Here is a 144,179-nt window from a genome sequence, read left to right as displayed (position 1 = left end):
AGTTCAATAGCTTTGAAAATTGACAGTGGCCAAGTTCAGGCTCCATGACAACCAGATGCATTCAAAACTGATGGTGAATAAACTGAATTACTTCATTAAAGTAAGAATTCTCAGGCTGCAGTTCCCCAAAAACCAAAGCTGATTTAGATTTGGTTGCTGTGTTCCCACCCACACCCCTTCTTGCCCTTAATCATTCAGTGCAGGCCCATCTCTTGCACCATGTCTGGCACCTGCCTCAGTCTCGCTGAGTCAGTTCTGCAATTTAGCATGATGTAAAATATTCACCTTTTTTGATCAGTATTCTGCTGACTCTGCACAGCTCCAGAGCCCCAGTCTGACTTTCAGCTTAAGAATATACACAGTAAATAAGAACCCAATTGTTCTTTTTAGCATGTACATACAGCTAACACATTTATATTCTGCATAATACTACTCCATCACAGGGAACTTTATTTGCATTTTTGTGCAGTCTTTGATGTTCTGGACCTTTGAAACTGACAGTTCCTAGGTCAGGGCCAGGAGTCCAAATACTTACTGATACTGGAAGTGAGGCAGCCATGCTCTAGGACTGTCCTGGGGTAATAAACAGGGAATTCTGCTCATGGAGGGAGAACCTTAGTGCTTTAGGCATCATGTGGCACAAGAAAATGGTGAACCTCACCTAAAAAGGTCATTATCTAAACAGACCACGTTGTCCACAGAAAGAAAAAGTAGAGAGCTCACAAACTTTAGCTATCTATAACAAGCTTTGCTGTATATGCTAAGAATATAGTACCAGAGAAGTAAAGAGCAACCTAGCTAAAGTTTTTCCAGTATTTCTTGCCACCTTCCAGACCACAGCAACATCTGGTTTGATATCGATAGTAATAGACCCCACCTCTACTTCAAGAACACAAATGAAATGTTTACAGGCTTTTCTATATATAGTTTGTGTCTGTCATAGTAGTCTACATAAATAAATTTGAAGAAATAAATTTAATCAGGCATGCCAGCTACAAACTTCTCTGATGTTGGAAAGCAAAATGAACAAAAAAAGACTTTTTACCACAGTAAAATCCAGCATTCTTACCATTCAGCTCTCAATGTCCCAGCCTAAGTACATATAGAGACTTCCACGATATGCTTTTAAGTTCTAATTCAGGCTCAGGTTGACCACTGTAACAGTAGGAGAGAAATCTGAATTCTAAAGCAAAAATAATTATATTTCGGATTACTGCAGCAATCATATAGGGAACATTATTTCTATTACCTTAGGAGATCCCAATTTAGAGGAGCTAAGGAAACACACTTTTTTCAAAATTCAAGACCCCTCTAGCATAAGCACACCACCACCTGTTTCTTGTGAACTGCATTTTACATACATTCAAATACATTTAAAAAAATATCATGGAGTTTTTGTATTTCAACAAATGCAAAGGCACACAATTTATCAGATTAAGTCCTTCAGAAAATTAACTTAATTTCACTATAAAAAAAAAAAATCAGTGTTAAAGCCCCTTAGCAAATAACTGAATAGCGAGTAGAATATAATCCCACTGATACAGAGTATTCTATGTTCCATCTATACTCTCCCACACTCTCTCCACTTTATTTGCATATCATTCCTGACTTGTTGGTTGTGCTACATTTCCATAATTCACATAACATCTTTCCACTGAGAAAATAAAACATTATCCAGGAGACATTTCCTGTGTAAGCACTGATTAAATCCCAGAAAGGTTCTTTTTCCTCTTCCCTTAAGGGTAAGCACATTACTCACTGGATTGGAGAGTCACATTTCCTTTTCTCTCCCTCTGTCCCATGATTCTTTGGTTCTTTTTGGTGCAATAGTACAGATTACATGGGACTCAAGAACAGTTGCCAAGAACATCTGAAAAGTGAGGTGATCTAGGTATTCTCACTGGAATTGAACAACATGAGTTTGGATTCTCTCCATCTGAGGAACACAGTAAACTGCCAGAAAGGGCAGCACTCTCCCTCTGTCTTTCCCAACTCTCAGGTGCACAGTTGTGCCCCCTTTCTTGGAAAGCTTCAGCATTCACACTGAATATATGGTAAAACAAATCAACAAAACAACACAATTAAAAACTGTTCACATCTTTGGCAGGTTAATTTCCTGCCGGTTTAATAAACTGAACTGGCTTAACAAACGGTAAGAAAAACTTAAAGCTAGAACAAAAAGGCTAACAGGCCTTTTTGTGTCAAAAAAGATGCTAGCTCCGTTTATGCCACGTAACCTAACTTCCCACCAAGCATATGCCTTCACAAGCTGACCAAACTCAGGGTTACTACTTATAAGAAAAGAGCAAGTCACAGATGAGGCTCATCTTCCTGGCACTCTTCCACCTCATGATGAAACAGTTTAGGTAGCTAAATTGGCAGTGAAGTTTTTACCTTTACTTACATCATTAACCTTAGCTTCTTAAACTGGCCCAACATGGAAAAGTAAAGTAAAAATGCCAATGAAGAGAACTTGCAAGTATGCTTAACCAAGAGAGAAAGTGGACAGAAACAGTCTCTTGTGATCCAATTTAGGCTGCTGTCAAACAGCCACGTCATATTCCGCTCCAACATCCAGGCTCCAAAGAGGTAGGGGTTGCAATGATGAGAGCTACAAGTCCATCCGCAGCCCTAGCTTAATTCCTCTCTGTCTCGTAAACCATCTTTGGAGGAGGAAACTACTGTAACTCTTGTATCATGCTCATGAGGTAATCTCCAATGCATATAACATCATAAGGCGCTCCAAAACTATGGTAAAAAAAAGTCTCCCAAGTAGATTAACAAAAAATGCACAAATGAGTTTTCCCCTTCTTCGTTCCTTCAATGTAGTAAATAAATACATGAATAAATAAAGATTCCACATTTTCCTCACATCATTCGCTCCAGCCCTAACATTTCTCAGAATTAACTCCAAAACTTAACAAAATATGAATCATCCTAACGTAGCATTTTTTAACTAAACATAATTCAACATGGTTTTAAAAGTTCCATCTGTAGTTCATTTACCATGGCCTTATTCCCTGGTTAATGAACCACTGACCTAGAAAACTCTCATTGAAGGAGGAGATAAATTAATGAACTTCAGTAAATTTTCATAGAATCTGGTGAAGTCAAAATACCTTCTTTTTCAGATTTGAAACTCTGAGGTCTTGTTTTATTGTCTTGTTAGCCTCCATCCCTGCCGTTAAGCATAATGTTAAAGCAGATCTTGGTATATCCCAAGATATACCAAGGTACTACTGCAGGGGCAGCAGGCTGCAAAGTTTTGTTGAATTTTAAATGGTATTATAATGCATTAAGAAGAGTTCAAACACCCTATTCAGGTCATATATGCATGTGGATGCAAGCACACACAGGGAGAAGAGCCACTACAGACAGTGGGTACACATCAACCAACAAAAGCTTTACTGGGGTACATTTATTATCACATTGAATAGAAATTTCATCAAACATTCATGGCAGCTCTGTACCTCTACAAAATATGGTTACAGGTAGCTCGTTGGAGACTCTGGAACACTAGTTCTGGCAGATAAAAATCATTGCCTTTTCTGCTATAAGTTAAAAAAAAAAATTGACAAAACCCCACACCATTAAGCCCAGAATGTACTCATCATAATCTAATATGACCTTCTACACAACTTTTTTAGTATTTCATCCAGTAATTCCTCATCAAGCCTTCATCAATGTATGGAATACCGCACAAAAAGATCTAATCATTTAAAAGCCTTCGGAGACCAATAAACCATGACAGTCTTTCATCAAGTGGAATGGATTGCCAAACACCATTAAAACTGTATAATTTCCTGCTTATCAATATAGAAGACAAGAGCTTTCTGGTGTGGAAAAGGTGTTATGAATCTCACAAGAGGTTGCAGATACCCTGCCATAAGGTAACTCAATCCAAATTTGACAGCTAGGAGTTCAAATTCACAATCATGTTTACAAGTTACCTTTTGTCAGCTTATCCTCAGTAACTGACCACATACCTACCTACCTACACACACACCTTTAGCCCACAACAAATGCCTGAGTGAAAGCAGTGTCTCACAACAGAAAAAGAAGGTTAAGGCTAAGAATGAAGTAGCACATGATTGCTAAGCCAATCTAATCATTTGCTGCTACAAAAAACAAAACAAAAAAGAAGGGGGGGGTGGGGGGGGTCTGTTCTGCCCACATTCCTCCCTTTCCCAATCCTCACTGCTCTACTGCTCTAGCACTAATTGACCCAAAAGAAAACCAACTTTTTTTGTGTTTCCTTACTGGCTTCCTCACACACAGACAATGCCAAATTATTTGTATAAATATGTCGTCTTTTTTTTTTTATGTACTAAAGGTTTTAAAGAACTCAGAACAATTTTTTTTTAAATAACTGTGTTATATTATGGTCCTGAACATGCAGTTCAAGCTTAGTCTGTGAACCTGGGATAATGTTGTTTTGAATGCCTTTTTGAGTACAGTCACTATGGAGATGTATGGAATTCATTTTTTCAAAATATTCTCTGATAACAGTCATAAGACAAAAGTCTAAAAGACATCTCTCATTGAGATAAAAGCCCAGGAAAATTCTAACAGAGGCCTTTCAGATTAATTATGTCTAGACTTATACGAGGCCAAATAGAAAAAGTTGAACCTTTGGGACCTTTTACATGAACCTCACCAACTCCAGCATCTGAATACTGGGTATAAATTGATCCATCTAATGCTCTCCAAGATATTTGTCATTTGTTCAAGAAGCAGACATTGCACGAAAACTTTGACAAAATTATCCATTGAAGTAATTCCAGGACATGCTAAGATTATACAACTTTCTGATTATTTAATAGTATCTCTGCCAGCATCAGGAGCTGCTAGGGTTCTGACCAGAGAAGTTCGGTTTCCTGTAGCTTTTTTTTTTTTCTGATAAAAATTCCTAAAATTATTTTAATAAGGCAGTTTGCAGGAAGGAAATGAGTTCAATTTTTTTTTTTTTTAAAAAAAAAGGCTTTTCAGTTCTGACCTTACAGACCTCCAAACAGTACTCAAGACCACCATGTCTGAGGTATCCAGGAAGCAAAAAGGCAAGAAAATCTTTAGTGTCCCACTGAAGTCCTTGCAGACTACCAAGAATAGCTCACTAGATGGAAAGATTCCAAAACAAAGCCATTTTTCCAGCAGATTTTTTAATTTTCTACTAATGTTACTGAACTAGTGTATTTCATGTAATGATGTGCTGTGCTTTTTAAGAAAGACTGCTGTAAAAAGGTAGTTTTTGATATAGACCTGCTCTTTTTCCCATTTTGTGAAAGAGCTCCACAAGAAGGTCACGAGTGTGATCTGACACTCCATGGATGATGCCAGCAGAGGCATCCTTAGGAAGAATACAGTTTTTCTAGACACATCTGAAACAGCAGAGCAACATTGAAATCACAGGGGCATAGCAAAAGGGATAAGAAAAGCAAGATTCAGAGCTCACACCACATGCACCAAATGGACCAATTGCAGTCTAATAGACTCATCTCTATAGCCCTTCATATGACTAGTTTCTAGCACAAGGGGAAAAGGAAACACTGAACTTGACAATGTAGTCATTGAGGCAGTCACAACAGAGAACTCTGTCCCAATTCATAACACCGTATACTACACTGACATCTTCCTTTCCAATGTAAGTTAGAGGCAAAGCCACACTTAACGGCTTCAAAACTGGAACTTCCCTCCTTCCCAAGACTGTTTTTTAAAAAAAAAAAAAACAAACCAAGAAAGCATCACCTTTGGAAATAAACCAGAACTCCACAGTGCTAATTTGAGACTTCACTTGAACTGAACATGAAGGAGACTTAATAGCTTCAGAGCTTAAGAGAAAGAGATCTCTATGGAGTTCAGTGGTGCTACACAGAATCCATCTGAGGAAAGACGGATCCCCACATGGATCTTAGCAGCCAAGGTCTACTCTCCCTTTTTTGCTCAGAGAGATTTTTATTCAAAATATTTCAAGTTAGCTTCATACTGGATTTACAGGAATTACTAAAAAGCATGGAGATGTTCTTCACGGTGCTTCTGAGTTTAGGAAAGAGCAAGAGACATGCTAGCCTGTACAGATCATGTCTGCCACAGACACTGCCTCAAAACACTGAGCAGTGTTCCTCCCTTTCCTGAAGGGGTCAGGGAGATGGATGAGATCCTGAAGGGCAACAATGACAGCCAAAGTGGGAAGTTCTGAAATGCGGAACTGTCAACCCAAAACAAGTTAGGGAAAAAGTGATACAAGGCATTATGAAAAGTGCAACAGATTGATGAAGAAGGGGATGGGGGGGGGGAAGACAGGCACTAAACATCAAAGTAGCTAAACCATTATTTGACTAAGGAACCTCAACTACTCCTAGAAACTCAGCAATGACATGTTGTTTATCACAAGCCAAAAGTCTTCAGCCAGGAAAAAAAGCATGCATAAAACAAGCACAATGAACAAAGTTTACTGAAGAATAGACTGAACAAGACTCAAAGCAGAAGATGGATGGGATTAAAGAAAGATCAGACAAGCCACAAGTACCTAAAGAGATAACAGCATTTATGAGTAATACTTTTATTTAGTAACCAAGAAGGAACCAACTGAACATTTCCAAAGACAACTATTGCAATTCAGAATAGTGTTTGCCCTATTAGCATGTACATCCTGATAGCAGGCTGCTTGATAACCTGACCTAGAGCAGCTGGCCTAACAAAACAAAAATCTGCAAGCTCAGAGATTGATATGTTTCAGTGCGCTGTCATATAAGAATGCAAAAGTAAGACGTTCTCCATCACATTTTGCATGGAGAAAGCATGCCTTGAAAAGGTATTTAAGGTGCTCCTGCCCTCAGTCTACCCAAAGGCTTAAGAGAAGCAAAAGAGATGGACAGAAAAATTCCGTTGCTTTTTTCCTGCTACAAAGAGCAAGTGTATTGACCAATCTTCCACGTTTTTATTTGAAGTCACTTTGGATTATTAAAATATGGGTGGATTCAGATATTAAGGAACCAGCACTCCTGTCTACTTTCCCAACTAACAGGTAAACAGTTATCAACAAAATTTAAGTAATTTGAACAAAAATATTAGGTATCTGAATACATGGAACTGAAACAACAGCATAATCCCAGCAGCTCTGGTCACTTATTTAAGAGGACAAGCAAGCATGGAACTTCCAAGAGAGTTGTTTGCTTATTTGTTTTTTAACATAACTGGTCCAGCTGGTGGTTATGTTAAAACCAGGCTATCAAGAGAAACATTTTTTCATGTCTCCTTTGTATAGCAGGAACAAGAAAAATAAGCATCTCTCTGCAATTTAGCTTCTGGTATCAATAAGCTATGCTCACACAACTTATAAAGACAGCTGAAAAATACCTTTTATTACATCATTAACTTCAGAAACTTCATCTTTCAGATTGTTCAAACAGGAACATTACATATTTTGTGAGTGCATACCTATCTTAAGGCAATATAGAACTCAAGTAAAAGTTTCAGAAGTGCATGAGATTGAGAAGAAATCTGTATATTCTATTGTTTTGCGGTAATGTTTGGGCGGGGGGGGGGGGAACCACAGCAAATTAAAACCTCTGGGTTTCTTAAGAGTCTTTTAGTCTTTAAAACGTGGGTATTTTTTCCCCAAAAAAGCATTGTTCTTACATGGGGGAAGAGAAAGTAAGAACAAGTGAGAAAGAACAAGCGAGAAAGAACATGCAGGAGATTAAGCTGAGCAAGCAAGAGACTGAGCAAGTGACCAAAAAAAGCCACTTGAGAGACTGAACACTGGAAAGGACATGGGAGAAAAAGGGGATGAGCAGAAGTTAGAAAATTGTAAAAGAGAGCAAGTGAGAGCAAGGAAGAACTAGTGGAAGAGCACAAGTGGAAAGAGTGCAAGAAAACAGATGCATCAGGAGCAAGCAGGAGAGTTAGAAAGCAAGCAGGAGAGTTGGAGAGAGAACTTACCAAGTAAAATTGGTAGCATATGTTAAAAGTGCACACAAGCAGGACAGCATCAGAGTAGGAACATTAGAGAGGGAATAAGCATGGAAGTTTGAGATAGCAAGCAGAAGCCTGAGAAAGGCAGAGCTAAGGCGGGGGGGGGGGGGGGGGGGGGGGGGCAGAGAGAGAGAGACTGACAGGGGAGTGATTTACTACAGGAGGGGTGGCAAAAATTCCTCAGAATTATGTTCTCCATTAAGTAACAGTGCTATCAGAGCCAGTTAACCAACCCCTGCCTCTTCTAGGCACCCTGTTCCTGCGCACCCACACAACCCATTCCATTATCTTGTCAAATGTCTGAGCAGCAGCACAGTGTACCAGGTCTGGGAACCGATCTGACTGAAAAGTAACCTGATTCTCCACCCCCCCCCACACACCCAAATGTTATATATATAAAATTATATATTTCAGCCAACTCAGTTTCCAAGTCTGATTCACTGGTTGGTCTTACAAACAGCTGTGCCAACACAAAGCAGGTGGGAACAAGCAGCCAGAATCTGGAGAGAAGGGGAGCTGCCTAAGCTGTAACTGCCTTCAAAGAACTCCTTGTTGCATGCTTTGCCTTAGAACGACTCTTTCAACAATTTCCCTCAAAGCACTTCAGTGGCTCTACATCTTGCAGCATGAACTTCACATCAGTTTGCTAATACTTACGCTGTAAAACAAATGCATATAACATCATCAGATTAAATACTGCGCATGTCCCACACCTCTCACAGATGCGATATGAAAACAAAGAGTTGTTGCTTTTCATCTTTTTGCTTCTTTTTTAACAATTATTTCAAATTTGGCACAGGTACAGTTTTGGGAAGAAGAGCAAGGCAATTTTCACTAGCCCCAGGAAAACATACACAGATTTGGGCAGGTGGAAGGAGAAAATGGTTTAGGGTGGAAGGGGTGAGAAAAATCAATGTTGCTTGTGTTTTTCTCCAAATATACTGTTCTTTGCTGTGCTGCCCTTCAGCATTCTCTCAGCACTGAAATTATGTACCAGCCTATGGTCTTGTCTTATGCTAGAAGATGGAATTGATCCGGACAAAAAAGAGGTAATGAAGTCTTCTCAAATTTCCCCCAAATTTAAGAAGGTATAGTAGCAGAAGACAAATAGTTACAATCTTTACTCATCAGCTTCTGTCAGTTTGCTTCCCTTTACTGCCACTACTACCAAGCAATTTCTCAAGACTCCATGACAAGTCTGATCAGCCGAAACTAGAACACAGATTATTACTGCAGAAGAGTCATATTTAAGACATTCAGCCAATCTTCCTTCATGAAAGCCAACCGAACCCAAGCATACAAAAGTGTGGTTTACACAGCCAGTACACACTTGCACAGGTAAGTCATTGTTCCCTGAACTGTTCAATCTCAAGTGGTTGACCCGTAAGATCGAGAACTCAGCCCTGCCAGATCAGGTAGGAGAGGCGGGAGCTTCTGTACTAATAAGATGGAGGTATTTCAGTCATACAAACTAGGCAAATACCATATATGCCTCTTTCTCCTTCCACGTGAAAAAAAAGTTTTATAAATGTCAAAATCACAGACCAAGTTAAAAAATATTTAAGGCAGGCCTGATACACGATTCTGTCTCTTTTACATATTTTGCAACACAATCTTTACTCATACAGTCAAATGCGATTTTATTCATTGAACAGATGCTTATCATGTACATCAGAAGAACAGCACACAGAAAACACAGCTATACAGTAAACGCCAGCTATACCATAAATGATACTATTTACTTAAATACTCCATCAGTTCTTTCCAAAATTGAGGTACGCGTATCAAATGGGGCAAGAGATTGCAAGTAAAACATGATATTTTTTTTTTTTTAAAGACAAGCAAACCCTACCTTTGGGAAAAATGAGTTCGAACTTTAATTCCCCCAGATTTCCAAACAAATCCTAAGTTCCTTGAGCAGACCTCTATCTGGATATGCTGAGTCACTCTCCAACATTAAGAGACTGCTTCTCTGAGTTACAAAGCAGTCAGAATATAAACGCAAGTGAAATGCAACTGCAAATACATAGCATCCTGCTATTAAGACATAAGACGCCTAAACCCTTAACCTCAGCTCCACCCATTGCGTCACTGTGTAACTTTGGGCAAGTCACTTTACCTTTTTTGCATTCATTCCCCCTGCTAAAAAGCTGCTTAGTAACATGTACATATCTCCTGTTAGCAAGGCAAAAACTGCTTTGTGCGTGGAAAGCAACATTAAGTTAAGTGCTATACAGAATGCCCTAGATCTCTGAAACCCCTCTCCCCACCCCAAAAAACACAGGAACTCAGTGCCTTATGTTGGGCCACCAATAAGCAAGATACATAAACATTTCCAGGTTCGGTGGGGTTTTTTTCTGTACATTAGATCCTAATCAATGAAAAACATTTCTCTTCCACAAGATGCTAAAAGAATCTGTTAGCATTTGCTAGATTCAGATACTGAAATATTACATCTGTGCACAAGCTTATCAGAAAGTCACAAACTTGAGACTAAGTGCAAGGTCTGGACAGCACAATTATTAACAACTTGTACCTAAAAAACCAACCCAAAATATGTGTGTGTGTGTGTATATATATATTTACTGCATGATGAAAGATAGTTCAGACCGCCAAAAGCAAGAAATAATTTTCCCATTTTTGTCAGTGTCTGAGTGCTTGACTTAGTTTGGGAATTTCTATGGAAAAAAATTACAAAGTCAAATGCAACTCTACAGAGGTACTGAAGAATCAAATATAAGGAGAAAGATCATACTTACAACATATGGAATATAATGCATACCTGTTTCCTCAAATACATAAATAAACTGGCACTGTCAATTTGGGAGCTCACAGGTTGCAGAATATACATAATGACTAACACATAACTTCAAAATTGTATTCTTGGCCACTGTATGCTTGCCAAAATTGAATCTTGAGCTCCTGGGCCACCGTATGCTTGCCAAAAATGAATCCTGAGCTCCTGCCTCACCTCAAACGGTAGATCTTGGATTGTTTTGTCTTATGCAAACAAAACTTTGCTTTAACATACAATGATTAAAATTAAGATTTTTTAAGTAGCAGTAGTCCAGAGAAAGCAAATAAATACACACTGTGTAAAATACACAGGTGAAAATACCCCCAAACAAATCCTACAAAGACAGGAGATAAACCTTCTTGTAAGGACTACATCAGGTATCATTAATGATTTCCTTTCACAACTCCAGATTATTAGTTTTTAGACCTTCTATCATTAAGCTTTTATACAACAGGCCATCAAATTACTATAACCCACAACTCTTTTTATTTACCAGAAGAAAAAACAAACCACAAGCACGTATGCATCTACACAATGCTGTAAGAAAAATGCTACGTAAGAGAACATTAGGAATGAATGGGTATGCATCTCAAAGTCATGAAATTCTGATTAAATGGAGAAAGAAACAATATTTACTTCCTGTTGTACAGTACAAAACGGAAATCAGATCCCAGCTAAGGTCTCTAAGTAGTACAACAATGCAAAACTAAACAATTTTTAACTATGCCGTTATCATAGAACCTTCAACTACAGTTTATAACACTATCATATATACTCTTTCCACTCAGCCTTCAACATAAATGCATCATTTATGATGCTGTCTCTAGTAGACTTAGTTTCCAGAAGACATTAATTCACTTAGAAACTAAGCTTGTAAAATGCAGCTTGTATTAAAAATAATAAACCACCAGGAAAAGTTTGAGGAGAGATAAGGGTCATTCAAAATGAAGCTGTAGTAACTGCATAGTTAACTGACCTCTCCCCAGAACTGCACCTACTAGCGCTTCTGATTTTGGGGGAAACTCTAACATAAGTTTGTAGCCTTAGCATATATACAACTTTACTTCAGCAAAAACCTGATTTCAGTGGGAAGACAGATACATGCAGTCATGTACACATCTGGCATTTGCAGTAATGCTCATTTTCCTGCATAAGGCCTGCCATAAAAATCTCAGCTTCTGAAGGCACACTATGACATTCACAGGGAAGTCACCCTAAATACCAAAACACAGAATTCTAAGCTTGTGAACATCTGATCGTGGTGAAAAATGTACATTCAGCTGTGTTATTCCACAACTGTGACCCAGTGTTTGTAGTATTTATGAGTAACTTCTACAGAAAGGGAAACTGCCACAATCTTCATGCAATAATCACTTCTTGTAACACTGACAAAGATATCAATATATTTCAAACACTAACTTGCAATTTTTTGGCATACCATTAAATTAATGCCTACTTATCCACAAGTTAGAAAGAACAACAACAAAGAAGCCAGAATCAGACATGATCCAGGAAAGTTACTGAGCTTCCATTATCAATCAGATTTTGAAAGAGTGTATTAGAAACTGATTTGTCTGTAATCAAACACATACCCTATATGTATTTCATTTATAAGTCCTGTTAAAACTGTATTTAAAAACCAAGAATATATATGGGTATATAAGTAGGAAAAAAGCTACACTTAGAACTGGACAGACCAAACAGAGATCCGGGTAAGGAAATCCATAGTGTTCAGGAAAATACAGAACTGAGTAAGTACTAATAAATCAACTTGCCTACCTGACAATATTTTTTCCTCTTTTTACCCCTTCCTTCAGTTAAACAGTAAACTGACAGCATGGACACAAAACTATTTCCTCTAAAAAGGAAGTGGATGTGCTATGCTCTGTTTGGCTCCTCAGCAACAGGTCCACTGGCAAACTAAATGAGAAGTTATTAGCAATTTACATAGTTCACAGGAACACAAATTAAGATTTGAACACATAAAGGTAAATAGGATTTTGAATGAACAAAAACAGTATCTACCTGCCTTTGAAGCCTGGAAGCCAAAAACCAATGAACAATAGTTTTTTGGGTCACTAGGATTTAAAAGTTCCACTGGCAAGTTCGATTTAATCACTAAAATGTATTTAACTATGATTGTGCCAACTAGTCATTCTACTAGTTTGATTTTTTTTCAGTAACTCATCAAAATTCACTCCAAATTATTTCAATTGTACTTTGAAAGAATAACTCTGCCATCAGAAATCAATTTGTACATTTCCATTTCTCTCTTATTTCGCCATCCAAACAGTTATTGAAAAGAAAGAGGAAACTTTTCAACAGATAGATGTATTAATATATTATTAACTATTCCTTTAACTGACTTAAAACACAGTCTATTTTTATTTGCCTCTGGTGGAAAAGAAAAAGTGGGGGAAAAAATAGAAGGGTTTGGAACTTTATGTAACACATGAATTGAAAGCTTGGTTTCTCACAGCTGGAACAAAACTGACACTTAATGGAGTTAATTTCACTTTCATTTACTCAGTTTCACTTTCAGGTATTTAGTGCTACTAAGACCCTGGAAACCTTGCAAGTATGTTTACAAATAAGCGCTAGCATACGTTATATTGATTACAGAAACTTTTTCACTGCTTTTCAGAAACGACAGATTCAGAACTGAAATTCAACTGATTATGTCTTCACAGAAGGTAACTAAAATAGCTACTATCTAGACTTCAGAGGTTCCAGAGTATTCACACTGTATGGACGTACGCAGAGCTGACTGGGAATATCTTCCACACTTCCCTAGCCCTTCAGTTGGTATTCTCCCTGTAAATCGTATGGACAGGACATTTTGGAATGAATGAGGATATGATAACGTCAGTGCCTTTCATATTGAGCCACCCCATCTCTGTCCTTTTCAACTGTGGAAAAACTTGCCTATCCTTCAGAGACTGGGGAGGGGAAAGAAAAAAAGGGGAGGGGGGAAAGCAAAAGAGGGGAAAGGAAACCTTATGGAGACAATGGGACTTAGTCTGTCTCATCACCCTATGTTTTCCAGTCAAAGAGGAACGCCTTTTTTGATCTGTGCCATAAGCAAGTCATAATTAAGCACCCACAGATACTGAACAAGACTCATATATATGAGTATTATGGGAAATGGAGCTAAACTCCAAATACAGCTGGGGTAAGTATGAACTAGAAATCTATTCTAAAGTAATGAAATACATTTGTACTAGCAAAAGCAGTTATTTTTTCAGTCATGCTCAGATAAAACAGAATCAAACCTAAATTTTACCTTTCTTCCACATAAGGAAAAAGATAACCAATGGATATCAATTACAAACTGTTACATTAATTGTTACACGCAACTAATGATTAGGTCACTGCAATTCAATTGGTATATTGTGTCACCTCAAAGAGACAGTACTAGATAACTGTACATATAGAATATGTCTTTCTGGGAGTAACAATTGTTTGTAATTATCAAAAGTTTCTCCAGTGTGTTTAAACCATCAATAGACTACAGTTCCCATAATCCTCCTCTTGAAGGACCCATGGAGGTGAGGAAGGAAAAGGAGAGTATTCCCCTTGTCAGAATGTCGTTTACTTTTTTCCCTACTCATAAGTTTACAAGGCATGTTTGCTCAGAAAGGTTTTTTGTACTATTTCAAATAGTCTTAGAGCAAAAAAGAAGTCTCATTATATAAACATATCAAGCCTTTTAGACTTCTTGAAGTCTGATCAGCAAAAAAGTTATTACATAAGTTTAAAAAAAATGTTTCTTACCAAACTCTTACTGAAAAAAAGAGATGAAACTGTAAACTTAAATAATCTATTGTACTCAGTCATAAAGACAAAAGCAGCAGTTCTCTGTAAATAACCCTATTCTACAACAACAGATCTGTTTACAAAAGGATTTCAGACGTTATACAAGTCTCCTGGGCTCCCATAAAACAGAGATATCAGAAAGTTTTTGACTTGACTTTGGAGAATAGTTCTCCAAATGGCATTAAAACTTACCATAGAAAGACTAAACATACACCAGTCTTCAATTCTCGCTCAAAACCTAAGTTGTAACAACAACTTTCAACCTACAGTCCCGTAGCCAGGGTTAAAAACACCTGAAATAAAGAGGTTTTAAGAGGAATGTTGAAAAGATAATCTAATTATAGCAACAAAATTGCTTCTTTGGTAAGAGGACATTTTAGTCTTCAAATCACCACCCATTTCAGTTCAGATGAAACTGTAAAATGGTATCATAGCAAATAAAGGTATAGTTTTTCATGCCTTTTACTAAGTAGTCTTTTCGCATACTACCATATGACCAGGTGGTACAGTTTCAAACATGTTAGCATAACCTAAAAGGGACTTTTTTTCCCTTTAAGTTAAGGTGTTGACTAACTGCGTTGAACTAAAATGACAAAAATCGCACAGTAAGTCCATTAAGGCAAAGCCACACTTAACCCAGACAGATGTTTCTGTGCAAGGCCCTATCAGAATTAAGATTTTAAAATGCGGTATACATGTTAGCAAGTACGTCCTAATTAAATGTAACTATAAAAGCTTAGTCGAGGCACACAGTTTTTACTAGATACCAGTCAAGTTTTTCTACTCTGTGTAAACTACCAACCAGTTTGTTAAAAGTAATTTATGGTCATCACATGTTAATTCCCAGTCCACACAAAACCCACATACTTTAAAAACTGATAAATCCCTGATGACTACCTCATTATTTTACAGAAGAGAATACTACCCATAAATTGACACTGAAATAGAGAACTCTTGACTGCTATTAGCTAAAATTATCCTTGTTGTGCCTTCTCTGTCACTGTCCATCGTGGGGGAGGGTATTCCAATGACAAGTTCTAACTAAATCCACCCCAAGTATTGATTCACGAATTGTAACATTGCTGCTCATGTAACAAACTGTCTTTCTTACCTATTTTGCTGGAAACAATATTAAACTATTGTCATATGTAAATGCACACACAATAATTTAACAGAAGGAATTGCCCTTTCTTCCTGATTTAAGAAGACCGTGCTCTTTATTCAGTTTTGAACAAGATACACTTGCTTTACTCAAAGAATATTCAAAAAACATGAATTAAACTCGATAAGCTTCACAAACTTTGTCAGAACTTTTAATTCACAGCAGAAAATGTAAATTTAACACATCACACATGTATTCTATTTCAGACTGCAAATAAAAACTCTAGTTCTAAATAATTCATGTAAGCCAAAAAAACCGAAGCGTAGCCTACAAAAGTAGTCTATATTTATTCACGCACACCAAGTTCACCAAATGTATATAGATAACAGTTAACAAATACTAGCTTATACTCAGAGTTATTTTCAGTGTTATTATTCTAATTCTATAAAGTATAATTAATTTTCCAAAAATATCCAATCTACAGAGCCTGGGGGGAGGCGGGTGTGGAGAAAAAGAAAAACAAGTTTACCAAAACTTCTTAGGGCTACAGACTATTCCAGCGAGATAAGTTAAACTCTGCTTGGTTACAGGCAGATAAATAAATACTACTAAAACCAAAACATTTGCTTATTTATCACCAGTCATCATCGACGTATCCTTCAGCTTTACACTCCTTTTCTTAAGAGAAGGAGAATGAAATACCGACACGATAATAAAACAAGTTGTTAACTTCTACTTCTCTAGACCCCCCCCCAATACTATTTCTACGTAAGTGTGACTATATATACCTACTGGCAAAAGTTAACAGTGCACACTCATTCGGATTAAAACAGTAGTTTGTCAAAAACACGCTTGTTGATTTATTTTGTAGTCAGATATTCTGTCCTTGTTAATATTAAAGAACAATGAATGTTTATTTCCCCCAATGACTGTGGAGTAATAGGAGAACTAAGTAACAGCAGCAATCTAGACACATGATCAAAGAACCCCTACATAGTCTTTGGACAGACTAAACTGAAAACTTCAAAGCTAACTGAGATTCAAAAATGCTCCGATTTCGAAATTTCAAATTACAGCGCTTTTAATTGCGTTTTCCGATTTTGTGGCGGCGGGAGGGAATGCCACTCCAGAGAAGGAGCACCCTGTGTATCAGATGAGGTCTCCAATTTCTTCAGCAACACAAAGCTAAATTCCTAAAAGACGGCTGCCAGCTATTAAAATATAAAAGCGCCCGTGTGTCCCTGTGCCTATATGCCCAACCGCTTCTCCCTCCTCTTCCCCACCCCACCCCCCGCCCAGATGACAGTCATCTCGCACAGGTACTCCTTCTACATCGGCCTCCAACTTCCCCACCTACCACCGGGGTCCCCCACACGGGTGCAGGCAGGGGCACCTAAAGCCTCCGCCACAACAGGTGCCTGCTCAGCTGATGGTTCAACTCCTGACGCCCTCCTCGCCTCCCTCTCCCCGCTCCCAGGCCGGGGCGAGACCTCGCACCCGCCCACCCGCAGGGCGTTGCGCATAAGAGCCAGAGGACCCGGCCGGGCTCCCGTCCTCCATTGCCGGTCCCGCGGCCCTTCTCGCCGCTCTGCCTCCCAGCCCGGCAGCGACAGCCTCTCCCGGACGCCGAGGGGAGAAGGGCCGCAGAGGCCGCGGCCGCCGCCGCCGCTGCCCCCCGGCCATGCCCGGCCTGCCCCAGAAGGGGGCGGCGGGAGCGAGGGCGGGGAAGGAGGCCAGGTCCAAAGCCCGGTACGGGTCCCGGCCCCGCCGGCTCCGGCCCGAGGCTCGGCGGGCCCCCGCGCTCTCCCCACCTCCTCTCTCTAAGATGGCAGCGGAGCTGCCCCCTGCGCTGCGCCCCCCTCGACCGCGCCGGGCCGGGAGGCGGCACCAGCTCGTCCCGCTGCGCAGCTCCCCGCCACCGGCTGAGGCGTCTCACTTACCCGTGCTGGGGGCGGCGGGCCCTGCGCTCCGGCCCGGCTTCTCCCGGTCGAGGCCTCTCCCCTCGGGCGGCGAGCGCAGGCAGGGCGAGGAGCGAGCGCTTCCCCCGGCCTCGGCCAGGGGCCCCGGCGCGGCAGCGCCTCCCTCTTGTGCGCTCCGCAGTCCGGCCGCCCCGCCGCGCTCGGGCCCGCACGGCTGGCGGCGGTGCCGGGGCCGCTCGGGGCGCGGGGGGCACCGGCCGCGGGGTCTGTCCGCTGCGCGCCTTCCTCTCTGGGCGGCGAAGGGGGGGGGGCCCGGCCCGGCCCGGCGGGCGGATCCGCAGCGCTTCCTGGCCGGGCTGGATTTTCTATCGCTCACAAAATGGCGCGCGTTCCAAACCTGCGCAGCGCCCGGCGGCGGCAACGGCAGGGCCCGGCCTCACCTCGGCGCGGCGGCGGCGGCCTGAGCCCCGGCCAGGCAGCGCGGGGACAGCGGCGGGCGGGCGGGCGCGAGCGGGCGGGGGGAGGAGGAGGAGGAGGAGGAGGAGGGGATGGGGGGGGAAGCGCAGCGCCGTACCGAGCCCCCGGGAACTCCTCGCTCCCTCCCTCCCCCCTTCCCTCCCCCGCCTGCCAGCCTCTACCTCCTCCCCCTCGCTCCCTCCCCGCCCGCTCCTCCCTCGCCAACCGGCTTCGCCGGGCCGCCGCGCCGCCCCGCGCCCCTCCCGCGCCGCACCGCACCGCTGCTGCCGCCGCCGCCTCGAGCCTGTCCTCGTCCGCGCCCGCCCGCGCGGGACGAGCTTCTCGCGTGTCCCCGCCGGACCCTCGGGGGACAGTTTGGGTTTTTTGGTGGTTTTGGGTTTGTTTTTTTTTTTTTTTTTTTTGAGGGTTTTCTTGTGCGATAACCTCTTTCGGAGTGGAGGTGGGAAGGAGGAGGAGGGGGACGAAAAAAAATAAAACCCACGATTCAGGCGGGAAGAGGTTTTTTTTAAAAAAAAAAAAAAGCCAACTGACAAAATGGCGACGGGGCGAGCCATTTCTATGGCAACTGTCAATCAGGCGGCCCGGCTGCCCCACCCCAGCCGGGCGGGAGACGGCGCTGACGTGGGGAGGGCGGGGGAGAGCGGGCCCTGGTCGCCTGGGCAACCGCTGCCCCCCACCCCCCCGCCCCCTCCGTTCTCCGGCGTGTGACGACAGCCGCGCGGCCGCGGGCCGGGATGGCCCCGCGCGCCGGGGCCTGGGGGAGGGGGGAGGCGCCGGGGCGGGGCGCGAGGCCGGTAACGGCGCTGTGGGGGGAGGGGAGCGGCTGCTCTTGCCCCCGCCGCGCGCGGGGCACCCCGGTGGGGGGGGGGGGGGGGGCGCGGGGGCCTTCCCCGGCCTGCAGGGGGCGCCGGCAGCGCGGCGGCGGGGCCGGGCGGCGCTGGCGGCGGGCGGGGGGAGCGGGGCCCAGCGAGGCCGGGCCGCCCGCGGCGGGGGGGGGAGGGGGGGGGGGCAGCAAGGCCGCCCCTCTGCGCGGGAGGAGCGGCGGCGGCGTGTCCGGGGGGGTCGGGCGGGTAGGGGTCCTCCACATCCCCCCCCCGCCCCTGGAAAAAATAAACATTCCCCTAAAAAGAGGGAAAAAATTCCGCTAGGAAGTTGCCTCGCCTGGCAGGCGCGGTGTGGCTCCGTGAAGGGGGCCTCGGGCTGCTGAGGGAGGGCTCCTCTCCACTCGCGATTGCGGAGCGCCGTGGTGGCGTCGGTGCAGCCAGCCTAAATCTGTGGCAGGGATCTTTTTTTTTTTTTTTTTTTTTTTTTCCCCTGGAATGCCCACAAAGATCAAAAAGTAGAGTATGGCCTTTATCTAACAGTTTAATTCTAACATGTGATACTTTAATCTAGTCATTTTAGTTCACAGCCGGCCTCCTTGAAGAAATTAGGCCATATTACTAACACTTGTTCCATTTGCTTTCCTTCTATTTTAATATTTTTTATCTCGGCTTAAAAGGTGGCAATAAGCAGCCAAGGAGAGGGAGACAGGTGCAGCAACAGCCGAAGTCCCCCAAATAACCTAAGCGTTGCTTTACCGATGCAGTATCACACGCAGTTCAACCAAGCTAAAATTTTGTTTCAGCCGAAAATAGCAGTCCGGAGCCTCTCCACCTTCAGCCACGCAGTCCCTCTGCCTCTTTTTTCTACATCAGCAGGAATGCTAACACAATCAAACTAAGCGAAACACCCATCCGAAATAAAAAGTTCTCTTCATGGCTAGGGGAAACACTGATGCACTTGAGGCAGCAGGAACACGTGGCAGGGGAATTGGGGGTCACCCCACTGAGAAACAGCATGGCATTAGGTTAGATTAAATCACGCGTGAACTTGCACCTTAAGGCCGTGGGTAGGTGTCTGGGAGCACCACGATTTAAGCACTGATTTCTCATCCCCCTCAGCCCCAGCAAGACTGAGAGGTCCCTTTGAGCTGGTTTTGACATGTCTCTCTTCACCTTGTGAGTGCGACCAGAATGCAGCTCTTAGCCCAGGGCGAGGAAAGCCAACACGCGTGTCCTGCAGTGTAACAAAGGCACGCCGGACCGCCTGCTTCTGGCCAAGGACTCCCAAGTTAGTATCGTATTTTGGCCTAGGGTACCTGCATGCACGGTGTATTGTACAGGAAATCCAAAACATACAGAAAAGCATTGGCTGTCTTGCATATGCTCTGCCCAATTCATCAGTAAGGACGGGCAGCTCTTCTCTTGGGGACAGTGGGGTCCATCCCCATGAGGATTTCGTAAACCTTGCTGAAATCTCTTTGCCATTCTGTGTGAATGGTGACTTGCAGTGGCAGAATAACTTCTCTGTTGTTCAATGTAGGTAACTACAAAGCTCATAGAAATTTGTCACACTGTTTACCGCATTAGAGTATGTTCCAGCATGTAACTTGTTGGGGTTTGGGGGTTTTTTGAGGGTGTTTTTTTTTTCACTAACACTTAAAAATATTACAGAGTTTTCATGAGTTTGGGCACTTGCTCAAAAGTCCTGTACTTTTATTTTGCTGGCTATACCTGAGTTTATGGTATGTGGCAACTTGGGCTGAGATAAAATGTCCTTCAAAAGGTGATGGCCTTCTTTTAAGTTTTATTTTCTAGCACAAACAACTAAATATTTTTGTCTTGTTACCATTAGCTTGATAATGAAAAACCTGTGTAGTTCTTCTCTTGTACAACAGTACTCTCTTAAATGTCTGTTTCATTAAAAACTTGTATACACACTACAGATGGTCTACAACATGTTCTGTTTAGGTCCTCTGAGGACCTAACGCTAAAGCGTTGAAGCTGGTAATCATTAAAATTAAGGAACAAGGCCATTGCGAACTGCAGTTCTACCAGAATCCTGCTCCAGCCACAGAATCTGGTGTCAGGATGGACTTTCTTGTCTGTATGCACTGGGAGAAGGACTTGTGTCCTCTGCTGCCAGTAGGTTTAGAGCTAGGTTTAGGGATCTGAGCGTCTTCCAGGCTGGGACTCTACCAGAATCCTGCCTCATCTGGAAACCTAGCACACAGTGTGGAAGCAGGACAGAGCTTTCTCTTAACACCGGGAGCTAGAAGTCCTGTGCTGCAGATACAGGTACGGTAAAGGTTGGGTTTAGCGTTTGGCAATGGAGGGTCTTCCAATCTGGGACTCAGCCAGAATCTTGCTCCATCCAGAGACATTTGGGGTTGATTGCAAAACCAGGTCAGCTTCCTGATCTCTTGTATAACGCATCCCATAAATGGTTGTACTGGAGTGACCAAGAAGTCAGAATTGCATAGATGTGGGGTGGGAGTAAGGGGCAGAAGATGAAGGTACTCTTTAACTGATTTTGCTAGTGAACTCTATACAACAGGCCAAAACCAAATATGACAGCAAGAGACATTACCTTCTAAGAGGTCAGCAATAGAGACTGAAGAAGGAGCAATGAGAAATAGTTTGTGATCTGGAAGAAGGGGATCCAAATATCTTGCCAATTTCTTCTGCTTTGTTCAACACAATAATGAGTTATCACATCTTACTTTTTTTTTTTCTTCAGGAAGGAAGGGACTGTCAAGACAGGAAAGACTGGGAGTCCTTTTTTTTTTTAACTCTTCATCAAAAACCACCTAGAGTAGGTTGACAGTATTTCAGTATGACACTTGAAAATAGGAGTTTGCATACGTTCTTTATGAATTAGTAGACAGGCTCCTAAGAAATGCTTGGTGTTCTCTTCCTAAGAGACTAACCCCTCAGAAAGCTGAATATTTTGGGCCAAAAAGAACAACAATAAGCAGAAAACTTAAGAAAAGGTAAGGAAAAAAAAGTACATAAAAATGAGGAGGAAAGAATACAGTATGGAGAAATAAGATCTAAGGGAGAAAATAATATACAATACTAGAGAAATAGAAAAGATGTAAAAGAAACAACAAAACAGTATAAAAGTTTTCTTAGTTCAGTAGGTACAAGGTGATGTGATACACAACATTCAAAACATTAAACTACAGTATCTTAATGGGACAGAAATTTACCTTACAGTCAACCTTGGTTGACTATACTCTCTCTCCTGTCTTTCAGTATGATTATGCTGAGTAATATAATCCTTCCTGTTTTCCTCTACTTCTTGGTGTGCATTTGCATTTATGCTGTCAGTGCAGAAATAGTTGTAATTGGAACTTAAAGAATCCAAGAGTTCCCAAAGGTGCAGGACTACCACAGAAAGTATGCTATAGAAACAAAGGGTTTCCCAGACTGATGGCTATTATTATTATTGGTATTTGGGAGAAAAAACACAGACTTTGTCATGTAAGTGAAGAACAATAGAATATTGCATGGCAGATGAATATAAAGTAATAAATAAGTATTTGTGTGTTCCTATTTACTTTCTGTTTTACCAAAGAAATAGATTAAAGGGATCAATAAATGAGAGGGAAAAGCTGAAAATTACATAACATTACTTTCACCCTTTGAGTCTTCTACCCAGTAAAGATTAAAAAGGAATTTTAATTTAGGCCTGCTCGGTTTGTAATTATTTTCTTTAAAATTTCTGGTAGTGAACGCTACTATGCAAGAGACGGCACTGAAGTGGATGGACTATTGGTGTGCTAAACGTGGCACTTTTACATCCACAGTGGCCAGTTTTGCTCATTTATTTGTTGGTTCATTTGTTTGCCTCTGATTATGGGCATAGTCTACAAGTCCGCATATGATACCAGATTTACTTACCTGGGTTCCCAGATGTTGGAAGCAAGAGGTAATTTCAGAACCTTCCTCACTTCCTGCCAAAGATTACCAGGACTCCATAACTCTTGAGTTAGGAATGTCTACTCACATAACTAGTCTTTTCAAATAGCTTTTTAGTTATTCAACCCAGTGTTCTGCCAGTCATAGACTTAAAGCAGTACAGTTGTGTCGATAGACATTTTTGTGACCACATTTTGAGCACTCACTGTATCAGTAACACTATCTCTACCATTCTGGGGATGAAGATGTTTCCCTAATTAAGGAGCTAAGTACTTCCCAAGTCTATGGAAGCTGTTCAGTATCTTATCAGTTTAGTTCCATCTCCTCCTGCTTCAAACTACAGATATTCATTTTGTTGTTTCAGCCACACCGTTGCCTGATAGTGGAGTAATACGTCCCAGTTTTTCCCTTTTCAACCTTGCTACATTGAGTAGAGGGGTCCATATGTTCTGGAAGTCTTCATTCTGTGATCCAAACCCTAAAAAGCAGTTTTTCCTTTGGAGTGTGTGCATTTCTGTCTGAACTCCAGACCTCTTTCCCACCAGTCATGGGCACTCTGACCTTTCCAGGGCTTAATGTTTGTACTTTGAATAGATGTTTCAATCTAGAAAATTTGTTGTGCCAGTAGCAATTCAAATAATCCTTAGTATGCTGCACATCCTTTGCAAGAGTGGTCTTCTTAAGCCAGCAGACCCATCTTAGAAGATCTTCAGAAAGGATTTCTTCATAACATAGAAAAAAGATTATGATGTCAACTGTTCTTTTAACTTGTGTTTCTCAGGCAAAGACACCATACAGCTCAATCCCTTTGGTGCTAGGCCACGATCTGAAGTTAAGTCCCAAAAGAAGTTCTTCTCTCTGGGTTACATCATTAACACTTCAGAGAACGCCATGGCAGCTCTCAGACAGACTTAATTCTAAATCAAACCATCATCTGGAGTGAGCAGCTTGTGTTTCGCCTGTCAAAAAGGTGCTGCTAAGTAACTAATGTGGTCCATCTCTTTTTAGGCCAGAGAGGTTGCCATGGTAACCTATTCGCATGTAGATAGATATGCTTTTGAGTCATCATCAGAGCCCGGCTTTGATAGTACAGGGTTTGGATTGACAGCCAGTACTGCATATTGTGTAGGTTGGCACGCCTCTGGACCAGAAGGTCCTGGAATTGCTGCTGTTGCTGCCGGATGAGGCTTGCTACGAAAAAAATGTTGCGACTCCCCGAGTTTTCACTGATACTCTCTTGAATGGCAGTCAGGTAGTCCTTGGTGTTCTCACTCTATAAAGAGGCAGGTTGAAGATCACACTCCTAAGTGTGACAAGTTCCTCACTGCAATTTCAAAGTCCTTCCCCAAAACACTGGAGTTTTTTTGGGAAGAAGCCTCTGGGAAAGAGGCTGTGTTACTTATTTTAGGGGAAACGTGTACTTCACAGTTGTATCACAGAAGTTCTCCTGAAATCACTTTCCATGATAAATACATTTGTAGGAGTGCAGAACAGTTTTCTGTTAAAATCAGGCATCCTGAAGAATTATGATTCTTTAAAAATTTTGCAAATCAAGTGCTACAATGTCAAGCATTTCTCCTCTGGGTACTCCTCTACATCCTCAGTTTCCAACTTCTAGAAGGATCTGGTTTCCCTGTGTTTGGAAAGACGAAAAAGACATTATGTTAATTTAATCAAAAAGTTTTGCTCACATCCAAAAGGACTAGTACAACACAACTTATGTGTCTTTAAAAATTTGTATTCTGTTCCGCTGATTGAAACATAGCTAAGTTGAATCTACCTATACCTGTTCAATATAAGGCTTCTGCTTCTCTGTAGGAATTCCTGGAAAAGTCAAAAACTGTCCTCAGTCCTGTTAAAATTACATCCTTCATTGGCAGCTTCTTTTGAAGCTTATCCAGTGACACAAAATACAATTTCCTTACTCTGTAGTTGCACTGCAGAATGTATGTCTTTGCTAGCTAAAATGAAAACTTTGTTCTTCTTGTCAGGAGAAAGCTTCTTGTGCTCCCTCTGGAGGGATATTGTCTATGAAGTTCCAACACATGATATTTGCAGTATTCTGACCTCACAAGCCTGTTCAAGAAAGTTCTTAGAATTATGTTCTGCTAGGTGCCTACATGACCATAAAACCTCCTGCTAGCTAAGAAAAAGAAATTGTGACGAGTTTTAAATTACATTTCTCTAAACTTGCCACTTATGGCATTTCACTATACTAAGAAATCATTCTTCGAGCAGTAGAAGCAAGAATGCTTGGTTGTCTCTCCCTTTTTCGTCCCAGATCCTCTATGTCCTCCCAGTCTAATATATTATTTCAGGTTTTCAGATTACGTTTGTACCTCAGACACTGAACTACCCCAAAGCTCCAGCACGTGACCCTGCACTACCTGCTGAGCAAAGGGGACTGTGAACTGTGACTTTATTTGGGGTTACACGTGTGCAGCTTGGCCAGATAGCCAACCAAACAGAAGCATTAACAGTTCAGCTTACAGTTCAGCTTTTCACAAAGTGAGAAATGGTTAACTAATTAACCAGGACCAATCCTCAACCCAGCCACCAACTTCCTCAAAATTTCTCTCAGCCTCTTTTATTCAAGATCTCTGCCCAAGACAGGTCTGTCGAATCGTGAGGTGGCCGATCGTTACTAGGAGTTAAAAAACTGTTACGAGAGATGGACTGAGGGTCTAATCAAGAGGCAGTCCACTCAGCCTTATGAAACCAGAATAAAAAGACTTTGTTTCTTTCCAATATGCATGTAAAACAAATCAGCTGTGTGTACATTACCTTCCTGTAATGTATATTTCAGACTCAGTGCCATGGTCATCCACACCCCTGTGGCCCTTGAGCATACTTTGTGGCATCACTAATGTAGGCTAATTGCTATGTGGGCCAGCACTCCTTTTTTGTAGGGCACGCTTTTTAGGGGCCTGCAGTTTCACCTTCGCGAGCTATTCCAGGGAACTGGCAAGGAAGGCAAGGTTGGTGCTGACCTTATGCTCAGAATGCCCCTGCCCACCTCGTCAGGATCAGTACTGCATGCCAGCGGCACGGCCAACCAGGCCTGTGGTGTCAGGTCCCAGAGGGGTAGTCCTGCCAGAACGGAGCTACTAAAATAGCTCGTCAGCTGCTGGGCAGGGTTCTTCTGCTGTTGCGAGGATATCCCTTAAGTATTCCCGCTATAGGTTCCCCAGGTTCCCTGTAATAGTCCGGGGAGGGCAGAATGCCACAAGCACCTGTGGGGAAAGCACGCGTGTGAACACAAACCTGAAAGCAGCGTGAGAATAATAACGTCATACAATTTGGTGCTAGCATGTCAGCCAGCCCTGCTCTTCCTGCGGTTAAGTGAGGTCCCAGTTCCCTTTAGAGGTACAATAGGGGGGATGAATCCACAAGGTCACCAGATGGTTTGCAATGAGAGAGGCTGGCTTGACTCTGTTTTGGACCTTACAGTTCTCCATCCCCATTCTTTTTAAAGAGGCTACAGGGCACTCTGTCTCCTAGTGTCAGTGTTAGTGACTGCCACCCCAAATTCCCCTGTGCTGGGACTCTAATATTAAACTAACTGCCAGCTGAACTGCCAGGATGAGGAAAAAAGTAAGGTTGGAGAAAAGATAGCTTTCAGGTCTCAGGAAATGACCCAAGTTTGCAAGGGTTCCAGCCCCCCAAAAAGAATGTGGGGTAATGCATCCTTCTTCTTCCTCAGCTGCAGTCAGGAGATCTGATTGTTCATTTATTCAGCACAGATACATTTGTGAAAAGACCTTAGCAAAAAACGGCTTGACCCATCTCCACATCAGTTCAGGAAATCCTGAACTGGGCCACATGCTTGCATTTTGGCAACACTTGCTGGGCAAGAACTGGCCTATAAGCATTACAGAATGGATAGTCGGACTGTTCTTTATTAGCGGTTTTCCCTCTGCAGGAGTGTGTATTGTCACGTGTTGTTTTATTAAGGTCAGTTCCAGGCTTTGTACATTGAGCAAGTCTACGGCAACACAAGGCACACAGCTAGTACACTGGCGTGCTACAGCTGTCTGAAACTCCTGCAGTCACACTGATTTGTGCAGGATATGTTTACACAGCGACAAAGTCGTAACTACAGATTGCCTAAACTTGTGGTCAAGTGTTTTCAGTGTCAATATGTTTGAGTGCATTTCTTAGATCTAGTTTAAATGTAAATGACTAAAACTGCATTTTGGCTCTTAAACGGTGGTGCTTTGGCTTCAAGAAGCCAAGCGTTTTGGACTATGTTTGACTTCATCCATCACCACTGGCAATCACATTACTTCTGTTACATGTACATAAATAGTATAGACCTCCTTCAGCTCACCTTTATCTGCACTAGTACTAATTGTGGAAGGTGGATACTGTTATATGATGTATGGAAAAAAATGTTTTATACTGGGGATGACAGAATACTGGCAAGCATTGGTAGCATGATTGAAGATGAGGTGTGTTGTTCACGTAAGTGCTGTGAAACCTGATTGTGAGTGGAGGAGAAAAAGGACTTCTGCTGCTGTTCCATTTGTTGCTGGCGTTTGTACATTTGCATTGGTGGTATTTCATAAATAGTATTTTAAACTGTTTCACAAGAAATCTGTCATTCACAAGAAATCTGTCTTTTTTTAAATTGTAGAATGGACTGGGTAAAGGTGGTGAGTCTGTAGAGATGTGAAAAATTTCATTCAGCTGCAGCTGCGCATGAAACTCACTATGCCAGTGGTTGCACAAAACCACTTCTCTGTTCTCTGTTAAGTGCATTGCCCATAAATTCTTTCCCTTCTGGAGAATAAAATTAACATAACTCCAGATATAGCTAATATTTTTATGTGTAGGGCCCATCAAGTTTATGAATGCACAGACTATCATGCTTATGAGTGCACACATCATCGAGTTTATAAGCAGAGCACATAACAGTTATGCTCATAGCACATAAAGTTTATCTCTTGGTATATAAAACTCAGTTATGAAAAACAAAGCTGAAAAATTACTTCAAACCCATTTTTTTCACCCTTCCAACCTGTATGTCACAGCAGGTCTTTTCACAATAAGACTCAACTGAATTTTGTATGTATTGACAGAGGAGTTCTTTAAAGATATTACCTCAGGTATGTGAAATTTGACTATTGTAGCCAAATTTCAGGCAGAACATAATTTTGAAGACTTCCAGTTAAAAATTATAACAAAGCTAAATGAAAAGCATATAGAAAATTCAAAGTGCCTAAAAACTAAATTGTGAACGCTTATATCAAAAGCCCACTAACTTCAGAGAAAATCCCAAACATGTTTTTAAGCTGGTTTTTTTAACACAACCCTATCTTTGCTGTAGCCAAGATGCATCTGTAGTAGTGTAAGTATATAAAAAATTAATGTAACATACCTACTCTGACTTTTTAAGTTTATTCTAGGTGTATCAGTATCCAATGTAAATCCCACATTTGACACCTAGAAATCTGAATTAATACATTTTCTGAAAAAATAGAATATATTCATTTAATGAAATACTAATTACAGAGTGCCAATTATATACATGGGAAACTAATAAAAAAACAGTGCTCAAATTTACACAGGTACTTTATATCTGGAATGGACAGAGTGTACAGTTCTCTCTCCTACATGAAACAGAGCACAGAACACTGTGGTACTTAGCTCTTCTGTTTTATAATTACCAACTCTCCCTTCCTGGTACTTAACTACTCTAAATACTACTCTTAATTGCTAGGTTAATGCCAGTGGCCACTGAACAGAGCACGTACCTCCCCAATACATTGAAAAGCCAGCTACCCTGATCAAATGCTCAACTAGATGAAATAAGATGCCATATTTGAGTTGTGCTATGCTAAGTTATTCACTGTTTATTTAATTAGGCAGAGTCCTAGTACTGCAAAACATCATAGGATGTATCTAAGGTGTAAAGCAAGGGCTGACTACTTACCCAAGAAAGCACAGCAAGAGCAGTATTTAACGAAAGCAGCCCGAGGCCCAAGGCTAGTCTTACAGACGCTTCTTTTGCTGAGGCTGAAGGTCCTGTCTGTGCCATCTGACTCTATCCTCTGCTCTACCCCAGAGATCATTTCACAGCAACCCTGCTCCTTGTCCTCTCACATTTGGTGAGATGTTTGGTTCCTCTGTACCTCAGCAGCAGCAATGCTGAAGAGACAGACGAGACGTTCTCCCTGCTGTAGGTGCAAGTACCCAGACTCAGATGCCACCACATGCTGGAACAAGCAACTTCAGTTGGCCCACTGCTGTATTATTTGGAGAAACAGGAACTTTGGGGAATTTAGCAGTTTCTACTGTGCATGGGCAACTGTGATTCATTAGACATTTATAATTTGCCTGGGGAGGATAATAAGAAGGGTTGTCTTCTTAAGCCCCGGGGTGAGAACCAAGTCCCATTTTCAGGTAGGTCCCAAACCCAGTGTTCAGTAAGCCTGACACTGAATGTCATCAATTTATGTACATGCCACGTAGTCACTGAGACCAGACTTTCTCGTATGTGTGATGCAGGGCCACATTCTACACATATGGAATACATCGGGTGTCTTGGACATGCTGTACTTGCGTGCATGGTGGTCAGAGCCTTGAGCACTCATGAGATCCGGGGTAAATCTGAAAGGAACAGAACTCTTTCGGACACTAGGGTAGCACCTATATTGATTGTTAAAACCTGATTCCAGAGGACTGAGTTTTCATTTAAAAGTCTAAGGGTTTTACAGAAATTTAAAATACTGTATTTCCTCCTAACTTCACTCTGAGAAACAGCTGAAACCTTTCTGGCTTTGTTTTTTGGGTTTTGGGGTGGTTTGGGGTTTTTTTTGTATGTGTGTGTCCAGAACATTCAGGCTGAGGCAAACATCCAACTAATCCTTGTTTGTTTGTTTGTTTGTTTTCCATTGTTTATAGGTTTGCCAAGCTTTAACTACTTGGAAGAAGTTTTCTGTCCTGGGTGTTGCTTCAGGCTGATTTTTTTCTTTTTCGCTTTTTTTTTTGGTTGTTGTTTAAAGGGGAAGGAATAGGGAGAAGTTGGGGTTATTTTGGAAAGGGTAATATTTCGGTTTGGGAAATTTATAAGCAACTGCAAACCACATGTAAGTTTAAAAGGCTGAAAACAGCAGCAAAAATATTTCTAGCTTAGATTTTCACAAGAAAGAACTTTTTGTTGTCTTTTTCGTGTTGCTTTTCAGGGCAGTGACATCACTGTATAATAAATTATGGTAAATATCCCAACTCTGTGTCATTAATTTTTACCCAAACTCCAGATGGCCCTAAGCATCATTACTTCTTAGTCAGAGACAACAATATACAATTTTTTTACAGACAACAGACAAGTGTCACTGTATGTGTTCCACAGAAGGAAAAAAAAAAAAAATGCTTAAAAGTTACTTCTGAATTAGGGAAGTTTTCCAAGCATTTGTTGTTCTTTTTTCCCAACAGAGCATCATAAACTACAGAAAAGAGGGCTTTCTGCAACAGCTTCCAGCTGTATCGCAAAATACTGTCAGTTACTTTGCCGCAGTTAGTTCTGAGAGAAAAGGTGTTAAGTCACTGCTTCTTCAGAACAGACAGAAGCACCTTATAATTTTAATACGACTCCCAAAGTACATCTTCTTTTACGTGTTTCATTTTATGGTTATAGGAAGAATTAACATATTTCTTTAAATAAAGTAAAGCTATTTGTAAATGAATCCTATTCCTGGTCAAGTGTCAAGGTTTGTTGTCTGACACAGATTTTACATACCTGTGGTACACAGGTCATGCTTAAGTTCTAGAACTTCCATACTACTGACGGAGCTGTCAGCCCTTCCTAGCTGCCTAATCTTCTAAATACTGTCACCTTTCCAGTCCCCACTTGGATAGGAGAGACATGGGGACCTGGACCTACCACCTCCAAAACGGCATGCCACTTGCAGCAGAAATGTCAACGGCAGTAGAACAGTTTACGAATAGTTAGAACCAAATAATCCTTTGAGGCCGTTACTAAGGGTGTAAGGTAACTTTGTGATGACAGCAGTCAGCACTACAGCAGCTTGATATTCATATAGCACTATAAACAATTTAAGCTATATATCACCTAGAATGAATAGTGTCTTTTACTGCATAAATACAGATACTCCAGTTTTAAATATCTGCAGCATCAAAATAATGATTTGGTTTTCTTCAGACTTAGATTATTTTCCTTTCCTTAATGGCCCCACAAGCCAAATTTCATCTTTTGCATTATGATTGTATGACATTTCAACTGGCAACTAACAGAAAATGTATTTTCCTTCATGCTGTGTAAGTAAAAAATAACTGATTTTGCTTGTTTCCCAATAACTCTTGAGTTGAAACAAAGCACACAAGGCTCCAAGCGCAAAAGGATTTTTTAAATGATGAAAAAGGGAGATTAAAAAGGATACTCAACTACAACCTTAGCTCCTACCATTCAGTGCAGCAAGCATTATAATCTGGTGAATGTGCAAACAACTGAGGTAAAATGAGCATCTTTGATACAGTCTGTTTTGAGGTTACCTTTATGCAAATGAAAAAAGGTTTTAATTCAGGCTGCACTGAAGTATTATGCCATGTTCTACCATACATCTAAAAGGAGAGAAGTTCTGAGTATACAAAGAGAGGAAATTACATTTTCTTCTTCTCATTTGATGGTCACACTCCCTCTTGCATTACTATCTCCCACATTTGCACTCTTGTCTTTTCTGTTTCTCACAATGGCAGTGGCCACCTGAAAAAACAAAATGTTTTGGACAAATCATGGAGATTTTCCTTTTCTTTTTGGAGTAGGATTTTGAGGTGGGCTCTTCTCCTACAAAGAGGTAGCCTTTCTTCCACCGAGTGCTCTTTCTTTCTTTTCTTGCTAAGTTAATTCTCTCCCTCTGCTCAGTGATACGCCTTTGCAGCTAGCAGCTGTCCCAGTGATCACCAGCAGAACCCTCAGACACCAGCATGCCTTCCCTGCACAGGGCTGGTGTTGGGTATTTACACACGGGTGACCTACTTCACTGCTTAACTGGCTCTGACACTATTTTCCAGCTATATGGATTAAGATTTTTTCTTCCTGAAGTCATTGGTCTTTCTCCTAACCCTTCATGACTCTGAATCATGTCATAATTGTAAACCTCATGGCCTCTTAATCTTCTCTTTTCTACAGTATTTGCATGAAGACCTGCTATATTGGGTACTTCAAACTCATCTGGTTTGGTATCTGGTTTCCAGCAGCAGCCAATAGTAGATGCCCAAGGAAGAGCTCATCAACGAGGTAAGCATAATGTCCCCAGGCACTCCCAGTGTCCAGTAATCTGTGGTTTGGAGGCTTCTGCAGTGTGGACGGTGGATGACGTTTTCTTATTTAATAGCCCTTACATTTAATGGACTTTTCTTCTGTTGATCTGTTTGGTCGGGTTTATCTCCCAAACCTTTAGTACCTTGCAGCATCTTACAGTATCTTGCAGCAAAGATTTCCACAGCTTAAAATCATGTAGAGAACCCATCTTTTTGTTTTGAACATGCTTCCTACCAGCTTCATTAATATTCTTAGTACTCATATTGGAAAAAGACAGTAACACTGTCTCCATCTCTCTGCCACTGGTCATTTTGTAGACCTCTGTTGTATCTCTCCTCAGTCATCTGTTTTTCAGAGTTAAGAGTCCGCAGGTATACCTCATAGAGAACCATTCCGTTTCTTTGGTTATCCTTGTCAAACCTTTTCTGAATCATTCCCAGTTCTATTATGCCCTTTTTGAGATGTGAAGAAAAGAACTGTACATACTACTCAATATACAGAGAACTATGGATTGATACCGGGGGCGGATGTATTACAATGTTCTCTGTTCCACTCTTAATAATTCCAAATATTTGATTTGTTTTTCTGAGTAAAAGGGAACATTGTGCTGATATTTTCATAGGAATATTCATCAGAACACAAAGATCGCATTTGTGAGTGGAAAACCAGCTTACAGCCCACCATCACTGTATATATATTTTTTTTTCCCATGTGCACTACTTTACAGAACTACATCAAATTTTGTCTGCTGTTTTATTATCCCATCACTCGGTCTTGTAAGGTCTTTCTTCATTTCTTCAGTTCTTCACAGACAGCCCTTTAACTGCATCACTATTTGTCCTCTAACTTTCCTTTACCTGAATAGCTTAATATCATTAGCAATCTGTGATATCTCACTGCTCACCCTCTTTTTCCAGATCATTTATGAATACATTAAGCGGCACAAATCACAGCACAGGTCCCTGCAGATTCCTCTTGTGATCTCCCTCTTCTATGAAAACTGACCTTTTATTTCTGTTTTATTTCTGTTTCCTGTCATTTAGCCATTTTTTGATCCATTCCTCTTGCATCTTACTGCATAAAGGTGGGGGTTCCCCCCCCTTTTTTTTTAAATGAAGCTTTGTTTAGGGACATCATTACCCCTGGAAATCCCAGTAGCCCTTAAACATGAGATCTCCCTTGTCCACATAGATGTTAGCATCACCAAAGAATTATAGATCTGCAGTACTTGAAATAATGTAACAAAAGCTGTGTTGTCTTCCTTAATATGTCCTATTTATATACGTGTCCATTGATTCTGCTCTGTAGGACAGATACTACTTATTTGCCCAGTGTAGACAACACAACAGGCTCACTCATGCGTAGTTGCCTGGGTCTTCACATTTGCCTTCCCCACCCAGTTAACACAGGAAGGAGTTTTAAAACCAGGGTTACACACTGCAGTTAGTTCTTCAGCTTTCTGACACCTGAGTTCTCTTAGAACTCCTGGAGTGAGGGCACCTGGTCCCCATGATGTCTTGCTTATTTTATCTGCTTGTTCTCTAACCTTTTCTGCCCTGCACTTACGTTTGAGACAGATCTCCTAAATTCCCCATAATGCAAAGTTCTGGATTTCTCTAAGCTGTTGCACTGTGAACACAGATGCAAAAACATGAACATAGTCTTTTCTCCTATGGTCTTGCTTTCTCTGAGTGTTCCTTTTACACCTTGATGGTCTACAGGCCCTACCCACTCTGTGGCAAGCCTCCTGTTCCTGATACTTACAGAAGAGGGCTTGGGTTTTGTTGTTTATTTTTTCTCTTTCCATGCCCTTACAAGTCATTCCTCAAGCTCAGTTGTGATCTGCCTTATCATATTAATGTAACATAATTTATAGAATCATAGAATCACATAGGTTGGAAAAGGCCTTTAAGATCATCAAACCCAACCATTAACCTAGCACTGCCAAGTCCACCACTAAACCATGTCCCTAAGCGCCACTTCTACACGTCTTTTAAATACCTCCAGGGATGGTGACTCAACCACTTCCCTGGGCAGCCTGTTCCAATGCTTGACAACCCTTTCCATGAAGAAATTTTTCCTAATATCCATTCTAAACCTCCCCTGGCACAGCTTGAGGCTGTTTCCTCTCGTCCTATTGCTAACTACTTGGGAGAAGAGACTGACACCCACTTAACTACAACCTCCTTTCAGGTAGTTGTAGAGAGCACTAAGGTCTCCCCTCAGCCTTCTCTTCTCCAGACTAAACAACCCCAGTTCCCTCAGCCGCTCCTCATAAGGCCTGTGCTCCAGACCCTTCACCAGCTCCACTGCCCTTCTCTGAACACACTCCAGCACCTCAATGTCTTTCTTGTAGTGAGGGGCCCAAAACTGGACACAGTATTCCAGGTGTGGCCCCATCAGTGCTGAGTACAGGGGCACAATCACTTCCCTCCTCCTGCTGGCCACACTATTCCTGATACCAGGCAGGATGCTGTTGGCCTTCTTGGCCACCTGGGCACGCTGCTGGCTCATGTTCAGCCGGCTGTCAACCAGCACCCACAGGTCCTTTTCGGCCAGGCAGCTTTCCAGCCACTATTGCCCAAGCCTGTAGCATGGCATGGGGTTGTTGTGACCCAAGTGGCCCATCGATCCAGCCTGTCCAGGTCCCTCTGCAGGGCCTTCCTACCCTCAACCAGATCGACACTCCCACCCAACTTGGTGTCGTCTGCAAACTTACTGAGGGTGCACTCAATCCCCTCGTCCAGATCATTGATAAAGATATTAAACAGAACTGGCCCCAAAACTGAGCCCTGGGGAACTCCACTTCTGACTGGCCAACAACTGGATTTAACTGTGTTCACCACAACTCTTTGGGCCTGGCCATCCAGCCAGTTTTTTACCCAGTGAAGAGTACACCCATCCAAGCCATAAGCAGCCAGCTTCTCCAGGAGAACGCTGTGGGAAATGGTGTTAAAGCCTTTACTAAAGTCTAGGTAGACAACATCCACAGCCTTTCCCTCATCCTCTAAGCGGGTCACCTTGTCAGAAAAGGAGATCAGGTTAGTCAAGCAGGACCTGCCTTTCATAAGCCCATGCTGACTGGGCCTGATCACCTGGTTGTCCTGTACATGCCACATGATGGCACTCAAGATGATCTGCTCCATAACCTTCCCCGGCACCGAGGCCAGACTGACAAGGCCTGTAGTTCCCTGGATCCTCCTTCTGGCCCTTCTGGTAGACAGGCATCGCATTTGCTATCCTCCAGTCAACTGGGACCTCCCCAGTTAGCCAGGACTGCTGATAAATGATTGGAAGTGGCTTGGTGAGCATTTCTGCCAGCTCCTTCAGTACCCTTGGGTGGATCCCATCCGGCCCCATAGGCTTGTGTGTGTCTAAGCGGTGTAGCTGGTCACTAACCATTTCCCCTTGGATAATGGGGGCTTCATTCTGCTCCCCATCCCTGTGTTCCAGCTCCGGGGGCTGGGTACCTGAAGAACCCCTCTGTTTTCTGCATTTCCAGAACAGTTTCCAAAGGATACCTTCTTGTTTCTAATAACCTCCCTTACCTTGTTGTTTAGGCATCCTGGCTTCCTCTTCTTCTATGTCTGCCTTTATAATGTTCTGAGAAGCTGGAATAGCCCATTATTAGCAAGGGGATGAATGCTAGGTTTCTCTTGAATACTGGAGAATAGACCTAAACGCCAGAATTTACTTTGCACAAGAGTTACTTTGCATCTTCCTGTCAAGAGAAATTTTCTTCTCCACGATTCTTTCTCCTCTGACGTTCTCAGTCAATGCCAAGTCCTGCTCAGCCAGCAGCTGAGGATCTGTCTCTGCAATGTTGAAAGAGATCTAAAACAGAAAACTAGCATGGGTTTTAAGAAGAATCTTATACATATACGTGCTTTATTGCCTTTGAAAATTATTAGATAACTTCACTGTGTATGTGTGTGTATGTGTCTATATGAATGTTAAAAATAATTTACATATGGTCCCTTACCCCATTTTAAAATGTTGATATCCAAACACACAGAAAAGTATGTCATTAAAAATGTGTAGTGTCACTCAACAGTTTGTGATGGTATCTCATTGCCACCATATCTATAATATGCCAAAGGAAAAAGCTATTTTAGGCACATTACTCTGAAGTTACATAGTTTTACTTTTATGTGACAAGTAAAAAAGATCTGTGCACTGTCTCAGCTAGCTCCACAGTCCAACGATCAGAACAGTAAGGTTGTAAATAACCAGTCATTAACATACCTTAAATTGCATGGAAAGAAACATCAGTGGATAAAAAGTAATCCATAAATTGTAATTTTAGATTTGGAGTTTTAAAAGCTATTTATATCACATTAAAATGTAAACAGCTGAAAGTATTGATATCAGTTAGTGATATAATTTTTTTCCAGTCCCAAATCAATATTTAGAAAAAATAAATTTAAAAAATTCTGTTATATTCAAGTCTCCCTTGAGGCCACTACAAAACTTAGATATACAAAGGTTGTTGATTGTAAAAGCTGATGTAAAATGTGAGGTTTATATTGCATTATTAGCAAGCACATATTCTTGTTTCCTGGGAAAACACAGCAAATTCTGCTCCTCCAAGTGGCTGCTCTGACTTAAGTACTGGGCTTAGTGACCAAAGGAATAAAAAAACTATCAAGTGAGATCACAACAGTGAGTTGATTAATCCAAGATTTTGCTATCTACATAAGACTTGTCATAAAAAACATCATGGAAAGTTACAGAATATCCAGCTCCCAGATAAATTTTGGGCAACACTTTTTTTGTTTAATATGACTGTGGATGTTTTCAGTATCTATATAAATACAAAATTATTTTTCAAGTGCTATCAGCACTCCAAGAGTTAGTTAATTTTATACACTAATTATATGTGATTATTTTAATATTATTGTAACACTCTTTTTTAAAAACCCTTTTTTTTTAACACTGCCTACTTCAATTTATTGCTGCTGGCAGAATATGCAAGTTTCAGTAGAAGTGTGCTACTTACCTTCTACTGTTTTTATTCTACATACTTGTATCATGCCATAGGCTATCCAGCAACTCACCAAACAGTTCCTTCATCTCAATCAGTTCTCACACAGAATTCTGCAAATTTTACTATTTTGTTAAGAATTTCTTTTTCCACAACATTTTTAAAGATATCAACTTGCACATCATCATACAGAATCTCACAACATCTAGTATCAACCTTTTGCACTAGGAAAAATTACCATTTATTTCTATAGGTTTTTTTCTGATTCTAAAGTACCTCTTATTCAGGATAAAGCCTCACCTGTCACTGTTTTCTTTTCATGCCAGACTCTTTCAATATTTTTTTTGAATGTCTGAATCACTCATTTTGGTTTAGACACTATTGTTTGTCACCTCCCACCATGTTATTTTCCATATTTTCTATTTCTCTTGAGAAGGAAGTAAAACTCAGTGCAATTTTCAGTCAGTTCAAGCCCTTTTTAAACTATCTAATGACATTTACTCTGAGGTAATTCCTTTAAAAATTGTGCATTTTTGCTGGAAAATGAGTTAGTTCACTCTTAAATACCTTCAAGATTCCTTGACCAATATTATCTAGTTTATGGGATTGTCTGCGTTTAGTTTTTCGCCTTCCTATCGCCGTTTCCTGCTTTTTCAACACCTCAGCTTCCAGCACTGCTTTGTCCGCCCAGCACAAATAAAATTAGGTATCTCTACATTTCCTGTGACACATCAGCCTGCAGTGTTCTTACCCTCTTTAGAGGAGTCCTCATCATGCCACTGAAGTTAACACAAAAAGATCTGTAAGTTTCAATAGCACAGAATCTAGTCCTTGTTCTTTATACTTTCTAGTGGCTGAATATGGTCCTCTAATTAACATGGACAAAGAATCTCCCACCTGCAGTCTTCTACTCTACTTATGTTGCTTGTTTCCAAGTCTTTGAGCATTTACTTCTTTGTACCTCTCTTAATTTTAACATGACATACTATCTGGCTTTCTTTAGACCTTCTGTATGGATTTTCCTTCAGCTTAGTTTAATCTTGACTAGCTTTTTCCACCTGAGACATTAGAACAAATAGGTGTTATTTTGTTGTCTTCTGTAGCCTTTTCTTGTTTATATACGACGTAGTTCTTTTAAGTCTGATATACTTTAAAGGATAAGTTTTAATGAAAAAGAAATTTCTGTGCAACAGGAAATGGTTTAGAAAACATTGATAAGATTTAATGTGTACATAGCCCCTATATGCAGTATAGAGATTTTAATTTCTTTTTTATTATCTTCCTCATTTCTAAGGCATTCAGAAACACTACCACTTACGTGTTACAGTGCTAGGATTTGGTAAGATTTCTCCACCAAAGATAATGAATTTCAATATGCTTCCTGTTGTTTAGTGCATCAGTTACAGTTATTTCTTCAGCTAACTCCTTTGTGTTACTTAGGAGTAAAGAATAGCCTTTTCACTCAGGTGCTCTGAAAAACAATTTTCAGTTTATCAAACATATGCTTATATAAACCATGTAGCGCTCTAAAAATTGTCCAATACATGAACAATATTTGAAACTACTGTTCTACTAGACTTAATCATCTCTGATCTCTTTCAGTTGTATGTACTCCATATTCTTCTGATGGCGAGTAGTGAATTTTCACATACATTTCTATTGCTGTGACTTTACCTGTACAACTTCTCCCATTGGATTCCTTAAGCATACCACTGTTCCCTAAGCAAAGATTTCAAAACTATTAAAAAAGCAGGAAAAAAAAATATATGTTTCAGCTTCCTTATGGAAGTTTACCCAATTTGTAAAGACTAAATTTTGCTTATTCCAAGTTATGAATGCTATCATTCTATACCAATTAATGCATACATTTCAGCTCTGGGTTGAGGCAAATACAGAAGTCGGATTGTTGGAAACAATTTTAAGTATATTTGTTAAAATACTGTCCCGAAGGAGATCAGTTACATGCAGAAAACACATGTATGTATCATTGTACTGAAGTTACTATGATTTTTCTATTTGGTTTCAGTTTAGGTTCATCTGTTACCAGAGTTGTTTTGGTTCAGTTCTGGTTCAGGCTCAGCAAAAGTTGCAAACAACGACTGAAGTTCAAAGTCAAGTTTGGGTTTGGTTAACTCCACAAGTAGAATTACATCCAAGATAATTCAAGCAAAATATGTACCCTTTTAGTCTAGTTCTTTGCGATAAAGTCAGGAATAAATAGAATATATCTATTTAATCTTACTCTTGCAGCGAATGCAGCACTGCGTGAACCAACAAGAGTAATAATTATATAAATTAAATAATAAAGAACTGTCATAGCAAAGTAGATACTACATTTTTAAATTAATTCAGATCACCTAATAAAACTGTGTTTAAAAAAAAAAAAACAAAACACCCCAAAACACACAAACAAAAAACAGAAGGGGGAATAAAAGAACTACTTTAAGGGAGAAATGTTCAGTATGATTTCGTCATTAGAATGGATATAGAGAGAGAGCACCCGAGGATTGCAGAGTAACCTTTATGTTGTAATTACGTTGTATACATTGTGATTCTTTAACTGTGGAATCTAACTAGCACCTCCAAATTCTTAAAAGCTGAAGAAAGCAACAGAAGTACCTCCCAGATTCCGCTATATGGCACAGTAGTGGATCCACACACACATCATCTGTTGGGAATACCTTAACCCCCATCACAGACCACTGTGACTTAAATTGCCTCAGAGCGATACAAGTTGTGGCCACGTGCCTGGCTCTGCCCTCAGAGGGAATACGCCCCGCGCTTTGCCACGGGTGCCGCACAGGTAGTAGCCATCAGCCCCGGCGTGGTGCCGGGGGAGCTGCCCTCCCACCTCCAGTCTTTGGGCACCAGCATTCCCCTGAGAAGCCCCTTGCCCCCTTTCCCCTTTTCATTGCTTCTGCACCTTCACCCTGGAGCATGGCTGGTGCAAACAAAACACAGTTGCGGCTTTCTGAAGAAGCTCCCGTTGGCTAAATGAAGCCTAAAATTTTCAGTCTCACCCTTTGTCCAAATTTGGAGTGGATTTTTCAAGTGGACAGAAGCAGCACCCTCCTGACAATGAGAGGACTCACTGCCAAATGTCAAGCCTTTGCTCTCAAACTTGAACTGTTTAACTGATTTTACTGAAATCTTCCAAAATAATTCAGTATGACGTCAATACTTAGTAAAGAAAAATTGTAACTTGGATCAGTCAAAAGAAATCAGCTCTTATGAATGGTTCTAGTTAGGCCTGTAACTAGTAGCATGACAGAAGCAAATAATACAAGAGATGATAACTTGGTGAGTCATGATCTGCCCCTCCAAGAGTTGGATTTGACTCTGATAAACCCTTTTTTCTATGTCTTGGGATAAAAGTGGTTAAAAGGGGAAGGGATGATCACAAGAAAGTAACAGTAAAGACCAGTGTCAGATTTTGGTGAGCTGAGTTGAAGAGATGAGCTCCGTATCTTCCTAGGGCATCTGTAATTGTTATAACTAATATCAGCTGGGCCCAGACATTTGAGAACACTGATGGCCACATTTGCAAATCTCTTTGTTTCAGCCAACAGCCTCGCTAGCCCACCAGAACACACCTTGCATCAGAGGTCGTGGTGGTGAAGGAGATACTCAATATTGGCAAAAAGAACTGCACTAAGAGTGCTGAAGTGTCAACAGAGAAACCTTATTTGGACGCTGCACTCACTGGGAGGCAGGGTGCTCCCGAGCGGTTGGTTTGTGATGATCTGTGTTGCTAGGCAGATGGGCAGCTACAGCGTGTACCACAGGGAGCTTTTTCGGGACATGAGACTTCAGTTCCTAGAAATGAGTAACTGAAGTACCTTTAAAAAAGTTTCCCAAGAATGATAAACACTTGATTGTGAAAGAGATGGCAGAAAAATCTACACACGCGGAAGGCAACTGTACTGTTTAGGCTAGTATTTTTTTGAGTTCTCCTTTGTAAAAAATACCCCCCCCCCCCCCCCCAAAATCCCTCTTTACCTGCCTCACAGTAACTAATAACAGTACCTAGCAATATGAGGCATGGTACTAATATTCAGTAATTGAAGTTAAATGCTCCTTTATCTTTACACTAACCACATGCATTCTCTCTTCTCTGAAACACTTCCTCTGCAGAACGTGGAATGACGTAGATCTCTCTTCTTTTCCCAGAACAAAAGATGCTCCTAGTTACGAGAGCGTGCACTGGTTTTTGCCAAGCTTTCCAAAAGCACTCAAGCAGGAAGGGGGCACAGCAATGGGCTGGCCTTCAGTACTGAAGTAGGGGTGAGGAGGAGTAGGACAGAACCATCTTCTCGGCTTCGCGGAGCCGAGGGGACTGAGCACAGAGCGGGAGCGCTGCAGAGCACTTCACGCAAGCTGCGAGCGCTTCCCTCCCATCACTTCCAGAGTCCCTCTGTGCTCAGGAGTGGCCTCTCTGCACGCTGTTGCTAGGGCATGGAACTCCCAGCACTGACAGGGGCTGTATTTCTTTTTTTTTTTTTTTTTTTAAACTATGCAAAGCTTAAGGAAATGTGTCCTTAGATTGCTACTTCTAAATACCAAATTTTAGAAAAACGCAGTTATTTATACTAGGCAATAAAATTAAAATACAGAGAACTTTAGAGTCCTTGAAAGGTTTATTAATTCTCTCATGTCTCCGAGCCTTATTTGCATTACCTGTTTTCACTGCAAACACTAATAAAAATGCTAGGAGACTAGTCTTCAAGCTCCGGTTGAGACAACCAGCTGAAGCAATCATGCTTCAAAGGTCCGTAATGCCACCAATGACAGTTCCCCGAGCGTTCTTGTCTTGGGCCATGTAAAGACTTCTTGGAAGGCAGCATTCCACAGACAAATTTATCTTTACCCTTCAGCTGTGCTCTTTATGCACATTCGTTAGAGCAAAGCCAGCTTACAGTAGTGGTGTAGCCCACTTCCAGATTTTGTTCAGGCTTCCAGTGGTTCTTTTGATTGCTAGTACTCAAAACTCAGAAATCTATCACAATCCTCCCCCACCAAGGTATAGTTTAAGAGTGAATTAAAGAACTCACACCTTTTAAAACAAGGTAAGAATGGTCTTGCTAGACTCTGAAGCTGGCCTGTGCTTGTAACATCTTAATGAAATGGCTGCCCTCACTTTTTAACACAGTAAGAATAACGACTTTAGAAAAGCATTAAAATTCATAACTAGATTCATGTTTTATAGATTTCCTCTGGGACTTGAGATACCACTGACAGGCAATTTCTGGTCCCACTGAAATCACAGGAATTGCTATGTGGTCCACATCTGTTAAGAGATTGAAGCATTTCTCTCGGTACTAAACCGTGACCACACACCTGCAACATTCTCCAGACCAGGTGCTTCTTTGCTTCAGGCTTTTAAGACAGCTTTTCTCACTGTGTATTTCACAAAGCATTGCCTTCTTAAATTTACCAAACAAGTTGCAGACAACTTTGAGAACAGAGGCTGGAATGTATTTTGAAACTCAATACGCTGAATCACACGTTTAATTATAACAGACAGATTCAGTCCTCGTAAATATAGGTTCTTACGGCTGTAAGGCGTACGTAAGACTAACCACCTCCAGTCTAGTCAGAAATATAAATTTAAGGCCTGCAAAGCCCTTCTTTATGTCCCATTGTTCCCGCACTAGTTAGAGCACAGCCCCCAAGCGCTACCACGGCGGAGGAGCGGAGAGGCCGCGCCCGCAGGGGCCGAGGGAGCCGCGCCAGCCCGCACCGTCGCGGCGGCCGCCGCCTGCAGAGCGCCGAGGCCGGGCGGAGCGGAGCGACACCCACACCGCCGCCGTTACAGCCGCCCCTGACCAGGCAGTCTCTGCGACGCTGGCGACAGGCGACTGCCCGCCCGCTCCGGGCCCCGACAGGCGCACGGCCGCCTCAGCCCCCTCGCCCCGCCCCGCCGCGCCCGCCAACAGACAGCGCGCGCGCGCCGCTCCGCGGCAACGGCTGCGCACGCGCGAGACCCCCTCCTTCCTCCCCGCCCCAGGCTCGACCGTTAGGGCTGCCCCGCCCTGCGCACGCTCCGCCTTCCCGCGGCCGCCGCCGCCGCCGCCGCCGCCGCCACCTCCCATCAGGCCGGGCGGCGCCCCCCGCCGCGGCCGGCCCTGCCGGCCCTCCGGGCACGCCGGGAGCTGTAGTCCCCGGGGCGTGCCGCCTCACCCGCTGCTCGGCTCCTCCCCCTCCGCCCCCGCGGCGGCGGAAAGGCGCCGACGTGCCCGGCGGGAAGCTTCCCCCCCCCCCCCCCCCCGCCCCGGATTGTTATGACTACCAGGAAGCGGGCGGAGCCGACCGGGAAGCGGAGTCACCAGGTTAAGAAATGACGCCACCGGAGCCCCGGATGTTCGCGGGCCAGATCCTCCCGCCCCCCGCCGGCGGAAGCGGCTGGCGGGGGGAAGGGCTCCCTCCCTCCCTGCCGGCCGGGTCACATGACAGCGCGCCGCCACGTGATCAGCGCGCGGTCCGCCGCCATGGGCACCGCGCTGGACATCAAGATCAAGCGGGCCAACAAGGTCTACCGCTGCGGGGTGAGTGCGCCCGCCCGCCCGCCCCCGCCAACCGGCGCCAACCGACGCCCGCCACCGTGGTGCCCGGCCCCAGCCCCGCCGAGAGCCCGGCGCCGTTGCTGCGGTTCCCCGGCTCGGCTTGAGCCGGCCTGCCCGCCCGCTTGCCGCCTCCTGGCTTTCCCTGGGACTTGCCGGCAGCCCGGGAAGGTCCCGGCCGCTCTGAGGCAGCGGGGCGCTGCCTTGGAAGGCGGAACGGTTCGCCCTCTTGCGTCCCTCCCTTTGTAGTGACGGCTCGCTGCTTCGCGCCGCTCTTCGCCGTGGCGATGGGGCTGCGGCAGGGCTTGCCGTTGCTGTCGTCGTGCTGGGGGAAGCTTGACTTCTGCCCCTGCTCGGAGCTGCCCCCCCTCCGCCACCTCTGCCCTCCCCGTGGCTCCCCCTTGGCTCCCTAGCGAGGCCGCCGCGGGTTCCCGCTGCCCCCCTGTCGCAAGGCAGTGCTCGGCCCCGGCGCGGCTTCGGGGTCGAGGCCCGCTTTTTGTCCGCCTCTTCCCCCCAGCGAGCCTGGCGGTGCCGGGGGAGTGCCGCTAACCCGGCTCTGGGGAGGGCGGCGGGGCTTCAGAAGGGAAGGAGGGAGCGAGGACCCCGAGGCGTGGCAGTTCGGGGCTCCCCCGTGGGACAGTGCCGCTTCACTTGTTCGTGCCTGCCTGCCATGCTTCCATGCAGCATGCCGGTGCGGCCGGTTGCTGGTCCAGAGCCTTGTTCCGTTTCTGGGCTCTGCAAAAAACCTGGAAGTGTATAAAGATGTTGTTTGTACCTGATAGGAAATCTCCTCTTAAAGTACTTGGGCAAGCGTAGATGTAACTTTTTTTTTTTTTCCACTGGGCGGGAGTCTGATTTCTTAACTTTCTTCACTGATGCACTTGTTGATCACAGTAAAGTGATTGTGCATCCTTCAACTTTTGCAGCTACCTGAAAAAATGCTGTGCCTTTTCTAAAAAAATCACCCGGCTCATGTTTTAGAGATTTATTTTTGTCACTTTTTTTTTTTTTAGAAATATTGTATTGTTGAAGCAGAAGTTTCAGGTCCTTTTTTATTTATTTCTTTTTTTTGTGCTGTCCAGCCACACACCTGTATTATGAAAACCCTTTTCACACACAGCTTTCCCATACGTTAGTAGTTTGGCTGTTACAGTGCATATGGCATGTTTCAATTTATTGAATGTTTTTAATGCTGGAAAACTGCTTTCAATGGATTTGAATGGAAGGGTATGCAGCATCTGTTCTACAGCTGTCATCATCTGGAGAATGACTTTCATAAAGCTAAATTATCGGTTTGTGAACAGCACATCCCTTTAGGTATGCTGTCGTAATGGTAAAGACTACTTTCTGTATCTCACTTTCACATTGTTTTGCTAATGCACATTGTTAGAAGGCTCTCATTTATTTCAGTATCATAATGCTGTGCGCATTTTCAGTTTCTTCACTTGGCTTGCTTTATATCAGTTTAAACTGGATTTTTTTTTTTTAATACAGGAAAGGGATATTTGTTCTGTCTTTAAGCTGAAATTAAATAAGGTACTTACGGCTTATACTCTGTCAGTATTGTTTGTTTGCTTCCACTTTACCACCATGTGAAAAGGGGTATGATTTTAGTTCATTAACTAAGCCTGAAATGTGGAGGTCTGAGTGACGTGAAAACACAGCGATGAAAGAGCTGTGCACTAGAAATACAACATGAATTTTTAATAGAAATTTCATGTGGACAGAAAGGAAGTACAAATCTCTCTTTAATTAGGGATGGAATGTATGCAGGTTTTTTCTTTGTGTTTCGGGGTGGGTTGGGTTTTTTTTTTTAAATTTACTGATTGTTGTACACTTAGCTGACAGTAGCTATGCTAATAATACCTTTGGTCTGTGGCAACTTTCATCCCAAAATATGCTTGCATCAATGCTACTTGAAAATGAAAGGATTCCTTTAGTAAAGACAATAGTTCACCCCTACGTATATGTCTAGCTATTCATTTGAAGGAAATGGGGATACTGTGGCTAGACTCGATCTTTTGTTTTCTGAACTTATTTACAGCTGCATTTGGATGTGGAAGAAGGTGATGTCTAAATTATGCACTAGTATAATAGTCTTTTTGTTATGCCTATTACATTATAGTAGTACGAAAAATTGCTAAAACATTACTGAGCTTTCTAAGTCATAATTTGCCAGAGACCATGATTAATCCAGCATAACTCCACAATGCCACTCACCTCCCTAGCCATTTAATTTCTGCTGCCTTTCTTGTGCTGACACTATTGGCTATGCAGTAAACCAGATCAGGGAAATGGATAGTACTTGATTGGCCCGACACTTAAGTAAATAATAATAATAATAATTTTAAAATTGATCTGTTGAATCATGGACGTCCTTTCTTTTTTTTTTTTCCTTATGAACGTCTTCTTGAGTAGAACAGAGAATATTTAACAGTCAGTATCAGAATGGTCTTGTGCTGGATGGCCTACAGAAGAGAGATTAGACATAACTTTCTTTAGTTCTAGGTAGTTGAGTAGGCATCTATTTTGTTCCTTTTAGTTGTTCGTTGCTTCTGCATTGACTCTTCTTTTTTAATTGGGAGAAATTAGACACAAAATTTGTAAAATAGTCATGCATTGTGCAAGCCTGATATTGTGTTCCTGCTTTTAAAAAGGAAGTTGGTTAAAAATAACGTGCTGTGATAAACAGTAAGCAATTTCTTTATTCATTAGTCATAATCATCAGAAACTGGAGAAACTAAACAAAGACCTTTATTCTATCCAGACTTCAATTTGAGAAAAGCTGGCTTAAGCAGATTACTTTAAATTGTGAGCAAAAACCAAGTTTGCCACTTCTTGGACCAAAAGAGTAATAACATTGGTTTGTTTTTTTTTTTAAAAAAAAAAGGTGCTAGGGGATTAAAGAACAAAAAGACAATAAAATGGATCCTAATAACACGTCCTATAATAGCAAAATAAGGCTTAGTGCAGCAAAACTGTGTTTAAGTTCCTAGGAACAGAAGATCTGTGTTCAGGAGGCTTTTTTTTTTTTTTTTTTTTTTTTTTTTTTTGTAATTGGATGGAGAATTCTTGAGCCATTGAGGCTCATTTAATAAACTCTGGAATGCTTAGAAGAATGAGGGGACAAGCACAACTAATGATGTGTTTTGTTTAGAAAACCTAAACAGGATGACTGGAGTAACTGTGGTGGTTAGTCTGGGATTGATAATTAAAAGAATGCTAGGCTGAAAGGCCTAAAAAATGTATTGTACAAAGAAAGGTGCCATAGTTAATGTCAGCCAAGACTTCTAATGACAAGTGAATCCAAAATGTACTTAAGTCAGAATTTGCCCATAAGGAAGCCTTCTACTTTTTCTAAAAAAGCAAACTAATTAGTAAATCTGAGCATTAAGGTTTTAAAGCATCTAATGACTAGTTAGTTGGGTCTAGCAGACTTTTTCTATTGAGTGTTGTCAGTTTCTTTCTAAATCATCGGAAGAATATGTAGTTAAGATTTGCAGGTGGCTTGCGTAGTGGAATAGATGTGGAAGAAAATTATCAGGAATATTTGGTAAATGTGACTTATGTGAACCTAATGTGAGTTTTTAAATTGCCAAATGTTTGCCCTTTGTCCTAAAAGTGGATGCCTGTGATGTGGAAAGTGGAATCCAAACGGAACCAAAGGCATCTTGTCGGTAACCAACTGACTGTGGACTTCCATTCTACCAGAATAATGGAGAATCTTAATCCATAGACGTATAGTGGATATCAAATGGAACTAGAGAGATCTTAGGCATTTCTGTGTGGCATTAGGTATTTTGTCTTCTGCTGTTATCAACACCTCAGAAAGTGTGGTGATGAATTTCAAGTGGTCTTGAAAACCTGCCTTGTGGTTGGTTTGTTGTTTTTTTTCAAAGCTATCTTGCATTTAAAAAAAAATAGGCTGGTATTTCTTATCAGGGATGCTGTCAAGTGATTAGATACAATCTGAAAATACATAGTATCTAGCTAAAATTGTTTTTCTAGCTCCTTAATGTAGCAAACAGACCTGACAGTGTAAACAGTCAGGTTGGCATTAGTATATATTTTAACACTAAAAGTAATTTTCCCAGCAGTTTATGGGACAGTTTAGTGTGTACTTTGATCCTTCCAGTCTTTACATAGTAAAGTTTATAGATACCAAATAGCTGTCTAGTTGAGTCAGAAGTCTAGATGTGACTTAGGACTCTCGAGATGAGATTCTGTGTTGCGTGTTATGCACCATTTCATGTTGGTGATTGAAGAGCTTTCCAAATTGTCCTCAGCCAGACTTGGGTAACTGCTCCACAACTAGAGAAACGAGGGATTGTGCTGCTAGATCAGATGGAGCAGGTGTTCATCTTAGTTGTGACCTTGAAAGTGACTGAAACTTTGAAAGTGTCAGTCTTCCTGGCAGTTTCATGTGCATATCTGAATGCGAAGGAATGGACAACAGAAAGCTAAAAAGCTTGTCTGAGGTAACTAACCTGGGACAGTCTTCTCACAAGAGTGTTTTGTTTGCAGGTGAGCGTTTGTACCTCACTTCTGTCTGCTTCATGTAATACGCTGGCCTTCCTCTGGATGGATACTTTGTTTAGATGAATAATTCTGTGTAGAACTGTATTAGCTTAGTTCCATCTTGCAAAGTTTTGTCATCGCTGGTGAAGCCATGAGGAGTTCCTAGTAAGGGAGAAGGTGAAAAGTGCATAAGAGCAGCTGATTGTTAAGTTACAACACTGTAGTAAGTGGGGATTAATTCCATTGGCGACTTTCTCTGCGCCTTTAGTTTTGTGGTGTTAAAGGTAAATGAACCCCTTTTGATATGGACTAAAACCAGTACTAGTTTAGTATTAAGTTATGCCACATAACTTTTACAAATGGTGCATGTTTGCAAATGTTTTGTAAAGTTTTCTCATAAATTGTGTGCTGACTATAAGAATTTGAATGTCTTGGTAAGCTTACGTTCTTTGATTTATACTTTTTAGAAGGACAAGTATACTGACAGCTTTGTATTTAGAGGGGACCCTGGTGTTACACAAAAAAGGACAAAGTAGCTCTTCTCCAGAAAAGACATAGCTGACTTCCCCCCCGCCACATCAAACAGAAATATAATCTGATTGCATATGAACAGATTAAGTAAATATTACAGCATCTTTTTCATGATACATCCCTCTCCCCTGACACTAGTGACCTTTAAAAGTTCTTGTTAGAAAGTGTTTTTGAGGTGGTGTTTTCATTTCTGAAGAGACACTGAATGTTATAAGAAAAATTCATATTTGCTGTCAAGCCATTCTTCTCCTTTCTGCCCCAAATACTTTCATACAATAAGGGTGTATGTATGTAGGCAATAGCTCTGGAATAGGTTGTTGCTGTGTGGTGGGAGACTGTTCTCATTTATTAAAGCAGTTCATACGTTCAGGATTGTCCTTGCTGCTTATAGTTCATCTGTACTCATTTTTTAAAGTAATAACCTAATTGCTTGTACTAATTGGAGCCTGTTAGCAAAGCAGTGCAGTATTTAGGTCAGCTTTTCTTCACTGTCCTTTTGTGCTTGTGCTTTCTGTTCCTGGCATTTCCCAATTGCTGCAGGTCCTCTTTTCAGACTTGCAGCATGTCAGCCTTCGTTGTGATGCTTTGATGTTCTACTGCTGTCCTGTTCTGCTTTAAACCGCCTGACCCGTTTTTTATATTGTCATCCTGTACCACTAGTAAAGACAAAAGGCTGGCAAAATTCAAATAGTGTCTGTCAGAGATGTACATAACTAGACTGGCTTTAACTGATGGAGTGTAGGGTGGGCAGTCTGAATTATCCTTTGGTTGGAGTGGACTGTAGTTTGGTGTCTAGTTTACAAGCCTGGTGAAGGTGCAGAGAGCGTTACCATCGAGAGGAAGAGAAGGTTAGCCCCGAGAAACTTTCTTCAGGTTCTCAAATCACTTGCTGCTATTTCCAGTTGTGTATGAAAGTTTGACGTGGAACTCTGGATTGGAGTGGATTCTCTGTTATGGGAGAGGGGAAGGATAAACTATGGGGTATGTAAAATGAACTGTGTTGCTCTCCTGCAGTTACTCCTTTTTTCAGTGTTAGAACTTCTAAGTTGATACTTCCAAGATGCAGTGTTCTTGTGCAAATACAATTTTGTAGACAAAACGTTCTTAATGGGAGAAACATGCATCTCTTGAGTCACACAACTTTTGCCTTCGATTCATTTAAACTATTTCCCATGTAGCACAGAATTTGCTTGTGTAGCAGAACAACTGTTTATTTGTTTATTTCAAGTCTATTCCGCTCCACTCTTGAGGTGAGTCTTATCCTCAGTTTGGCCATTGCTTTCACAGTTATGCCTTCTCTTCCATCTCTATGGCTGACCATCCCACTCTTCATATAAAAATTCCTGCTGGGATTTCATTCTGACATGTGAAATGGAACTTGTCTATTACCAACTGACCTGATAGTTGTCTATGAGGATACTTTTCATCTTCCTGGAGAGGAAGATCTAGAAACTTTGGAAAGAAACTGAAGCTCAGATTAGTACTTCTGCAAGGAGGAAGATAATATTTTTAAAGAAAACAAATGTAGAAGTACAAAGGTCTCTTCTTCACATTGCTTTCATTATCAGTATTTGTCTTTTTTGACAAGGTTAGACTGTTCTCTGGGAACAGTTTTCTTGAGTTTGAAAATCAGTTAGCACACTGTCTGAGTAACAGCTATGGAAAAAATTTATTTAAGCAAATGTTTTCATGTTGTCTTTTCTCCTATTAGGAAGTTCTTTCTGGAGTCGTGGTCATAACAAGTAAGGACACAGTCCAGCACCAAGGTATCTCATTAACAATGGAAGGATCAGTAAATCTGCAGCTTAGTGCCAAAAGTGTGGGTGTGTTCGAAGCTTTCTATAACTCTGTCAAGGTAAGACCTGTGCAGGTTAATATTTTTAGCGCAAAACTTTCCTCTCTTTTCTCAAATTAAATCTTTCCTTAATGGCTCTCAGGTAGTTATAGCACTTCATGGTATGTAAATGATAGAAAGCAGAGAAATGCTCAGCATTATCTAGTGATATATGATGACATTTTGGGAGAGGTACTTGCACTGATTGGAGAGTTTTCTTTAGGGCTGATATACAGTGGCATACATAGCATGGTTACTGGACGATGCATTGAAGGACCGTGATTTAAAGAAAAATAATAAATTCCGTGGGTTGGTGTTTTTTTGGTTTTTGGTTTTTTTTAAATGACTGGGTTTAATTGGACTTTTGTGCCAGATCAGTCACTACCACAATAGTTTCTGCAAAGGTCATTGAGGTTGTGTGTTACTAGGCATGTTACAGGACCTGCATAGATTCTTCTGTGGGGTATGAGGCTGTGCACAGACTGTTTGACTGCAGAGTTCCTGGAAGGCCTCTGTACTACTCTCCAGGCTTGGAAGTGTGGGGTTTGGAATCTAGCAGGGCAAGTTATCTCAGGCTGCACACAAATATGGCTGTACTGATTGAAGCAAGGCTGGCTTTGTCTAGAGGCAGTATAGCTAGATTTGCAAAACAGTTTGCATAAGTTAGGATAGCCTTGGTGCAGGGCCTTTTAAGGTCTTCATTTGTATCATAGTTAATTTGTTTACAGTATGAATAATCTGTCCATGAATAATCGAAAACCAGAAAAAAAAAACCCAGTAGAAGCAATAGGTTTTTCTTATTCCTGTCTAGTAGAGGGAACATAATAGTAAAACTCCAGAGAGAAAAGAAGTTGAATCTTCAAGCAGGCTTCTGCAGTTGAATCGTAGTTAACCATTGTTCCAGTGAAAGACTAGCCCTAAATATAGATCTTTAGGGTGGGAAAGGGCTGAGGAAAAGGTAGGAGGGAATGGCTAACTGCTCAACTGCCACATGTACTTGTTGATTCCTGCTGCTACTACTAAGGGTCGTAATTTAGAAAATGGAACTCCACTTTCCAAAGTGCTTGAGACTCTGCTGTTTAGTTCTCTAAACATCTTTGGTCATTAGTATGATACAGCCATAAAATAGATCACATTGTTTTCTTGGGGAAAGCATTCTTAATATTTCTTTTCATTGTAAGACTGGAGAGCTGTGTGTCATGAAGAAATACCTGAGTTTCTGGAAGTTCAGGAAGTCTAAGAGTTTAGTGGATGTTGTTTGTTCTTGAAATGATGGGGCTGTCGTTCTGCTTCAACCTAAACCTCTTAAAATTTATCTTTGCAGCCTATTCAAATTATCAACAGTACTATTGAAATGGTAAAACCAGGGAAACTTCCCAGTGGCAAGACAGAAATTCCATTTGAATTTCCATTGCATGTGAAGGGGAACAAAGTTCTGTATGAGACATATCATGGTGTCTTTGTTAATATTCAGGTAAGGCAGTCATATCTGTAAAGAAAACCTGAACTCTTGTTACCTGCAGAATGTATTCTAAAGCATCTCTTATTCCATGGAAGCAGAGGATAAAGTTTTGTCATAAAGTTTTGTTTTCATAATGCAATGTTTTCTTTTCTCAATTTGAAGAATGAGCCGAAAGTTAGAGATCCTTTGAAGTAAGTAGCTTTTAAGCTTCCCTTTATTAATATAGCATTCTTGTGGTGTGTACTCTATTTTCTAGATATAACATAAAATTAAAAATCATGATACATGTTAACCTTTTAAGTACTAGTTTGTAGGTAGTTTCTAGTTGCCTTTTTCAGTTCCGGTTTCCAGGAGTCAACACTTTCCACAGGTGGTGACACTTCTTAAATGTGGCGAAGGAACCATCCTGAGATCTCGGAATCCCATTGATATAATACTGCTTTTAAGAAATTGTTTTGATGTCTGTTCCCTTTTCTCTTCCAGCAAGTTCAAGCTTTTCATTGGAAATAGTTGATGGTAATGAAACTGATCAGATGTAATGTGGGATGTACAAGAGAGAATTAAAAGCATCCTGGAAAGAGGGGCTTTGGGTTGAGAAAGGATCAAGTGTATTTGCCACGCTTGTTAAATCTTGTACAGTTCTCTTACATGGTGACGTTTTCATCTAGTTCCGATTTTATTGTGAAAGAAGTTGCATTTACGATTTTGTAGGTAATCTATATAGTAGTACATACCCAGATACAAGTGTGTGTACAGTTACGAAGTTTCACTGGTACTAGGTTTAGCATAGTAGACAGACAATTACTGCTAATAATACTTAAATATTAAAAATTAAGTGTACTGACTTACCAGATCCATTTTAAGACACAGGGGTAAGTCTTACAGGAACAAAGCTACCTAGTGTTCAGTCTGTTTTCCTGCATTCATTTGTGAGAAGTGTCCTCTAACTAGAGGAAATCTTTCCGTCACTTACTGTTTTCAGGCCTTCCATATGGAGTAAATCTTTAAAGAATGATGGCATAAACAGACCAGTAAAGAGATGTCTTGCCTGAAATACCTTGTCAGAACTGCTGTAACATATATGTGATCCCTCCTTATGTTGTAGACAACTACATCCATTCCCTTCATGAAAAAAGACTGCACCACGTTGTCCTTTTGTTCAAATGTGGTTGTGTAATTTCATAATGAAGACTCAAACAAAAGTGTTGAGAGCTTGTAGCATCTTCAAAAACATGAATTGTTTGCTTTCTTGTGGAGATGAGTAGTAACATTTCCTGCCCAAATCTGTATGTACTACATGCTTGTAACAGAATCTTGTGGAAAAACAATTTTGAAATTTGACCTTTGTTGGTTAAAAAATGGCTTACTGTAGGTGGGTTGGTTTGTTTGGGTTTTTGTGGTTGGGTTTTTTTGAGGGAGAGTCTTTCTTCAGCCATCTCTTAAATGTAAATATTATGTGGGACAATGTTTTTTTTCTTACTGAGGAGTGTTTTTTGGTTTGGTGTTTGGTTTGGTTTTTTTTTTCTTCAAGGAAAAAGTTGAAGGAGCCACTAAATGCAAAAAATTTCAGACCAGTGCTGATGAAGAATCACTGGCTTGTAAAACTTTTTTTTCCCTCCCCCAGCCCCGCCTTGTAGCTCACTGATGAGAGTATTGGATTGGATGACAAAGTATAAAACTGTTAGCTATTTAGCTGAACTGGAAGTCTTACATCACAGTCTGGGATTTAAAACAACTGTAACAAATGAACCAAAAACCCACAAAAAAATCCCCACCTGATAGGCTATCAGAAGTGACTAAAAGAAAAATTCCCTTATGTTTTTTGTCTACGTTCAGATGGGTTTTTTTCAGTACTTCCCATAGCTCTTTTCAGTCTTGGCTTTCTTCCTAATGTAACTGTTTGTGGTAGGTATGTCAAAAATGGTGCAAAACTGGTTGAGTTGCTTTCCATAATCCAGATCACTTGCCTATGATCAATATCAGTTGTTCTGAGGTATACTTTAATGGTGAATATTTGTTTTGTTTTGTCATTCCCTCTCTTATCTATGTAGCTTCTTTTTACAAGCTGGGGATAAAATGTAATTAAAAGGTTAATCATTAGGCTTCAGCCAACCTTTGAGAGTCCTGCTCTCCTGAAGAGGAAAATGTAGTCTCTCCCAAGGTTATTTAAGGTGCACTGATACCTGATAAAACAGATACATAGATATAAATTGGGGAACGTTAAGTCTGTTTTCTAGAATATCAGGCTTGAACTGCTTAAAAATATTTTGCTAGTTTTAAATAAATCAAAGGAAAGAGTTCATTTGCTTCTAACATGTTTACACCTCTTCTCTGTCCAAATCAAGAAATGGAAAAATAGACTAAAAACAGTATAACACCTACTTACTTCTTCATTTGAGTAACTAAAGGTGCTGTTTAAGAAACACTTCCTAGACCTCTGTCCAAGTCCCATGAAGTTTAAAAGCAAGCCTCTATTTCTTGATCTAGGTATTAGTATGTTAGCTGGGGGTTCAGTATCAAGATTCAAGTCTCTGTTCGCATGCAGAGACCTTCTAATGAGAGACTGATGGGGAGGCTGTGGGCCAAATTGCAAGGCCTGTGTGGTCCTGCTGCCTCATTGCAACATGTTCCCTCGTCCGAGTGAAGCGTAGTGCAGTAATAGGTTTGCTCAGCAGTCATCAACTTCAGTGGAAACCATAGTCTGTGATGAGGAAAGGGATATGCTCCCCGGTCTCATTCTTGCATGCATATTCAGGTTATGTGCGGAGACACACTGTGACCTAGAAGTTATGAAGCTGAGTCCCTAGTCTGAGTGCATCTGTTTTTGCAAATTCCTTATCTGTAAAGAAGGAATGAAAAACAAAATGACAGAAAAACCCTACCCCAACAAATTTCCTATCTTGTAAGGACATTGAAAGGCTATGTTACAGATGCTGAAGTGTATGATAACTGTGATAACCAAGGTCATAGTATTTTTCAGTCACTGGTTTATGGCTCCCTTCTTAAGGGAGAAAGCGGAGGAAATCGGCAGCAGGTTTTTGAACAGTAACAGCAAAATTAACCTTATTGCCTCACTTTACTGCATGCTGCTGCTTTTAAGTTCAGCTATATGGTTAAAGACAGTTCCGCATTAAATATGCATGTAACTGTTACCACTGTTAAATTCAGTCTTACAATAAATTTAAGATTAGAGGGGCTGTGAATATATCTTCTTGATAATCACTTATCCAAAGTATCGTGAAAAGCAATGCCCTAATCGCTCTTAACTGAACGTAATTTGGGTGCAGAAGAAGTGCAAGAATATTGCTCTCCATCAGTGAATTAGTCCCTCCATCTCACAGGTTGTTACGTAACACAGAAGATAGGGGAAGCATTTGCACATGACTACAGGACTGTAAACACAAAGAAAAATCAGCTTTCATTTGGGAGCATCTAAAATCACTGTATACTTCTTATCTCCTTCCCCTCTCCCCATCACTGTTATGTGCATTGCCTACTAATCTGTTTTAAATGATGCCTTAAATGTTAATATCAATAACATTCTGCACATATGCAGTAAAAGGATGAAAAGTTGAGAGACAGAGAGGAGAAGAGAGCCTTAACTAAGGCTCTCTTCTTTTTCTCTGCCATCCTATTCCTGCCAGTATACCCTACGGTGTGATATGCGACGTTCTCTGCTGGCAAAAGACCTAACTAAGACCTGTGAATTCATTGTCCACTCACTGGTAAGTGTGGTTTGTGTTAACTATACAAAGTGAGATTTTTTTTTTTTTTTTCACTTTAAGTGAAGTTTGGCTGTAAGGTTGGAAAGCCCAGTAAACCCATGTAATTTGTAATAGCAACACACAGGATATGTATGAGTAAAGGAAGCTATAGCCTCACAACAAAAGCATCCAGAAGAGCTAGGGTGTCAGTTGCTTCTGATTAGAATAACGCATCTGTCTTTTCATTTAAAGAAAATAGTACAAAGAGGATTTGGATTATAAGATGTCTTTATACTGTACTGAGTTTATTCTCGTATTCATCCTTTCAGTTCTGAAACAGTGGTGTGGCTAGATAAATATTCTGGCATTCTTCTAAACACTGTTTCAGAGTATCTGAGCATTTCTTAGCCCAAGGTTCCAGGCATCCACAATACCTGTCCTAGAAATGGGAGTTCGTTGGTGAAGAGAAAATATCTGATTTCTGTTCTTCAGATGACTAATTATGATTTAGAGCCCTGACTCAAAGTATCAAAGCTGGGACTGCATCAAGTTGGAAATAAGAAGCTTGTCAGCTTAATCACCTTTGCTATAAAATAAGCTCATGGATGGCAATACAGTAAGATAACTAGGTTAACAAATATCCATGTCCTGCGGTTAGCAACACAGAGACAGCCTTCCTCCTGTGGAGATATCATTATGGGATGAGATTTGACTGTCTTGCAAGAAATGCTTTGCTGCTTGTTATTTGAAGTTCCTATATCAGATTGGTTTTTAGTTTATATTGACTTGTATACATGTCCAGAGCATCTGATGTCAGTACAGACTGTGCAGGCCTAATTATTTATTTCTTTTTCCACCCAGAACTTGCTAGAGCATACTGTTTGTATCATTCCTTTGAACTCTAACAGGACAGCAAAGTATTAGACTATTTTGTCTTACTTATGAATAATGGTGGAAATATGTTATTTTAGTTCTATAGTACCTTTTCTAAAGATTTAGCTAGGTGCTATAAGGAAGTTTCCTGTCAGTAAGATTTCATTATTTTCTAAAATATATTATGCTACATTTCATTGGTCCATTATTGCATTATAAGTAAGCCACACTTGTCAAAATAGTGAACAAATTACATATTGTGCAGTTTCCTGGTTTTATTTCTTGTTCCCACTACAGCATTTCTTAGATCACAAGTCAGTAAATCATGAATCTCTCAGTCAGGGTGAATTAATGAGGTTTTACTGAACATACAATTCTCACTGTCAGTGCTCAATGTACCATTTCCTTTAACCTTATTCTTTGCCAGAATTTGTCATTTATGGGAAAATACAGTCAATCTTTTGCTAATATCTTCCATCTTGCAGCTGGGCAGCAGAAGCTATTTTGAATTCTTAAGTAGTGAGGGTAGATCCTAACTGAGTTCAAGTTAAGTCCATCGGTGGTGGTGTGCTCTGCCAACTCCCAGTTACATACAAATGGAGGTCTCATAACTGATGCTGTGCTGGCCACTGACTCTAAATATGTAGGGAAAAGACAGTACACCTCACTGAGATAAGGATGGAGAGAGAGGTCGGTGAATGGTAAGTGAAGCTTGCCTTCCTGATGCAGAGTACAGGCTGCCATCTCAACAGAGCTCAGGGCCCATGCAGCCGCATACACCATTTATCACAAAACCAGAAAGTTAAGTCTTTCCATAAGTAGCTACTGAAGAACTGTAATAATGTGCCCCCAGAATTGCTTCTCCAGTGTGGAAAGCTAACCTGGACCAAGTTTTGTTTGGTTTACAGTTAAAGAAGTTGGGATGCTAAGCCCATTAAATCAAAGCTACACTAGATGCCATCAGCTGAGGATCTCCTGGTAATATGAGGATGGCTTAGGAGACCTGAGCTGTTATTGGAAGGGCAGCAGAAAGAGTTCAAAGTGCTCAGAGATAACAAGAGGGAGGGAGAGTTCATAAAACCTATTTGAAGCAATGGAGCAAGTTCATTTATAATCTCCCCCTCTCTCCCCTACCCAAATTTACTAAATATTAATAATGAAAGGAAACATTGTAAGTGACATATAAAATGTAATTATTTGTAAATACAGAGATGTGAAATCTAATTTTTTTTCTATAGCATACCATATATTTCAGATAGGTAGTGTATTTCTTCTTTTCCAGATGGTTTAGAGTAGTGAACCACACGGCTTGGTTTTGTTTTCTTTTTCTTTCTTTTTTTTTCAGTGTAGGTAGGGCTTATGCCAGAAACTTACAAATGGAGAGCTTGTTGTGGTTTACTACAATGGCAAACACAAAGTAACCAAAAATCGACACAGTTCTGTTTCTGCAGTTCAGATTTGTGATGCATTGTGACTTGTATTTAGACAACATCATAATGTTATTTAGCAACAAAGTCAGGAAATCTCAGGTTTTTTTATTACATAATGCATACTTTCAGTATGAAGACAATCCTGAAAACTAACACATCTGACAGTTGCTTGAATTTGTTGTCTTTTTAAATATTCTCTGTGTGTGTGTGTGTGTTGTAAATCATAGTTTACAGTTTAACTCTTTCATTACTTGTAGTCACAGAAAGGGAAACTGATGCCAAGCCCAGTAGACTTCACAATTACTCCTGAAACTTTGCAAAATGTTAAAGAGGTAAGGGTTTTCATATTATTTTATTTTAAATGTAATGCTTGTGTGATTCTGAGTGGGAACAAGAGAGGAATGATTAAATGCTGCCCTGCAGATAACCAACTTTTTCCCTCCCCTTTTCTCCTTTTTTTATTTTTGTAAGCAATAAAGTGATTCTGCCTGATCTCTTGTGATAGTGGTGACTAATGTAATGTGGAACTTTGTTCAGTAATGGTTAAACATTTTTCAGAATGAAAGATGGCAGTGAAGCAAGGGAAAACATTCTATACCATGTGTAGCCAAGATCCTTTAAAAATGTATACTTTGATCCTTGGTTATACCTTTTTTTTTTTTTTTTACAGCCCCATGTGACTTTTGAGAAGCCTGTAGGAACGGTAGTAGCTGTCTTGGTCATTCAGCTTTCTGAACACTGGTTTCTGTTTGACCGCTGAAATCTGTGTTCTGTTTTTCCAGATTTTCATGTTGTGCTCTTGTTGTTTCCTGCCTTACGTCTCCCCTCTGCATCCCCAGTTTGTCTTCCATTGCTCTTAGTCCCAGACTTCTGAATTTACACCTGTTCTTCCACTTGTTTCTCAAAACAGACCTCTTAATCAGCTGTTTGGTTGTTTCATGCTATTGTTGACCTTATTCTACATATTCACAGAATCATTGTGGTTGGAAGGGACCTCTGGAGATTGGTTAGTCTAGCCCCTGTGCTCAGAGCAGAGTCATCTAGAGCAGGTTGCTCAGGGCCATGTATAGTCAAGTTTTCAGTATCTCAAATAATGAAGACTTGCCACTGCTCGGCAATGTTACAGTGTTTGACCGCCCTCACAGGATTAAAAAATGAATAAATAAAAAAATTAGAAGTAATTTCCTTTATTTCGATTTGTTCCCGTAGCCTCTTGTCCTTTCACTAGATACCACTGAGAGGAGTCTGACTCCATCTTCTTTACTCCTTCCCATCAGGTATTTACACATATTGATGAGATCCCCCTGAGCCTTCTGTTCTGCAGGGTGAACAATCCCAGCTCTCAGCCTCTTTTTGTATGTCATGTGCTCTTAACCATCTTCATAGCCAAATCCAGCAAAAGCTGGACTTCCTCCAGTAAGTCTGTGTTTCTTGTACCGGGAAGTGCTGAACTGGACACACTACCCCCAGTTTTCTCACCAGTGCTGAAGAGATGGGGAGAATCACTTCCTTCAACCTGTTGGCAACACTTTCTAATGCAGCTCAGGATGCTGTGGGCCCATTTGTTGGCAGCGCACCTATCTGGTTCACCAAATGCTTCTTCCCTTCCAACTTTGTGTTATCTGTAGACTTGCTGAGGATGCACTCTGTCCCATCACCCAAGCCATCATTGAAGATATGAAGTAACAGTGGCTCTGATACTGACCCCAGTCACTGATGTACGCTGCTAGTGACTGGCCCTCAGCTGGACTTTGTGCTACTGATTGCAGAACTTTGAGTCCAGCAGTTCAGGCTGTTACCAGTCCACCTCAGTGTCTTATCTGTACATCTATTCTGTACTCCATCAGTTTGTCAGTGAGGTTGTTAGGAGAAAGAGTATCAAAAACAGCACTGAAGCCAACATAAACAGTATCTGCTGCTCTCTGCTTGCCCACCAAGCTAGTCATTTCATCATAGAAGGCTGTCAGATTGGTTAAGCATGATTTTTGCTGACTGCTGCCAATCACTTTCTTGTCCTTTATATGTTTGGAAATGGCTTCTGGGGTGATTTGCTCCATCGCTTTCCCAGGGATTGAAGCAAGGCTGACGAGCCTATAGTTCCTCGGATCTTCCTCACCGAAGAGAATAGTGACATTTACTATCCTCCATTCCTCAGGAACATTCTTTGTTCATGGCAGCCTTTCAAAGATAATCAAGACTGGCCTCGTGGTGACATGGGCCAGTTTCCTCAGCACTTGTGGGTGCGTCCCATCAGGTCCCATGGACTTGCGTACATCCGGTCTGTTTAAATGTTCTCTAACCTTCTCCTCCTCTACCAAGGATAACTCTTCCTTGCTCCAGACTTTCCCTGTGGTTGCAGGGGCCTGGGATTCCTGAAGGCAAATCTTATCAGTAAAGTCTGAGGCAGAGAAGACCTCTGTATTTTTCATGTCTTTTGTCACTAGGTCCCCTGCCACATTCAGTAGCAGGCTGACATTTACCCTCGTCTTCCTTTTGCAGCTGGTAAACTTGTAGATGCCACTTTTTGTTCATGTCTCTTGATTTAACTCCAGGTGGGCTTTGGCTTTCCCAAAACCATCCCTGCACAATTGGATAGTTTTTATGTTCCTCCTGGGTCACTTGATGCTACTTCCATCTTCTGTATACTTCCTTTTTATGATTTTGTCAGTAGCATGTTGTTCATCCATGCAGGTCTCTTCCTACCTTTGCTTGACTTTCTGTGTGTTGGAATAGACCATTCTTGAGCCTGGAGGAGGTGATTCTAGAAAATCAACCAGCTGTCATGGCTAAACTCTAAATCCAGCTGAGCTAGAGGATGAGCAGGTTGTGTCCAGCAGCGTCTCATGTCTCTGGAGACTGCTGCACACTGAAAGCATATGCTTTTCCAAATATAAGGATATAATAACTATTCTTGGCGGTAAAATTACTTTTGAGACTACTGCTAAATACTAAGCTCTCAGCAGTCTGCTCTGCCTATGAACCATGCTTCCAAATAAATTATTTCCTCTTTCTCTTCTGTATCTGGATACTCTCTACTCATGGGCTTAGCAAAGACTCAGTGATGTACATCATGAGAAAGTCCTCCCTTAAAAGCTCTTTCTTAAGTTTAATAGCAGACCCTGTGCCTTTGTCTATTTCAAGTACACAATCACAACAGTAGGTTCTAAAACTTCTGACATCTCTGATCCAGCAGATCTTGGTATTTAATTGTGGACCTGTCAAAAGAATGGTATTGGATGTGCAGCACAAGCAGTGGCTTTTTTTTTTTTTTTTAATTCCTGTCTCTGTCTCAGAAAAATGTGTGGGTCTGAAGTGACTACCTGGTGGGCAGGTAGAAAAATTCACTGTTTTGGTATATCTAAAATACTAAAATTTAAATTCTCTGCTTGTCTGGAGATTGTGACTGAACTATAATTTCTGGCAGACTACTAGAAAACTGATTAGGGGGTTTGCGGTAGCCAAGCAAAGCACAAAGAGGTTAGATGAAAAACCAGGATAGATTTGCTTGTATGTTTTTGATTCTCATTTTTGGGGGATTATGAAATAGAGTGTAAATGATAGGTCCTGTGAAAGACCTAGCTAGGATTAAAATATGAAGAGTACTGACAAGAGTAGGAAGGCTTTAGGGGAAATATACCCTTAAAAAAACAAGTCTCAATTTGAGGAAAATGGCCTCGAATTCTCATTCTGCAAGTTCCTTTAGGAAGTTCCTTTAGGAACTAAGTTCTCCTTAGGTTCCTGACCACTGGGGGATAGCTAAATGATGTCCCTGTGAAGCAGGGAAGCAACTCTGTGTTTACTAATAGTGGTGATGAGAAGAACCTGCGAGGGATCATAAAATAAAAAAGCACTTTACTAATACATTATTAGGACTCAATATTTCATAGGGTGGTTTTGTAAGGGATGTAACTTCTGCTATTTAAGTTAGGAGAAAATACCCGTGAGGTCACGTTTACTAAACACATGAAAATTCGTCTCTCTTTATTTCCCCCAAAGATTTGGTTTGAGTTTAACAGCTACATTCTGCAGAGGTGTTGGGTATCTGAAACAGTCTAAACAATAGCTGAGGAGAACTTTTCTGCCATTGCTGCTGGCAGTCAGGACTAAGAAGCAAAACAAACAGATTGGGAGGAAAAAAGTTTGCGGCAAGAGAGTTGGTTTGGAAGAAGGGAAAATCGGTTACATGGGCAAGGAAATCTGACGCCACAAGCAAGTATGAACAGATGGTTGGAAGGTAGGGGCTAACGTGAAAGACGTCAGTAACAAAAAATTGAGGTGGGAGAGAAGAATAAGGCTTGCAAAACAAGGGGAAGGTTAGAGCAGGATGCTCAGAGTTTGAAGAAAGTTGGATGATGAAGATACGAGATGAAGCTGTGGGTAGGAAACTTGACTGTTTCAGTATGCCTCCTGCCAGAACTTGAAATGTAACTGGAGCTTCTGGCATATGAGTTTCTCTGCTGGCAGAGAGTATCTGTGATGCCTGCTGGCCTGAAAAAGGGGAGGAGGGCAGGGGGAGCAAAACCCCTGCTCTGGTCTTTTACAGAAACTGATTTATAGACGGTCATCCTTGATTGGCTATTCTTACTGCTCCTTTTTCAAAAAGTAGGAAACGTGCTTGCTGTTAAGAAAGTTTTAAAAGTGTGATCCTGTATTCAAATTAAGCTCTTTATTAATTGTCCTTAATTGGTGTCTTGGTACATAAGCAGTGTGCTATGTCTTGCATTAAACAAAGATTTTTAAATGCCTGTCTTCTATGCCAATAGTGGCCATGAGAGAGAAATTTAAAAAGGTGGGAAAATCACTGAAATGATAGGCTATACTGTAACCTAGAACAAAATGGGACCACAATGCAGTTCTCTAGAGCACCACCAGCTGATTTAACTTGACCATCCTGTTAGTTTCTGCCAGCCTACTTCCTTTACCACGCGGTTCCCAACTTCTGGATTAATTGTAATAGCCAAGATTCGCCAGTTCATCCCAGGAAAAATGCTCCTGTGAATGGAATGAGTAGGGGAGATGCATGTCAGGGGGGAGGGTAGTAAGAGATATATTAATGCATCTGCATAAGGATGCATATTTAAGGAGTTATATTATTTAAGTTACTTGAGGCATTTCTGAATTTTTGAGTTCTTAACTTTGCAAATTTGGGGGATTTCCTATATACTTTGATAACTGTCTTTCTGTAAGGTATTTTTTTTCTGAGTCTGTTCTTACAGCTATGTTGTCGTCTGTTTTTTGTTTTGGTTTGGTTTGGGTTTTTTTTCCCCTCCCTCCCAATCTTTGCAGAGAGCTTCACTTCCAAAATTCCTCATCAGAGGTCATCTCAGTTCTACAAACTGTATCATCACACAGCCACTAACAGGGGAGCTGGTAGTGGAGAATGCAGAGGCTGCAGTCAAGAGTATTGAGCTGCAGTTAGTACGTGTGGAAACCTGTGGTAAGTTTCTCTATAAATGGAATATGTATCGACTGCAGTAATTATCACTTGCACTCCTTCAGCTTAAATAGGAAAAACTGTCAAAAGCCATACAATTAAGAAGACTTGCAAAAAATTGTTTTGCATTTTCATTGGAACAGTCCGAACATTAAATAATCTCTATGATCCTTAACGCAGAGTGCTAATGTGAAAACTTGCGGGTCAAAGGGCAAAATGTTTTGCCCGCACATACCCCCCATGCCTCCCCAACCCCGGTGTGTCTTTGTTTTAAATTTTGGCCACTGCTTTCTCTTCTCTCTTTCCCTTCCCTTCCTCTCCCTCTGAATTTCCCGCTTTCACCAGGGTGTGCGGAAGGTTATGCCAGAGATGCCACAGAGATACAGAACATTCAGATTGCTGATGGGGATGTCTGCAGGGGCCTACCAATTCCTATTTACATGGTGTTTCCCAGGTTGTTCACCTGCCCTACCCTCGAAACAACAAACTTCAAAGTTGGTAAGTGCGTAGGGCTTCATGCTGTGTTGGCGTCTTTCTTCCCAGGTAAGTTTCTAGTTTCACTTTAGCTTCTGGCAGATAATGGGATAAATCGCTGTCAGCACTGCAAGAACCAGGGACATCCAACTGTTTCCCTGTAGTTTTCCTCAGCAGGATTGCAGTCTGCTGTAGTTCATATAGATTGAGAAAATACAGCCCAAATACTTATCACTAAAACCAGTTGTGCAACTGTTAAGCTACTCCTGACTAATAGAATTATGTGGTAAAGGGAGAGGAGAAGCAGTGTAATGGCAGGTAATTTTTTTTTTTTCCTGCCAAAAAATTACCTGTGATTAAACACTTGAGTAATAGCCCAAGAATAAAATGCCAAGATGACCCTGTCCTTCTTTTCATCACTAGTGAGTATCCCTCTTTCCATTCCCTCTCCGTTTCCCATTCTCCCTCTACACAGACTCAGAAGTAGAAAAAGTAAGGTTAGTTGTATGTGACTTTTGCTTTTCTGGATCTACACTAGCTGCTTCTGCCTGCTTATTGTTGCCAAAATCCAACATTTTCATTAGCAAACACCTGAAATCTAGGATTTTCCTCATTTGTTCAAGTCATTACTGCAAAAATTGTCTTTGCTAGCCTGGTTTTCTTCCCTTCATCCTGCTGGAATCTGGTGGTGGTGGGTTTTGTTGGTTTTGTTTGGTTTTTTTTTTAATTGTATTGTATCAGATTAAAGCTACAAGTCCCTGCCTTTAGGATCCTTCCCAGCTGAAGCCCCTCCTACATTTCTGCTGTATAGCTTGGACAAATGTGCACAACTGGTTTTTGAGCTTTGCCTACCTGTTTAACTGTTCCCCCAAGAGCATTTTTGCACCTGATGTGTACAGCAATTTTCCCCCAAATAATATTCTTCTGTACTTTTTGCCTTTTCTAGCTATTGAATAGTAATTCACAGTGATAAATGGCAACTGTTAGCGTAGTATCTACTCTTATTTATAAGAACAGTCTTAATATAGTTATGAAGATTCTAAAAAAGTACAATTACTTTCAGTTTATTTTGATCTCTGGTTCCCTTCATTTATTAACTCCACCTGACTTTGTATTCTGTCTCCGTTTAGGATTGATTATAGATCTGATACTGATTTTGGTTTTGAACAACATGCTATAATAAAGAGTAGATTTTCTTTTGAAAAATGCTTTTCATAGTTTGCAGTTATATTGTATTTTGGTGTTTAATTTGGTAAGGCCATACATAGTGCAGGATTCTAAGGCTATGTTACATGCTGGCAGCAGCGGAGGAGGCTGTTCTGTTAACGCTTACGTGCTTCTAAACAATGCATGTTGGTGTGAGGCGTCTTTCCCAAAACACTTTAATCTTAGATGTCTGAACTCTGCCTGTTGTCCAGAAGACTGTATGTTGTAGTTTTTCAGCGATACTGAAATGAATCCAGAGGAATCCCAAAGATGAGAACAAGCCAAGGTTCTCTAGGAACAGTCTGAGGTCTGGGATGCCTGTGGCGAGGTTCTGCCTGGTGTACCTTGCTCATCCCTGCCACAGGAAAATCCAGGGTATTGAAAGGGCTTGCAAGAGCCCCATGAAATGCTGTGTCTGAGAGCAGGAACTGCCTCCCTCCCACCCTGCTGCTACAATTCAGACTAAGATGGAACTCATTTTTCTTCTTCTTCTTCCAGAGTTTGAAGTTAACGTTGTTGTCCTTCTGCACGATGATCATCTCATCACAGAGAACTTCCCGCTGAAGCTCTGCAGGATGTAAATAGTCAGAGGAGAATCGCTTAAGGATGTACTGAAAAAGGACAAAATTCTTCAGAGGCAAAGTGAAACTCTATCCATGTCTTATTTTAACTGAAAACACACCACTTCCTTCTCCCTGCTGGTAGTTCGTGTGCTTTCAGTTCTCTCTCAGTCTTGCTAAGACTTTGCCTGCCTTGCGATAGCCTCCATGGATGTATCTATTCAGGCAGCCTTGTCAGGTATGTTTCTGACTTCCACAACCATGTTTCTCCCCAATTTTTCTCAGACAAATCCTGAAGGATTGATTCTGTATATTTCTACAACTTGTAGAAAGCTTTTCTCTGTATTTCATTTTGTAATGCTTGTTCCAAAGTCCTTTAAAGACTTCTTAAACCTAGTCAGTCCTGTTATACATGGTGTATGTATACTGGGGAAAAGGTATGGGACTTGGCATACAATACTAAGCAGTGTCTTTGAAGGTGTAATAAATGGTGCTACAACAATGCAAGGTGGTAGCGTGGGATGAATATTGCAAGACAAATGTGAAATAAGTGATGTGAAGTAACACCGAGCACATTTTAGTGAAACTGGGAATATGAGTCTGTATTGGAGGAAGGCTTAGAACTGAAGTTGTCGTTTGGCATGTGTTCTTTTTGTGGGCTCTTCCCTGGATTAGAAAAAGAGTGCCCTTACTTTGTCTTTGCGATTTCTGTAAAATGGCACTGAAAAGGAAGATCAGTCAAAAGTTTTAGTTGGAGAATATACTTATTCTTTGCATTATACCATCTTCCCTTTTATAAAACAAGATCTACAGCTCTGTTTTGATGGGGAAGAAAAATGTCTGTTTTGTGACAAACAGCACCACTGAGGTGTTGCAGACCAGCCTATGCTGATGGTGGAAAAACTGCATTAAAAACTTCTACACTATGGCACCCTGTGACTTGTCATTATACAAACAACTGTTCCACAGGAGACAGTCACTCTTTTTAATTAGGTGAGCTAATATTGTCACTTGTTCAACTTAAAGTGTGAATGTAAATGCCAGGAAAGGCAGTAAGTTAAGGTAAATACATTGAAGTGTTTGTAAGTATACACCTTAAAGGAATGATATAGAAAATATAGAAAAACTATTTCAGCAAGAAATAACCTTCCCAACACAAACAGGTTGTAGATTTTGATGCTGTTTTAAGTTAACAGAACAGCCACAATTTCATTCTAATGGTGAATTTTCTATCCACTGTTATGTGGGGTGGAAGCAGGTTAAGTATATAAAGTATAAGTGTAAAGATGACAACCTGGAAAGACAGAATGAAGAAAACTGCCAAAACTAATTTCCTTTAGCTTTTATCTAGCAGCATTGCCAAGCAGGAAAATGTCATTCTAGGTTTGGTCCTGGTTCTGTATCATCTGTAGTTTAGGAATAAACATCTGAAATTATTATTTCAGTGTCTTACAACTGTCTTGTGGGGGGAAAAAAAGAAGCTATTTACTAGAGAAGTGTTATGTTCTAAGCCCAGGAAATTGTACAGGATGATTTTTGGAAAACAAAAGCTATTCTTTCTATTCTACCTGATGTTAGAAGAGTGCCACCTGCTGCTCAAAGTGGCACTGTCACCTCCCACCTTCAAAAGTGATTTGGAAAGAGGGGCCCCAGCACCCAGAGTAGGTCAGCTCCCTTAGTGCAGAACTACAGCCTGCTCAGCTGCCCCTCTCCCCATGCAGTACCGTCCTGGGGTTGTCTGCTCCAAGGCTTCCTTTTTTAAAGGTGTGAATGAACTAGCTCTGGAAAGCACTAAAATCCTTCCAGCTTATGGGAGTCAGGGAAGAGAAAAGGAACATAGATCAAAAACCATCCCACTTGGGAATCTGGGGTCCTAGCTGTGCTGTGGGTACAGGAAAAATAAGACTGGCTGATACCAAGTGAGTGTACATAAATACCAGTTCCATACTAAGACCACACACTGTTTCCACAGCCAGCTGGCCTGTAATACCTCAAGGCATGCTACAGTCTACTTGGAGAACGCTGCCCAGTATGGCACGTGTGGGACTGCTTTGCCACTGCTTAGCAGGTCAAGGATGCCTCTGCACTGGAAAAGTGTCCTCAGCACCAAGGACTTGAGCTGCTTTTGTGAACAGCTAAGAAGATGAGAGATATGTATTCCCCCACCCCAAGAAAACAACAGAAGCTGAAAAGGATGTTGAGCAGCACAGTACCTAATTTGTCAGGCAGCAAGGTGCCTTAGCTCTCTAGCATGTAATAGATTACTCACCAGTAACTCAGACTTAGCAAAAATATTACACAAAAAACCCACATCAGCTGCAGCAGTAATTTTATTTTTGATCCAAGTGCCAATTAATATACTGATTAATCACAGACTAGTTTAAAACTTCATCAGGAGGATGCATACTCACTTTGGGGAACAAATGATCCCTAGAATTAGCTAACTTAATCTCGCCTAATCAATTTAATACTGTTTGTATCCAAACAATAGTCACACTCTATTTTCAGAGCAGTTAAGCTGTAGACACTGTAGTCCTGGTCTTCTGGCAGTTTGAGACAAATTTTACAGTGATGAAGGTACTCTGGCAAGCTCAGACTTCTAAAGCAGTAGGGTAACCAGTCTTTCAGCTGTTTGTATTCTGGACCTTACGCTGTTGATGAAAAGTCATGCACAGAATACAGATGCAGTGTGGCTTTGTCAAAAATAAAAATCCTGTAATTCTAATTTAAACAAATTGCCTCTTCAACAATGAGGGAAATTCAAACCATATTTCGAGATTAAAGAATTGAGCCACAGCATTCCAACTCAATGACAGGCAAACAGAAAGAATCACATGAATACTTAAAAATTCTCGCTTCAAAATACTACTAAGAGTCATTATTTAACCTATTTGAATTATTAGCTATGTGTTTATGCAAAGAAAGGAGCTGCAATTATAATGAACTGCATTCATAATGATCACAACAAGCCTGATTTGAACCCTGCAGTTAAATTTTAATTGTTTATGCCAAAGGAAGGTAATTTGGCTGTTCCAAATTCTGCTAGTCTGTCATTCAGGTCACCCACTTGTTTGATATTAGAATTTATTTTCAGTGTGGTGTAAGCTCTGAAGGAAAGCTCCCTCTTTACAGGAATTATGCACCATCCTTTCAGAGAAGTAGATAGAGTAGTTTAAATATCCCGTAGCCAAAAAACGCTACCAGCTTTGTGTGCTGCTGGCCTCTGAACTACATTGGCTTCGCACATTTAGGCAGCAACCAGGAAAAGTGCTGGATCGTGGAGTACGCCGACTTGATTCTGCAGGTGCCGTGGCAGTCCCAGTGTCGTACGGCTTAATGCGAAGTGTTAAATGCTGCATCAGTCTGAGTTCTACTACTGTTTTCAATAAAACCAGGATTCTGTCTCTTTCCAGGCATCGCGTTTCGGTTCCCTATCGTGGTGGTTATTCTGCAGCCACTTTGCATCTTATTACAGCGGGTTCAAAGAAAATGAGGTTTAGGCATATTTGTTCCGTGCGGGAAGCTCAGGAAAGTCTTCTGGCAACAGAGCATGAACGCGGCAGATAGGGCAGGTACTTGAATGTTGCTTAAGCCATGTTCTAATGCACTGCAAGAATAGGAAGATGTTGAGGAAAAAGTCCGGTATAAAGAGTTCAGCTTAAATATATTAATAATTGTAACTAACAGGTAAGCACTTTGCCAACATGTTCTGTGTTACTAAAATCCGCGATTAGAAAACTGTTCTCAAGTCTGACGCTGTGCCAGTCACTTTACATTTGCACCTATTCTGCAATAACGAATCAGCAGTAAACAAATCAGGTAATGGGAAAAGTCATGGACAGAGATATCCAGATATTCTAACATAATCCTGACTTTCTTACTACATGAAGTTACACATGCAACTGCTATCAGGTGGCAGATGCAGGGTTTATAGTGACAGCCTATTCTGTAAGTATGCTGCAAACAAATCTGTGACCTGACTACCGAATTTATTCTCTGAAGAATAAGCTTGAATTCACTGTGATGAATTACCATTGTAGTTAAAAATCTAAATCCAGAAACTTACTTTCTGACACAGTAAGACCGTATCTATAGCAAGTCTTGGTGTGCAAAGCATGTAAAAGAAAATTGTGCACTGTTCTTTATGCACTGAAGTGTAAGGGGGGGGTTGCTTTTAGAAAGTGAAACAACGGTGTAACTGAACAGTTCATAAACATTTGCATCGAAGCGTCAAGAACAAGAATCCTTACCTCTCTGTGAAAACGATGCCCACATTCTAGTTCACACCAGTCTCTGCTTAGCTCATCATGACATATTGTGCAAGGATCATCACTGGAGGCCTATACATAAAATGTGAAGTTATTTGAAAGCTAGCAACAATTAATCAGCAAATTCTAATAAGTTAATGATGTTACTAGTTTTAACCAAGTCTATTTAAGCTTTTGTACACAAAATGAACAAGTCAATTATTTTTTCACGTTCACTGAAACAGTGGAGAACTTACTGCATAGTCTAGTTTTTTCCATTTAGATTTAGGTCTTGCTCCAACATTTCCCCAGGGCTGGATATTTGGCTGAGACAGATTTTTACTCGAGGTGTTTTTATGTGCAGGTCTTGCCTTGGGTGGGCTGGGTACGTTTTCTTCTGCAGGTTCTTCCCGACTCCAAGTTCCAGTCTGTGCTGGTGAAGCAGAGGATACTGACTTCACAGGTCTCCCTGTTGAAGTTGGTGCCTAGAAAGGTATTGGAACAGAATTTGGAGCAAGTTCATATTTCAGAGCTTGATGGCAAAGGAAAGTCTGCCTTCTTTTCTGGACTGTGCTGCACTGGTTTCCTCTGTCTGAGACGCACAGTAGAAAAGGCATACTAACATACACCACAGTACCTTATTTTGCTGGTCCAGAATGAGTTCTGTCACTCTGCTTAGAATTTCATCGAAGCTCAAACCTGACAATGTATTCCCATTTCTCCTTTGTACATCTTTTATGAAGCTAGTAAAGTCTGAACTGAAGGGACCAAAAAAAAAAAAGACATAATTACTGATTGGCCATACTATAGCTGTTATCCGCATAGTCACAGCATTAGTTAGAGAACACTGTAGCTTCCATGTTTGATTCGGAGCAGCAGAGCCTTTAAAAGATACTAACTTTTCAAGTGAACTGTAGTGAGTACCTGCTTCCAATACCTCTCAATAACTACGATCTACCTTAATCGTAAAAACCCCCAAACAATAAAATAATAATACTTCTATTTGTTAGTAGTTCTAATTGGGGGAAAAAAAAACCCCAAAACACCTAAGCCAATGCCATAGGTCTGTTCCCTTAAGGAATGTCTCGCTGAATGGGAAGGAGGCAGGGAGGGAGGGAAGGTAACAACTAATATTACTGTTCCCATGAAGTAGAAGCCATCGACTAAGAAATCGATTCTTTTTGTCCTTTAATCAGAACTTCTGTTACTCAGCGTAACATTATACTCGTTAAAACAAATACCTGCTATAGTTTGGGAATATACTCTGTAGATGCACAATAATTTTTTCAAATGCTTTTGGAAGCATTTTTTTGCTTGCAAGTCCAGAAGGCCTCAGTTGCGTAGCTGAGTCATCTTGGTGGCTCTGGTTTGGCTGGACATGCTGAGTATTGCTTCCAGACATCCCTGATGGGCAAGTTGCCGACACTTTATCAGAATATGATACTTCCAGAGGTTTGGAGTGTGTTCTCACTGATCCGCCACTTGCAGAACAAGCCTTAGGATTCACATATGCTGGCTTAACTCCAGCCTGTGTCTTAAGCGAAGTGTGTGTTGGACCTTGATCTTCAGAACTTGAAATTGCAGGAAGTAAACTAGGATGTGCAGATGCAGAAGAATACACGACAATGGCTGGATCACCGACTGGAGGTCTACCTTGTTTTGCCTAGGAAACAAACAGATTTCACAGGAAAAATAGCCATTAAAATAAGTTGAGCAGAACTCTTGAGCATTTGCAGCATGAACTGTGACACATTTGGTCATGCTAAGGAACTGGAAGGTCACATCACTTTATCTTAACTTGCTTTACCTAGGTAAAAGTATTGCACAAAGTTGCTCTTTAATAGGTACTACATACAGACAACCTGTCTGAAGCAGGATTAAATAGGATGGCACAGATGCAAACCGTTCCCTTAACTTTTTCTTGCTTTGCTAAAGAATGCACGGCTGGTGGACAGCTGCAAGTTGTACAGAAGTATAGCTTCAAGTTGGTAGTAGAAACAGAACTGCTTTAAAGAAGTGCCATCAATCTGAAAAGGATTATATCATCTATCAAAAAAATTACACTGGATTATATAAACAGAAACACGTCAGCTGTAGTCATCATCTTGAAAAACTTGGAGCTGACATGATCCAGAGAGACTTCTTTTTGCACTAATGACTCTCTTCCATAAATGGAAAGAACTCCTTCAAATAAGTTTAGTTGTCTGACCCCATGACTGCTATTTGTTTCAGAATTTGACTGCTCTAGGAAGGTGGCTTTCTAACACAGAGAACTAAAATTCTACACTTCTTCGTAGTCAAACCTGCTGGTTCTCGTTCTGTGTTCTTTAGTTTACCGCCTTTTTGAAGTGGTATTTTACCTTCCCTGTAAAGGTGTTCAATTAATTAACAGAATTAATTAAACAGCTCCGGAGAAAAAGGGTTTTCATTAAGTCTTTTTTGTTTGGATTCGGTATTTGCCTATTCAAGTCCTGTTAAAGCTGAAAGAATTATAGATCTCTATTCTGAAAGCTTACTCCTGTATTACTGCAGTAAAAATAGATACCAAATGCAGAACAAGAGGCTCAGAAGTTGCTCTTTCCCAACCTGTAAATTGATGGTAACCTAAGGATGGTAACCAAATTATCTACATATTCTTTAGAGTTCTGTGCCAATAAGTAGAAAGGAGATACCTAGAAACAAGTGGGGAAGAAAAGGTATGCAGGAGAGCATAAGTGTAACTATTACTTATGCAAGTCCAGAAAAACTGTAGTAACAATCATAAATATACAGTATTAGAACAAAGCCTTGAATCTAAATTATACCAAAACCAAAAGAAAAAACATGACTTTCTGCAGAGAATACACATTAAAAAAAAGTTCTGTGGCATCTTCAATGAATTCAGGGATTTCACATGTGTGTGTACTATGAATGCATTTTACTTACTGAGTCAATTGTCTCCCCTATTTTGAGAGAAGACTGAACCCTTTTTTCCTTACTCCAAACTGTCCCAGGACCAGTGGTTCCTGAATGCTACTGGCCTTCAGGACTGGGCATCACCTCTGTGCCCTGGTTTCAATTTTACCGTCAGTGAATGGCAGCACGTAGGCTGTTTGCACCGCTGCTGCAGCTAGCTTGGCTGTAAGTATTTTACCGCTGTCATTTCTCTCCCCACCATCGTGCTGATGAACAGTTCAAGGAGCATTGACTTCGTCCTTGCACCAGGAACAATCGCAGGGTTCGCAAGTAACTGACATGATTTGAGCAAAGCGTTTGTGGAACTGTTGGCCCATGAGAAAATGCTTTTAAATAGTATTTATCTGGGACATAGTCACTACAGATGCATTTCCATAAATGGCTATACTCGATCTATTTCATAACAGATATGACTGGGAAGTAGATTTTGGTATTCATAATCAGTTGCACATGTTGGTGTAACAGGGCCTTGTCCCTGTGGATTTTGGTGCTACAGGAAAGTCATGATATGCAGAAGTATTAGTCCCAATTCAGACAGAACATGAGGCATTTTAAAGTTAACTTTAAACAGCTTCAGCCTCTCGAAGGACTTGAGAACGTCCTTCAACATGCTAATCTGCAGTCACCTTTTCCTTTTGAACATTACCTGGACGTATGGAGAGCCAGATTATTTTGTATTCAAGACTATATATTCAAGTTCTTTATGTACATGTCCATGTACATATGCAAAATAGCCATACAGATGCAAACTTAAAGAACTTAACAAACCGCTATCAAATGTAAGATACATACAAAGATGCTGGGAGGAGAAGAAAGCTCCACAGTTTCCATCTTAGTGAGGCAGTTCCGTGCACCATTTTTCACCATCTGGATTTTTTCTTCATACTCAGCCTGCAGAAGGACAAATTATCCTCCACGTTAGCATTAACTAAAGCTCGCTCTTTATTTAAAATGGCATTAACACAACTACTTTTTTGCAAAACACCAAAGATACCAGGCCTTTCAAATGGAGACATAAGGCTACCATTTGCTATAGTAACATAAATCTGTATTTAAGTACTTGCATTGATGCTTGAACGGGCTTGGGAAACCCCTTCCAGCTCTTCAAACTCAGCCTAGGCATTTTAAGTCTTAACTTTTCATAGAGAATTTTCTGTTGTTTTTAAAGAAGTGGAATGAATTTCTAAAGTTCAAAAAATACAAAAGAACACAGAGACTAGACTTATTAATGTGGGATCCAATTTTGAGGCAAGTGTATACAGGACGGATTTTTGCCTTTATAAAATTGAAGATACTCATTGTAACTTAACTATACTTAAATAATCTGGACTTAAAACGGTACCTTTCTTTTGTAAGTAAAAAAAAAAAAAAATGCAGTTCAGTATTTGGAGGACAAGCTACTGGTGTTTTAAAAAAGGAATACAAAATTATTTAAGGTATTTATTCTGTTTTAATTTCCAAAGTTCAACTTAAAGCGTGTTAAGAGAAATTAAAGCTTACCTCTACTTTTTCCAGTTGTTTCTTTACATTTGAAATAAATATTTCCCAAGAATCAATCTGTGACTTCAACTTAGGTGCTGCTGAAGCTGAGCTGCTGAAGTATTCAAGATTTTCAGTTAAACTCCAACATTCCCATTATTTTTGCTTAAGACCAATGGTTTTATAGTACAACTTTTTCCCCCCTACCAACTAAATCACAGTTGAAGACTTCAAGCAATTTTAAGTTGAAATCAGTTAAATTACTGGTACTTGATCCTATCCAATCTTAGAAGTAGACTCCTCAAATGTAAGTTAGTATTTTGTGGCAACATAAAAACAGGGAAAGGGAACATGGCGTAAGTTTTAAAAAAGGGTAACGCCAAGGGCGAAATTAGTTCCTTGTAAGGAACAAGCGCTGTTGTTGCACGCCCAGCAGTTTTGTTTGCGCTCTCTTCTATTTACATTGCAGCCCTTTCCCAGTGACACTGTGCAGGAATAACTGGAATGTTCCCAGTGGCCTGATCTTCCCCAGCGAAGAAAGAGTAAGACAAGAAGTATCACACATCTTGGTAATTTAAGACTAAGAAGAAACTCAGCTTCAGGAAAGCTGCATTCTACACACCTTTTGGCTAGCACCCCTTTGTGAGCAAAACTGACTTGTCTAGTTAAATGATCGTGATTAAACACTCAGTAGTTACTCGTACTTAGCAACTAATAGTACTGAAATTTCTGGTGTAAACTCTCCATACCTGCTCAGTGACTTCAACACCTTGAGATTTGCTTCTGCATTGGCAGCTACACCATTTAGCTTGCATACTTCAGTTTCCTTCCAGTTGTTGAGTACTGATATCTGTAACAAAACATAACTGCATAAAAAAACAGAAGTGCAGTAAAAGCACTGCTGTTAACACAAGGAATAAAACCTCAAAATAGATTTTAGTAAGCATCTGAAACAATAGTTTGATGATACAGAGTACAACACACACACAGTTCCTACGGTGAGGAATTTCAAGTGGAATTAACAGCCCTGGGAGGCCTTTGGGAGGATAAAAAGGCTACATTCACTTCAACTGATAGTGGAAAGCTTCCATAAATGTTCCATTTGAAATTTATCCTATATATATGTAAAAATATATATATACACACACACTTACTTTAAGTGATTAAGGCAGCCTTTTAAATACTGCATGGTTGAAGACCATGGACCAACGATCTAATCTTTTTATAAAATCCTACTGCAGAAGCCTACTGAACACAGTCTTCAAGCCCTTCTTAAGAAGGGAGAATTGTTCATGATATTCTAAGCATTTCCAGTATAAAACATACTGTTTTAGAAAAAAAATCTTGATATGTATCAGTACTCTCCTCCTTTCAGTGAAACACACAAGTCTGTTTTTGCATTCTGATTCTACCTGATAAAGTATATATTCACTAACCATGACTTACTTTTAACAAGGAATTTTTTATGTTCCTATAGTTAATTCTTACTAATGGAATCTATTCATAGCAAGGATAATTATGAAGCTGAATTACTAGTTGAATTTTGTTTGGTGCAATACTATATGCCCCAAATTCTGTGCATTCTTAATACCGGTCAATAATAACGTGCCTTGATTATTTGCAAAGTTTTGTAGGACAACATCATGATCAGCACTTGCCAATATTTGATTAACACTTTTGATACATGCTTACGAGAAGCTTTAGATGCCATTTAAAAAGTACACTGTTAGATAAGACCTCACCAGTTACCTTCCCCACCTATTATCAGCGCAAATGATCCAAGCTCTAGCAAAAGGTTTTAAGATTTTTTTGTTTGTACCTCTGCTTTAACAGCTCTTTTCACACACTCTCGGCAGTCATCTTGACTCTTTTTTATAAGCTCTTCCAATTTTACTTTCTCATTAGCAAATTTATTACTGTGAAATAAAAAGAAGTTAAATATTTGAGTAACATTTACAACAGAGTAATATTTAAAATTTATGGCATTTTAGAGGTTTTCTACAGCTATTACTTCTCCAGAACCAGGCATCTCCATTTACATTGTACAGCTTGTGCCTTCAGGCATAGTACCACGCTCGTGTAGCCATACTGCTGGCTCCACGGACACGACTTTGGGGTTTCTTCACCACATTTCACTGTGCAACCTAAAAAGCTTATAGGAGTTTGACTACTGCAGTCATGCAAGTATCATTGTTCTGAGCCTAATCACATATATAAAGAATGTATCTATAAATGAAACCTTGACTTTATACTATGTGCAAACTAGTAACTTTTAGAAAATATTTAGGTAACCTTATATACATTTAGGACTATAAGCATGTGAAGATCCAAAGCTACGTAAATAGTTCAGTACATCTGTACCACACCCAGCTTCTAATGCGTGTTCTAGGACACAGTAGCATATAATCAAGGGAAATGTATGAGAGCATTTTGAAAACCCAGACTTTTATTATTCTAAATATCTAAAGTGCTTATTTTTTCTAAGCCTTCACCCAGAGCGAAGCAGACAACTCCAATTAACAACAAAACAGTAGAAAAACGTAAATAACTGCTGAAGGTAGAAGAGTTTTACCTGGTATCGAGATATGTATTTAAACATATGTTATGCTGCTTTTCCTTCTCATCAATGGTCTTTGAATACCTAGAGTAATCAAACATTTAATAAGCTTGTTCTGAAAAATTTTCACAAGCAAATACGTGACACGTTCCTCTATAACGATAGTGACAATTATGCAGCAGTGACAATCTATGTTTTATATGCTGTTTAATACTATAAGTGCATTTAAATTAGTCAAGCATTGGAACAGGCTGCCCAGAGAGGTGGTGGAGTCACCATCCCTGGAAGTGTTCAAAAAACGGGTAGATGTGGCACTTTGGGACATGGTTTAGTGGGCATGGTGGTGTTGGGTTGATGGTTGGACTGATGATCTTACAGATTCCTTCCAATCTTAATGATTCCTAGTTTTTACTTTCATTAAAAAATAATGCAGCCATCAGGCCAGGAAACATAAAATTATTACTCTACCCTTAACTGGTTTAGTGGTGGACATGGTAGTGTTAGGTTAATGGTTGGACTGGATGATCTTAAAGGTCTTTCCCAACCTAAAAGATTCTATGATTCTATGAAATGTATTCCTAATCAAGCAGTAACTAATACAAAAGCAGATCAATGATTTTTCAAGAGAGATTTGGCCCAAACTACTCAGACTAAAGATAATACAACAGCATTCAAGGACAGAAGTCTTCTTGGGTCTGTAAACTGAGAGAAAACACTAAAAATACAGTAGGAATTGTCAAATCTGATTAAAAAAGTTATTGTTAAGTCGGTCATTTTCATCAGTTACCTAGAAGCTATTTTAAATGTTTACCTGTAATTTTAAAAGAAAGAAAAAAAATCAAGATACAAAACCAGACATGTACGTATTTCAGCCTATTACTGTGATAAAATATCTAGCTGGTTACACAGCCAACGATTAGGTTACTTAAAGATTTCTGAAGTGTTTAGAATGTTTCAGCAAAAGCTACTGATAATACTTCATCGAATGACACACTATTTAATTTTCAGTACGTCAGTGACGTGATCTCGTGGATGCCTGTTGGCGATGGCAGAAGTTCACTGAAGAGAGCGAGCTGATTGCCAGGGGAACAGCTGGGTTTGCTGCACACAGTATCATGATGGGATTCATACATTGGTATTACTGATTTAAGTTCCATGGAAAGCCCTGCAGATTTCTGTTTTAAGGTGAAAGATGGATAAAACACCCCCACAACAGACACATGCAGTTATGTGGTTCTTGCAGTTTTACTTGTATGTGAGAAATGATTGATAGGACTAGAAAAGAAGGAAACCTGCATCCTTGGATGATCCTCAGATAGGCTTATGTGGCAGAACAGACAAAAAGCTTGTAAGAAAAACAGATGCAGACCAGAGTTTGGTTGGGTTGATTGTATGACAGAAGAAGGAAGAATGAAAATGGAAATGAAAATTTAAAGCTAATCATATAGTGCAGCAGAGGAGCATGCTGAGGAAGCAATAGTAAGTCATAAAGGAGAAAAGTGAAAAAGCAGTGCAGATCTAAAGGATTCTGGAAAACGTAGGAAAATCTTAAATGAAGGAGTAGTATTTATTAATTAAGTTAAATAACGCTGTATGGAGATCCGATTAACGGCAGCTCTAAACCAAGAATTGCATTTAACTCATTTCAGAATGACATAATCAGGGCAACATACACCATGGGATCAGTAGATAGTGAAACTTATCATAGTCTATCAGAAATAACTGTACCTACTGCTGCTTTAAAAAAAAAAAAAATCAAGCAAAGGCAAAGCAAGGTAAACCTGTATATAAAATTAGTACCTATCATTGCTCTCCGTTTGCTTTTTAGCTGTGTTCCTTAGTGCTTTTAAATTCTCTTGATTTTCTTTTTTCTCCTGTTGCCATTTTTTCACTTTTATTTCTAAGTCTTGATGAAGCCAATCCAGTTCATTCTTTGATACCTAAAAACAGAAAATAAGAAAACATTCTTTCTGAAAACACTATCTTATTCAAATGCAAGTTAGAGCAGAAGCTAAGCCAGTGAAAATTACAGTAACAGAGTTTTACTAGTGCTTAAATTTACTGCTAGTTCAGGTGTTTAGCGTGGGCAACATATCATAAATGCTTTCCTGCAATGATCTGCACACCTCATTTACACGGCTTCAGAATACTTGCAACCCTGTTTTGCAGTCAGATGAAAGAAGAAATCCAGTTCCACAGTGTCACGTACAAATACATGCTGAAATCCAGCTCAAAATCAGTACTGATACTGCTGTTTCAGTACTAACAGCTGGCAAGTTACAAGTCATAACAGAGCAAGGCAGCAGTGAATCGTATGGCTGCCATTAACTGCTTAAAAAACCCGAAGTAGCATTAATGCATCACTGGGAAATAAAAGACAGTATTTTTAAAAATAAGTGACTACAATGCCTGTGGACAAGTTCATCCACCCTGCATACAGCCACACTTTCAGCTCAAAACTTTCTGAGCTCACATTTTTACCAAATATTCACACAGAAAAACAGATGCAAGACTCCATCATCCTCATATTAAAGTTTGCCAGGGTAAAGCTAGAACTCAGGAGCTCCCAAGCTGCAGCACATGAGTTTACTCCAACACATCACTAAAAGGAAAAAAAATATATTAAACTGAGATTGAATGACAAGCCCCATCTTACTAAAGATTAAAGAGAGGGCACGGTAAGACATGGCTTTGGTCTCACTTGAATTATTTTTTGTTTAAATGGAAAAATTCCTTTTCATGTAGACAAATGAGTAGCCTGCAGCATCTACATACAGCTTTAACTATAAAAGTAATCAAGTCAGAGTGATAATAGGCTGATAGTGTTGTTTGGGGACTACTCCTCCCAGGCATTTTCATGGAAATAAAGCCTGTTAGCAAACCCAACAAATAAAGGAGGAGGAAAGAGTCAGCAAGTGTAGTGCTTTTTTGTTCTTGGGTTGAATGAAACCCAACACCTATGCACTAGATGGAGGCAACCAATACCCTACGTGTTTAAGTGTGTTCAAATGAAGATGACACACAAAGATTGTGAGGTTTGCTGAGTTAGACTGCACAGCAATGACGACTACCATTCAAGTTTCAAAAATACTGTTCATCAATTACAACCAATCTTGTGAGCCACTGCAGTTTGTCCCACTGTTGCATGGATAAAAACATTACCTCAGTCTCTTCAACACTTTTTTTCAGAAGCTCTTCTAAAGCACTGATTTCCTCCGAGCTTCGACTTTCTAACTGTTCATATTTTTCCTGTGCTTCTTTAAGTTGTTCTTTTAATACCTGATGCTCTTTTTCCACACGTAGAATATCTCCCTGAAAATAAATCAGTTACAAAAAACAATCTAGTATCTGTTACCACAGGGCAGCAAACATTCATGACATCTAAAGGAACAGTCTGCTGTCAGTTGCGATGCAAAATCTTGAGTGTGGTCAGGGTGGGGTTTTTGTTTGTTTGTTGGTTGGCTGGTTTGGGGGTGGGGGGGTGTTTAAGGGAAAGTTGTATAACAGGTTCAATCCAGCTCAGGAAATGAACATTCATGTCTGACCATGAATGGAATACGATGAGTTCAAAGGCCATGTTTTCTCGCTTTTATCTTCTTGTACAGACATGCCCTGGTTTCGGCTGGGATAGAGTTAATTTTCTTCCTAGTAGCTGGCATAGTGCTGTGTTTTGGGTTTAGTAGGAGAAAAATGCTGATAACACACTGATGGTTTAGTTGTTGCTAAGCAGTGCTTACAGGAGTCAAGGACTTTTCAGCTTCCCATGCTCTGCCAGGTGCAGAAGAAGCTGGGAGGGGGCACAGCCAGGACAGCTGACCCAAACTGGCCAAGGGGCTATTCCATACCATGCGACATCACGCTCAGTATAGAAACTGGGGGGAGTTGGCCGGGGGGCAGCGATCGCTGCTCAGGGACTGGCTGGGCGTCAGTCAGTGTGTGGTCAGCAATTGCATTGCGCATCAATTGCTTTGTGTATTCTTTTATCATTATTAATATTCTTATTTTCTCTGCCTCTACTGTCCTACTAAACTGTCTTTATCTCAACCTACAGGTTTTAATTTGTTTTTTTGACTCCAGATTCTCTCCTCCATCCTACCGGCTGGGGGTGGGGAGGGTGAGCAAGCAGCTGTGTGGTGCTTAGTTGCTGACAGGTTAAACCATGACATAAGACTACCATTAACCTCAGTCTGAGCTGTCTATACGCCCAAATGGAGTATTTAAATCAAACCCCAAGATTTTTGGAGAGAAAATACTAAATTTCCCTATAACATACTCCAACATCTGAATAGCTACAGAACAAAGTTCCAAAACCTCCTTGTTGTGGGCTTACATGAAGTTTCCAAGAACAACATCACAGAATACAGGACAGTATGGGGGGGGAATCCCCCCCCCAAAACCCCAAAAAAACACCTAAACCACAAAACACACACACACTACAAAACCAACCAAAACAAAAAATTCCTGTTAAAACATGTCATTTTCAGAGAACCTTTATCTTTTCACTGCGAAATTTTTGGGCATTCCTTTAACCTTCTTCATAAGAAATACAAATATGCAGGTAACTTACTTGTTGCATTTCAAACGGTTGAAAAGGCAGGGTATTAGTTTCCCTATCAGTTACTTCACAATTTACCTAGAACACAAAGAATCATCAGTTGATTAAAAAGCTTTCCAGTTTATACATGGAACTAGTAGGTCAGCTCTGCTTTGGAGCCTTTGTAGCTAACCTACAATTTTACAAATCCAACTACATTATGAAGTAGGTCTATCTACAATGTAAAAAGAAATTATCCAAGCATTTCTGAAATGGACTTCAATCTTTAATGAAAGCACTTTTTTTTGTCGTGATCTTTCCCTAGTTTAATTGACCATGAAGCATTTATATTAAGAACAGTTCTCAGAGTCTTTAAACACAGCTGTGCTCTAAATGTCTGAAAACTTAAGACTTGCAAAAACAGTGTCTGACAGCTCGCTGAGGAGCTGTTTTGTGGCCCCAAACTCAAGATCTACTACATAAGTGCCTCTACTTAGAAGGGACTAGACTTAATGACCTTCAGAGTCCCTGCTTGTTTTCCTCTAATACCACCCATCAAAGACTTACTGAAAGAACTGAAGTTTAAAATCTGTTCATGCAACATATTAAAGATCCAGCTGATGATGCTGCCATTCTAATAGGCTATTAAAAATCACAGTCAGATAATGTTACATGCCTTGCCCTACCACACTTTTGCAAACACAAACAACAAGCGCTGTTGCCTAGCGCTCTTTTGATCTCTGCTAACCAGAATTCACTAAATTCAAAACTGTTGCCTCTTCTGTTATCTCTTTGTTGCATGTGTTCCAAACCAAACAGAAATCTCATTTTAAAAGCCCAGTCAGCCAAGTGATGAAATTCATCCACCAAGACTGATGGGAAACTAACTTTCAGCAACTGCTCAGGAAAGACTGAAAGTGAAGAAAAGTTTTGCATACAAAACAAGTTTGAAAAAAGCACATTAACATTTTCCTAATTTAGAAAGCAGTAATAACAGGACAACTATTTATCTTACAGCTATAAACAGCTATTCCTCCCTTAATGACAAGAAACAAATGAAGATGAGGAACTCATCCCCAGCAGTCCCTCTAGCATGTTGGATAAACTCTCATAAATGGATGTGTGAAACTGCCATGTCCGTAACTCTGAAAACCTGGCATCTTAATCCAAAACGTTTTCTGTAACAAATGTGGATGTGACCATTGTCTCCCTCTGTTACTTGAAGTGTGTTTTCGTAAGTGGTGTAGGCTGATCTAACTCTGGGGTACCATTAAAGAGTGAACACTCCAGCCCTCTTCTGTTCACTTGCACGCCTTGCCCCTTTTGGGGGGTTCGGCAACGCTTTCTCTGCCTGTAGGACAAAATTTTCAGGTTTTTTTAACTTCAGGAGGGAAAAGGAAATGTGAGCGAGTTTGCCCCCTGAACTCAACCTACAGCTGGGCTGCCACTGTATGACCACAAGGGAAGCATCAGCCAGCAATTGTCAGAATGTACAAACGATCTAAATACTCAAATATTGTGAAAGTTCAATCACTGAACTCATTACAGAAAGAAAAATAATGACACAGAAGGACTTTCCTTAACCTCTAAAGCAAAGTTTAAACTGATGTGCACCAGTTCCCTCCTTTGATCCTGGGTCAAAAGATCTGTGAAAATTTCAGGCAGAACAAAATTCAGTGACCATCTCTTTAAAGAATTACAAATGAAAGACAAGAGTAGTTGTAGAAAGTATCAGCAACTTAAACTGAAGTTCCCAGTCTGATAAACACCTCAATATCTTCCAACTTGTGACCTTTTTGGGGACATAAGTACTAGAGAATGCTAAATACTACTTTTAAGATCCCTTACATTTGGGTGGCTGGAAGTATGACTTGAATATTTGCTCTTGAAACTCTATACAACATTTGACCCTTTGGCAAGTCATAAAGAAATCATTCAAAAAGGAGTTGCACTTTCCAGTGCTCAACACTGTCATTTCTCACTTAAAAGCTCTCAAAATAACTGTTGCATTTTAATTTCTTACCTGAACAGCTACCATCCTTGTATGAGGATTGTTTTTCATTAGAGGTATACCTCTGCTTTCTTTTTCCGTCTTAATAACCTGTGTACCACATTCAGCTTCATTTGTACTATTTGCAACAGCAAAATTGTCTTCATAAAATGTCTTATCCGCTTTCTCCAGTTGGCACTGAGGGTCTTCATACATTTGTATTTCAGTTGGTATAAAACTGCTAAAGACATATTTGCTGTCTGAAATTGCTGATTCATCATTATCCTGATGAGCTGCATGATCAGCATAACTAGGCTGCTCAGCATCGTTTGCAATAAGAGGCATTTGAGAAGGCACTGGCAATATTCTTCCATATTGATAACCCCAGGAAGTCTGAGGCAAAAATATACCAGAATGTTTAGAATCAAAGCACTTTAGTAAAATATCTGAATACAACGACTCATGTTCTATGGTATCAATATTCTGATGATGCAAAGAATGCATTGATTTACGTGAAGTAGGAAAAGACCAGGGCGAATATTGTGGAGTCTCATAACTTGCTACTGTTAAGTCAGTAGATGTTGATATAAGGGGTTGCTTAGGATAAGACAGCGGTCTGAATTCCTCAGCAGCTGGATTTAACTGTAGCTTGTTCCGGGAAGAATTTTCTTGCATATCACAGACTATACCGTTCTCTTCTTCATTATCTCCAGTCTCATTTCTGTTTGTACTTTCTTTAAGAAGAACTGCATGCTTTCTTAAGGCAATAAGATTATCCACCATAATGAAACGAAGGGATTTCAGAAGAAAAGATTTCAGACCACCTTCATCTTCTACCATCTTTCGAGCTTCTTCAGGGAAATGTTCGTATTCCCCAACTAGTAATTTATTATTAATTTCCATAGGGCCATGTTTGTCCAAGATTTGAGAGAAGTAGCTTAAAAAAACCAAAAAAACAAACCAAAAAAACCCCAGTTGTCATTATTAATGAAAGTTTTTTCATGCAATTCTAAAATTGTATTTCACACATTCTATTTTCACAATAATACTTAAAAGCAAAGAACCTCTAGAACTACTGAAGAACGGTCATTTGGAAGATGGTGTTCTAGCTAAGCATAAAAATTTTCTGTAATACTCTTTCTTGCCTATGTCTTACTAAAAAACATGCAATTACTTCAAAGCATTAGGACATACCTTTATGTACATACCTACATACACCAGACCACCAAGACTCAAATTCTGGGACTTAATACAATATGTTATAAAAGTTATGAAGTAGTATTAAACCCTTTAAACTGCTAAGCACACAAATGTATACATACTCGTACAAGCTCTCACAGGTTTGATCTGGATTACTATCCAAAACTCCTTCATAACTGTTACTATTTGAAATGTCACAGAGAGCTTCAAATTCCTCTAGTTGTGCCCGAAGATATTCTGGGATTACAAATGGTTCATAAGAATTTGTAAAATCTCTGTAGCATTTTAAAAAAAAAAAAAAAAAAAAAAAAAAGAGAGAGAGAGAAGAAATAAATAATGCATATGAACAATAATTCTTGTCTCTAAAAATAATTGTATTTTTCACACATATTGAAAACAGTATACTGTATGATAACTACCTAGTGCTAAAAATATACCCCAATAGCAAACTTTTTCCTAACAAGCAGAATAAATACTTATCCCCAACATACTTAACCATTAAACTTATTAACTGACCTGCCACTAGCTTATAATAATAATAAGGCCTAGCTCTTGCCTAGCAGCTTTCACATCCATAAGCAAGAGCAAAACTGGGCTCAGAATACAAGAGCGACTCCCAATTAACACACAAATTCTGAGCAATGCACCACAGATTATCTCAATCCAACATCACAACCTGCTTGATATGGTGTGGATGGCAAAATTCAGTTGCGACTGATGGAGTACGTACAAATTTATCAACGTCTTGCTACATTAAAATGGAACACGAAGCAAGTAAGATGTTACTTAAAAGGATAGCTTTTGGATGTATTGGGCTGCAGCCTGGCAACAACTTGGTTACTTCCTCCATTGTTAAGATCTCTAAAATTCTAGTACCCCTTACACCTGTCCTGGAAGCAGGGACGTAATGGCTCTGCACAAGCTCATATCAAAAACACTTAGATGTTAACCCAGACTTGGTGTTTCTAAGACTGTCTTCTCCAGTACCTGCAAAGCACTTTGGAGTTTGGGCAATAAGAGCAAAGATGTATGATGGTACTTACAACGTATTTTCTTCTATAAATATCTTATCATCTTCTCGTGGTGCTGTACTAACTCCACTGGATAATACTAAAATAGACTAATTAAAAACAGATTATTATTTTTTTATCTCACAAAAGTATATGCAAAATGATCCACTGTAAAGACTACTAGTAATTTATTTACACTGAAGCTTGTAACTTTATCATGTTCAGATGCCATATTATGAACTGCAAAACTTTTAAGTACAATTGTCAGTACTAAGCCACAGAGAAAGTTCTTAATTTTAAACTATTAATTTCTTCTTCAGAATTTATTTTGGAAAAAGAAATTGGGATATTCAGCCCAACCTCCCTCTTTTTTTACCAATTTCATCAAAACCCTAGATGTGTCTGATTTTTCACTGAGTTTGGATTAAAAAAAAACCAAACAACACTACAGCTTCACTTTGGTAAGACTTTTGTGCAACTTCTTTCCACTGACTTTCTAGGAATCTCTTCCTTTATATTTGAGAGCCTTCAAGCTTTAATAATTTTACTACAAGTAAGTCTGAGTTATCCCTAGTTACACATGGCTTTCATATGATACCTGTTATTCTTATGTTCACCATTACAAATGTTTTAGTTGTCTTTTAATTTTTATTATCTAATAACTTCAGATATACACAGACTTGTATAAATGCATCCAAGTCAGAAAAAGAAAAATGTGGCTGATGAGAATAGGAAAAAAGATCTTAAGTTTACTCTTGAAATTCTAGTAAAATTACAAAAAGGTAGGGGCATGGAGGAAACAAAGATTGTATCTGAAGCTTTCAATACAGCAAAATCCTAGAAAAGCTGTACAAAAGACAGTACAAGTTTCAGGTAGTATATTATTCCTAGCAAAATTTATAAAATACTGAACAACTGATAACATTTTTCTGAGCAATAAATGGAACACTTGCATATTCAGTCACTGATATGCCTGTAAAAATTATCAGAGAAGACAGTTAAGAGACAATTTCAGACCTATTTCATGAGGTGTAAGGACACATTTTTCTTTCTCAAAATGACTGGTAAAGTGTCCTTCTCCAACTTTGCTATCTGTCAGTGCAAAAGGAAATGGAGCATAAAGTATTAATTACATAGTGCAGGCAGTGTACTGTATTCATAGGTGGGTTTTTCATTTTCCCATATGGGAAATTAATTCTGAATTACTGTTTTGATCTTAAGACAGTGGATGGACTGAATGTATTGGTACTGAATCAGAGCCTAAGTTACTCATAAATAACTTTTTTTTCAAGTTTATAAGTAACTTCTATACTGACAAAATCATATTCTAACACAGCAAAACTTATTAACTGAGTCTTAATGGCATTATTTTACTTCAGGAAAAACTACTTCAAGAACGAGTCTCCACAAGGTATTTAGGATAATAGCGTCTATACATCTGAATGCCAGCAATTCTAAAAAAACTATTTATAGTAAGCAGCTAAAAAGTTACTGACCCTTGAGTCTTTTGAGTTCTTCTTCCTGTTTTTGTTTTTAACTTTGATACCATTAGTCTGAAACAGAAAAATAAAGTCACTTTTTTTCATTAGAATAAAATTAGGATGTATTTGCAAAACCAGTATGTAAATTTTAACAAGTTTCATATTAAAATTCTCATTCTGGTTTGACCAGCAAGATTTACAAGTTTAAGCATGCAATCTTCACCCTCTCCACTCCATCCCCAGCTGCAAAACACAAAAAGCAGCAGAGCTTTACAAGACTTGATCCATTTCGTTCCTTTTCATCATTTTCCTCTTTAAACGCATAAAACATTGATTTTTAAAAACAGAATTTTCTATCATTTTAGTATTTCAGATGCATGCTCATTACTTATAGCTGAAATTGCTTATTTCAGCAGCTGTGTCATCCTACACAACACAGTTTCCTTTGGGGAACAAGAAGCAAACAGAACCGTCAAATGTTCTGGTCACTTCAATTTTCAAAGATATGCAATGATGAAGGAACTAAAATGCATCTTCACTTCTTAATAGGACTGTGGTTATAGATTAACAGAACTCTACTAACAGTAACTTATTAACAATTTATTTTAGGATGCAAGTAACACTGAAATACAAGTACTTTTATTGTAATGGCTTTAATTTCATTCTTGGATTTCCAATTCATGAAGTGAAAAAGTAAAGGATTTCACATCTTATTAAGATGTATATTAATTAATTAACTCTAAAGATTTATTCTGTATCAAAAGTAAATCTTGGTTTTGTACAGATAAATTTGTCTGCAGGCTAGAGTACTTTTAAATGAGAGTGCCTCAAACACATAATTAACAAATATATAATATACTTCTGCCACTTAGAATGGATTTTAATTAAGATACTAATCAAAAAGTGATTCAGAATGATGTACAGTTTAAGACCTATGGGCCGAATCTGAAAAGCATCTATAAGTTGTAATGAACAAATGCAAAATATGTCTAACCCACTTCAAATTTACTTCGCTTATTAGAGGAACAAACGTCAAATTCCTAGCCTTACAATTTAATGACATCTGAAGGTAAAGCCGGGTTACACTACTTTCCCAGTTGTTGCTTTGGACTGTAAAATGTACAGTACAATTAGTGTCCAAAATTATGCAGATCCAAGTTTACGACACTCAAGGAAGAATCACGCTTCAAGTTCAGTTGTCATGGTAAATACGCAGATACAGTAGTTAGTAAGAATCTCTCTGTTTGTAAATCAGGCACTTTTTTTTTTTAAAAAAAAATTCCCCAATGATACTTTTGGAGAGACTTTTTTTAGTTAACACCAAACTGCTGTTATCAAGTAATATGTACATGCTCTTCCCGTGCACCTTATTTGCCTTATTTTCCCTACCCAAAGGAGGTGATACGGCCCATCAGTGTACCCTCAATCCACTTCCACTACAACCTCCTCATCTGCATCCTTGAAATACTCATAATCTAAAAGGTATCTTGTTGATTTATGTTTTAACTAAAGAGAAAACACTAAAGTATTTTACTGATGGAAGTTTAGGAAAAATGGTACGCAGTCTTCAAATGCTTTAAGAAAAGGGGGCAGGGGGAGAAGATAAAACAAAAAAGTAAATCTCTAATCAGGTCTAAAGGATGATGATGTAAAAATAAACCAAGAGATGCACATCTCTCTTCACTTTTGCACATTTTTAAAACACCACGTTCATACTTGTTTCTGAGGTTACATGAAATAAGCATTAAGTTCACTTACCGATATATTTTCATTTCCGTGCTTCTTTAATATAATGGTAGGGTCATCTATTGGAAGGATATCAGAGTCACATCCGTAAACAGAAATAGTAATATTTTATGTAACTTATAATTGTGAGCTATGAAATTATAGTAACAATTATTATAATCCTTTATCAAATACCACCAAAGCATCTCAAAGACTGTAGTTGCAGAATCTCTATGCTTAAACTGAAAGATAAATACTTATTTTGGTTGGACAAGATATATGCATAAAGGTAAACTCACATGCTGGCTGTGGCACATGAAACAAACCAGTAGAATGTAACCTAAAAAAGGGTGGCTTGCCTTTTGAGGCCATATTGCCTTCCAGGCACTGAACGCAGATGATCCCATATGAGGCAGTTACTAGTTTGCTGAAGTTTCAGCCTTTTACAAGGCCCATCAAATGTGGTGTAAAACCAGACAAAATTCAGTGCTTGTAAGAATGATAACCTTTGCATACTTACCCATTTTATCAAAGAAGTCATCTAAAGCTTGATGAAGAGATGGAAAATTTCCTCTGTTGTCTTCCAACAGCCATATAAAACAACGGGTTTTCTCTAGGGGTGGTTTTAAGAAATATTCATGAATTTCTTTGTCTTCAGAACTAGTTGTCACATAGTCAAATTTACTACCATACTTCTCATTCCAGAGTGTGGTTAAAATAGAAAGGTCAAGTTCTTTTAAAAAATGTCCATATTGAAGGAGAAAGTTCTTTGTAGCTGTCAGACCTAAGAGGGATGAAAATAAACCAGACATTTCATTCCGGCTCCAGAGTTTTAGTGCTTACAGTGTGATATCCCCCTTCAAAGAGGAACAGTTTGTTCTAGAAATTATACAGCAGCTGAAACAGATTGCGTAAAACCTTTTGTATCTTGAAAATGCAAACAAAAATTATAAATGGAGTTTATATAAATTTGACTCTTAGTCAACACCAAATTATTATTTGTAGAATGAATCTATATAAATTCCTTAAAGGACATGGATGCAACAGAACAGAATTAAGAATGCAAATCTTGTCCAAGGTTCTGGCATCTTATTATTTATGCAGATACTATCATTTAAGCCTATTCTAGAACTTAAAGACATTAAAAAAATAAATCTGTTCAGTTTTCTCTTTCCTACATGGACAAAGCCCTGCCCACATTAGAATGCTTTACTTGCAGAGACAAGAGAGGTTGCTCCTGTGTTACCTACCAATGGTCAGCCTTTCTTCTGTAGAAATCCTGGCTAAGGATCAAGTAAATGAAAAAGAGGAAAGCTTTACTTTACCATTTAAAGTTAAGAAAGCAAGACTGGAAAATAGGGAGGTTATCTTTTCATCTGTAAACTGAACAGTTATGACAGGGTAAGGTCTTCTGCTATTACATAAACATATAGCCTACCCAAGTTGTTAAGATGTTTCAGCCACTTGTGTAATTTGGGATCCACTTCTTCCAGCTCACTCAGCACATGGATAAAACCCCTTGTTTTTACTCTGTTTTTTTCCTGAATTAAGTAACTGATGAGTTGCTCCATCACTTCATGTGACATGCTGCTAGTTTTGCAATATGACATGTAATCCTCCTCACTGATTACAAACCATGAAAGTAATTCCTTTAATAGTTTGGAAGCATCACGAACAGCTGTTTTTATTTGCTCAGCATTTCGACTGATATGCTGCAGGACTCGATCACCAGCATATAAATCCTGAACATAACCTATAACAGGATTCAAAAAAACCCAAACAAAACAAGATTTCATGTCTGTTTACCACAATTAAAAACATCAACTTTAAAGTACAGATAATTTGGACTAAGTAGTGGTTTTAATTATTTGCTTTATCACAACACTGAAAATTACAGAATATATAACTTCCCATATAAACTAGCCTTAGCATTAGGAATTTGATACAACATTGTTTTAATTTTTGTTTACACAAAGAAACAATCCTTAGCACCTTAATGAGATTTCAGAGAGAGGGAAAAAAAAAAAAACCTGCCAGTCACAGTACCTTCAAGCAATTGTCTATACAGATTTATCTGTGTGGGCTGCACGCCAGCCCTGATGCAGAGACAGAACTCCCCTAAACATCAGTTCCCACAGCAAAGGCACACTTCTGAATGCTTGAGCATACACCTAGTAGCAAACCTTTGCCCTGACCCTGCCACTAGTTCTTTATAGAACAAGAGTGAAAAAAATTACTGGCTTGTATCAGCCTTCAGCTTTCATTATTCTTCAAGACCACACGTTTATAGAATGCCACTTTCAGAGCTTAACTGACAGTAACTATAGTCAAAAGATGTAGATCTGAAAATAATTTTTTAAAAACAAAGCACTACATATCACACCTAGAATAATTATGCATTGTTAAACAGTTCCAAGCATACGAACAGATTCAATGAACTCTACAGGTATAAGCCATGCCTGAGTTTAATCCTGCAGGAGTCTGCATCAAAAACCTCTATCTTACAAATGTGCATACAAACAAGTGCGCCTTTCGCCTGCCCTCCTCTCCAATTTAAATAAGAACAAATCTGCTTGTAAAGGTAGCTATGGCTGCTAAAAACAAAACAAAAAACCCCTTTGTGATCTAGCTCTCCCCTGAAATTGGCTTCTCAACCTCTCAGACAGCTTGGGAGATTAAATTAGATGATTTTTTGAAAGATTTCCTCACAAAATTTCCCCAAGCAAAAAAATAGGGTAACAGATAGCTTGTCTCCAAAGATATGCAAGACTTCAATTTTAGTACGGAATTAACTCAGGATAAATTAAAAAGGTTGGCCAGCACCAACACACGGATTTTTGCCAAACTGTGTTATGTTGCTTGGTGTTGATATATTCCTGCATCAGTGTCCCAACTTTTACCCACAGTACTTCAGGGTGAGTGTTTTTGTCACACCAAAGGCATTTTTAGTTCTTCAAAGTTTTAGGGGCATTTGGGACAGTCAAGTCACATACATGTAACTGAGCGACCTGCAGTGGATGCAAGGACCAGAACTAAAGATAAGCCACAGGAAAGGAGATAGCCTAGACTTTAAAAAAATGCCACACAAAAGTCAACTGAATGTGATTTTAGAATACCATGTGGAAGCAAAAATGGTAATCTACGGTGCTAATGGGAGGGACTGCTCTCAAACAAAATGGTTAAGAAAAAACCCCCCAAAAAGCTTAGCACCTGTGAGCTTTTTAAAGAGAAAGTGACAGGATATGCCACTGAACAGGCAACAGGGTTCTGGAGAACTCATATGGCATGTATGGGATGAAAAAGTGCCCTCAAAGTATTTAATATGAAATTCTACAAGGAAATTAACATAAGCACTATTTTGAAGTTAATAATACAGACAAAAACTTTAAAAAAAAAATCACCATTTTTCTTTCACTGTAGCTTGCCCTAATACAAAATGCAAGGTTCACACCTCAAATACGTTGGTCTACAGCATTCTGTAACTGGAACAACAAAAGCTGAAGCATTAACTGACTACATACTTACAGGCTGAAGTATTTTATTTCCCCCAATCCTCTGAAATATACTTCAAGTCACTGCAGTTTCTGCAGTTAGGATAGCGTTCTTTCTTTGAGATGCAGGTTTGGTTTTTTTTTCCTGTAGCAGTGTCCTAACTTGCTGGGCATAAAGCTTTTTCTGAAACCACTTTTAAATAGATTAACTTGAAATTTGAGCCTGTGCCCTCTTCAGGCTGCTTCTTCATGAACCAATGAAGCAATAAAGGTTTTCTATAAGGAACTTAACCATACACTAACATCTTACAGTTATTTAGCAATTAAAAACCAGAACTGAAATTAAAGTGATCTTAAGTACAAATGCAAGTCTTTAAGGGGGGGGGACTATGCTTAATATTAGTATTCTGCTACAATTTGACTTAGGACATTCAGAATGCTAATTATGCTACCTCGTGATCACTTAGAACAATAATCTATACTTCTACATACCACTGTGATGACTGTATTGAGATGGTTTGTTTTCCATCTGGTTTTCTTCTATTTTCTTTTTAGCAGAATTCTGTGCCTCTTCTCGTGCACGTTTCCGTCGCAATTTTTTTTCTTGTTTCATTTTTAACTTTCTCAGACTGAAAAAAGCAATTAAGAAGTGAGCCTAACATTAGCCGAGATAAGTTGCCAAAGGAGTTAGGCACATCTCAGTTATTTTTCATGTCTGACAATAGCTATAAGCTCCATTCTACTATAAAATATTATGCTTAGACGTACAAATATAATAAAGCTAGTTTTCATTTAGAAGTTAAGAGACCACAAAATTTCATAGACATTTTATGAAGATCAAGTATGTAAGTGTAAGAATATCCTTAAGATGCAGCAATTTTTACTCCTATTAATGATGTCTGAATTAGGATTAACTTAAATATTATCAGGTTTTTTTCTCAATTTATAACTCAACATTTTGAACCAAATAGTAACATTTGATCTCCTTAACTTTTAAAAATCAATTTTGTTCATCCTCTCAGCATGATTCCTCATTAATTATAAACTTACTTGACCAAAAAGTGTAAACTCAGTTATGTCAAAGGTACGCGCATGAACAACAGAAGTAGTATCATTACATACAGTTTTAATTTACACTTTCTAAACATTCACACAAAGTTGTGTTGCACACGAAGTTGCTAAAAATCTTGCTGAGTTTCTTCCCTCTAGCAAGGGGAAGGAATAGAACAATGCTTGCAATCTCAGACTGAAAACAGAGGTGGTATTCTAATCTAGATACACATGCAGTGAAAGTCAAGTGTAATTAAGACATTCAATCCATTAAGAAGAATAACAGACACCCATTCTATTAGAATTCGAATTGTTAAGTATCTCAGCACAAATGAAAGACATGTATGGAGAGCATAAGTAAAGAAACAGTCCTCAAGTTCTGCACACAGCCTCCAAATCACACTTTCCCACATGTTACTTCCCTGCCTGCAGATTTCACAATGAAATTAGGTTTTGGGTATAAAGACTTAAAGATGACTGCAGCAATTTATATTAAAAAACTATTGGTTCAAACTGCCGGGAAGTCAATGGTGTAATGGACAATTTATCCCTCAATACGTAAGTGTAGGAAATCAGATTTGGATCAACTCATATCCTGTATATCTGAAAACAGTTTCCTGTGGCCAAACTGAAAATGTTGTTTTTCAAGAACTTTATGACCACTAGAGAGCTACCAATAATTTATTTAGCAATACCAGTTAATGCCCTCCTGTGCTCGTTATAAATCTGTAGCTCCGTATCTTGTTTTACAAGTTAATTTAAATGCTTTTATAACTGGATCATAATATATTTTATCAGACTTTTTAGTTTATCAGAGGCAAAGGGCAAGAATAGCTTTCCGAGGTATTTGTGGTATTTTAGCAACTCTTAAAAAGGCATGAAAACCAATCCTGTTTTGTTCTCAAATTGATTCAACTTAAACAATAGAGAGCTTACCTTGAACATTTCTGTTTAATACTGGCTCTTGGTGGTTCCTTGGTTTTTGTGATTTTTTGTTCGAACTACCAAAATAAGTGACATCATATTAATTAAATTTGGGTTACAACGCAACATTGCTGTACTCAAAACCCAGGAATGTTTGATGCTTTGGAAAGCAGTAGAAGTAATACTACAAAAGAGGTAATACAGCCTACGTAAGCCTCATGAAGGTCTACCTAGAATTATCTTCTACTGCTCTAACTTGGTATACAGCAATACTTCTTCATCTGCAGAAAAGACAGGTTAAAAGGTAACACAAAGTCAGGAAGAACTGGAGGCTGTTTTGCTTTACCAGTGGGCAGGAAGCAAACTTTACAGTTGTTTGGGGTTTTTGTTGGGTTTTGGTTTTTTTTTTTTTTTTTTGCTTCTCACAGACCAATACTGCTCTGAGAAGAAATATCCATCTTCCTGTGACTCTGTAGAGAGTAAGAGCACTCTTCCAATACAATTATTTCCTTTAGAAAGATTAACTCTGAGTTAAACTAACAGTTCCTTTCATGTCACACAAACTAAATATAAAATGAAGCTCCAGTTCCCACCCATGACAATTCTAAACCAATACCATAAGGTAATGCCTGCTCCACCAGAAGAACAGGTAAGAACAGAAGAGGTAATTAATATTCCTAAATAATGCTCAGATTCTGTAGTTAAGATAGCATATTATTTACTCATTTGCAGTTACATCCTCATCTTCACTTTATCTCCTTTACCAGAGTAAATATTTTAAAGATTATTTTCATATTTTGTATGAACATTTACTTACTTCACATTTTACCAGCCCAGAAGAACTGAAAATAACTATTTTTGAAATAAGGCCTGTACAATCAGGAGTAAAACACAATTCGTGAAGAAAATCCTGTAGGAGAAGATGATACACACAAGAAAAGACATTTAAATTAATACAAAATCTATGTTCCTATACAGATTACAATTTCTTCATTTGAGGTTGACAAAGGTCATTAAAGCTAGCACAGCCCTAAACTCTTGCTGGATGAGGAAAGCAAGTGACAGCTGACTTGGCAAGGACTGCAAATCAAAAGGGTCTTACATCTGTGGCATATACCGGTTATACCCAAAGCTAAGCCCCTCCTCCTCCAACTCCACATTCAAGAGTCAACTTCAAGAATATTCTTTTGAGTTCATACTCTGCCTGGATCTCCCTTAATTGTACACTGGCTGCTGCTAATGTATTTTGTAAAATTCCTTTAGTCATGCTCAGTGTCGAACTGTTGCTTCAACAGCAAGACTGTAGACACAATAAAACTTCCATATTGGCGAACATAAATGATGCAAGATAAACAGGCTAAGCATACTAAGCCTTCACACGACAGGCCTTTCTACTGTAGACAACAGCAAGCTTCACCCACACTTGCATGTCAGACAATTTAGCAAGAGACTTCTCTTTCCTGTCTCTCCTCCTGCCACTGTCATGCAGGTGGAACATCAGGCTGTAGCACTGCACTTACCAGAAACCAAAGGAATGCTATAATCTTGACTAAAAAAAGTAAAATGCTTATTGTCAGACACAGCTCTTACCTTATCATTTTTATCACTGTAGTTTGTTGTTTTCAGCTTTTTCCAACAGCTGATATGAAACTCCACTCTACATTGTTGACAGCAAGTAATACGTATAAAACCCTAACATTGAGAAATAACGTGAATTTAACATCTTTAAGAAAAAAAAACCCAACCCACAGGAAAAAATGCACAACTTAACAGTAGATAGGATAAGACTGTGTGTTACACATAGCTCATTAATATGAAAGGGGGCAAAAAACATGTAAACATGAAGTTTTATTTCCCAAACCCCTTTAAACTAAAAAATTACCTTAAAGTCTGGGTCTGTAAAATATATTTGGATTTTGGAGTGGCCATGGCATTGCTGATATCGACAAATTGCATCTGGTTCTCGAGGGAACTTGCATTCCTCAATACAATTCTTTAAAATCAGCTGAGAAACACAAAGCGATATAAGACAAATTGCACAGAAAGCAGGAAAAGATTCAGTATCTACTTACAAACTTCTAGGGAACTCTGCAGTTAAACATATATCTCTTTCTGAACAGCAAATGACTAATACCAAAAGAACAACCCTTTTCAAGTGAAAGATACGGGAGATTGTCCTTTTATGGCAAAATATTCAAAAGCTCATTTGAACGGCTGTCAGCTAAGCTTCCAGCTTATAGCTTCCCTGCATACAGGTTTATCCTGGACCAATGTTTCACATGCTGAGCAATTCCGAACACATCAGAATATAGGATGTTTTCCATTGCCAAAATGATGAGCCAGATTAATCAGGCAATGTGACAAAAATGGAGTACCTGCTCATTTCTGTCATTTCCCAGCATTTCAGGAGTGCCTCACCTGGGATCTGCATTACAGGATCAAGTACATTCCCAGGGACAGCTCAGACCTGGCCCTGCACTGGAGCTAGTGAGATCTCCCAGAATTGCATCTGAGGTAAAGACATTTCAGTGGCTTTATGAAAAGTCAGTTCAAGTCCCATAGGATCGGCATTGAGCCCAGATTAATAAAACATTATTAGCAACAAACAGACCCCCAGTACAGCCTTTCAGATATTTGCATTATGCTCTCCAGAAGTCCCAGACCACTGATGTATTAACTGTGGCCAGACTACTGTGGTGTCAGCTGGGGGTCTATGAGAAATCTTTAGGTCAGTTTTGGTTTAGGAAACAAGAGGACTGCTGCTTCTACCAGAAACGAATCAGGTCAGTACAGTACAGCCAAGTTCATATACTGAATAACCTAGCATTTTCTACCATGTCAAACTGCCTCTGTGCAGAGAAGCTCATGCGTCTTGCCTCTCATGGCATGGTTTATCCAGAAACCCTTCACAAATACCAGTGACTCAATTATAGTTTAAAAACAATAACAACAGTAATAATAATTAAAAAAAAAAGCCATTCAGCATGACTGTGGAATAATTGCTGGAGGCGACTTAGAAATTAAACTTATATTCACATTTTTAGGAAAGGTACAGCATTGAAAAAGCTTCCAGGGTGGAGTGCAACTGGCATGCAAGGAATCCATTCCATTGAAAGTTCCCTAGGCCTGCAACCTTAGATGTTGGCAACACCAGGGGAACTTGGTGTACTGGCTCTAAGAGGAAATGTCCGGAGGGTGGAGCAGTGTGGAGACACCATGGCCAAGCTCTCTGATGATATGGGAACTCGAAGGTACCACGGAACTGATAAGCTGTGTATTTGTTACCCCGGGCCAACAGTCTGTCACAATTTTGACAAAATGCTGTCCTTTTGGTAAACTTTGCTCATTATAATATCATTATAATACCAAAACACACCTCCATCCCAAAAGCTACCCGCCTCTAAGGTACAACCACCCCTCACTGAGCTTGCGCTTTGAATTTTCCTAGTCTATACCTTTAAAAACAAAGCAAGAAAACTTTATACCAATCATAACAAAGGTATGTATGACTAGAGTCGCTCAAGCTCCACCTGAAAGGTAAAAAATACCATAAAATAACTTAAGAGAGAGAGAATGTTAGGGAAGATACCACTGTGTACCACTCTGACTTCTGGGATTAGTCAACAGGCTGAGCCTCTCTTCCCCCACATCGGAACGCCTTTGGGTAAGAGTCGAACACTTGGTTATACCAAGCGCCTCCCCGGGAAACTTAGCAACCTCTATATAGTCGCTTTACATCTTTTAATGCATCTGTAGCCAGGCTGTGTTACTCATACTTCTGGTATTTGCACATGCTTTGCAGACAGTGAATTTATCACCAGCAATCCAAAAGAACCTGCATATCTGTTGCTTTAATAAACTACACTGCATTAATCTAGCCGTGATAGTTCTGATTGAACGCAACCAGATGCTTTAAGTGTGGCCGTGGTAGTCCATAGAATGCGACTAGACGGAAGGTGCCTCACGTTATTTGTGCATCTGTAATCGTGACAGTTCAGTACACTGAACGCGACCGGACTTACAACGACAAATTGGGCATCTGCCAAATTACTTTAACCTCTTAATGCAACGATGAGAAAGCAATTTGTAGTGTCAGAACCACAAGTTAGATTTTTCAAGTCAAACAAGGAATTTTACCATACAACTCCCACTGCATTGACCAAGAACTACACAGTCAAACTCTCCTATTTGGTTTTAAATACAGCACCACCGCTGAAATTTTCAACTTCACATTTTTGCTAATTCAAATTTTTAACCAGTTCTCCCTAGCATTACGTTGTGTATAGTATTCACATCTACTTAAAGTTTGGTGCAACTAAGAAGTTAACACATTATGAAACACCTGGAGCAGATTAGAACCATATTATTGCATAGAAATACTCAAGCACAGAGCCTGACACAGAGCCTCCTCCCTTGTACTGTAAATGGGACGCTTCCCAGGTGTTCAAATTTGTCATTGCAAGAAGAGTTCTGCTCTACAAAGACCAAGCCTTGGGGCTGAAAACACTCTTAGACAATGAGCAGCAGCACTCACACTGGCTGCTGCAGGCTGAAACCTCCCTCTCGCCCATCTTTCTTTGGCTTTGACAATGGGGAGGGAGGGAGGAGGATGACAACTGTTTTTTTTTTAAGGCTATTTGACAGAACAGGGTTTTGTGCCTTTTTTTTTTTTTTTTTAAAACATACCTGTAAATTCTCTGTCCGTGTCTCTTCAATGACCTGAGATGTTGTGGGCCAAGTTAATACTCCAGGTACTATCTTGTGATTAACCATTGTTTGTGACTTCATGAACTGATTGAGCGCATCTGAAAATCTGAAGTTTGAAACAGGTACAACATGTTCATGTACAACAGATCATGTACGAATAATTGCTACATGGCCTGTAATACTTTCACGATTGATTTTATGATCCAAGGAAAAAAAATGGTAACTTACGTAAGAGCGTGTGGAATGAAAGAGCACCTGGTTCATTAAGTTAATTGTTTAAAGACTCTTCAGTATAAAAGACTCAAGGTGTGAGCCAGCAAGCCAGCCTGAGTAAGGGGCCCAGGTATGAGGCAGACTGAGAGGCTGATATTCAAAGGACCCACGAATGTGGGTGGGCTTGTCGATGCAGAGAGTAAGAGCATGCCTATGTTCAGTAGTGACCTTCAACCCTGCCCAGCCAGGGAGGAGGCACAGGACACTGCTACCCCTACTTGTACTCCAAGGAACCCACCACAGGGCGCAGCCGAGCCCCTCGGGCAACATGGTGGCACCTCAGGGAAAGCATGGGTAAGAAAGGACAAAACATACTGCACGGCTGTGAGGAGTTAAGGGAAAAAGAAGTGTGAGAAACAGCTCTTCAAGCACTAAGGTGAAGAGGAGGAAGGGAAGAGGTGCTCCAGGCACAGAGCAGAGATTCCCCTGCGGCCCCCGGAGAGGGCACTGCCGGAGCAGGCAGCCACCCCGCAGCAGCGGAGGGCCCCTGCCAGAGCAGGTGGATGCGCCCGCGGCACGGCGGCCGGCGGCGGGCCCCACGCTGCAGCTGCAGCAGGGGAGGGACGTGTGGGGCAAGGAGCGGCAGGGGGGCACTGCTACCGCCGGACCGCAGCCCCCCTTCCCCATCCCCCGGCGCCGCTCGGCGGAGGAGGAGGTACAGGAGTCAGGAATGCGGGAGCGAAGTCGAGCCTGGGATAAGGCAGGGGTAGGGGGGAAGGTGATTTTTGTTTCCCCACCATCCAGCTCTATTTTAACAGACAATAAATCAAATCCTTTTTGCTCAAGTTGAGTCTGTTTTGCCGGTGACTGTAACGAGCAAGCGATCTCCCTGTCTTTATCTCTTTTTCGCCTTATTTTCTCCCCGTCTCCCACTGAGAAGGGGGAGCGCCTGGAGGGTGAGGGTCTGGCAGCCAGCCAAGGCCAACCCGCCGCAGGCATTAACGGGGGATTCTGACGAAGTACCGCAATAGAGCGATACACTGAAATCGCGACACAAGCGTTAACACAGCAATTGCAAACACAGCTGAACCAAGGCAAACGGAATTCCCGTCACCAGTCTGCGTACGCTTACCGTCAGGGTGCGGGGAAGAAACGCCACCAGGAATACACGGGTTGAAGCCAGCTCAAGCCCTTTGCTCTGCAGTTTATTAGTTGGGCAGCTTCCGCACGTTATTTGGCTGAGCCGTATACACTCCCCCCTCTCCCCATGCTGGCCTGGCAAGCTCAGGAAGACATTACTCTTATCTGTTTCAGGGAACCCAGCGACCCGCCTGCGCAGCTGCCTTATCACAAACCAAGGTCACCCTCCAGTCTCCCTGGTGTTGTGATTAAGTTAAGCTTTCTTTACGATACATTTTTCCCTGAGATCATAGTTTTTTGTCCTTCTCCTGTGAGCTCTCCTCCACTGCAGGGGTGTGCCAGTCTGTCATAGCCCCATGCCCTGCAGTCCGCTCGATTCAGCGGCTCCCATTACATCCTTAGCAGTAACAAACTTAAAGTTGTAATAAATCAGTCTGACGTATGAATTTAGTGATTAACAAAGAATAATTAAAAATACCCCCAACACATGGTTTTTCAAATGAAAATATTTTTTGTATCAAATACTGAAGCTTTATATCATACCAACCTGTTTTGTCTGAGGTATACTTTTCCAATTCCATAGTACGCCAAACAACCAAATCTTTCTTCCTGGTACTGTTCAATTATTTTCTTAAACTGGTCTTCAGCCTTTATCAACGCCTTCAAAATAAATTTAAGACAAAAATATGTGACACTTTGCCAGAAGCTTTTCACTTTTCCTCTGCTGTTTTTGCTCCAGTAGAGTGGGTCAGTATGCCCTATTCTTTGATCAGTCTTACGAACAGTAAAGGAAATTAAGCAACCTTATGAACACACACAAAATCTTCCCTTTTTTTAAAAAGGAGACTTATTCTGTAAACATGGGCTCCCTCTGAAATACTAAAATTAAATGATTGAGCTCACTGAGCTACAAACACCCAGACATTTTAAAACTCAATGTAAGACATTGAGTATTTTTAAACACTGCAGAAAAAAAACCCCAACAAACCCACACACCACACACCCCCCCCCCCACCAAACAACCCACATCTCTGTTTTGGTGTTTTCCAAAACCAAAAGCCTTCTCTTTCTCTTGTTTCAGAAGCAGAATGTCTGTATTAGAAAGACTACTGCATAACCACATTACAACAAAGTGTAATAAAAACAGTTGACTATACTTCATTAATACTTAAGAATCTTATTTGAAAGTTTAAAAATAAATTTTATTTGGTAGCTTAATTTATCCAAAACCATTAAAGATCTAGTCTCAGTTATTAAACCGTAATTATTTTCTAAAATGTGACAAAAGCTTTCCTTCCCCACTTATATTATGTCTGTTAACAAGAGACAAAAACAGACGACCAATTTACCTGAGTTAGAATTTTGAATAAAAGCAATATAGTGGCTTAACATCATACCTCAGGCTGTCCTATTCCAAGCAGAGCAGTGGCATGTCCATAGATGATTACAACATAATTAATAATATGAAGATTCAGTTGCTGCAAATAGAGTCAAATTACAGTAGTAGCATGCACAAAAGCACTTTGCTGGTAACTAGAACATTACTGTCTACTGTGAATTGAAGATCTTCACTGCCTGAGATAGGAACACTGTTTTCTCATCCTTCTTATCATAGCCTCTACCCAGATGTATGTTACAATTAGCATAAAAAATGAAGGTTAATTACACCTTTACTGCTGGTCATTTGGCACCCCCATATATTTCAAAGTGATATATCCTGAAACATCTGCTTTTAGAGATGCTGTAACTACAGGCCTTACTATGTTGACTTCATGCATTGCAGTGTGTCTTTGCTGTATTTTATGTCCAGAATTGAGATTTTTTTTTTTTTTTAATTAAAAAAACCCTTTTTCTTCCTAATAAACTAGGTCACAATTCCAGATGGACTGGTGGATGATTTGCTTACACAGACTTGCTGTTGGCACTGCAACAGCCCTTACTAAAATGGGAGCCTGAAACATAGGAACACACGTGCACACACATTGTCACACAATACTTAATACTACAGTACAATAATTTAAAGAAATCTAGGATGACAAATGGGTCAATGGATGATTGACTAGATACATATACACAAAATTTCACAGGATTTGCCATCAAAGGGTTATCTGACCTGAAGAATACAAATACTTTTTACCGTACATTATTATGAATAAAGGTTAAGCTGACAATGGACAGTAGTTTCTTATCAAATAAGATATTTGATAAGAGTACCTTATATTATTCTTATAAGAATATTATTTTGGTAAATATTTTTTAGATTGCATCTAGAAATGCATGTGTATACTGAACATAACAAAAATACATCCTACGCTACTATCCTGTTCTCATTTATAAGCTCCTTGGCTTACGTTATCAGTGAAACACTTGGCATTATAGTCAACATCACAGGCAGCAATTCAGTAATGACGACTATTTTGGTGGAAGGAAAGAATGAAACACAATCTTGAAAGCATAAACTTCAACTACCCTAATAAACTAAGTTATTCCTCTCAGTTTACCTTTAATTCTGAAGGATTTAGAATGCTTAACAATTGTGAAAAGGCTTGTTCAGCACTGCGACACCGCTGGTCCATCAAGGCTGTATAACCATCATGAACAAGGGATTTAACTGCTTCTGGCAACATAGTTAAATCCACCTAAAATATTTAGGAAAACAGTAAGTGCAAAAGAAAAGAAAACTGCCTTTTCCTTTTTTTTTTTTTTTTTAAAAAAAAGCAAGCTATTTGCTAAAATACTTATCCAACAGACAACTGTTAAAATTCTGTACACTTTTACCAGAATTCCACTTTTAAAGCAGCAAATCAGGTACATTTTTATAAAACTCTGTTTTAAATTCAACTTCTAAAAACTTAAAGATTTTCATGGACCTACTGCTGCTAATCTCTTAAAAATCTAGTTTTTAAGTTTAGAGCCTTTTCTCTCCAGAAAGTTTCAAGTTTAGTTCAAGCATCATTTTAAACCTTCTTACATACTAAAAAAAAAAAACAAAACCAAAACCCCAAACCAACTCAGACTTATGCTTTTCCCCATGTGTACGCTCCATTTTGTGTACTAACATTTTTGAAAAACCTGAGAACTATTTCATTCTGCCTACACCTTCTCTCCATCGAGGTTAATAGTTAACGCTCGAAGGTTTCAGAATGCATTATGTCATTAGCCTTTCACTACAGATACTTCCTGAAGTTTGCGGGAATTTCCAGCAGTGAGACTGTAAATCAAGACAAGCAGTTGCAGAATTAGGAACTTCTATTCTCTTGATCTGTTGAAACACTAAAATAAAGCTAGCTTTGGGAAGCAGTTCATTGTGCCAGGGTAGAAGTAATTAAACTATTTAAAAAGCTCCTCCAACACCTACTCCTGCAGTCACAAGCAAGAAAACAAAGAACAAGGAGGCCCACCTGCGTATTTTAGGCCACTACCTCATTTCAGGATGAATTAATCTTCAGTATGAAGTAATCCTGCTTTACAAGCTTTTCATTAACTGGCCTGTTCTTTTTCCCCCATATGTTAAAATTCGAGCCTGGGATTCTGAAGACAAGGTCGTGGGCAGGGAGAAATTGAAAGAATGGGAAGATTTGGGAAGAACGGAACATAATACCTTTGAGTTGCCTTTTTTTTTTTTTAACTTTATTCTAATAGTGTATTTAATTGTATCCCTGTGAAGTGAATTAGGTTTTTGACATACTAAATTTAATGCATGTCCTGAATGTATTTTCCTGAGCATCTATGAATTTCAATCTTACTTTGTTTTCATCCTGTCAACTGACCAAAAAGGACAAACATGAGAAAATACCCATGGTCTAATGACAGTTATAAAAAAAAGTGGCAGAGACAGTGGAAACCACAAATAGATACAGAAAAGGCCAAAAATGCAGAAATTAGTTAATTGAAAAATGATTAAGACTTATTTTAATTTCCTAGAACTATTGATACAAGGTAATGCTGTCAGAGGATATAGTTATAGAACAGAACAAATTGTATTTATTTAATGTTAAGCTACATGACATATGAAGCTGATTAAGCCAACGAAAAATGTTACTTTTGATACTAGTAATGCATTAGCCTTACAAAAATAGGTATTTTAAAGGAACTGAGGGGTCTTAGTGCAGGCAGAACCTGCACCTTCTCCTGAATCCAGTTTTCTCTTATGAGGTAATTAATCAGAATAGAGATTTCTGGTATCTACTTCCCCAAATTAACAGAGAGGAAATGACTAATTACATATGTCCCCATGATTTCATTCAAGAGCCTTGGGATGCTTATCATTCATTACTGATAAGACCTGAGAAAAACTCTCAATTTATGAATTTTACAGTGTTTTAAACAGCCATTCAACAAAATGTTCTATGATTATTTCCAAATGTACGTATCAAGCACAGGAAAACATAAATGTGTCAGAATTTTGGGAAGGCTGATATAAATCCCTGAATGATTCCCAGTGATTTTTGTAGTTTTTCTTACAAATTAAGATACAAGGGACCTATATTACTAACTCATGTTTCTAGATAAGTTACTCTACGACTACACTGAGTTTTGTTACAGTAATTTCCAATGTGAAAGGCAAGGGAAGAAGGAGAAGCAAAAAGAAGACTAAGAGCAACAAGACAGTATAAATCAGTGTAACCACATAATCATTGTCTCCTGATAAAAGTCAGGCTGAACATGAAGTGGTAAATTTTTGAATGAATCAAGATTTTGGACAGTGTTACTAAAAGGTGACAAATAATTTATGCTTAAGGTCATATGCTAATCAATTCCCAGTTACCTGTTGTGCAGTACAGAAGAATTTATCTTGGATGGCTTTAGACTCTATCTTCAAATCAAGGTGATCTCTACAAATAACAGGACAGTGGCATCATGAGTTTGTACATGTACTTTATACGTAATCTCATTTTCAAGAAACAAACTCCTGCACTTTTATCAACTACATCACACTTGCCTACACGCTAGAGATTATTATGGCACACTTTCACAATCGTGACAAGTACTGTAACACTATCAAGGATTATGATACTATTTGTATAGTTCATATACCTCGGGCTCGGGAATCACCAGGGCTTCAGGGAAGTAGGAGTCTTCTCCATCATTTTATTTGTTTTATTTTCTCTACCTTATTCTCAGCTGAGTTGATCTTACGAACAAGTGGGACAGGTGACTAGAGAACTTCCCTGCACCAAAGCCAGCAGCATAAGAAGGTGCTTAGGCCTCTTTCCCCTTCTCTAAGTCCAAGATCCTTTATCCTAGCATAACCACCACTTAAAATCAAATACACGTAGCAGCTATGCATGGTGGGAGCAGGGAGAGCAGAGCGTAACAGAGTTGTTCTTCCCAGCTCTTCCTTTCCACTACTGCAGCAGAAACATCATGGGCAACTAGAGAATGAAGAAAGTATAATGAAGAGGCAAAGCATTGCTTGATACTCTAATCTAAATCCACAGTGCTAAGATTGCTACTCAATCCTTACTGCTACTATATTGCCTATTGCTAACATACATTCAGTTCTGGCCCACATACAAAGGCATCAAACGCTTATCATGTGAGATAAAATTCTTTATCGTGTCAGAGGATTCCCTAGATTTTTAGAAGCCAAGTAACTTGCTAATTAGAGAAATGGAGATAAGATCATAACTAACCATGCACCTCACTTGTTCAGAAATACTGTATTTTTTTTTAACAGGTCTAATAAACTTCCCTATGAGAGAAGCAATTTTGCAGATGGTTCAGTTACTTTAAAGAGGATTTGTTCCCATAGTGAATTCTAACGTTTTTTCCCCCCCCTCAAAGTGAAAGGAGGAAGAAGTCAGTGGCAACCCAGTTAAATAACATAAATGACCTCTCCTGTGACAGTTTCAATTGTGCTAGCTACAGTGGTATTCAAAAAGAGTTATGGAAAAACAAAAGCATTGTACCATAATAAATACAGATTAAAAGATGGTAGGCTTTGTGGTCACGCTTCAGTTAGGACTGGGGATAATAAGGTTCAGCTCCCACGTTTCCTAAAGGCTTGGACTCTTCTACATGAAAAATCTGCCTTTAAAAATTATCACTTAATGGAAACTTTTCTATTTCAATAAGCAGCTTATTTTGTTGTACCTCTCATCTGTTTTTAATCATCCTAAACACAACTGAAAAACACTAGCTGAAGAAGTAGACAAGCAAGAAAGTACAGTCAGAGCTTAATTTGTCTAATTTCACAGCTCAGGTTAAACCACTGAAAGCTTCCATTCTGTGTGGCCTTAAGTAGTAAGTCGTCATTTGCCTCAGTCATCTTAGAAATAAGTCAGCAGTAACAGTTCTTTACTCCTTAACTGTTTATTAGATGAGGAAATACGTTGGCAAATGGAATCACCTATAACACAGCCTGTTGGATCACGTTGGCCCCAGTATCACTGGAAATAATTATTTCTTTTGTTAAACCTTGTTTTAAAGGTTGTAACAGATGGAAGCATAAATTTTGTCCATAAAATCTATAGCGCTTTTTATGTCAACTAACTTAAGTTTGGCCCTAAACCATCAAACATACTCATTTACATTCAGCATGTTCTACTGGCAGTATTCATGCACTTAAAATTAGACATTTATGTGCTTTAAGCGAAGATTCAAGTCTACAAACAGCTAAAGGACTCTAAGTAGAAGTCCTTTTCTATTATTCAATTCTGAGACTGACTTACAATACTTTCCTCACAGTCAAATCTTTTTCTTGGTAAGCACATGAAGTTTAAAAATTATTTGGTACACAGAGTAGAACTAGGACAAAGAGGCCTTGAAAATAAGATAGAGCTGGAGTTATGTTGTGGTGCAAGTTTGAAGGTAACAATTGGAACAAGATTCCTATTATCTTTTGCTGTAAAGAAGCATGTTTTTTATTATGGCTATACTGTGTGACTTGCTTTTGGGCAACAGTTTTTAAAACAGTTATTAAAATTATGCCTTCATTTACTAAAATTCAGCTGAGCTTTGGAAAATATTTAGTTTTGAAGTAATAACTCAGGCTTTTTGTGAAAACTGGAATTTTGTCAATTTTAATCAGCTATCTTAACATGAACTATATCAGCAAGAGTATGTAAACAAAGCAATTAGCAAAGAGCAAGCAGCGAGTCAAAGTTGCATTAACTCCTTTTTAAGTGCTGCATAAACTAACGCAAAATAGTAATAAATTTAAAAATAAATAACCTTGTCTTTTCAGAGTCACCAGATTTGGGTTTTGGCCTTCCTTTGTTTTGATGACTTTGGCCTGTAATGAGAAAAAGTACTTCAAACAAAATGATCATCACCTAAAACAAAGGGAAAAAAAATGCGCTTGGAACTCATGTTTTGCTTTATAAATAACAAATCTTAAACATTTATAATACCGAAAACTAACACAACCAAGAAGTTTTTCAAAAAGCCACCTCTGAGTGTTACAGTATGAACTTGATAGTATTTTTATTAATTAGTATAGGATTGTATTAATCCTATAAAGGGGAAAAGATACTTCAACTAAACAGAAGAATGTTAAAATTCTCTAAGATATGATCTGACTACAATATTTTAACAAATATTAAAGTGGACTCCAAGCTAAAGAAATCAGTATGTTATACAAAACCACAGTTAATATTATTCACTGTTAGTTGATAACTAGAATTTTTAAAGGGAATAAAAGAACACTATGGATGTTTCAGTTTGACTACGTAAATTTTACAGAGAGAGTCTGTTACTTCAAAAATACATTGCTAAAGGAGTTAAGGTCAACCCACGTTAATCTTAGAAATGTAAACATATGAGTTGGATCGCGATAAACATCCCTGATTACAAAATAAAAATGTTTGATGATGTGGAAATACTGGATCACAAAGACAGGAAAGAACCTATCGTGTGATACTGATTCATTTCTAACTCAAACTTAACATCAAAGACTTAACATAAAACTTTTATAATACACTTTACAACTTCAGAGACCTAACACTGTCATTGATTAGTCACAGGGCTCTGCAAGCTGAGTAACAATTCATTAGTAACAAGAAAGAAGAAAACATATTTTAATACTGTATTGTAATTGGTCAAAACCAGGAAGCCATGCCATTAACTGCAAAATAATCTCTCAACCGTTTTCTGCGGAATTAAAACATAACATTAGGCATCTGAATGTGCAGATGCATACTCACGATTAAGTCAAGACGTTTTTAATTTTCAAGAATTTTAAGTTAGAACTTTACAAGGCAATGACTTAACAGCAACAGTGACAAAATCCACTTATGGAAGAGCTGCCTTCTAGTAACCAGACGATTAGACAAGCAAGGCAAAAAACAGCATTTCTGGACTGGTAAGGAACCAATAAGCAGCTGACAAATTCAGCTGCAGAACTGCTGAGCACCACGTGTTGCAGGTGTTCCTTATTACACATGGTAAGTTGAAGAGGTGCAGAGCAGCAGATTTTTTTGCTAGTTAAACCTAATGGATTTTACAAGGCATATAGGAATGCCGCCTTCTGCCTCGGCTATCTGTTCCAAGAGGGGATAGTTCCAGCTATAATCTCTCAGAAGCAGTTTAGGAGGCAACCATGGCTTCCTAATATTGGACACAATCACACAGACAACATACAGTCCAGCACGTGGATTCAAGCTATTTGAGCACTGGAACCCAAAACGTAAGACACAGCTACCTAAATCATCAAATATTGCTTGATTTATTATTACACTTGCGCTGAACTACCATAAAATCAAATTTGAAAAAAGGAATTATTAATTTTATATATAAAGTTTCAGCAACTATCTACGCTTAAAAATGTTTATTTCATGATACTCAGAGAAGTATTTTGTATGATTAGCTACAAAATACTGGAAGACAGTGATTGTGGAAAAATACAAATCTACTCATTTGAGTAATCTCACTCATGCCAGTGGGATGTCTTGTGTACTCATTTCTCAAGTTAAATCATATGCAGACACACTTCATGCTTTGTGCCACAAGTAATTTTTCATTAAAAACTACTGAGTGACATAAAATTTAAATTAATCGGAACAAAAATCAAGCATCATGAAGACCGAACATGTTGAGAATTATTTCATGAACCATTTCTTGAAATTGTCACACAAGAGTCTGAATAGGTGTCTGTTGAAACAGTTCGTGCGCATTAAAAACTCCAAAGCTACACTAATAATCATCACAAATTCCTCATAATAGAGACGTTTAAATGATGGAAAACAATAATCCTTTTGAAAGCTAGCAAACACTTCAAGTATATCATCATTTACCCATTTAGAGATAGAGATATATTACCTTTCCTTCATTATATAGGTTCCTTTCCCTTAAGGAGCCGACTATCACTCAAAACAAAGTCTTAATGAAGATAAAAGAACACAAGCTTTCTCTCTCACCATCAAAAGAAAGAATTAATCAGCACCACTTTTTCATTGAATGATCTCATTTTAAAAACCATTCATCAAAAATTACTTCAGAAAAATTTCCTACAGAAACTACTACTCCCATATATCACCCAACTTAAAAAGATACTACTTTCAGATTTTTAAAAAAATACTTTTAAATAAAAGTAACAAGCAAATCCTGCTGAATTATAGTCAAAATACTTAAGGAGATATATTAATTGAACAGCAAACATGATTCACTTACCCCACAAGCATTTTAAAATATTAGTAGAAGTAGTATTGCTTTTGCTAGACATTCCCATTAGGAGCAAACAAACATATTTAACAGAAATGTACACATGCTCAAAAAAATAGTACATGCAGACAAAAACTGAAATTAAAAAGGACAGTAACTTTAAGATAAGATACAGTGGCATAAAGTTGCTTTACATTAAGTCTCCTGTGAGTCTTAAGCCTTTCAGTGAACAAAGGCTAAGAAAAGCAAAGCTATTCTTCCCCACCCACAGTAAACTTTCATCAGCTAGTCATTCAGAGCGTAACTCCTCCTTTCAAATCAAAGCCAAATCAAATATTTTCTTCTATATCAGTACTGACATAATAAGTATGAGGGGGAGAGGAGGAGAAGGAGGAGGAAGGAAAAACAGAAAAAAAGAAACCAAAAACATAGCATCAGCATGGGGTTTTTGAAGTTACTACATTGAATGCATTTCATAGTCCTATGATCTCTTCAGCCTAGAAAAATTTTCAGTTCTCTCTCAACATTCAGCCTTTCATTATCCCTCTTCCGTCCTCAATCTCTCTAAAAATCAGCTACCCTTCTGACAGCCTGCCCCTTCACCAGTATCAGCAGCGTAGACAGACTGCAGACACCCTGCCCTTCACCAGTATCAGCGGCACAGACAGACTGCCGACACCCTGGCCCCCGACCAACACGGGCAGCAGGACGCTGCCCACGTTTCATGTAAAGGACGACTCTCTCAAGTCCCACTACCATCGGCGGAGCCAAGGGGCAGCACAACTCTTACCTGCATTCAAAAGGCATCTGCGCGATTTGGTCTTGCTGCCAGGCGACCTGGACACCAGGTGTTCCTGGCAGTCCGCTGGAGCCAGGGCATCACTTACGCTCCTGCGCTTGCTATCGCTGATTGGGCGGGTCACCGTATGGGCACGTAGTTGCTGGTCTTTTCCACTGCCTCAATAAAGCTTTGCTTTATAACATGTTGTCACACTCCATTACTATTCAGACCACACCTTCTCGCTCAGGAAAACGTCTGGATTCAGTTAGTTGTCACTTGCTTCAAACGCATTCAAAATTCCCTATGGCCTCCATGCATTTCTTATTTTGCCCCTTCATACCATCTACATATAGTTCCTCAAAACTGGTTTGTCTTCCAGAGCTTGACTTCCCCTTTCTAAAACCCTTTCCTGATTTATCCTTTCTGCAATAAGTTCCTTCAACACTTTATAGTTTCTTCTTTTCTTATTATCCTACCATGTAACACCTTTTCAACAAATTCATCTTGACTCTTCTTTTGCAACCTTTCCCACATTCTCCATCTCCCTTAATTCTTCAAGATGTTCGTATATGTCCAAAGTCAACAAGAGCAAGATCACTTTTCCTACTGCTCATTTTAAAATAGTATTTTGTAACACTGGCTTCCTAAAATCGAGTTTTGAAGTGCTCTGCACTTTGGCACCTATTCAGGTAAGTATTTAAGTATGCGAAGTCCAAAGAACAGTACGGCTGGGCAGCAAGGACTTCAGACCATTGCAGGGTCAGGACTAGAAGGACCCACTGCTTTGGAGATCACAACTTCAGAATACAGCGTGAGCATGCAGCTGGTCCAGATCCAGTAGCAGTATTCCATACAAACATTATAAATAAGAACAATTTCTGAACGTCAGTGAGATATCTTATGCATTCTTGGTTACGGCAGGTTTAGCAGGTGATAAAAAACCCAAGCAAAATTCAGAAAAAGATTTTGCTTTGAAGATCAGAACTGCTCACACTTCACTTTCACCACAGAAAAGTAACTCTGGCACTGTGGGAGTTTTGGGAGGTGGGAGTTCTCTCTATAAAAGGGTTGGTTTTCTTTTTTATTCATAAAAAAAACCATGAACAATAAATCACACCAACTTACACCTCTTAAAGCTTGTAGCTAAAGATCCACTCCGACAAATAATTTGTATCCTCCATCTTCTCTAACTGCAGGATTATTTTCTTAAGGATCTATATGGAGCTTTTAGTAATCACAAATGAATTATGAATATTGAAACTACCCACACACTTCTCTTAAATTTAGATCCTTTTAGATCCTATACCTGTCTCAGAAGGAAGGAAAGCATTTCTAGCCTGTGACTCAGCATCCTACTTTTTAGTTCCAGTTTCAGTTCTGAATTCATTCGTGAAAAGTAGATTCAAACTACAAAAGCACAAAAGAAATTACAGAAATACAGAAGAGAAGTATCTAAGTAACTCCATGCTAACAGGAAAAGACATGAAACATGATAGCTTACTGTTGTGAAAGTAACACTAGATATACTTCTGCTTATTAATAACGGCAACAGCAAAGGAAGAACCAACTCGGACTTGATAAATAGTAAAAATGAACTCACTTGGTGGAAACTCCAGAGACCAACCTTTGCTTTCTGTTCTTTGGATGTCAGTCACCTAATGACAAATACATTAGTTTGGTTTTACACAGATAACAAAAAACAAATAGATATTACTCACTAAATTTAAACAAAAAACCTAAAACACTAAAATGTAAACACAGAAATCACAACCATATTCTGTCCCCAGTCAAGAGGTAAAGAAAAATAATTTCATTAATCAAAGTGTATTTATACACTTACACTTTTTTCCCCAAAATCCATATCAATTTATATTATCTACTAGTCTGACAAATAGTAGCCTTTTTTGAAGTAATATTCATCCTAAAGGAAGACAAATTTACACAGACCTACATTATGAAGATTTTCATAGCATAAAAGCAGATTAAAGTTTTCGTAAGACAGTCAAAAATCTTCAGGCGCTTCTTGTGCGTTCTATAGCTCGCTGTCTTTTTCAACAAGTTGTTTCATTTCCTTCCCTTTGCCCTTGTACATTGGTTTCATTTTCCCCACTAACAGGTCATCTTTTTTTGCTGCTCCGCCTTCCTGTGAAACCTGAAAGGGGTTTTTTCACATGCGCACGCTAAACTGTTTTGACCTTGCTAGTAGATTCACATTACTTATCATCGCGTTTTCTACATTATGTAGCTCATTTATAACACTTTATAGGCCAAATTATAACAACCAATTTATTAATTAGCTTACAATAATGATGGTAAAGACGATCAGGAAAAGGTATAAATGTTTCTTTTAAATTAATAATTCGTGTGAAAGAGAAGAACTGTCTGTAAGCAAACTGGAGGCTGATGATTAAATTTTTAATTCCATGCTGTTAACAGCAAGACTGTCACAGCCTGCACGTGTCTAGCAAAGCAAACCACTCAGGAAAATTTATGCACAGGAATGGTTTACAGGCTCCCCACGATAGTGGACGTGAGGCAGACACCAAGACAGCAACGGTTGGGAAATTCCACTGACATCCACTAGCAAAACCCACCTAAAACAAGGGAAACACCAACAAAAGCCCCCAACGTTCCACTTTTTTTGGGGGTGTGTTTGTTTTTTAAGAAATAAAAACCTACGTACTGGTTTTTGCTGGGATAAAGTTAATTTTCCTCATAGCAGCTCGTATGGTGCTGTGTTTTGGATTTGTGCTGAAAAGAGTGTTGGTAACACAGGGGTGTTGTAGCTATTGCTGAGCAGTGCTTGCACAGCATCAAGGCTTTTTCTGTTTGACCCGGTGCCCCGCCAGCAAGTAGGCTGGGGGTGCATGAGAACTTGGGAGGGGACACAGCTGCGACAGCTGACCAAAGGGATATCCCAGACGATATGACATCATGTGCTGCCATATAAGCTGGGGGAAGAAGTAGAAAGGGGGGGACATTCTAAGTTATGCCAGCTGTCCGCCCAAGTAACCATTATGCATGATGAAGCTCTGCTTTCCTGGAAATGACTAAACATCTGCCTGGAAGTAGTGAACGAATTCCTTATTTTGCTTTGCTTGTGTGTGCCAGTTTTGCTCTGCCTGTTAAACTGTCTTTATCTCAACCTACGAGTTTTCTCACTTTTACCCTTATGCTTTTCTCCCCCATCCTGCTGAGGGGAGTGAGCAAGCAGCTGCGTGCTGCTGAGCTGCCTACCAGGGTTTAAGCCACGACAACATAGTACACCGTTGCACTTTCAACGGGTAAATAGCCTTCTACAAGGCAAAATTAGAGGCTTTTGTTGACGTATTTCTTTGGTCACCCTTCACCAACAGGTATCCTTAGTTTAAGTATTTTTCAGGAACAAAAGTTGACCATGAACAGAGAACAAAGTTTACTCTATTACGCTTCTGTGATGGATGCGCTCGACTCCTTGACCAAACTAGCGGTAGTTTGGTTCAGGTTCCAAAGGAAGTAAAAGCCAATGCCATGACCAGGCCATGAACTTCTCTAGTTCCAACCTGTTATTTGAAAACCCACATAGGGACAGGGTGACACGGTGAGCTTTGATGTACATGAGCTTGGAAACCAGAACATCGATCATGCGATTAACACACAAATAGCAGATGGTTCTTCCAAAACTAATTTGGTCAAGGAACAAAGGAAGTTGTGGGTACAAGGAGTCTTATGCTTACCTTTTCCATCACATGTAATTTGACTATGAGCCAACCACGTTATTCCATAAATATGACAGCCTCGATGAGCTTTTTTTGAGCTCTCCCTCCCAAGCAGATGGCAGCAGGACACCTCTCAAGGTTACTCCTCGAGGCCGAGAGACCCCTTACCAACTGCAGACCAATATCGCACATTGCCTTGTATCACAGGGCATTAAGAACTTGTATTGCCAGCTCTGAATCATTATTATATCGTCTCTGCAGCAGAGTAATAGATTGAACCTTGCCATCGGACTTCTTTAAGCCTCACTTTTACAACATCTTCAATAAAACCACTTTTGCTGCTGCCTTCGGCAGTGGTTCTTTAAGCAGTCTAGATCACCCCTGCAACAGCTTTGCCTTCTCTTTTACAGCCTTCCTCACCAAACAACTTAATAAAAGTAACCTAGTAGAATATTTCCACTTGTAAACTGTCTTTTAAATTGAAAGAATGAATCTAAAGAATTACAAAGGGCTACTAAAATAAACCAAGTCCATTTTGCATTTTAGCACTATACTACACTTGTTTTAAGCACACAAGCCAAACAGATATTTGAGAAGCACACGACCATAGTTTTAAATACAATCCAGTTAAGCATACTATTTAACCAACATTTTTCCCATATGAAAGCAATCTGTTTACAGAGCATGAAAACAATGGTCTATAACCACGTAAATACCTTAATGTCACAGTATCATTGTAAAACAATGCTCCAGTATAGCAAAAGCACTGTATATGAATTAACTTTGGCTAAAGCATCTTCCTCTGAACTCGGTTACACCAGTACACGTTAACCAAATCTTCTCCTAAAGCCAAAGGGAAGCCCACATCCACACTGACAGGCAGGACTGGACAGTCGACGAAGTTGGACATGACTTCAGTCTCACTTGCAATAAGCCTAAAGAAACCCCTGTCCTCCTCATAACATACAGGCTCCACCTTCTCATTCAAGCAACCACCTCTCACCTCCTCTCAGAAATCCAAAGTTCTGAACATAGATTGGTAGTCAAGTATTACAGAAAAAGTGCACTTGTCTGAGAAAGTACACAATTGTTAAAACACAAACAAAATTTCAGCCACACCACTAAATAACGCATTCCAGGATGATAAAAATCAACACACTGTTAGTCTTGTAATGCCAGCTGCAGCATAACTTACCCTGGTATCATGTTTTTGATGACAATGATGATCTTTAGGATCAGACTGTGTTCTCTTTCTGTCTTTTTCTATTTCTCTTTGTTCTTGAGAGATTATTAAATGAGATTCTGAAGAACTGCAGTCTCTGACATGTAAAGAGAGAGAACCCTAGTTCTTCCAGTGTTGGTGTCTTTTCCCCATATTTAAGACACATACCATACATATATCATGAAAAAAAACAGAGATAAATACAAGAAGCCTATCTCTCATAGAATAATGGTGTAAGCACATTTAAAGGATTTGATCAAACAGCCATTTTTTACACTTTCAAATTGCACAGTCCAAGGCTATGCAAAAACATAACAAAAAAAGCGCACCATTTTCTATAAAAGGGACAGGAACTGTATTACTGCACTTTAAAAATAAATAAATAAATAAATAAATAAATATCAACGGAAATTTAAAAAAAAAAACAAAAAACAACAACTTGCCCAAGGCCACATTTTGTTTGTGCAACACAGAAGGGGAACAAATTTAAGTTCCTCCAGAATTTTCAGGTTTTCAAAAAGCTGTTTAGTAGTTTACTTACTGTACTGTTTTTGAATGACAGATAGCACATCACTACAAGCAGACCAATAAAAATCAAAAAGGTCTTTCAGAAAAATGTTTAATACAAAAGTTATGGCATATATTGTAACTTAGCTGAATCTGTGAATATGGAATCTCTCTTATTCTCTCTGGGCAAGGCAAAAGCACAGAATAGATGTGGCAAAACCAAGTTCCTACAAATTAGCATACACATTCAGTTTTACCATTGCCAAAATGCATTTGCTAGCATTCAGTTCCTCAGATCAGCTTAATCTCCTAGTGAACTTATATAGATAGCAAAGTTAACACAAAAAAGTGGGTGTGATTGCACCGACATTTTCAGGCGCCAGATTTCTTCAACAGCAAAGTACTTGAAGTTGAGAGGACAAAAACCAGGAAAATATATCAGTTTCCTGTTATTTCCAACATGGGTATAATTTAACGTTGAAGGAAACTTCTTGGAAGTGGAACATATCTCAAGAGAGCATATTTAGTTCCTGAAAGTCCTCTTTGCTCCTAGGCTGCACTCTGGTTGCAGTTCTGTTAAGTTTACTCCTTCCATTTTTATTTAGTGATAGATAACAGAATTTAAGCAACATCTGTGCTATGTACTACTTAAATCTTATGCTAAGCATTGCTAATTAAAAAAAAAAGGCAAACTTGACACTTGCTTACTTTTTCTCAAGCAGCGACTTCTTTGGTTTCTGTTTATGTTGTTTAATACCTATAGAAAACCAGAGGGGAGGGGGAGGAAAAGGAATTAGCTCATTTCAAAGGAAAGTTGCTAATGAAGGAATTTTCCTATGTTCAAGGTAGATCTTGGAATCAGAAAAGGTTACCATTGATTTCTTCTAATGTCTTCTTTAACTTGTCATTTTGTTGAATAAGATCCTTAAGTCCATCAAGAGTATGCTTGCATAGTTCCTGAGCTCTCTCATTAGCTTCCAAAGCCAGTTCGTATTCCCCCAGTAATGACAGCGCCTTACAGAAGCGGTAGTGACCCTATTTGGACATAAGTTTGAATTTCAAGCATTCATTCACATAAAAAAGAAAACAATTTATACCCAAAACAGCAGCAGTAGACAATACAAAGTAAAATTTAACATACTCAGAAGTTATCTACTCCATCTGTTTCAGGTCAAATTATGAATAATCAAAGTTTTCAACTACTCGGCACACTGAAACAGAAAGATAGTTCACTGGGAGCAGCATCTAGCTTCTGGCTTTGGAAAACAGCAAATTTGCTTTTCCCCCTAATCTCAACTACTACTTTGCAATTTTGTAACTATCCCTTATTTACTCTTTTGTAGGCCAAGAATATTGGGAAATACATGTTGGTCATTAATCAAGTTTTTTTTATTGTAAGGACTACGTATTTTTTTAAAGCACTGTGATAACATAGCTACGCACAACAATGTAATAAGTGTTTTCTTCTGTCTTTACACACGTAGAACACCATGTAACAACACTTAAAACCACGTCAAATAACATTTTTAATATAAAAATACACAGAAACTATGACCTTGTCTGACTGAAGCAGAATTCTTAGTTGACAAGGTACTGTGTTCATTCTGCTGTCATTAGTGTTAAACGCAGATGAGAACATGTCACATCTACCTGGGTCAAACCTGTAATTAAGACTCTGGGTTCTTATATTCGTTTACAGTTACCAACAAAAGACAATTTTCAAATGTATATGAAACTAACCTTTGGCCAATTAGGCTTCAAAATAGTGGCTCTTTTTCCATCAGCAAGGGCTCTCCTTAGAGAAGGGAGGGAAAAGGAAGAGGTCTTTATTATTTATACTTCAGAAAAATCTACAGACCAGATGTACAAGGCACTATATAAATACAAAGTGAATAAAAGAACAGTTCATTCACCTGTGTAAAGGCATGGTCAGATAACACTTCTTAGCTGAAACCTACCTGGGTTAAAATGTTACAGTCTCAACTATTTCACCCATCAGATATTTATTCCCTCCCCCTACCTACTAGGTTTTCCAGCATTTCTGCATACGTACCTACCCCTTAAATGGGTTATAACAAAATGTTCCTTTAAAAAGCAAAGCCTTAATAAAAAAGCCTGAATACCAAACCTAAATATTTTGACAGAAATCATATTAGAGAGTAGTTACGTAATCATAGCTAGAGATTTGAGGGCGCAAGTATTAACTGCTGAGCACTGAAAGACAGTAACCTCCAAAACTCCCAACAACTGAAGCCTGAAGAACATGCCCGACGTGGAATAACCGGAATTACAATTTTGGTCAGGTCAGAAGAAAAGCAGACTATCCCTACGGCTACAGGAGAGAACACAGAGCAGCAGCAATGACCTCTGCTGAAACCAATGCTGCCCAAAGCAGGCAGTTACAGAGTTTATATACCTTTGGGATACACCACTTGTTCTTCACTGAACTACAGCTATGTGTCAGGTTGTAGTAAATTACAATGAAGACTGGTCACATATGGATTACTTCAGATGAGGAAGCTTACAAGTAACTCACTCCCTTGATAGCTGGGTCATGCTGACTCAGTGAGGCTTTTAGAAAATGTCTGCGGCGAGACCTAACTTGAGAGGCCTGCAAAGCTCTATGAGGCGTTAACTATATTACCTCCGCAAAGGGAAGGAATATTGGGGGGGGGGGGGGGGGGGGGGAGGAAATCTTGTTTCACATGAAAGTGTTCATAAATTGCCTAGTCACTACCACTGTTTTTTGTAACCATTATAGCAGAAAAGCTTGTACAGAGGGATCTGAAGGAAAAGAATGAGATGCCCTGTGGTAACAAAAGCTGGATACTAAAGAAAAGCCTGAAAGAGACAATATTTCAAGACAAGCAGCATGTTTTACACAACAAAATTCTTCAGAGATGTCAGGAAGAATTAATTCAGTGAAATGAAAGCAAGTCAGAACAAAAAAAATCCCCACCCAAATTAGAGAAACCCCAGGTAGTAATGGCAGATTTTAGAGATGTGGCAATACATTTAAAGAAATTAGTAATAAAAAAACACAACAGAACTAGTGATTAGAATGGGAGAAATTGCACCATAGTCATACTGCAAAGGAAGCAAACACAAGGAAAAAATACTTGAGCAAAAGATACCTCAAGATACTACGATATTATAAAAGCAGTTGCAAATATCAGAAAAAACTGAAGCACTTGTTTTGTTCTCCAGTGCATGCTGTTACGCTTTGTTTTCATCCATCCAGTCCTTCCTCCAGTGCCACCTTTCGACAGCCTGGCACAGTGCTAGGAAAGTTGCCTCTGAGCACTGTCAAAACATCACGACACGAGGCCGGGCTGCCCTGAAAGGTCCTGTCCCCTATCAAAGCCTGGGAGGGAATATGACCACTGCCTCTCAGGAGGCTCTGGAAATGGGAGGAAGCCCATGAAGCCATGAGCTCTCCAGCAGATGATCTGGAGAACGCTATGCAACTGCACAGCCCTGTAACACAGTATTGCCACTGCCAACAGCAGGCCATGAGCTCTGTACTGAGCGTGCAAAGCCTCAGGGCTGAGGCTTCTCGGGCTTGCTTAGCCTGAACTGCAGCTTCACTTGCCTGCAGTTTTCTTTTACTTGGTTTAACTGTGACATCAGTTTCTCTAACTGACCGGGTGTCTATGGCTAATTTGTTCTACTTTTGTTTATCTTTGTGTGGTACAACCACAGATTTAGATGGAATAAGGCATTTATGACTCCAAAATGATGACGTGCTGTAAAGACATACAAGCCTGATATGACAGAAGAGGCCTTGAGAAGTGGAGACACAGAATGCAACATAAGGAGTACAGGTACAAGATGACAAGAGATGGGGCACAAGCTTAGCACTAGAGACCCTATGGCTATAAACAATTCACCAATGCTCAGTTAAAGACATGCCAGACCTGGACAAATATAACCAAGAGTAACAAAGAAAAAGTAACATCCATTAAAAGCGCCATGTACAATAACCTCAGATGCAACATGGAGCTGCAGACCAACGAAGACAAAAGTGTAACAGCTTGTTAGCCAACACAGAAGTGACCCCGGGCAGATCTTAGAGTAAGGAAGAAAAAACCATGAGCATGAACATCACATTTCTGCTGGAAAAAGACTCTGCATGCTGACAGCTCTCTAACCCCACTGCTACAGCAACAGAACTGCCGACTTGAGTACCCAGAAGGAGCAGTAGAGGGGTGAGCGTAACACCAGGAAAATGGGCAGAAACTAAGAATCATGTGGATACCGATTTTAATTACATTGTTATTATTTCTTTTTATTTCAACAATTAGATCTGGAGTAATGACAATTAGACCCTTAAGACTTCAATTATACTAACAATAAATTCTTGGGTTGGCTTTACATAAAAGGTATACGCTCACCTTGCTCATAAACAAGATTTTTAGCTTAACAACTGGCTTAAGGAAAATAACCCCCATACCCACACTGATCTCTTGTTTAAGAGGTTTAATAACAATCACAATACTCACTGGTACTCAGATTTTTTTTTTTCTGTTGTATAGGAATTTTAAATGGTATTACATACTGCCAGCAGATACAGCTAATACTATTCATTTTTCTTAATATCAGATTTCTGAGGTAGTAAGATCACAATTACTGTATACGTAAGTTTTAGAAATACTATTTTCCTAAGTGTATTGCCAAGTTTAACTGCAGATCACCACAACATTTCAGATTATAAACAAGGGGTTACTTACTTGTACTGCCTTGTGAGAATTAAACAAAGAGCTCGGTTTCCATACAAAAGATGGTTTGCGGGACTTTTAAAAAAAAAAAATTATGATAAGTTAGTAATGTGTATTACTTTTGAAAATCTTAAGGAGAAAGAAAAAGTAAGTTTTCACAATAATTGTCTGCAAGCACTCTAGCACTAACAATTATATATAAACTTCCTTGAATAGTTCCACTGATTTACAAGTTAAGTCACTGAGAATATTAGTTTTAATTATGTAATAATTTGTAAGATATAGGCCCACTAATGCAACTTCCAACCAATTCAAATCACTCTCAGCCTACTTTAAAAAAAAAAAATTTAAAAAAGCACAGAGAGATTTAAACTCCTTCCCCAACTCATTAGGCTCTGACAAACATATCAAAGCACGCCTCAAATGGTGCAAAGGTATGGCTAATGTGTTCCCTACAATCCCAGCTTTGTTTAAAAAAAAACCCAAAAAACCCAAAAACACCCCACACAAAAATGAAAACCAAACAAAAACAAAAAAAAAAGGTGTGAAGCATGGAAATGCCAGATCGACTGTCACATACATTCCATTTTATTTTGTTCTGGGATTCCTAACTTTGAAGACCTAATTAAATCAAACCTCTCATGAACACTTCTGGATCACTGGGTCTACAACTTTTTCATAACCCTCTGCCTGACTGGGCAGACTAAGCAGCAGTTCTGAAGAGCTAAAGCATTGCCCCCAGCATACCTAACGGAGAACGGGAGTTGGGAATCAGTATATGTAATCCAGCAACCACTTGAAAGGAAGCCAAGGCAGTTTACGGCTAGTTAGGGAAGGAGTGTGATGATGAAGCAGATGAAAGTCAGCTCACGCTGGGAGAATGAGAAAGTGAAGACAGTGCACAGAGCAGATGAAGAAGGATTCCCTAGCTGCTAGACATCACTGAGCTATCACCTTCCAGCAGGGCCTTAAGGACAAAGAACAATTTCTAACAAATAGCTGTAACAACAGCTCAGCTCTACAGCCCCTAGAAACTGTGATACTTCCTTTGCTCTTTCCAAGCCATGGGATTTCCTTTGCTCTTTCACTGAATTCTGCTCCCCCCTCCCTCTCATCAGCTACCCTGAGCAAAGCCTTCTCAGCCTGCTCCATCGTCTCAGACACAGTCACTTGACCGAAGTCAGCCTACCCAACTTTTCAAGGAGGCTAAAATCAGCTTGAATTTGGCATTGAAATGTATCCTACTATGTGACACAAAATCTGAAGCAAGACATCATCAAAATGCTAATCCTTTCAACTGCACAATTATAAAGCTACAGACTTCAAAATGAAAAAAATAAAAGTTCGCACAGTCAGTTTTTTATGAAAGGTGGGACTTTATGAATTTTGCCATATTTCACAGACACCAGAACTTGTAAAAGCAGCATCTGCATGAATACAACACAAGTTGCAATTACACCAAACCTGCATTCTGTAGCTAGTTCAGATTACATGCAGACTACAGGAAGGGGGCAAATGCTCTATACGCATAGGACATAAATTCTCATTTAATCTCTGTCTCCCTGCCCCTTTAGAGAGCCCAGGGAAGTCTCCAAGGCCTTTCAGCAAATGACTTTTGGGAAGAAATTAAACAAGACTTACAAAAGGAAATTAAGCCTGTAGCATATAGAGTTGCCAAGAGCAGATACTTAAAAATAAGTATTTGTTCTTGTTCACTTTCTGCAACACAGCTGAGATGATCAATACTTGCAACAGTTGGTCATACTGTTCTGCTGGAAGAATATTTAGGAGGGATGATACCAAAAGTGGCTGTTCACACCAAATAACTTCTTTCTTTTCAGGTTTACTATATTTACTGTTAGTCATTTTAGATCAGCTTTAAACCCGAAAAGGACTTTTGGGGCAATAAAAGTGCAAACAACCGCTAGTAACAAGAAATAAAATAGAACAAAAAATGTGTTATATAGCTTTTTTTTTTTAAATTAGGTATCATTTGGCCTCTAAATAGAGTGGCTCATGCAAAACCATATAAAATCAGGATAAATCTGAATAAGCTGAATACATATAACACAATCTAGTTAACCAGTTTAGTTCTTACCAAAACTCTATGGCTTTAGTGTATGACATTATAGCACGATCAAAATTTCTTTGAGAAAATTCCTCATTTCCTTTCTGTTTCATAGATTCACTGTTCTGTGAAATAAAAAAAAAAAAAAAAATCCGCAACCACTGTAATGAAACTCAGTTGCAATGAGAAGAAAACATTTGACAAGAGGCAGCTAAGTTCTTATGCTTGTAAAAACAGAATGTTATGTAAGCACTATTAGCTGTAATTTAATGCTTTTAATTAATTGCAATTAATAAGCTTAAAAGTGTACAAATGAAAATGTTATGCAGAGAAGAATACAATGAACAATAATCAAAAAGCTGGACTAACTCAGAAGCTCTCCTGGGTTCCATAATACAGTCGTCATCAAAAGCAAGCATGTGTCAAATAGCAAAGTAGGCTGAGTACAGCACAGCTCAACCAGTTCCCTACTCGGTGCCTTTCAGCCTAGCTCCTGAACTACGGAATTGTAGCAAGGAAGACACAGGAATTAACCAGACTCCCATAAGAAAAAACCTCAAACATCTACACTAAAGGAACATACGGAAAAGAATTTGAGAGCATCTTATTTCTGTGTTCAAAGGATCAAGTTGAACAATCATCTATCAATATTAAAAATTTCCTTGAGGTTTTTGGGAGGGTAAAGAGGGGAACAGTCTCCAATGTATGCTGGCAACACAAACAACTAATGTTCTGTTTATTAGGCCAGGATCTCTCAAGGTAACTATTTATGTCAGGACAATTACTCACTCAACCTTTTGAAACCTTTATCATTTGGTCATTTTTATAATCTTTGATCATTAAAAAAAAACCCCAAAAATAACAACAAAAAAAGAAAAGCAGAAACACGTTCTGATATTTTCTCTCACCTTCCTACAGTTTTCACAGGTCACAGCTTTAAATTCTTCAACTAAATTACAATCTTCCAAAGCAACTTTAGTAATATAGCGTTTGCCTGCAGACAAAATTCAGAAAAATACAGTGGGTGAGAAGTTACCAAAGACAAGAAGTAAGGTTTATCCTCTGCTGCTGAGAATCAAGCTCTGTTTTCTGACTGGAAGCAAAATTTGACATACCAACTAAATAATAGAAACAAATTAAGCAACAGAAACATTCAAAAGAAAAAGATTTATTTATTATTGGGTAGGCCCAAAATAACTGGCCGCAGACTGTAAAACATTTAAACATTTGGCTAATTTCAAGCAATGAATTGAAACCCAATTTTTTTTTAAAGAATTTGCATTTTAAAGATTTGTAGAGATTTGTATTTTAAAGAACTTGTACTTTGGTACTCAACTATACATGCAAGTTTGCTCTCTACCACCCTGTTACTTACTGCAACATCTGAGTTAGAATGCGTATACGCAAAAAGTAAGACCAGAGTACAAGCCATTGAATACACATCAAAAATAACAGGCCTGGGAACTTTCTGTCATTTCAGCAGAAGTTCTGCTGCTAGTGTTAATATCTTACGGTAGCTCCTATGAGCTACACAAGCTAATTTTTGAAATACAACTAACATCTCAATATTTTGACAAAATCCGCTGCCAAATGTTTAACAGAAAGACCCAAATAATATTTCGGGCAACTTTCAACTTAACCCTAAGTTAAAGGAATACAGGGCACACATAGAGCCCATAATGGACACCAAAGTGAAAAAATGTTCTGAACTCCTATTCAGAAGGAGCACATGCACTGTAAATACGACCCACATACAGAGATTCAAGGAAGAATCAGCTGGTTCAAATAAGAAAAAAAACAAGAAAAAAACCAACACCACCACCACTATTTTTCCAGTCACTTCCAGACTAATGAAACATACAAACATTAACTATGTCATAACTACACCACAGGTGACTTTCCTCACCATTGTTTCTTCAAAAGTGTTCATACTTACATTCAGCAAAGAAAATTTCAAGATAGATCCAACCAAAATCACCAAGTTTCTCCAGCCTCTGCAGAATACCGACATCACCTGTGTATCTGACCCAATCAAGTGCATCCCCAACATCAAAGACACCCTATTTCAAATGAAGAAAAGTAAAAATAAAGAAAAAAAAAAAGGTGACTCTAATTCTATACAAAGCAAAGTCTTAAAAACAACAAACACTACACAAACCAACAGCTCACTGGCGATATAGTGGAAGCATTCCATGTAAATATAACAATACTACTGTAGCACTTACACTATGCACTTGTTCCTGATTTGTCAGCCTTTGAAATAGACAACAGCTCACAAATGTAAGTATCTAGATAACTCAAGCATAGCATAATGCAGCATATTCACAAAATGAAAACAGTCATTCTTTCAACAGGAGACAAGGGAGCAATTCAAATTACAGAATTTGATTTAGAAACTTCTTTTTGATGACTGCACACAAAATTGCTTCAGTACAAAGTGACAAGCCTGATTAGAAAAAGCAACAATCCCCAAGCTGTTAGACATGCAGGCCAGGGCTAAGACTTAATTCTGTAAATCATTACTTCCCTTCTATTCAAACTAAATTCAAATTGTTTGAGCTACAGAGCTTTCTTTGAAGGAGAGGGATTGAGTGAAGAATGCCCGTTGCCTGGGATACTCCCACATTATCTGGGCCTACAGATTTTGAAAAATAATTTAAAAACCCACATGACTAAGACAAATATCATAAAAATACAAAAACGGGGTTATCCAGCAGTAACATACAGTTGTACCTATTCTGCTTCTCCTGTTGTTACTATCAGCTATAATACTGTCTTCTAACTTCAATGTCATTTAACTTTTGCAGTTAACCTACAGCAGGCAGCAGAAACTAGAAAGTAGGAAAAAAGTGACAAACACAGGGCAATGAAGAGTGTTCACAAGTTTACAAGCTGAAAAATGTAACGAGTATAGTTCTACTGTACACTTTGATAATGCAGATTGATCAGCAGGTTTCCAAAACACACCCTTCACAGCCATTCAGTCCTTCAGATTGAATCAGTAGCACTATTTGAGAGTCTCATAAAAGATTTCCAGCCTGTCTCCAAAGAGCAGCACTTTTGCAGCATTTCAGTGATCAAGCTTGGCCCTACTTCTAGCCCTGTAGCCCCATCACACAGCATTGCCATTGCTAGTAATAGGCCACCGGCTTTGTACAGAGTTTGCAAGGCCACAGGGCTGCAAATTGTCAGGCTTACTCTGAGCTTGTCCTGACCTGCTTCGAGCTCTGTTTTAACTTGGTTTTAACTGTAAGAGCAATTTTTCTTCTAACCGGGTGGCTATGACTCATTTGGTTTACTTTTACATAGTACAACAATAGCTTTCATATAGACAGAAGTTAACAAGCAGTTAACGATGCTAAGACTAACATGAAGATGCAGTATAGAGAAATGCAAGCCAAATGTGATAGAGCACAGGCCATGAAAATTGGAGACCCATAATGCAGTTTAGAGGAGTACAGGCACGGGATAGCAAGAGATAGGGCACAAGCTGACCCTGGAGAGCCAATGGCTATAAACAAGTGGCCAAGTTAAAAAAGAAACTAGAGCTGGACAAAATTGGGCAAAAGCAGTTTCTAACATACATAAAACATACTATATATAGTAAAGTCATATGTAACTTGAACCTGCAGGCCAAGGAAAATAGAGAGCAGCGTATAAAAGTCCATTACCAAACAAAAAAATGAACCTAAACAGATCCTAGAATGAGGGGGAGAACAGAATCAACAGCAGTTCTTGCAGCAAAAACTCCAGGTAGTGATGTCTATACTCCCCCCACACACACACAAACACCAGACAGAAGACATTCACTTTAGGATGCTAAGGAGCCATACAAGAGTAGGCACACCACCTGCAAAAGGGTCAGGTACTAGGAAGAGCATATATTACAATTTTAACTGTATTATCATTAAAGAGTTTTTCTGTTTAGTCGTTATTTATTTCTTCATTTTCTTTCCTCTTCTGCAATAGTATAATTGAAATCTTCTGGAATTAATTAACAATAACCTCATATTTACCTAGAAAGTGTGTTTGCCTTTTGCCCATACCTAGATTTTTAGCGTAACACACCAGCACAGAAAGAGAGGACAAAGCAAAACACACCACCGAGATAGAACTGTGTGCTTAAGGGAGGGAATCTAGGAATCTTCACGACTTAAGGCAGAGAGAGCACCAAGACATCTCAATGGAATAAGCCTTCAACAAGAAATGGCAAATCTGCAAGAAAGTAACAAGGAAAGCCACCAGCACGTACCAAAGCAGGTACTGGAGGGCTGACCTGGGCTCTAGCTGCACAACCTAAACCCACCCAACCACACTGCAGTAGCAACCTCCAGGAGAAACCATTTATTCCCAGCATGTGAACTACCCCCAGAGTTCTCACTCATTTTGGTCTTCTTACACAAACGATATTTATTTCACAGATCCTGCCACTCACAGATTTCATTTTGTGGCTCAGAGTTGCAACAACTGGCAACTCCAGTCCTATATACTACATATTCCAAAAACTACAGACTCAATTTATTTATGCAAGCATTTTAAAATTTTGGATACTTGTACAAATATTTTGTTTGTATTCATACATAAAGAAGCATTCCTATTAAAAACAATTCGCAAAACTTACATTTTCTATTCTGCTGCCAATTCTCAGTATACCACCGATAAAAGGTGGAACGTTCTGGAAGAGGGATAGAAAACAAATAAAAACAAGTTATTAAGATCTGATAAATTTAGCTTCTATCTGCTCAGGTTCAACCCAATAACATTTTCTGTTCTGCTTGAATGCAGTATCATTTGGACAGTTGCTCTGGTCCATTTCAAAGTTTCAGGAAATATTCTTGTATTCAGTAGCAAAGCCCCTATCATTTTTGTTGAAAAATAGATGTATGTTGATGTGCAAGTAGAGAATGCATGGATGCTGTGACATCTGGTTAGGAAAATCACTCACTTTAACCACTTCTGTAGTTATCTACATACCAAAGAACCAGCTGATACATCCAATGAAAACCATCCAAAAAAACAGTACTTCCTCTCCTGAGATCTTCTGCTCCTCCAAATAAATTTTACTATTTGATATACAATCTTTTACATGGAGAATGAGATACAGGCTGAGGAAGTAAGAGGAGGGAGGCAGAGGTAAACAGGGAAATGGGAATATACACAGACCCTCTCGTATAAAGATCAAACGGGAGACTACCAGAGGAGGAAACAGCACAAAGAGCCCATCACATGAGACAAAATGGAAAAACTGCAGGGACATCCTGAAGTACAGAGTGGAAACAGAGCACTTGGATAGCCTGAAGGAGGGAGCAGTAAAAAGAGCATAAGGAAGTATGAATCCACAAGATCAATATAGTACATGAATACCTAATCATAGAAAGTCATCCAACAGTAAGGTGGACTGCAAAAGTATAGCTTGGGGTTGAGCATATGTCCTGGTTTCGGCTGGGATAGAGTTAATTTTCTTCCTAGTAGCTGGTATTGTGCTGTGTTTTGCATTTAGTCTGACAAGAACATTGATAACACACTGACATTTTAGTTGTTGCTAAGTAGTGCTTTCACTAAGTCAAGGACTTTTCAGCTTCTCGTGCTCTACCAACTGAGAAGGCTGGAGGTGCACAAGAAGCTGGGAGGGGGCACAGCCAGGACAGCTGATCCAAACTGGCCAAAGGGCTATTCCATACCATATGACGTCATGCTCAGTATATCAAGTGGGGGAAAGCTGGCCAGGGGGCCACTGCTTGGGGACTGGCTGGGCATTGGTTGGCTGGTGGTGAGCAAATGCATTATGCATCACTTACTTTGTATATTTTTTATTATTATTATTACTACTAGTTTATTTTATTTCAATTATTAAACTGTTCTTATCTCAACCCACAGGGGTTTTTTTCCACTTTTACTCTTCTGATTCTGTCCTCCATCTCACCAGGGGGCGGGGAGTGAGCGAGCAGCTGCGTGGTGCTCAGTTGCCAGCTGGGGTTAAACCACAACAGCACAGAATTTCAACAAACAAGTTTTTTTAAAAACATGTCATACCTAAATTTAAAAAAACCCCCACAAACCTCTCCCCTTCAGCTGCTGAGAACATTTCTTACATCATTCTCTCCTCTGCACTGTTATGTTTCTGTTTTAAGTCAGCAACAATAGCAAATTTTAAATACCACTTCTTGAATGAGGAAAAAATAACTGAGGGGAAAAAACCAAAAGTATTTAACTTGTTCATCCAGGAACGGTGCTGTTTTTCTCACTGATATAACTCTCTTTCTTAGCAATTTACAAGGGCCCCAGTCAACTGTATTATTGACTCTGCAAATATTTAGTAAGTTATCCCAACTGTAATAAAGCCTGTGACACACTTTCTCTCTAGAAAGCTGCAACTCAACTTTCAGACAATTTATTCAGTTCAGCAAAAAGAAATGTCTAATTTAAGATATAATCCCAAGATGCATAAGGTACAGATTTAATTAACCTATTATACTTGAAAACTTATACAAAGTTAAAATATAGTACTTACAACAACTTTTTTAATTAAATCAACAAGGTCTTCCAAAACCTCTAAGTCACAGAGTCTCTTCCAGTTCCGGTCTAAAACCTGTGAACTGCTTAAAACCAGAACAAGTTGTTATTCAGAAAAATAACACTGTGTTACATGGTCTTAATTGCTAATATTTACGGCATTTAGATCTAAGCAAGAGCATGGTTACGAACTCAAATCAAGCCCTTTGCGGGGTAGGGGGGGAAGAGCTGCAAAGCTTTTGGTACTTTTGAAATAAAGGGCATCCATTTAAGTACTTAAATACACTCTTAGATTCCAAACTTCAGAAACACATTCTTAATATTTCCTTCTGTATATTCAAGAACTATGCCTTCTGACCTGAACTAACTTAGCCCACTGGTAAAAACATTCCTGCGGACAGTTTGACCACTACTGAAAGTATACAACAATATTTCACGGGTAACAAAAAAAAAAAGTAAAGGCTGATGAAATCACTTCGAGAACATGACCACTTACCTCCAATCAGCTACCAAAGAATTACTTTCACTTTTGAAGAGAAGAGGCCAAAAGATACGTATTTTAATAACATTGCAATATTCTCGCAATATGTCAACCGGCTGACTGCACCACACTTCACAGGGATCAACATCTTCAAGAAAACAGTTAGGAATTAGACTACACAATTCAGGGACTACAAGTAATCAAAGTCCAACTAAACATTCAAAACCATCAGTTATTTCCATACTGTATTCCTAAGTACTACCTAACCGAAACAAGAAAACTTGAACACTCTAAATACATCTGGCAACTTGAGGGTTTTTATAAATTGAAGGGGGAGTGGGAATTTATATGGAGGTAAAAACAGGGACCTGCTGGCAGGCTTTACATTCCTTGCTCAAGGAATTACCTGTGTTCTGAATTTCATTGACGAAATACATTATAAATGAATAAATGCAGCCTGCTTCTAAATGAGGAGCTTAACAAGGGCTGTGAGCTGTTTAATGGCTATAAGTGATGCTATTTTCAAGATAAAACACGAGCCTCTTCTAACTGTACCCACTTAATTATTTTCTACAATAAATCCAGAGTAGTGTGACACGTAGCAACATGGTACAAAAAGATCATCAATATTATTCTTTTTTTTTTTTTTTCCAGAGGCCATTATGCGTGTGATGCACAGCTCTTTCAAAAATATAATCCACTTCCCTCAGAGACTGTCTTTAAAAGGTAGAGATCCTTATTAGACTACTGAGGCGGCATCAAGTACTCTCAGAGCAGAAGCAGTATTACCTGAAAGTCTGAGTATGTGCAAAAATTCATTTTACACAGCTGGCTGTGTTCATCTGAGTTTCGTACATATTACAGGTTACCATGTGTATAGCAAATACAGTTTTGAAGAACTTGACATACTCTTGAGCCACCTGCTTTTCTGCAACTATTAGAAATTTTTTTAAAAAATACTATAACTGCAAAACTTCACCTACAAAGATCAACTTGAAGTTGTCTTTAGACCTATACAGCTAAAAAATAGCTACAATTAAAACACAGGTAATGAACACAGGCCTTAATCTCCATCCTCGTAACATTAATTGACTGCATGTACGTACATATTATTGACTATTTACACTGTTCTCACAAATGTATAGCAGTCTTCTGCACATTACATTAGGACAAAAAGATGAGAATTTTTCTAGCGTAAAAGAACATAGCAATGCTTCTGCTCAGAAATAATAATTTTCTACTTATTCAGACAAAATAAGGAAAGAAGTGAAACAGCAATCTAAAGATCCAAACACAGCACAAAAAGTGCATTAGAAAGTTATGTAATATTGGTTTAGTTTGCATACCTGTTTTAGGCTTATGCGTTGATCGCTGTACAAACACTCCATGGCCCTAAAGATAAACATATTTTTTAACACTGCACATCTTGCAGACATGTTACATCAACTATAAGCAATGATTGCTTAAATGTTTCTAAATATTAAACCAATATAAACTGTTTACGTCAGGAAAGGAATGAACGGAAGTGATTTTTACATTCTGTCACCAATTCCTTTTCTCAAGAAAAGGTAATTATTGAACATATTTAGACCAGTATAAAAGATGGTCTATGGTTGTATCTTCATAAGCAAGCAGCATGATCAAATAGGAAACAAATCTGTACAGCAAAGTATTTGGTACTGAGAAGTCTACTTTCACATTATATGCTCCTCAGGGGGTTCTAGTTCAAACTAAAACTAGAAAGATTGGTTCAAATCCAGTTCCATAGACAGAGCACCTATTCGTGGTTGATGCATGTTACCCCTATACTCTTAAAAGCACCTTCTAGATTAGTTTCATCCCCAATGAATCCCACTAGAACACTCCAAGACCCCTTCACAACGTAAGCCAAAATGTGAAAGACAGGGACAATTGGGATATTTGCTTCAAAAGCGTTCTCCTGACCCAAACCAAAATCCTAATGCAGACACATTAATTAACAAAATTAATTATTAATTAACTAAAATTATTAACTACTATCAACTATAATTATTTAGTAATTAACTGAAATACTCATGCATACACCATGGATCTAGTCAGGAAAATTATTTCTATGTACCTACTCATTCTGACCAGCTTTTTACAACTTGTTAATAATGCTCATTCAAAGCTCACCAGCATCTTGTTATCTTCTAAGACCAATCTGAGGTGGGTGAATACCCCATGCTTTTTTCCCCCATCCCATTTCCCCAAGAATAAACTACTATTGGTATTCCCTATTCTCTCGCATGTTTCTGCACTTCTGCCAACGGTTTTCTGAGGAAAACAAGGAAGCTTAGAGTCTGCAGTATTTTGCACTACCAAACGACAAACTCCTCTGGATCCAATCTTTATAATTCACATTAAGCACAGCCAAAAAGCAAACAAAACAAACTGGGGAAAAAGCATGTTTACTAGAGTTATTTAACACTGTTTTAGTTGCTGTCTTACGAAAAAAAAAGTTTACCTGCATATCCATTAAAAAAATGTCCACAAATTAATAGTTACAAATGGATGGGAAAACTTTTACTAGTTTAAACAATAGATTAAATCACACTAGAATAGTATTCTAAAAACTAATAATTCAAAATCGGGTACTAGGCTGCAATGTAATGTTCAGGAATACATAAGGAAACATGTTTAAGGCGGCAACACAGGTTTTCAAAAAATAGTAAAGTTTTGACAGCTAGTGCATGTATATTTAAATAAATAAATATATCAAAATAAGTGGAGTGGTTGATTTCATACTTCATGGCAGCACACTGTATCAATACTTTAATGGCTTTAAAACATAGTAGTCCATATGAGCCTCTCAAGCTGAAGAATAAATGACTTTGTTCTGTTTTATAGATCCTACAAAATCTATTATTTTAACAAACATTATACAGGTGTCATTTAATAAATACTATGTATCATGTTTATGTAGTGCTGCATTATAATTTCAAAGAAAGGTAAAGCTATTTCTGAATATACCTGGAGAACAGTATAAAAACAAACTAATTAAGAAACACATCTTACATAAAGTTTCTCTAACAGACCTTTATTCTTTCAGTGGCAAACTTTCTGGAAATACTAGCATGCTGAACAATGACGACTTACTAACTTTACCTAAGGCGATGACAAGCAATCATGTGATTTCACCCAAAGTAGCATTTCTGAACTATTACAACATTACCTGTAAACCAAGGCTTAGTCTCAAAAATAAGTTATTATAGCATCAACATATTTAACAGACCAGGCCACTCAATAACAACTATTATTTCAAAATCAGCTAAACCTGAAAGATGACTGAATGTCTCCCTCACTCCACAGCATGGATTTTGCTACAATATTTAAAAACAAAACAAACAACACCCCCCCCACACACACACACCCTCTATACATCAAGGCCAAGGTGGTACTCCCACCAAAGCAAACTTGAAAACCAAGATTTAGCACTTGCACAGAATTAAGGGCTTTCTTTCCATAGCACAGCACACACATCACCTTAAAACAGCTAGTATCTTATGCTAACACAACTGTTAAGTACTTTATTTTGTCCACAGCACAAAAAAAAAAAAAAAAAAAAAAAAATCAATTTCCACCGAGACTCACTACTATACTGGTAACAGTAAAGATACAGCTTTATTCAATTTACCTATACTTTTTCTTTCTGCATAGGAAGAAGAATAGTAGACCAGCTGGTTTGTATGTCTCAACAGCAACACTTAGGATAAATAACGCATAACTGAACTCTCCAAGCAGCGGAAAGATTAACTACCACAGTGTCTTCTAAGACTCCTTAAGCATAGCAAGAAGGGGAAAATAAGAGTCAAGGAAACCATTCTTGGAAATATTAAAACAGAGGAGTGCTACAGTTAATACAATAAAAGAAAACAACTAAAAAGCACAGGCCTTATTGGGCACAAAGAACTAGAAAAAAAAAATTGTAAGAGATAAGAAGAACAAAGAATGGGTGAACACTCTGCAGTTAATTTGCAGACTTGAACTTACATGAGCTAAGCTGCGATTGCTTTGCAATTAAAGGAACCGAATCTGCCACTGTGAGGTATATCATCCTAAGCACGGCCTGGATATGCGGCCAACAGGTTGGTCAAGTTTTGATAATAGGACCTATGCACCACTGTCTAGTTTTATATAGTTGTATATGCATTCAGTAACACTTGCCTGACAGAGGATACACAGTCTCTTATGCTCTACCACAACTTAGTACTTTTGCAGGTGAATAACATACAGCGGTATAAGGTACCTTTGCATCAATTTGAATTAATCAACACTAGCAATTACTCTGTGGATCAGATCTGGGTATAAACCCCACTGGAACATCTTGCCAGTTTTTCATGTAGTTGCAAACCTACTTACCAATTCACAGCAAGATTTATCACCAGCATAAAAAGCCAAGGCTGCAAACTCAGATTCGGATATAGGTTCACCCATGGTACATGATCCTGAAAGACAAGGATTATGAGAAATAGATGAGGGGAAGGCAAGAGGCAAGGAACACGTGCTTTGCAGGGCTTCAAAGGATCGCAACGCTCAGTCACACTTTGCGGGAGTTTCACAGAGGATATATGTTCTTATTTTTACAGAGCATTGGTCAGTGTTGAAAACGGTAACCTAACGCATCAGTTCAAAGCTACTTAAATGGACCAACACTCAATTTTAAGTCCCTGACGCCTGGCAGTACTCCGGCACGCCACCTCCCACCTGGCAGGCAGGAGAGGGCAGGGCAGCTCCTACCGGCCGGCTCAGCGGGCAGCGTCTCAGCAGCTACCGCCACATCCCGGGAGAGCGGCGTCCAAACGCTCCGCCGGGGCAGCCCCGTCCAGGCCGCGCGTCCCCGGCCCGCCCCGCCCCGCCAGCTCGGCCTGAGGCGAGGCGGGGCCCGGCCGGACCCCCCGCGGCCGTCAGACCCCGGAAGTCCCGAGGCTCGCCACCGACGTGTCACAGCCCGGCGCTTCCCGCCGGGACAGCCCGGCCCCTGCCCGCTCCTCCCCGCAGCAAGGAGCCCCAGCGGTGCCGGGGGGGCCGCGCCGCCGCTCCCGTGGCCGACAGCACCGCTCCTCGCCTCAGGCGGGCCAGGCCGGGCCGGGCCGGGCGTCACCCGGCCGGCGGCTCCGGAGAGGCGGCGTCACCCCCACCGGACCCAGCCCCACCGGGGAAGGGGGGTCAGGAGCTCGGCGACGCACGGGGCGGGAGGGGAGTGCCCGCCGCCACCCCAGCGCCCGCCGCTCGCTCGCTCCCCTCCCTCCCTCACCAGCCGCCGCCTCAGCCGCCCGCCGCGCTCCCCTCCGGCTCCGCAGGGCCGAGTCGGCTCCCCCCCGCCCCCCGCCGGCCAGCCCCGCCCCGCCCCGCCCCGCCCCGCCCGCCGCGCGCGCCCGCACCCCCGCCCCGCCGGGCGCCGGCTACTGGCTCGTTGCCGCCTGACGTCAAGGGGCCGAGCCAACGCGCGGCAAGCGGCCGGCGCTCCCCGCCCGCCGCCACCGGAGGGGCTCTGCGCCTGCGCCCACTGCCGAGGCGGGCCCGGAGCCGGCGGGGAGGCCGCGGCGCTCCGGCTGCGCATGCGCGAGATGCGGGCCGGCGGGGAGGCGGACGCGCGGTACCGGGGGGCGGGGGGGGGTGGTTTAGGGAGCGCGGCTGGGTGCCTCCGCCTTCCTCCTGCTGCGCGGGGGGGGGGGGAGGTCCTAGGTGTGGTTTCCTCCCTTATGCAGGCCGCGACCTCGGAAGGAAGGAGGCAGAGCGGCTTCACCGGGCGGGGCGGGGCGGGGCGGGGGGGCTGCGGGCAGGAGGCGGGTGCGGCGGAGGGAGGGGGTCGGTAGCACCGCGGCCTCTGTGTGTCCGGTGAGGGGGCGGGGGGAAGCGCCCGGTGGGAGCCGCTGGGCAGGCGCGTGTCCCGCCCTCACGCAGGGCTGAAGCGGCGGGGGGGGGGAGGGGGGCGCGTGCGTGGGCTCGGCAGCAAAACCGGCGGCGCGTGCGGGCGGGCCTCCCGCGGCCCCGAGCAGCGCGGGGCGCGCTGAGGGGGACCTGCCGAGAAACCTCTAATCGGTGCCGTCTCTCCCGCCCCCCCGCCCCGAAGCTGAAGGGAAGGGAGCAGTATGGTTGAAAACTCCCCAGCCCCGCTGCCGGAAAGGGCAATATATGGATTTGCTCTTTTTTTAGGATCGCGGTTTGGCTTTAGTAAGTACGCTGGGTACCGAGTACTTCACTGAAAAGTGTTAGCTCGCTCGCCAAGACAAATGTAATTCGGACACGGCCGTCTGAAGAGCGTCAAAATTGTATTAAACTGCCCATTGCAAGGGCGTATGGGGACGGACTAAGTGAGCATTACTTGCCAGACCTGTCAGTTGTTGCAGAGATCTGCCACTGCCTTTTGTGATTTCCTCACGTCTTGTCTGTCTTTAACGTTATTATGGAGTCTTTAATAGTATTACAGAGCCAAATAATTTTAAAAATTCTCTGCATTCTCGTTTTAGTAACTTATTTGAATTGTATACACTGTCACTATTCAGTAACCATTGTAGATAGTAGTAGCGCAACCTTCCCCACTCAATACTGAATTAAAAAAAAAAAAAGTCTGGTCAACTGCAGTGTAAAATTATTAGGGTTATACCAGCATTTCTTTGCTGGTGTGGCAGGTGCTTTAGCATTTCACTGGGGATATCTTGCGTGCCCACAGAGGATCAAGGCTTGAGAGGGCGAGAACAGTTTTTCAACACAAGTAAAGGTGCTGCAAATACACTGTAGTCAAATAATAAACCAGGATCCTACTGTAAGCTTTTCTCACCCTTAGAAAGTAGGTAGAAACGAAAGTCCAGTTGGTTTCTGTTCTTCTCACAGGAAGCCACTGCAGTTGGGTAACTTGTGTCATTGGCTTTTAACCTGTTGCCCTCAAGTTTTGTTAAACCTTACTCCGGGTTTGTTGTTAGGGAGCAAAATTTCTCAGTATTGGTTTTGTTGGCATGAAAATTATTAACTTGCCAAGAATCGGAAAGTATTTCCAGTAACTCCTTCTGAGCAGTTCCATCCAAGCACTGCAATTCTACCGACTTTTCTTTCCGTCAAATGACCCACTGTGTGATCATTTTCTGCTTGAATATTTTCTGCATTCGGTGTCATTTGGTATCCTTTTACTGAAGGTTTTTTTGTTCTGCAGTTCAACATGCAAGAAATTCTTGTCTACATAGGAAATCAGAAACTAAATGTTAAAGCAAATATAAAAATGATATCATATAACCAGCTATAAAACATTGCCCCCATATTGAGCAGGTTTTGTGTCTGAGAAGCAGATTCTATAGCAGAGCTATTTTGGTTTAAATAGTGTAAAAGCAAAATACTGTCTCAGTATGATGTATCAGTAGGGAAATATTGTTCTAAAACTTAGGAAGTCTAGAACAGTATCAGTTGTACTATTATGACTTCTTAATTCTTTTGTGCAGTGTTGTACCTTATCTGGGCATATGTTCCTGAGACTTGGCTGTTCTCATTGGGACTAACGTACTGGCCTCAAAAGTAAGTTCAGCCAGTTGAACTCTTTAGCCTGAATATGTGTGAGTATAGGATACCCTTAATTATTTTCAAATAACAAAATGTGTTTTTAAATAGTGGTCTTGTACTTAATCCAGTTTTTCCTGATGGTAAAGGACTGTAATCTTTGTGAAGCATTATTTTGTGTAGATAAGTAGCTATGGTGAAAATTTCTCATTGTGTAATGAAAGAAATAGTATTTGAATGTTTTATGATAAATTTGTTATTTTGTTTCCAGGAAGTTTGTTGATGAAAATACAGTAAATGTTAAACTGTAATTAAAAAAGAACCTTCTGTAAGGAGTCTATTTGACAATTTATACCAAACTAGCTACAGTGACTCTGTAGTCAGTAATCTTCATGGGAGGGACCAGGGTGCATATTCAGAGGTGCTGTTTCTTTTCTGCGTGGCTAAGTTTGTGCTGGATACAACCACTACATTAAAACTGTTATATCATTAGGCACTTGTTGTTATGATATGTAAATTTTAAAATCTTTTCCCTCAGGTACTGGGCAGTTGCTTTGCCAGCGTACCTACTGGTTGCCATAGGAATTGGTTATATATTACTCTTTGGTATTAACATGATGAGTACAGCTCCACTTAACTCCACACATACCATTACAGGTAATTTTATTGGTGTGGGTTTTTTTGGTTTGGGTTTTTTTTTTTAATTTTGATACTTAACTGATAATTTCTGTAAATATGTATGTTGCCATATATAATATAAATCAAATTTTAAGCATTTAAATATTCTGATCTAGAAAAGGAGTTCTTGGAAGTACTGAAGTACTAGAGCGAAAGGGTAGCCACAAGCCTGACTGTTTCCTCTTTGCTATCTTATGGCAGTGGTTTCCAACTAGTAAAGTGTACTTTGTTAGTAAAACAGGCAACGTTAGAGGGACAGGGGTTAGGCGTATAAAGCTCTCCCAGGTGCATACCTTGTGTTAGGAACCGGTGAAGAGTGCCATGGGAAGAAGAGCAGGAGTATCTACCTGGCAGGGGCAGAAGTGGGAAGGCATGCAGAGTCAAGGTGGTGCAAAGGAGGACACTCAGGATTGAGACCTGATCAGATACGTTAGTAATTCCCTGTCTAAAAAAAGCTGTTACTGTTTTTCTCTCAACTTTTGTGTCGCCTTTACTCCTGCCACGCAGACCTGTTCTAGGCATTCACAATATTCTCCAGGCAGCTGCATCTTCCTCCACATGAGGAATTCCACCACTATTTGCAGGTGGCCAATTTCGTTAGAAAAAATGCCGACTGTAAAATTTGGCAAGAAAGTTGCCTATTGCTAAGACTGCTGATGTTGCATTGTTTTAACAAACTACGTACATAGTATTACATTACACTGAACTGCTAAGGAAAAAAGTCTGTCAAGGCTGTGGTTCAAATGCATTACTCCAGTGCTTCTGTCAAGAAGTGCCATGTAGTCATCCCCGTGTTCTGGCTACTCATTCACACTCTCATGTCACCCTCTCATTTGGTGTCAACACAAGAGTTTGTGTGGCTGTATGGCAGGTGGGATGGGGGACCTACTCTGTTTGAAAAAAAACTGTATTTGAAAATTTTCTTTTTCAGAGGGAGCAGTTCCATAATTGTGTTCAAAGTGCACCTGCAAAAACGTTTATGCTGTTCTAGGAATGGTGCTGTGTAGTGACAGGAGCAAACAGCCAAGATAAAGGGAGGGCCGGCAGCATCTCTCAGTGGAAATCCTAGTAAAAAGTGTTCAAACTACAGACTGAGCTGTTCACTGGGGGGTGGTTGGTTGGTTTGTTCGTTCTTTTTATCTTTGGGTAGTTACAGTTTAATGTCATGCAGCACCTTAAACCAAGCAAAGTCACAGATGGTGATTTCAGCAGGAGGGTAGGGTTGATTTCTTCAAGGGCTCTGCTGATATATGTTGATGTAAAACATTTCTGGTGACCATCTCATTATACCTCAGCAAGATGGGGTTTTCAGCATCACTTACAGTAGCTAAATCTATACAGTGTTGCATTATGTAACATTTCTTGAAAGAAAAATAAGTCTTTAATATGTGGAATGTTCTCATTGTCTCCTGTAGATAACTATGCAAAAAAACAGCAACAGAAGACATTTCAAGAAGAAGCAATTCCAGCATTGAGGGATATTCCCATCAGTGAAGTAAACAGAATGTTTTTCCTTCCTGAAAAAGGAATCTGCAATAGTATATAGTCATTATTAAGATCTGTTTGAATAAAGGATTAATAAAAGTGTTACATAAGGAAAATCAAAACCTCTCCAAGCTAAAAAAACCCCAACACTTTCTGCTTGTAGAACAAAGCTTTTTTTTTTTTTCCTGAGTTTCTAACTAAATTGAAGTTAACACGTTTCATTGAGATGGCTTTATTTCATTATTATGTGTACGCCTTAATAACCTGCATTGGTATGAAATTAAGCCTCATTAATTTATTTAACCATTCTTGTGAGTTTAAAATAGCGTTCTATTACTTGTAGATTTCTGCTTGTAATTTCCCTCTGAGAGTGAAAGAAATAGCTTTTGGACATAGCTTACTTCTGTTTCCCTTTGAATTCAGGGAGACAAATTGTGTTCCGCTAGTCAAGTGCTTGAGGATCTTTTTTTTTACAAGTTATGTTAATTTGAAGTGTTTCCATTGTAAATATACGGTTTTCATTTGTAAATATTAATAAAATGCAGCTAATATTTACTTGTTTAAAGTTAGCTGTTTTTCTGTGGTTCTGTGATATTTGTCCTGGGTGAATAAAGGTGTATAGTGGTCCATTTGTCTTTACACAATTCTTTAGTGAGCAAACTGTATTGTGTTTGGTTTTTTTTTTCCCCAGATTGATGGGCTTATTAAAATACCAAGATTACCAGAAATAAGGAAGGTGGGTTGTGAAGATTTTCTGAAACAAGTCTTGAAATAACATACTTTTTTAACCATTCTTAAGAATACTGAAGACTGGGTTCAAGGAAATTTCTGGAAATACAGGAACCAGCAGCTCCATCTTACAGTCTAGGTTATAGCACAGAGCAGGGTAACTTGTTATGGCAATGGTTCAGATGTTTCTTAAACAGTGAATTTTCTTTCATGTATGTATTGCTGAGCAGAGACACATTTTTATTTCCTTTCTTCCAAAAGTCACAAACCCAGTTATTACTGGTTTTAATCCATTTATCTTCAGTAGTCAAGGTTATTTAGTTTGGCTATAAAGACCAGTGGATAGAGCCCCATTACTGTTTGTTAGGTCTGTAAGCTAACTTCTGGCCAGCAGAGAATTTAGTTAAAAACATCACGATTTCATTAAAAGACAATAAGAAATTTTTGAAAATTTGTGTGAAGAATCTTAGGCCAGTTCTTTAGAAATCAGTCAAAACAACCATCAGTTGCTGTGGGAAGTCTTAGGGCATGGTAACAATCAATCTAGTATGAATATGAAATTTGTCATTTCTTGGTCCTTTAACCTTTAGCATGCTGGTTTTTTCGCCTGCATTTGAATTAAAAAAAACATGCTAGGTATTATAGGTAGGAGAAAAATACCTTCTTAATGAACGAAAAAATGCTTTTCAACATTTCACTCTGAAATAGTAGACTTTAGGTATATTGTTTGGGGGCATTTCATAAGAATGAGTATTTGTAGCTAAGCCTAATGACTGTAAATTAGTACAATGTATTTTTGTTTGATAGTTGCAGAGTTCTTAGTGAAGTTTTGTTTTTTAGTTTGCCCCCAGTTGCTATTATTTCCCCCTCCTGCCACGATTTTGCCCTTCTATTAATTTTAATTTACATGCTCAGACACCCGTATATAGGGTGAATTCAAGATTTTATGGTCAACAGACATGAAAATGTATTTATGCTTTTGTCAATTCTCTAATCACATTGTAGACACTAAAGTATTGACTAATCTTTTTTTTTTTTTCTGTGTAATTTCTGCCTGTGTTCTATGTTCTTCTTGCTTTCTGAGAAAGCAATTCCGTTTTTAATTCTAAATTGACAACAATTGAAGGCCATGTTTCTGGTATCGTTTGATGTAAGGATTAATTCAGTCCCCTGTTAAGGATACCCAAATCCCTTCAGGATAAAGAAAAGCTACTGGAAAATGCCCTCAAGCCCTGAAAGCACACAAATTAAAGGACTGTAAACCTTGGACAAAGATTGTATCAGTGATGAATCTGCCGTTTCATTTAAGTGCAGACCTCACAATTATGGGAAAACTAACAGAGGCACCTAAGTGAGTAGGCAAACTGGAGCCATTTGTTTAAGTAAAACTTGCAGGCATGAAACTCAATCTTTGCTTTTCTGTCACTACTGTGCAGCGGTGCTTCAAAGGCACTGTAGTGACCTTTTCTTCAACTTAGGAGCAATGTTTGACGCTTCAGAAATTGCCTCTGTGATCAAAATAAAACCAGGTAACACAGTATATAGGGGCTAATCAATATATTGTAGGATATTGCAGGTGTTTGGGATCCATCATTTCATGGTCTTACCTATGACTGTGATTAAGGAAAAGATATGCAACCCTGCCAGCTAAGAGAAGAGGATTCTGCCTTTCGTAATTATACAGCACACTTACAGCTATAGTTTAGTGGGATTTATGTAGATTTTGCCTTAGATACTATGCAGAAAAAAACCTGAAATGATTGAACTGTGTTGCCAGTAGTGCCTTTCTTTACAAAACATACCTGTTCAAAGACTAGCTATCAGGTATCCATTCTTCTCAGAGATTAAGGAAAAAAAATAAATAAAGGCAAAAACCTAAATTTGCCCCTGTTTTCACCCTTCCGACTTATTGATGGCGTATTGTTACTGCACAACCAGTAGTAACTAGTAGAGTTAGACCAACTGCATTGTCCCTGCTGAGATAAAGCAAATGATGAAACTTCAGCCCTGCTTTCTAGTGCACCTTCTAGGGTTCTTCTGCAGTTTTTACCATATTGCAGACTGATGGTGTTTTACACATCTTGCTCTAAATGTAATCTTGTAAGACAGGTTCCCCCCAAATGGTATTTGAATGAATGAGTGTGTAAACATGTCATAAAAGACCAACAAAGTTGCACTGTTTCAAATGAAAAGGTTGCATGCCATAAGAAATAATACAGCTGTGGTTCCCAAATTTGTGTAAAGGTGGTAGAGTCTGTCTCTCTTCTTTCCATCTTCGCTCTGAAGGGAAGGGTAGGAACAACACAGATTATGTTCAAATTGAGAAGTATTAAAAGAAAAACTTTGGGATTAGAGTCATGCAAGTCATAGAATCGTTTAGGTTGGAAAAGACTTTTAAGATCATCCAGTCCAACCATTAACCTAACACTACCAAGTCCACCCCTAAACCAGTTAAGGGTAGAGTAATAATTTCATATTTCCTGGTATGGTGGCTGGATTATTTTTTAATGAAAGTAAAAACTAGGAATCATTAAGGTTGGAAAGGATCCCTAAGATCACCAGTCCAACCATCAACCCAACACCACCATGCCTACTAAACCATGTCCCAAAATGCCATGTCTACCCATTTTTTTAACACTTCCAGGGATGGTGACTCCACCACCTCTCTGGGCAGCCTGTTCCAATGCTTGACCACTCCTTCCGTGAAGAAATTTCTCCTAATATCCAATCTAAACCTCCCCTGATGCAGCTTGAGCCCATTTCCTCTCGTCCTATCGCTAACTACTTGGGAGAAGAGCCCAACACCCACCTCACTACAACCTCCTTTCAGGCAGTTGTAGAGAGCGATAAGGTCTCCCCTCAGCCTCCTCTTCTCCAGGCTAAACAACCCCAGTTCCCTCAGCCGCTCCGCATAAGGCCTGTGCTCCAGACCCTTCACCAGCTTTGTTGCCCTTCTCCGGACATGCTCCAGCACCTCAATGTAAAAATACAACTCTGCCACCAAGGGCAAGGAAAGCATATACAAGGCAAGATAGTGGTAAAGTAATACTAACAGGTTTTGTTGTTCTTTTTAGCGGACCTTAAGATGCTGTAAGTTAAATTGGGCAAAGTTAGGCCAAAAAGATACCTTAATGAAGAGAAGAGATCATAACTGTAGAAACAGTGAACTTACCATCTCTGACAAAAATTAAGTATGAGAATGGAGGTAATGGTGAGACAGTCTAAGTAGTGTTCAAGTATTCTTCCTTTTCTCCCCTGTTCCAGCCTTCTGTCCCGGGAGAGTGTAACAAATGAATGTCTTGGCTCTTATCTGTAGCAATTCAGTTTTATGAGTGATAAGAAGCTATAGAGTCTTTGCCCTAATAGAGTGTTTCTCTAATACTTAATTCACATTCATGCCGAAGCTCCCACCTACAGATACAATGAGAAACTCACCACTAAAACTGTTTTTCAAAAGACTTTTTGAATACTTGCTTTCTTTACCAAGCAGTTTCTGTGGACTTCAGTTTCATTTGTGGGTGTAAATGATAAAGTATTTCTGACTTACAAACAGAATAGTTAATAAATGATTTTGTGTAAATACATTTTGTTCCATAATGCACCTTTTCCATGGGCACTTGACTCTGAGTGGCTAAGACGTTTAATGCAAAGTCCTGCTTGCTGCTGTACTGTTAGATTTCCAGTCAGCTCTAGAACAACTGAGGTGAATGGAGTTTTTTGTATCTCTCCCTCTATTCATGAATTGAACTGTATTCTGAGGAGAAAGGTTTGGAAGCATTTAGTCTTGTTCTACCAGTTTCC

At 39.8% G+C, this 144,179-nt stretch overlaps 3 protein-coding genes across 7 annotated transcripts; 2 read left to right on the top strand and 1 right to left on the bottom strand.

The window, feature by feature from the left end:
- The first annotated feature begins 43,585 nt into the window (after positions 1–43,585).
- On the top strand, positions 43,586–77,950 carry VPS26C (VPS26 endosomal protein sorting factor C). 5 transcript variants are annotated; one of them, XR_012831064.1, is made up of 9 exons: positions 43,586–43,642; positions 50,418–50,561; positions 51,865–52,014; positions 55,647–55,727; positions 58,267–58,341; positions 63,296–63,446; positions 63,789–63,941; positions 65,622–65,921; positions 77,930–77,950. XR_012831064.1 is itself a non-coding variant. In XM_075710885.1 (8 exons), the coding sequence occupies exons 1-8, from the start codon at positions 43,586–43,588 to the stop codon at positions 65,702–65,704; spliced, it is 879 nt and encodes a 292-aa protein (XP_075567000.1). In that variant the 3' UTR covers positions 65,705–67,587. The 5 variants fall into 5 exon arrangements, 4 of the variants coding, with proteins under 4 accessions (XP_075567000.1, XP_075566989.1, XP_075567016.1 ...); XM_075710885.1 differs by lacking the exon at positions 77,930–77,950 and having other exon boundaries at positions 43,586–43,627; positions 65,622–67,587; XM_075710874.1 differs by lacking the exon at positions 77,930–77,950 and having other exon boundaries at positions 65,622–67,587.
- Positions 67,620–135,283, bottom strand: TTC3 (tetratricopeptide repeat domain 3). Its single transcript, XM_075710844.1, has 46 exons — positions 135,253–135,283; positions 134,358–134,443; positions 131,324–131,369; positions 129,993–130,125; positions 129,495–129,582; positions 127,605–127,658; positions 124,920–125,043; positions 123,892–123,977; positions 123,014–123,108; positions 120,928–120,990; positions 117,938–117,992; positions 117,070–117,232; positions 116,906–116,954; positions 115,664–115,787; positions 112,371–112,425; positions 107,563–107,623; positions 105,155–105,221; positions 102,888–103,025; positions 101,784–101,864; positions 100,934–101,046; positions 99,013–99,139; positions 96,209–96,331; positions 95,917–96,018; positions 95,144–95,236; positions 94,339–94,403; positions 92,845–92,981; positions 90,300–90,614; positions 89,382–89,645; positions 88,895–88,941; positions 87,152–87,208; positions 85,689–85,765; positions 84,768–84,920; positions 83,479–84,382; positions 81,489–81,554; positions 80,084–80,233; positions 78,722–78,861; positions 76,937–77,005; positions 76,184–76,280; positions 75,114–75,214; positions 74,386–74,476; positions 73,678–73,776; positions 71,172–71,593; positions 70,568–70,688; positions 70,188–70,415; positions 69,934–70,023; positions 67,620–69,290 (listed from the first exon to the last, which is right to left on the bottom strand). The coding sequence occupies exons 2-46, from the start codon at positions 134,430–134,432 to the stop codon at positions 69,180–69,182; spliced, it is 5,919 nt and encodes a 1,972-aa protein (XP_075566959.1). The 5' UTR covers positions 134,433–134,443; positions 135,253–135,283; the 3' UTR covers positions 67,620–69,179.
- Positions 135,284–135,574: 291 nt separating this feature from the next.
- On the top strand, positions 135,575–140,184 carry PIGP (phosphatidylinositol glycan anchor biosynthesis class P). Its single transcript, XM_075710912.1, has 5 exons — positions 135,575–135,594; positions 136,072–136,172; positions 137,432–137,504; positions 138,025–138,143; positions 139,580–140,184. The coding sequence occupies exons 2-5, from the start codon at positions 136,091–136,093 to the stop codon at positions 139,708–139,710; spliced, it is 405 nt and encodes a 134-aa protein (XP_075567027.1). The 5' UTR covers positions 135,575–135,594; positions 136,072–136,090; the 3' UTR covers positions 139,711–140,184.
- The last annotated feature ends 3,995 nt before the right edge of the window (positions 140,185–144,179 follow it).

This window comes from Pelecanus crispus, chromosome 1, assembly GCF_030463565.1.
Source record: "Pelecanus crispus isolate bPelCri1 chromosome 1, bPelCri1.pri, whole genome shotgun sequence".
Taxonomy (NCBI): domain Eukaryota; kingdom Metazoa; phylum Chordata; class Aves; order Pelecaniformes; family Pelecanidae; genus Pelecanus; species Pelecanus crispus.
The sequence above is the reverse complement of the archived record's forward strand: the minus strand, read 5'-3'. Positions and strand labels throughout refer to the sequence as shown.

Bases quoted from the DNA above. Each gene is read 5' to 3' on its own strand.
- VPS26C (XM_075710874.1), top strand. From the start codon at position 43,586: ATGGGCACCGCGCTGGACATCAAGATCAAGCGGGCCAACAAGGTCTAC. The intron at 43,643-50,417 runs GTGAGTGCGCCC...TTCTCCTATTAG, and splicing joins ACAAGGTCTACCGCTGCGGG to GAAGTTCTTTCTGGAGTCGT. The intron at 58,342-63,295 runs GTAAGGGTTTTC...CAATCTTTGCAG, and splicing joins CTTTGCAAAATGTTAAAGAG to AGAGCTTCACTTCCAAAATT.
- TTC3 (XM_075710844.1), bottom strand. From the start codon at position 134,432: ATGGGTGAACCTATATCCGAATCTGAGTTTGCAGCCTTGGCTTTTTAT. The intron at 127,659-129,494 runs GTAAGTACTATA...TCCCTCTTCCAG, and splicing joins ATTTAATTAAAAAAGTTGTT to AACGTTCCACCTTTTATCGG. The intron at 84,921-85,688 runs GTAAGTACCATC...AAAATGCTACAG, and splicing joins TTTATAGAAGAAAATACGTT to AGATTTTACAAATTCTTATG.
- PIGP (XM_075710912.1), top strand. From the start codon at position 136,091: ATGGTTGAAAACTCCCCAGCCCCGCTGCCGGAAAGGGCAATATATGGA. The intron at 136,173-137,431 runs GTAAGTACGCTG...TCTTTTGTGCAG, and splicing joins AGGATCGCGGTTTGGCTTTA to TGTTGTACCTTATCTGGGCA. The intron at 138,144-139,579 runs GTAATTTTATTG...TGTCTCCTGTAG, and splicing joins CTCCACACATACCATTACAG to ATAACTATGCAAAAAAACAG.